The following is a 142714-nucleotide window of genomic DNA, read 5'->3' as shown; positions in this document are numbered from 1 at the left end:
TATAAAATATTTACATATATAAGATCTCTTTTTTTAATACACTAGTTATTTTCAATTTTATTTTTATATTGATTCCTTTTCTTTTAATTTTACCATTACTCAACAAATATGAAGCAATTGTGCTTCAATTTGACCATGCAATAAAAAATATTTGAGGACAAAAAAAAAATTGCCGCAATAAATCTACATTGAAATACAATAGCGTGACTTAGACGCAGGCATAAAGTACAGACATATTATCTCCAAACGTTCATTTATTAGCCTTCATTTTAATTACTTTACTATATCTGTTTGTATGATTTTTTTTATTAGTTTTTAATAATTAACCAGACTTAATTTATGGGACTTGGGTGAATCCTGAACGAGTCACATCATAAAGTTTTGAAATAAAGGACAAACACCATGTATATTATGTCGCTATCCTGGGAAGGCCAAGAAACTCCATTAACAGTAGTCCCAGTAAGCGTGCTAGATAGCATGTCAATAGCACCTTCCAAGAAGGCTGAAATCAATGGAAGCCTCATTCTTTCTTATAATTAATTAAACTTTCGAATGATACTGTTCCTTATGCACTAATTTGCAGTTTTGCACTATTGAATGAAGAGAAAAATGCACGAGGCATGCAATTGAAGCAGTAAACAGTGGGGCGTTGAAGCCAAAGTAATTAGAAATGTTGTCCTTACATGTGAGGATAGCTAGTTGGGAGGGAAAATTATTGTAATGTAAATTATGCTAAATTCCAATTGCTTGGTACAAGATTTTGGTGGTATCCTCGGTATTAGGGTTCCTTTTGTCTCGATCTCTCACCTAAGCTAGTCCATCCCCTATTTAACTCTTCTCTCCATTTGTTTCCACATCACCTCTATCACCGATCTCATATGTTACGAGTACTATGGCTGCAGAGATTGGCCTTCTCTCCTTGACCCAACTCCAAAAATTACCTCAATCTCAACAAAATCAGTATCAACTGCATCAACTGAACCCGAATGAGACCCCTAGTGTCTGGATGTGGAACCCTAAGCAAACTCAAGAAGAGGATGATTCATGGGAGGTTAGAGCCTTCGCAGAGGATACCGGCAACATCAACGGCACCACTTGGCCACCGAGGTCTTATACTTGCACCTTTTGTAGAAGGGAATTCCGCTCAGCTCAAGCCCTAGGGGGTCACATGAATGTTCACCGCCGTGACCGTGCTAGGCTTCACCAAACACAGCCTGGTTCAATCAACCCCAACTCATCAACTTCCAGTTCTTCCTCGTCTACTTTTATAATCCCAACTCAAGAATTTCCCCCAAATGCCGGGTTATGCTTACTTTACCAACTACCAAACCCTAATGGAGTCTTCACTCCCGCAACTATGAATGCATGTGCTACTGATTCACCTTCTACTCTTCTCTCTATCACACCATATCCCCATAACAACTTGATAGAGAAATCTCTTAATTTTCTAGTAGCTCCACCTGAGATAAATACTTCTCATTGTTACTCAATCAAAGCCGAGCCCTCGGCATCCATTGATAATAGCAATAATATCAACAGCGACAACAACTTTAAGGAGTTGGCACACGAAGAACTTGATCTAGAGCTCCGGCTAGGGCACAGATCGACAACACCACCACCATCATCATAACATATAAGAAACCTTCAGTATGTTCGAGTGTTATTTGTTTTAGTGCTATGTGTGTTGAAGTGAGATTTTCTCTTTCTTTTTTTTTTCTTTGTTTTTCTCCAATTAAACAAAATTAGCTCATCAGAGAGTGTGAAATGCAAGGTGCTGTGGAACTAGAAAGAGGAAAGCAAAAGAAAAGCACCATGTAAATTCGAAGAGAAGAAATTAATGATTTATTCATTGAGAAATAAAGGACACAATATTAGGGCTTGATTGCTCCACTGGTAAAGTTGGCAATGCACTGTCATTTTCTATTACGGATCTATGTATAAAGTATGTCTGGAAGACATTTCCGTGGGCACTATTTGTATTAATATCTAAGACGGATTCACACCTCTTTTTCCACAAATACAGAACTGCCATGTTTTAGCATTTCGATTACAGAAAGTGCATCTTCGAAGAGACATTTAAACAATTCTAGGAGGAGTTCATATCAAAGCCAATGCATTGATTTTCCTTAGAAAGCCGTACCCTGTAGTTTCAGATATTAATTTATTCATGTTTCTGCCGCAAGATTATATGTGCTCTCAGATTTCCCTTGATCGGAGTACAAAAAACAAAAAGGTGACCGAGATTTTTGTTCTTTTCTTTTTAATTACTCTTTCTTTGATTGTGGATTGTTCTTTTTTTATTTTATTTTTTAATAAGGCTATGAATCTTGCCGAGTGAACCTTATGCAATGCTTGCTATAGTTATTTCAAGGATCTATAATTACAAGCTAGTGCCTTCAAATTACATACAATTTAGTATTTTTATTTATTGTATCGTAGTAACTTATCTTATCAATCATTAATTTAACTAATTATCTTGTAATAATGCTAGTCACTAATATTATTATACAATTACACTTCAAAAATAAAAATAAAAACATATATACTATTCATTCTGGTAACAAGTAAGTGATTATGAAACGTTAAAAAAATTCATTAAATAAATAGTATGAACTTATTTTATCTTTCCATAATTTAGTTAATTATTTTGTAATTGTGATAGTTAAAAATAATTAAGTATAATTGTAATAAAAAAAGGTTCCTTGTTACCTTGGAAAAAAAAGAAAAGATATTGTTTAATTTATAAAGAAATCATATGTAAGTAATTACGAATTAATAAGTATTTACATTTATTCCATTCTAAATACTATTTTATTATTTCATAACTTTAAAGGCACTATAATTATAGTAACTTGAAGTAATCATAACAAATCCCGTGTGTATTATTGAAGTTGAAAATATTCTATTCTCCATGGTTAAGAATATTTTTGTTTAATAGTATCTAACAATTTTATGTACATTGATTAGTATTTAAAAATGTATTTTTATTAAGATTTTATATCATTATTTTGCACTTGAAGTATCAATATCTCCTTAACTAGAGCATGTTTTATAATAACATGTCTAATAATATGAGATACCTTTAATTTATGGTAAATATTCATCTTAAATGCAGGTCTATCATATAAATCAAAAGATTGATTGATGAGTTTAACTACTAAAATTAAGAAGACAAAGAGATGGTTAAGCTTAGAAAAGAGATGCTAGTTCAGTTCAAACTAGAACACCATTCGGTTATTGGATCATAACTCGAGCTATATAACTTGGATTTAGGTCTGGTTCATATCTATGGAAAGCTAAAACATAGACCTAAAAATTTCATAGGGAGTCTAAGATTCAAAAGGATCGTTTTCAAGTTCAAATTATAGCAACAACAGAGAAGTCGAAATCTGTCCTGTATCCTAGATACTATTCAGTGTTCAGCCCATATCTCGAGTTCTAGAAGTCCAAATGCACCCATTCTTGTTTTGTTGGAAAGCTGAGATAATTTTCCAGAACTTTCATGGGGACTATCTGCTCACATTCTGATATTAGTAATGATGTTTTCTACAGATAAGAAGATAAGGATTGTTACCAAGTCAAAAGATGGCCACCCACTCAACAATTAGTTATTAAATCAATAGTTTCAAATTTTAGCCTATAAAAAGAGGCATTTGCTATGCATTTAGGCATCTTGGTTTTCATATCAAGATCATATTCTTGCTCTCTCTTTTTATATTTTTGTAATGTTTAAGTTTTGCTTTCATTAATCTCTTGTTTATGCCTTTCATTTCCTTGATTATAGTTATATAATCATGTTCTCCTCTTGTTTACCTATGTTTCTCTTATTCATAATGTTCAGCTAAGTTTATTATGTCAAGGTAAAAAGGTTACATTAATGGTGTAAGAATAAGTATAGTATAAACTCAACATGGACTTTAATGTTTGATACTAACATGTTTTATATTTATTATCTTACTCACTCTTAATGCATTGCTTGTTCAATGGTAAATCTAAATTTATGTTGAACAACCCTTGGTACAACAAATACTTGGCACTTTCATAACCTAACTGTATGGTATAACTAACACTTGTGCTATGAAAGGAACTTAATTTGTTGTTAACATAAGTTATCACCATGAATACCTGATAATATTTACAAGTATTGGCATTACTCAAATAAGATAATTAATGTAATCATGTTAACAATTTATAATCCGAGTGGAATCTCCTTTGTGTGTGGTTTCCAGTCAAGTAATAAAAAGAGTTTATACTATACTTATTTGAAATACCATTAGTGGATCCTCTAACCTTGACAATTGTTTTATCTTTGTTTAAATCCTTATATCATTATCACATCTCAAAACTCTCTTCAAATTTTTTCTTTTATTTATAATTCTATAGAGTTCACCTCTCTGTGGTTCGACCCTGGTCTTACCGGGTTATTTATTACTTCGACACTCCTGCACTTGAGATAAGATATCAACTCTTTGATCGTGTCATACATATGAGGGTGTGAATTGGTATCTAGATTTTGCCTTTTTCTTATCAAATACATGGCAAGGTATTTACTTAATTATTAATTGTAATGATGAATCTCAACTTACAATAAAGAGTGTTATTCAATTTAAAGTTGGGAATGGAAGGATTATTCATTTCTAGTAAGATCAATGGCTTCGTCAAAGTACTTTGAAAGAAAAGTATCCTCAATTGTATTATTTATCAGCTAATCAATGCTCAATAATTGCTGATATTCTTGGTAATGCTTGTGGTACCACAAATCTCAGTTGTATTAGAAATCTGCAAGATTTTGAGCTTCCTATTGTAGCTCATGCCTTGGCTGATCTTGAGGGGATAGTCTTGACTCCTAATGCTAATGATGTTCGACAATGGGTGACTAACAAGTTTGGAAAATACACAGTCAAATATGAAATTTTAATTCATGACAGAATAATATTTTTAGGTATGTTTCCTTACTCTTCTTTATGTTGGAATGATCTTGTTCCTCCAAAGATTGAAGTCTTCATATGGCTCCTACTACATGATAGTATATGCAATAGAAATGTGTTGATTCGTAAACATTTGTTTATTTATAAGAATGTTTTTTATTCTTTTTGTCATGCTCATTTAAAGACTTCAAATCATCTTTTCTGACATTGTATGGAGTCTTGGAAATTTTTTAATAAATTTATGGAATAGTTAGGTTTTCAATGGTGCATGTTATATACCATTGATCAAGCTTTGTTTCAATGGAAGTTCTTGTTCAAAGGAAGATTTCAAAGTAAGGCAATCTTTATGCTTACCTATGGTATCAATTAGGGAATCTAGTTGTATTGGACTAATTTTATTTTTCAGGATAAATTCTTAGACCAGTCTAATAATTTCCAACTTGTTCTACATCGTTTGGTGTTGTCAAAGAACCTTCTCAACTTAAAAGTTTAAGTTGTTAGGTGAGGTTTCAAAATATAATTTACATTATTCTTTAACATACCTCATCAAGTGAAAGTCCTTTAGACTTGAAGCTCGCATAGACTTACATTACCTTGTGCTTAATTTTTTTTTATCAAATAAATAGGAATGATGATATTCGAACTTGTAACCATTTAGTCATCAAGGCTATAATACCATATCAAAGACAACCCAAAAACTTAAGTTATTATGTGAGGTTTTAAGATATAATTTATATTATTCTCTAACAATCGATATGGTTGAAGACTAACAATTTCAATTTCAATTATACGGGCATGGATTTGTATAAATGCTGAAGAGGGTATTCTAATGTGATCCAATTAGATGATATTTACTTTTGTTTTTTCATTTATCTTATATTGAACTCTTTTTTGTAACGCCATTATAATTTCTCTAACTTTTATATTAATATATATCATCTCGCATATCATTAAAAAAAAATGGTGTCAAAATGGTGGCAATGTACAGGATTGCTTTCAAAATATATAAGATATAACACCACTTTTTTTATAAAAAAATAGCAATTTTATTAATATTAAATAAAGTATAAATAAATTATTATTTTCACACATTAAGAGAAATTATTTATTATTTAAAAAGATATTCGACAACACCAGCATTATAAGATAGTTTTTTCTAGCAATATCTAATCCTTTCAATGATTCGATCGGACTACAAAGAAAACTCTATGAAATCTCAAATTTTGGACTATCTATGTAGGATTGATTGTATCCTACTCACGTGGATGAGCTTGAGTCATCTTAAAACAATAGGGGAAGAGGCCGTACTACCAGACCCCGTGAATGAAAAATTCAAAATCGTTTATTTATCTGTATCAATCTCCTCCATCTAGCTAAAATTAAAAACGTTCTAGATTTTTTTAAAAAAACGAAACCTCAACAAGAAAGGAAAACAAATAGTTGATGCACAATCACATAAACTAAATACAAGGTATAGTTTTAGAAAAAAAAAAACAAAAACCTAGACAATAAATATATATCTAAAAATAAAAATATGTTTTAAAATGTAATAGCAGTTGTAGTTCAAATTTTAAAATGTTTTTGATTCATAAATACATTAAAATAATATTTTTTATTTTTTAAAAATTATTTTTATCATCAATATATCAAAACAATCTAAAAACATAAATAAAATTAATTTTAAGTAAAAAAATTTAAAATTTTTAAAAAACAGTTTAAATCATATTTTTGAACACAATCCAAAAGTGAGTAATGAATATTAATGACTGCCATAATTGAGAAATAATTAGGAGGCTTAACCTAATAGTTAGCCAACCCTTTCTATATATATGAGTAGGGCAATATACAATAGTAAAGGTGGAGATTACCACATAAGAATATGATTACAATATTTCCTATATAGTTACATTCTATAATACGCCCCCTCAAGCTGAGGGTGGAGGATCAACCCGAAGCTTGAATCTAAAAGTAGTAAACGAAGAAGCAGGAAGTGGCTTAGTGAAGACATCGGCAAGTTGATCCCGAGAGGAAATAAAACGAATCTGAATCTCCTTTTTCGCAACTCTATCTCGGACAAAATGATAATCAATCTCAATATGTTTTGTGCGAGCATGAAATACAGGGTTTGCGGACAAATACGTGGCACCAAGGTTGTCACACCAGATAATAGGGGCAGAAGCAGTCGGAATCTGAAGATCTGTTAACAAGTACTGAAGCCAGATAACTTCAGTCGTGCCATCGGCTAAGGCTTTGTACTCAGCTTCCGTCGAAGAACGAGCAACAGTGCGTTGCTTACTCGATTTCCACGAAATCGGCGTCTGACCAAAGAACACAAGGTAACCACCTGTAGACTTTCTATCCTCAATACTACCAGCCCAATCTGCATCTGTAAAACCATGTAAAGCAAAGGAAGAGCTGCGAGTAATATGTAAACCATGTGATGCCGTACCACGAAGATAACGCAAGATGCGTTTCACGGCGGCCCAATGAGATTCTGTAGGAGCATGCATAAACTGACAGACCCGGTTAACAGCAAAGCAAATATCCGGGCGTGTGAAAGTGAGATATTGGAGAGCACCAACAAGTTGCCGAAAACGAGTAGCATCAGAAAACAATGGATCCGGCATAATGGTGGCTTTGGATGCCGAAATAGGAGTATCAACTGGTTTACAGGATAACATACCAGCTCGTGTGAGGATGTCAAGTGTATACTTATGTTGGCAAAGCATAAGTCCCAGACCAGTACACTGTACTTCAATACCCAAAAAATAATGAACATCACCCAAATCCCGAAGTTTAAATTCTGAGCTCAGTAGCTGAATGAGGCGTTGTAGCAGAACAACATTATTACCCGTAAGCAGAATATCATCAACATAAACTAAAAGATAACAACCGAGAAGATAAACAATGAGGTATCCACTTTAGAAGCATGAAAACCAATGGATAATAGGAAGTCATTTAGACGAGTGTACCAAGCCCGCGGAGCCTGTTTTAACCCATATAGAGATTTATGCAATCGACATACATGACCTGGGAGAGCAGAATCAACAAAACCTGGAGGTTGTTTCATGTAAACCTCTTCATCAAGGACTCCATTTAGAAATGCATTATGAATGTCAAGCTGATGAATTTTCCAACCACTCGAAACTGCAATGGAGAACACTAAGCGTATCGTTGCCTGTTTGATAACAGGACTAAAAGTTTCTGAGTAATCAATACCTTCTTGCTGAGTGAAGCCCCTAGCAACCAGGCGTGCCTTATACCTTTCAATGCTACCATCAGATCGGCGTTTAATTTTGTAGACCCATCGGCTACCAATAACATTCATGGACGGATGAAACGGCACTAAAGTCCATGTTCGGTTTGCGTGTAAGGCCTGAATTTCCTCACGCATAGCATTATGCCACGCCTCATATCTGTTAGCATCAGGAAAAATAAGAGGCTCATGTGAGGGAGGAGAAGCTACCCGACTGAAGGAGGCAGCAGATGTGGCAGACGTGGTGGTGGTCAGCGCTGTCTTGGGCTGTCTCGGACGAAGAACCATGGGGTGTTTAGGAGCAGCCGGACATGGAGTAGCAGGACCTGTACCTGGAATGTGCTGAAGAGGATAAGAGGAGAGATCAACACAAAATTGCAGACCAGGAGGTGAAGCCGGGAAGGTGTTGGGTTGTGCCGCTACTGAATCCTGCAATTCAGAACCTGTTCCTGCACAATAATCATTGGAAAGACAAGCACGTGGTGACAGTATGGCTGTGTGGGGTGGTGAGGCAGGGTCAGCTGAATCAATGGGCAAGGGGGCAAGTTGGGGAGGTGCGGCAAGGGCCAAAGGTGAGTTGTGTGTTCTGCCGATTTGGGAAGGAATAGGCTGAAAACAGGAAGGGGGATGCAAGGATGGAAGATAGGTATGTGGAGTGGGGGGAACCGGGGGTGGTGTTACCTGTTCAGACTTTTTAAAAGGAAAGACACATTCATGAAAACGGACATGACGGGAGACATAGACACGACCAGACTCTAAATCAAGACACCGATAACCAAGATGAGACGAGCTATAGCCTAAAAACACACAAGGAGAAGACCAAAAATCTAATTTATGAGCATGATATGGACGTAAAAATGGAAAACAAAGACACCCAAATGTACGTAGGAAGTTATAATCAGGAGTGCGATGAAACAGATACGCAAAAGGAGATTTATTTTGAAGAACATGAGTAGGCATGCGATTAATAAGATATACCGATGATTCCATAGCATAGTTCCAAAAACGCAATGGGGCATTACACTGGCCTAAAAGGGTTAGGCCAGTTTTGACAATATGTCTATGACGACGTTCAACTGTGCCATTTTGTTCATGAGTATGAGGACAAATTAATCGATGATGAATACCAATGGTTTGAAAAAAATTTATTTAATTTTCGATATTCACCACCCCAATCAGTTTGAACAGATTTAATTTTAAGAGAAAACTGACGCTCAACAAGTGTCTGAAAACGTTGAAACGTGGAAAATACATCAGATTTCGCAACAAGCGGATAGTACCAGATATATTTAGTGTGCGCATCAACAAAGATAACAAAATAACGAAAACCATCAGAAGAAAACATTGGAGCAGGACCCCAAACATCACTAAAAATTAATTCAAGTGGGGCAGAAGTTTTGTGACCCGTCGGTCGTAATGACAAACGAGATGACTTGCCTAAAGGACACGCTTGACATTGAGTAAAAGATCGTCTAGACGTACAAATAATTTTATTATCGGAAACTAACAAATTTAGAATGCGAGGAGTTGGATGACCTAAACGACGATGCCACAGGTCGGCAGTCGCGGACATGCAAGGAGACCAAAAAGCTTGAGGAACTGACGTAGCTGAAGACTCAGAGAGAACATAAAGGCCATCATGACTCCGACCGGAAAGAAGAACTTCCTTGGTGACGAGATCCTTCACATAAAACACAGAATCGTGAAATTCAAAATAAACATGATTATCACGACAGAATTTCTGAACAGATAACAACGGTTTGGTAATGTGAGGCACACGAAGAACATTAGTTAACGTAAACAAGCGTTTTGGGGAATATAAAGTAGTATGCCCAACATGGGATATGTCAAGGGCCTTACCATCACCAACATGCAAGAAATCATTACCAAGATAAGGAGCAGAATCAGTTAGAGTTGCAAGGTCAGGCGTCACATGTTGATTCGCGCCGGTGTCGGGAAACCAAGTCGTTGCAGCAGAATCATTCGCAACAGCAAGGTGAGCAGAGGGCTGCTGTGTGTTGCTGCGAAACTGAGAGCATTGAAAGAGCTGAATGGCCATGATTGGAACATACTTGGCAGCGTACCTGTCCAGACCACTGCCCCTGATTCGGCCTGAAATCTGCAGCAGAGGTGCGCCTGTTCTGCCACTGATTCTGCCTCCAGTCTGCAGCAGAGTGGCCTCTGTTTTGGGCCTGAAATCGGTTGTTGTTGTGACGCCAATTACCCCTATAGCGTCCCCTGTTTCGGCTGTGATTGGTCATGGCAAGATGAGCAGAAATCTGAGGTGTTGGCAGCAATGGTGGCTGCTGCGGCAGAGAAGAAGAAGACAGCAGAGGCGAAGAGGATGAACCGACAGCCATGGAGTGAAAAGAATTCTTGTGCAGAAACTCATGGGTAAGGAGATGGCTATGAAGATCAGCATACGATAACGGTTCGGCCTTGGTTATGAGGCTAGTTACCAAGTCTTTGAACTCACCGCGAAGACCACGAAACACATAGAGATTGAAATCTTCAAGAGACATTGGGCGACCAGCAGCAACCAATTCGTCAAATAACGATTTTGCTTGCTGCATATACATACTAACGGATGCATCACCTTGCCGAAGGTCTTGAAAGGAGCCATGTAGTTGCATGATCCGGGAATTAGATGGAGAGGCAAGTGCCTTCTCAAGTGTGCGCCAAACACAATGTGAAGTAGAACAATCTACTACAAGATGCAACACATCCACAGAGAGAGAGGAGAGTAGAGCACTCAAAATAAGTTGATCTTGTTGCTTCCAACGAAGAAAAGAAGGGCTGATGGCAGAGGAAGAACTAGCCGAAGCATCAATCATATGAGATGGAGGACACGGTAAGGAGCCGTCAACAAAGTGAAAAACACCTTGACCAAGGAGATATGGCTTCATCTGCATTCTCCAATAGAGATAGTTTGTGTTTGTAAGTTTCAACGACACAATTTGGTGGGTGTTGGATAGAGGAACCATTGTTGAAGTATGTGTTCCCATAAGAGGCAAAGGAACGGCAGAATTATGAGAAGAAGAATCAGACACATGAGGAAGTTGTTCTCGACCAGCAGCAGGAGGATGACTGGCCGGTGATGTTGCAGCACATGTGGAAGGAGGAGAATCCATGGGAAAGAGAAGAAGTTAGGGCCGGCTGTAAAGTTGCAAAGGGAGGAAAGAGTTTTGACGGCCGAAGGCTCTGATACCAAATTGAGAAATAATTAGGAGGCTTAACCTAATAGTTAGCCAACCCTTTCTATATATATGAGTAGGGCAATATACAATAGTAAAGGTGGAGATTACCACATAAGAATATGATTACAATATTTCCTATATAGTTACATTCTATAATAGCCATGCATGCATAATCGTATTCTCAACAATGAGTTAGAAATATTTTTGGATATTTGAGAGGGGTAAAAAATTAAATCATTACATAGAACCCTATCAAATCCAAGCTTTTCTTCGGCTTGCCATGCATAATCGTATTCTCACCAATGAGTTGCGGTTTAGACGGCCACTTTTGTCCAAGTGTTTCTGAATCTACTCTTCGTGTCCTGCGTGATTGTTCCCGTGCTAAAAGGATTTGGATTCAGCTTGTTCCAGTGCCAGGTAGGAATTGTTTCTTTCAGCAGGATTTAGTTCGTTGGCTCAGGTCCAATCTTGAAGGTGACTATGATTGGTCTCAAACTTTTGGTCTTACTGTTTAGAAAATTTGGTTATGGAGAAATAATGCTATTTCCGAAATATTCCGATTGGTACAGATCAAGCAATTTGGGAGATTAATCGCTATAAAGAGGAAGTTCAGCTGGCTGATTCTGTTTGTGGTACCCTCAAGACAAATCCAGTTAGAGAGGAAAAGCTTACTGGTTAATTTGCATGCTCCTCCTCATGGATGGGCCAGCAAGGCTCAACATCGATGGGGCAATCCCGGAGTAGCAGGTGCTGGTGGTTTGATTCGTAACGAGCTTGGCAACTGAACTCAATTTGATTAGGATTGCCGCCCTGACCCAACCTAGGTTGCAAAAGCTGTTAATTAGGAGTTGACACTTGAGTCGACTAACTTGCTGAGTCACTCAATATATACCTGATTAACTTAATTAAAATCTAAATAAAAACTTGATTTAAAATAATATTATTTTGAATTAATTTTTATGAACTTATTTAAGTGACGGGGTTTAACATTTTTTCTTAAAATCTTGAAAATGTCAGTGCCGGATCACTACTTCCCTACCCAACCCTCAATTTTAAAAACAATACCAAGTAAGGTATAGCAGTTACTTTTGGTGCTGCGGTTGAATTAGTTTTTTTTTAATTTTAATTTTTTTAATATTTTTAAATTGTTTAATATACTGGAATTAAAAATAAATTTAAAAAAATTTAAAAAATAGTATTTTAATATATTTTAAATATTATTTAAACGAAAAAACATGTAATATTTGTTTCTTCCGCTTCTTGTATCCTTTTTAACTTTTCCCTGCCGTAGACCCACCCAAAAATCCTTAGGTGGACAGACTGACCAGCTAAGAGAACTCATTTACAGGCCTGAATAAATTTTAAGTGCTTGTCGGCACACACTCTGCACGGTCCCCAACCTTCCTCCTCTCTCTTCTCTTGTGCCCAGCTCTGCCTTCTACCCTCTCTCTCTCTCTCTCTCTCTCTCTCCATTTTGTGAATGATATAGAAGTAGATTGAAAGACATCTAGCAACCATGAATTCAGTGTCCACTGCTTATTAATATATATAAATTAAGCTTCTTGCATGTATTGCAGGGAAACCCTAGCTAGAAACTTATAAAAGAGACAAACCCTATAGTGCATGGATTTTGCGATTTCTATTTTTCCTTTGATCAGATACAGACAGAGCAATTATATCGACCAATATTTGGATGGTTAAGAAGTTAGATACAGAGAGGGCTTAACGTGGGGTATCTTTTGATTAAAAAAAAAAAAACAATGAGCAGTAGTGTAAAAGTAAGGCAATGAAATGACTGAAATGCGTGTAAAGGGTTTTGAGGTAAAGTCGGTGATCAAGCGCATGGCGCTCATTTTCCCTAGTGTTACCCGAAAAGCAGTGATCATTGCCGTTTTCCTTATCGTTGTCTCTGTAGTGTTAAATAATATTTATATATTTTTACTTAGTAAAAGTAGAATAATACTTTTAGTTTAATTCATATATATTTTATTTATATTTAGGTTAAAACTAAGCATTTATAATATACAAATTATTCAGAATTCTAACTCTTTTTTTGTGTTTGATCTTAATTCTTTTAACATGGTATCAGAACTGGTTTTATGGAATGAGACTTAATCCTTAACATAGTTTTCGCGGATCCAACTCTGTGGTGAGTTGGCTAGGGGTTTGTAGGAAGCAACGCGCCCCTGCCGGGGTTCGGGGCAGAGGCCCAAAAATTTTTTTGAGTGATATTTTGTCTTCCGGTTCTGTAAAATTTGGTATTTCATCTTCCCTTCAGTTACAATTTGATATTTGTTTAGTTTCTGTAATCTCTGTTCAGTTTCTGCAATTTGGTATTTTGTTTTTCGCTACTTTTGCATTTTGGTTCTCTGTGATTATTGATTATGGCTATTGAAAGAGATGATTCGCTTCAGTCTATGAGTGTGAGGTTGGATGGGAAGAACTATTCGTATTGGAGTTATGTAATGAGAAATTTTCTTAAAGGTAAGAAGATGTGGGGGTATGTTAGTGGAACTTATATAATACATAAGAATATTGAGGAGGGGGAAGTTATTTTAATAGATACATGGGAAGCAAATAATGCAAAGATCATTACTTGGATCAACAATTCTGTTGAGCATTCGATAGGTACACAGTTGGCGAAGTATGAGACAACAAAAGAGGTTTGGGATCATCTGTAAAGGTTATTCACACAATCAAATTTTGCAAAACAGTATCAATTAGAGAATGACATACGAGCTCTTCATCAGAAGAATATGAGTATTTAAGAGTTCTATTCTGCTATGACAGATTTTTGGGATCAATTGGCTCTTACAGAATCGACAAAATTAAAGGCATGTAGTGCCTATATTGAGCGTAAAGAGCAGCAACGATTGGTATAACTTTTAATAGCACTTCGCAATGATTTCGAAAGACTTAGAGGTTCAATTCTGCATCGTTCTCCACTGCGTTCTGTTGACTCTACTGTCAGTGAGTTATTGGCTGAAGAAATACTTCTTCAGTCTTATTCTGAAAAGGGAATTCTTTCTGCTTCAAATCCTTTTGTACTAGCAGTACCTTCTAAACCATTTTCTAATCATCAGAACAAGCCTTACACAAGAGTTGGCTTCGACAAGTGCAGTTTTTATAAGTAGGAAGGCCATTGGAAGGTTCAGTGTCTTAAGTTGAGACAACAGAATCAGTCTTATTTTACCTCAGGTGTTGGTTCTTTTTATTGTGTACAGGATCTGCAGTCTCAAAAGCTAATTGAGACAGGTAGTAGGGAGGATGTACTATATATTTTGGATGAGTTAAAAGTGTCATTTATTGCTGTTACCGCTACTACTACTACTGTTGATTTGTCGTCCTTTCGTTTGAGTCTTTCATCTTCTAGTTTTTATTTATGTCGTTCCCATCTAGGTCATGTTTCGTCTTCTCGTTTAAGATTTTGGGCATCCACAAAAGCTTTAGGAAATTTGAAAACTTATGACATTTCTGATTGTAGTGGATGTAAACTAGCAAAATTTTTCGCTTTACCTTTTAATCAAAGTATTTCTGTTTCTTCTTCACCATTTGATTTAATTCATTCTGATATATAGAGACCTTCTCTTGTTGCCATAAAAGGAGGGTCTCGATATTATATCTCTTTTATTGATGATCATACTCATTATTGTTTGGTTTATTTAATGAAACATCGTTTTGAATTCTTTGAGATATATGCAGCTTTTCGAACTCTTATCAAAACTCAACACTCTGTCGTGATCAAATGCTTTAGGTGTGATTTGGGTGGGGAATACACCTCTAATAAATTTTTCCAACTGCTTTCTTTAGATGGAACTATCCACCAAACTTCATGTACAGATACTTTTGAGCAAAATGGTATTGCTGAAAGAAAACATAGGTGTAATGTTTTGAATTAAAAGAATAGGAAAAGGCTAGAAAGCCCTTGAAGGCTTAAGATGTAGGAATAAATAAATGAAGGGTATTGTAGTATTTATATAAAGAGATGATATATATAAATAGGAAGTAAAAAAAAAAAAGGAAAGAGGGATCTGAATTTTGAGAGAGAACCGGCAGGAGAGAAAGAAAGAAGAAGAAGAAGAAGAGAAAAGAGGGAAATTAGAAAGGAAATAGAAAGGAGTTGGAGGAAATAAGTAAAAAGGTAAGATTATGTATAAATATGTGTTAATTAAGCTTTAATTTCAATTTTGATGAATGTTAGGGTTTTGAAAATTTATGTTTTGGGTTAATTGATGAATTAATTTGAATGTTATAGAGTTAATTGTTGTGGGTATTTGATTATTTGGATGATTTTGAGAGATTGTAGATGAAAATGATGATTTTGAGTTATGGTTTTGTTGAATGGTGAATTTGTGTTAGAAATAAGGAGAGAACAGTAGGTTTCTGTTAAAATTCTGGGTTGGAGGTTGAAGATGACAAAATTTCGGTATAGATAAGAGAATTTAACACTTTCAATTTGGTCCCTGGAGCCTATTCCAAGATTCTGAACAGAATAACATATGAATTATGGACATAATTACTGTATAGATAAGAGAATTTAACACTTTCAATTTGGTCCTCCAATTTGACAAAAATTACAATTTGATCCTAAAAATCTGGTAAAATTCCAGAATGGTCCCTGGAGTATAATGAGATGATCTGGACAGAAATGAGGATGAATTATGGACATAATTTCAGTATATTCATGGATTTATGATAAATTTTAGTTTGGTCCTCCAATTTGACAAAAGTTGCAATTTGACCCTTAAAAATATGATAAATTCCAGATTAGTCCCTAGCTGTACTATTATCTTTTTCAGATTGGTTTGATGAATAATTGAGGATTATTTAGTGAATTATTACCAATTTTATTAATTGTTTTATTATGGATTAGATTTCGGGAAAACCGTTAAACGTTGGGTTTTTAGGAAAGATAACTAGTTAGTTCAAAAATATATAGGGTTATGGAATACACCCTTAGATAAGTGTATTAAATAGGTTATATATATTCTTTTGAGTCATTCTTAAATATGTCTCCTTTATATTCAGATAATCCTGATATTCTACCGGCGGGACGTCAGTAGGATTTTCTTCGATATCAGCTTTGAGTTTTGTTGCTTTTGAGTCAGGTGAGTGGATAATTTTCCATATGCATGAGAAATATTATAAATATTTGATTTGCTAATATGAATTGGATCATGCTTCTTGATAATATATATGTTAATTATTATCCTTGTTTTGATAAAGCATGATCAATTGTTGAATCTGAATTCTTGATATGAACCAACATATATTTTGAATTGACTTCTGAATTGATAGCTCCTCATTTGATTGATGTCATGAGTTGAGTTTTGAGATATGAATATGTTTGTTAGATTATGATTATGAATCTATGGTATGTAAGTCAGAATACCCATGCTAACAGGGTAGTGTTAGTCTTTGTGCACATCGTATCTGAACCCTAGTTGGTCGGGGGAGTCACCAACCTGTGTGGACTGATCATCCCACAGTACGGAGCCTCATGCTCATTGCATTTTGATTTTCTGACGAGTTTTACCATATGATCTTCTTATTATGGCCAATTTGAGAACACTTCCATAAGAACCTAAATCCATACTTGTATATATATTTCTCATTGCTGTATTACCTCGTGTGTGTATATTGAACGTTATCTACTCACTGAGTTGTTGAACTCACCATCTCATTATTTATCCTTTTCAGGCTTATAGCTTGATAGCAGGTCATTTTGTTGGACCTTCAGAACCTGCTCTTTTGGTAGTAATTTGTACCTTTCCTTTATGTCTAGTTAGTGCTCCAAAACTTTGAACTTATATAAACTCTTGTATTAAGACAATTCAATTATATTATGAAGTTGATTTTGTTATTAATGCTGCGTTGAACTCTGATTGAGTTAGGATAAGTTTGTGTGTAAGTTTGGGTTCGCATAGGTATGGAACCTTGGAGGGGAACCTTGCCTATGTGCCGGTCATGGATCCGGGACTCGGGTCGTGACAATAGGCACATTATCGAAACTACTTGTTCTCTCTTGTTGTCTGCTTTTGTTCCTAGTGAGTTTTAAGGAGAAGTTGTTTTTACTGTTGTAAGTTTGATTAATACAATTCCATCTTCTCATAGTTTGGGTCTATCTTCTTTTGAAAAGTTATATGGGTATGTCTCTAATTATTCCTCATTTAGAGTCTTTGGTTGTACTTGTTTCGTTCTTCGTCCTTATGTAGAACGTAGTAAGCTATCCTCTCAATCCGCTAGTTGTGTCTTTTTGGGTTATGGTGAAGGTAAAAAGGAGTATCATTGTTTTGATCCAATAACTCAGAAACTTTATGTGTCTCGTCATGTTATCTTTCTTAAGCATATACCTTTGTTTTCTATTTCATCTATTACTCATAGCCTGATTAAATCTGATCTTATTCGTATAGATCTTTTTTCTGAGGATTCTAGTAATGATACCTCTCTTCATGTTCGATCAATTTGTACTCATAACTCTGCAGGTACTGGTACTTCACTCTCTGGCATACCTGAAGCTCCATTCTCATCTACAACCCCTCAAACTTCATCTGAGATTGTGGATCCACCTTCACGTCAGTCCATTCATATTTGTAAGTCCACAAAACTACTAGATTTTGCTTATTCTTATTATTCTTCATCATTTACTTCCTTTTTAGCTTCTATTTATTGTCTCTTTGAGCTCTCTTCCTATAAAAAGGTAATTTTTTATCCGCTTTGACAGCAAGCTATGGATGAGGAACTTTCTGCTTTGCATAAGACAGATACTTGGGATTTGGTTCCTCTACCTCCTGGTAAGAGTATTGTTGGTTGTCGTTGGATGTATAAGATCAAGACTAATTCTGAAGGGTCTATTGAGCGATACAAAACTATGTTGGTTGTAAAAGGATACTTTTAATAGTATGGTATGGACTATGAGGAGACATTTGCCCCGGTTGCAAAAATAACTACTATTCGTACTCTTATTGTCGTAGCTTTGATTCGTCAGTGGCATATTTCTCAACTTGATGTTAAAAATGCCTTTTTGAATGGAGATCTTCAAAAAGAAGTTTATATGGCACCCTCTCCTGGTATTTCACATAACTCTGGATATGTTTGTAAGCTTAAGAAAGCATTATATAGTCTCAAACAAGCACCTCGTGCTTGGTTTGAGAAATTTTATATTGTGATCTTGTCTCTTGACTTTGTTTCTAGCAGTCATGATTTTGCTCTTTTTATTAAGTGCTCTAATGCAGATCGTATCATTCTATCTTTATATGTTGATGACATGATTATTACTGGTGATGTCATTGATGGTATTTTAGTTTTGAAGACAAAGTTGGCTAGACGATTTGAAATGAAGGATTTGGGTTATCTTTGATATTTCCTGGGTATTAAGGTAGCATACCCACCTAGAGGTTACCTTCTTTCTCAGTTGAAATATGTTGCAGATATTCTTGAACGGGCTAAACTTACAGATAACAAAATTGTAGATACTCCTATTAAGGTTAACGCAAGGTACTCTTCTTCTGATGGTTTACCTTTGATAAATCCTACTTTATACCGTACTATTGATAGGAGTTTGGTATATCTCATCATTACTCATCCATATATTGCATATGTTGTTCATGTTGTTAGTTAGTTTGTTGCTTCTCCTACTACTATTCACTGGGCAGCAGTTCTTCGTATCGGGGTATAGTTTTTCAGAGTCTTTTACTTTTCATCCACCTCTTCCTTGGAGTTGCGTGCATACTCTAATGTTGATCATGGTAGTAATCCCACAGATCGCAAGTCTGTTACCGGGTTATGTATCTTTTTAGGTGATTCTCTTATTTCTTGGAAGAGCAAGAAACAATTCAATCATCCACTGAAGCAGAATATCGTGCCATGACATCTACTACCAAAGAGATTGTTTGGTTACATTGGTTACTTGCTAATATGGGAGTTTCCTTTTCTTATCCTACTCCTATATATTGTGACAACTAGAGTTCTATTCAGATTGCTTACAACTCGGTTTTTCATGAGTGAACTAAGCACATTGAGATCGATTGTCATCTTACTATCATCATCTCAAGCATGGCACCATTGCTTTGCCTTTCGTTATTTCTTTCTTGTTAATTGCAGATTTCTTTACCAAGGCGCATTTCATCTCTCGTTTCATTTTCTGGTTGGCAAACTCTCGATGCTTGTAGTTGTGGCATCGTGAGTTTAAGGGGAGATGTTAAATAATATTTATGCAGTCTTATTTATTAAAGATAGAATAGTACTTTCAGTTTAACCTATATATACTTTATTTGTATTTAGGTTAAGATTAAGCACTCATAATATATAGATTATTCAGAATTCTAGCCTCTTTTTTTGTGTTTGATCTTAATTCTTTTAACACATAAAACCCAAGGTGTTTTCTAATTTGATAAAAAAATAAAAATTATATAAAAGTTAGAAAAATATTTGAAAAATAATATAATTTAAACATAACTATGATTTTGAATATTAATTTTACAATGATCACGTAGATATTTACTCATAAATTAAAAGTAGAATTAATTAACATATACAGAAGTCAACATGAAATTCTATGAATATCTAATAGCCAAGATATGAAATTGAAGATCCAATGGTCAAGAAATAAAATTAGAGAGAAATTGATGTTTCATGAGAGAGAAATGGAGAAGAGAAAGAAAGCATGAGTCATCGAGGACACATCAGGACTTCGTTTTTTACACACCTAGTACCGTTAAAAAGATCTAAACAAAATGATTCTAACCACACAATGAAAAATCACTAAAAAAGTATCGTATTTTGTTATTGGTTTTGTTTGGCGTTAACTGAACCCTAAAGTACCTTAACCCAAAATTAATCTCCAACAAAATTAGTAACCAATTACGACCTCGTTTAGTAGTCTTTCATGATGTGGTTAGAATCGTCTCATTAAGATCTTTTTAACGACTCTGGATGTGTAAAAAATAGAGCGCCAGTGAGTCCCCAATGACCCATTCTTTCTTTCCTTCCTTTTTCTTTTCTCATTTCTCTTTCATGCCACACTAGCTTATCTCTCTTTTTTTTATTGGCCATTAAATCTTGAATCTCATAACTTAGCCATTAGATTTTCATAAATTTTTCTGTTGACTTTTGTACATATTAATTAATTTGCATAAGACATGCACATTTGATTTTTGAGTAAACAACCTTATTCCCCAATAGCATTTGTTACAAAATTAATATTCAAAATCGAGATTGTATTTAAACTATGTTATTTTTCAAATATTTTTCTTACTTGAGTCATTTTTTCAAAACTAAAACTATGTCATTTAAAAAAAAACCGAAACCTTATCTCTTTTCCCTCACCTCACTTGACAATCATTGTGAGTATAATGACAACAAATAAGTGTTTAAGAGTACAATAATTTTTGTTTTTGGATGTGTTTTAAGAGTGTGTTTTACTTGAAAAAAAACATCAAATTAATACATTTTTTAGTGTGTTTTAATGGTTTTGATATGTAAATGTCAAAAATATAAAAAATATATTTTAATATATTTTTAAGAAAAAAAAACTTTTGAAAAGAACCATACAACATAACACTAAACACACAAGAATTCTTCTAAACAATATTGTAGATGACAAGCTTTTTGCATAAATTTCTTTTTCTTTTTCTTTTCTTCCTTGATGGTTATATATATAAATAGATTTTTTTTCATTACATGAAAGTGTATATATACTAATGTGAAGATGGTAGGTGTCATTATAAATGTTCAAACATATGTATAATATTTCTCTGCAAAAATCCTTGAGTTGTTATTACTTAAATATATGTAGGGGTGAGGTTTTTGGTTCGTTTTTTATTTTAAAAAAATAACCAAACCAAATTTTATTATATATACAAAACAAAAATTAGTTTAAACTTATTGATTTTTATTTGGTTTAGTTTTTAAAATAAAAAACCAACAAAACCTATAACTTTTTTTAGGTTTTTTTGGGTGTTTTCATGACCAAATTGAGATGCTTAATTTGTGTGGGTTTTTGGGTTGTTTAAATTTGATCTTTATGGGCTTTTATAGCCGAATTCATATTTTCATCAAGAAGCGAAGCCGTAGAAATTCCAAACATCAATCTCCAAGTAGCCTCCATCAAAAGAAAGAGAGATGCAATAGCTTGAAATCCATAGTTTGCTAGCCAATAATTCCAGCATGAACATGTCAAGCAAAGAGAACCTGTGTTTTCGTTGGATTTTAGGTGGAGATCATAATAAAATCAGAGAACGAGGGAGTATTGAGAAAGGAGGGCATATGTGAATGTGATTTGGAAGAGAAGCAGATGGTTGATGGTTTGTGAGGGTTAATTTTAGGGTTTTTCTTTTATACTTGCTAGTTTTTTTTATATATATAATAAGGTTAAATATTGATTTAACTGGTTTAGTTTTAAATTTTTAAAACTTAAATTGAATTAATTGATTTTTTTTGGATTATTCATTTTTTCTAGGGTAATATTTTTTCTCGGTTCAACTCGATCATTAGAAATATACTAAAACTGCTCAGTTGTTCACTGTAGCAATCCATAGTGAAAGGCTAAGCTGTCTTTTTTTTTTTGTTTTTTTGTTTTTTTTATTTTTTGAGCTGTTTTTTAAAAAAACTGTTTTTTTGTTTTTTTATTTTTTTATTCCTTTGAGTTTGTTTTTCTTCTTTCTTTGTTTTTTTTTCTTTTAATATTTTTTTTAATTTAGCTTGTTAATGTTAATTTTTTTATTTAGTTATCAAACTTTCATAACACTAATCCCAAGTTTAATAGATTAACTTAGTTTTACGAGTTAACCCAGATTTTTTTTGTTTTTTTGTTTTTAATTAATTTTTTTCGTTTACTTTAGTTTGTTAATGTTAGAGTTCTTTCTATTTAGTTATCAGACTTTCATGACACATATCTCAAGTTTCACGGGTTAACCCAGTTAATTCTGGGTTAACCTGTCCATTTTGTTTTTGTTTTTTTCTTTTGTTAATGTTAATTTGTTTTTTTTTATTTAGTTATCAAATTTTCATGACATGGATCCCGGGTTTAATGGGTTAACCTGGTTTGACGAGTTAACCTGGAGGTTTTTTTTCTTTTTAATTAATTTTTGTTGTTTAGTTTAGTTTGTTAATATTAAATTTCTTTCTATTTAGTTATCAGACTTTCATAATACATATCTCAGGTTTTATGGGTTAATCCAGTTAATTCTGAGTTAACCCATCAATTTTTTTTCTTTTGTTAATACTAAATTTTTTTTTATTTAGTTATCAGACTTTCATAACACGAATCTTGAGTTTAACGAGTTAACCTGGTTTGACAAGGTAACCCGAAGGTTTTTTTTTGCTTTTTTTTCTTTTTAATTAATTTTTTTCATTTAGTTTAGTTTGTTAACGTTAAATTTTTTTCTATTTAGTTATCAGACTTTCATGACATATATTTCAAGTTTGACGGGTTAACCTAATTTCACAGATTAACCAAGTTAATTCTGGGTTAACCCGTCAATTTTTTTTTCTATTTAGTTATCAAACTTTCATGATGTGAATCCTAGGTTTGATGGGTGAATCTGATTTGAAGGATTAAACCAGTTAATTTAGATTTTTTTTCCTTTTTCTTCATTAGTTTTTTCTTCTTATAGCTTTTTTTTTCTTTTTCTTTTTAATTAATATTTTTTGTTTAATTTAGTTCATTAATATTAAATTTTTTTTCTATTTAGTTATCGACTGATGCCTTTAGTTTTTAGTTCTTTTTGTTTTTTTGTCGTTTTTATGTCTTTGACTCTGAACTACGTAGTGCAATCCACAGTGAAAATGTTGATGCGTTTTTTTTTTACTTTTTAATTTTTTTTAAATTTGGTTTGTTTATGTTAAATTTTTTTTCTATTTAGTTATAAAACTTTCATGACATGGATCTCATGTTTGATAGGTTAGCCCAGTTAATTCAGATTTTTTTCCTTTTTTTATTAGTTTTTTTCTCCGTATAGGTTTTTTTTCTTCTTTGTTTTTCCCTTTTTAACTAATTTTTTTTAATTTAGTTTGTTGATATTAAAATTCTTTCTATTTAGTTATCAGACTTTCATGACACGAATCTTAGATTTGACGAGTTACCCAGTTAATTTAGAATTTTTTTTGTTTTTCTTCATTAGTTTTTTTTCTTCCTATAGGTTTTTTTTTCTTTTAATCCAGTTAGTTTTTTTATTTTTTTTCTTTTTGCTTTGTTACCTTTTTTTATGTCATTGATTGTGGACTGTATTGATTGTGGACTGTAGAGTATAGTCTATAGTGAAAACCGATGCCTTTTGTTTGTTTTTTTTTTAATTAATTGTTTTTGTTTATTTTAATTTGTTAATGTTAAATTTTTTTCTATTTAGTTATCAAACTTTCATGACACGGAACCCGGGTTTGATAGGTTAGCCCAATTAATTCTGGGTTAACTCGTTAATTTTTTTTTCTATTTAGTTGTCAAACTTTCACGACACGAATCTAATGTTTGACGTGTTAACCTAGTCTGAAGGGTTAACCCAATTAATTCAGATTTTTTTTTCTTTTTCTTCATTAGTTATTTTCTTCATGTTGGTTTTTTTTCTATGTTTTTTTTTTCTTTTTACTTAATCTATTTAATTATTATACTTTTATGATACGACCTTGTAACCAAACCCTCTTAAACTTGGATCATGCAAGTTTAATATTATTATTAATATTATAAATATTACTCTTAGATCAGATGTTATAGCCAAATCCAAGACTCTTGGGTATAACTTTGCAAAAAGATCTTAGCTTTTTTGATATTTTTTATACAAAAAAAAATTGACTTGCGGCATCGCGCGAGTCATCTAATTAACATATACTAAAAGGCATCAGTGTTTTAAAGTGTTTAACCTGGTTTGAAAGGTTAACTCAGTTAATTCAGATTTTTTTCTTTTTCTTCATTTGTTTTTTTTTCACGTTGGTTTTTTTCTTTGTTTTTTTAATTAATCTATTTAATTATCACATTTTTATTACACAATCTTGTAACCAGACCCACATCCAAGGTTCTTAGGCCTGGTGTTGCAGCCAGACTCACATAAACTTGAGTCATGTAAGTTTAATATTATAAATATTACTCTTAGGTCAGGCGTTGTAGTTAAATTCAAGGCTTTTGGGTATATCTTTGCAGAAAGACCTAACACTCTTAGATCTTAGCCTTTTTTGATATTTTTTATGCAAGAAAAAAAAATTAACCTGTGATGTATGTCTTTGTTTGTTTTTTTCTTTTCTTTTAATTTTTAATCCTTTTACTATGGACTGCACTACAGTGCAGTCCATAGTGAAAAAGCCGATGTCTTTAGTTTCTTTTTTCTTCTTTTTTTTTAATATACTTTCTGAATATTAAATTTTTTCTTTTTAATTATCAGACTTTCATAACACATATCCCGAGTTTGACGGGTTAACCCAGTTGATTCAGATGTTTTTTCATTAGTTTTTTTCTTCCTGTTGGTTTTTTCTCTTTGCTTTTTTTTTAATTAATTTATTTAATTATCACACTTTTATGACACGACCTTGTAGCCAGACCCACATCCAAGGCTATTGGGTTTGATATTGCAGTCAGACCCACTTAAACTTGGGTCATACAAGTTTAATGTTATTATTAATATTATAAATATTACTCTTGGATCAAGCGTTATAGTCAAACCCAAAACTTTTAAATATAACTTTACAGAAAGACATAACACTTTTAAATCTTAGCTTTTTTTGATATTTTTTATGCAAAAAAATTAACTCACGGCATCGCGCGGGTCATGTAACTAGTAAATCTACTATTTCTAATTAGATCAGTATCAATGTACTTAACACCTATGTGTTGGAACTCTACTTTTAGCAGCTGCCAGAAGGTCAAGTGCATACTTAATTTTAATGAATTATACATGGTGGAGATAACACAAAGCTAATTCTTTTATAAAAACATAATTTCAAACAATGAAATTAGAAAATAAAATATGTCAAAAAATATCAACTGATAATAACTTTTCAAACTCGTTACTTAGGTCATTAGACCAAAAGTACCATGTATAGAAAAGCCATAAAGACCAATTACTAAAAAATCAAATCCTGAATGATAAAATTAAAAAAAAAATCAATAACATAAAATGATCTAAAATAAAAAAAATTACAAGAATGACGATTAAGACTGAAATGAAAAAATAAATTAGATGGAAACTACAAATCTTCAATTAAAAGTTAAATTGAAAAGAAAAACAATTTCAACAAATGGATAAAAAATCAAAAAATGATCACCAAATTGAAAAAAATAATATATAATAAATTTGAATTAAATGATAAAATTAAAAACCACATTGAGATCGATTGTCATCTTACTATCATCATCTCAAGCATGGCACCATTGCTTTGCCTTTTGTTCCTTTTTCCTTGTTGATTGCAGATTTCTTTACCAAGGCGCATTTCATCTCTCGTTTTCATTTTCTGGTTGGCAAACTCTCGATGCTTGTAGTTGTCGCATCGTGAGTTTGAGGGGAGATGTTAAATAATATTTATGCAGTCTTATTTATTAAAGATAGAATAGTACTTTCAGTTTAACCTATATATACTTTATTTGTATTTAGGTTAAGACTAAGCACTCATAACATATAGATTATTCAGAATTCTAGCCTTTTTTTTTTTGTTTGATCTTAATTCTTTTAACACATAGAACCCAAGGTGTTTTCTAATTTGATAAAAAAATAAAAATTATATAAAAGTTAGAAAAATATTTGAAAAATAATATAATTTAAACATAACTATGATTCTGAATATTAATTTTATAATGATCACTTTGAAAATAGTAGATATTTACTCATAAATTAAAAGTGGAATTAATTAACATACAGAAGTCAACATGAAATTCTATGAATATCTAATAGCCAAGATATGAAATTGAAGATCCAATGGTCAAGAAATAAGAGCAGAGAGAAATTGATGTTTCATGACAGAGAAATAGAGAAGAGAAAGAAAGCATAAGTCATCGAGGAGACACCAGGACTTCGTTTTTTACACACCTAGTACCGTTAAAAAAATCTAAACGAAATGATTCTAACCACACAATGAAAAATCACTAAAAAAGTATGGTATTTTGTTATTGGTTTTGTTTGGGGTTAATCGAACCCTAAAGTACCTTAACCCAAAATTAATCTCCAACAAAATTACTAACCAATTACGACCTCGTTTAGTAGTCTTTCATGATGTGGTTAGAATCGTCTCATTAAGATCTTTTTAACGACTCTGGATGTGTAAAAAATAGAGCTCCAGTGAGTCCTCAATGACCCATTCTTTCTTTCCTTCCTTTCTCTTTCCTCATTTCTCTTTCATGCCACACTAGCTTATCTCTCTTTTTTTTTTATTGGCCATTAAATCTTGAATCTCATAACTTAGCCATTAGATTTTCATAAATTTTTATGTTGACTTTTATACATATTAATTAATTTTCATAAGACATGCACATTTGATTTTTGAGTAAACAACCTTATTCCCCAATAGCATTTATTACAAAATTAATATTCAAAATCGAGGTTGTATTTAAACTATGTTATTTTTCAAATATTTTTCTTACTTGAGTCATTTTTCCACAACTAAAACTATGTCATTTAAAAAAAACCAAAACCTTATCTCTTTTCCCTCACCTCACTTAACAATCATTGTGAGTATAATGACAACAAATAAGTGTTTAAGAGTACAATAATTTTTGTTTTTGGATGTGTTTTAAGAGTGTGTTGTACTTGAAAAAAAGCATCAAATTAATACATTTTTTAGTGTATTTTAATGGTTTTGATATGTAAATGTCAAAAATATTAAAAATATATTTTAATATATTTTTAAGAAAAAAAAACTTTTGAAAAGAACCATATAACATAACACTAAACACACAAGAATTCTTCTAAACAATATTGTAGATGACAAGCTTTTTGCATAAATTTCTTTTTCTTTTTCTTTTCTTTCTTGATGGTTATATATATAAATAGATTTTTTTTTCATTACATGAAAGTGTATATATAATAATGTGAAGATGGTAGGTGTCATTATAAATGTTCACACATATGTATTATATTTCTCTGCAAAAATCCTTGAGTTGTTATTACTTAAATATATGTAGGGGTGAGGTTTTTGGTTCGTTTTTTATTTAAAAAAAATAATCAAACCAAATTTTATTATATATACAAAACAAAAATTAGTTTAAACTTATTGATTTTTATTTGGTTTAGTTTTTAAAATAAAAAACCGACAAAACCTATAACTTTTTTTAGGCTTTTTTTAGTGTTTTCATGATCAAATTGAGATGCTTAATTTGTGTGGGCTTTTGGGTTGTTTAAATTTGATTTTTATGGGCTTTTATAGCCGAATTCATATTTTCATCAAGAAGCGAAGCCGTAGAAATTCCAAACATCAATCTCCAAGTAGCCTCCATCAAAAGAAAGAGAGATGCAATAGCTTGAAAACCATAGTTTGCTAGCCAATAATTCCAGCATGAACATGTCAAGCAAAGAGAACCTGTGTTTTCGTTGGATTTTAGGTGGAGATCATAATAAAATCAGAGAACGAGGGAGTATTGAGAAAGGAGGGCATATGTGAATGTGATTTGGGAGAGAAGTAGATGGTTGATGGTTTTTAAGGGTTAATTTTAGGATTTTTTTTTATTCTTGGTAGTTTTTTTTTATAATAAGGTTAAATATTGGTTTAACTGGTTTAGTTTTAAATTTTTAAAACTTAAATTGAATTAACTGATTTTTTTTTATATTCATTTTTTTTAGGTTAATATTTTTTCTCGGTTCAACTCGATTATTAGAAATACTAAAACTGCTCAGTCGTTCACTGTAGCAATCCACAGTAAAAGGCTAAGCTGTCTCCTTTTTTTTGTTTTTTTTGTTTTTTTATTTTTTGAGCTGTTTTTAAAAAAAATTGTTTTTTTATTTATTTTTATTTTTTTTATTCCTTTGAGTTTGTTTTTCTTCTTTCTTTCTTTTTTTTTCTTTTAATAATTTTTTTTAATTTAGTTTGTTAATGTTAATTTTTTTATTTAGTTATCAAACTTTCATAACACTGATCCCGAGTTTAATAGATTAACTTAGTTTTACGAGTTAACCCAGATTTTTTTTATTTTTTTCTTTTTAATTAATTTTTTTCGTTTACTTTAGTTTGTTAATGTTAGATTTCTTTCTATTTAGTTATCAGACTTTCATGACACATATCCCAAGTTTCACGGGTTAACCCAGTTAATTCTGGGTTAACCCAGTTAATTCTGGGTTAACCTGTCCATTTTGTTTTTGTTTTTTTTTCTTTTGTTAATGTTAATTTGTTTTTTTTATTTAGTTATCAGATTTTCATGACACGGATCCCGAGTTTAACAGGTTAACCTGGTTTGACGGGTTAACCTGGAGGTTTTTTTTTCTTTTTTTTCTTTTTAATTAATTTTTGTTGTTTAGTTTAGTTTGTTAATATTAAATTTCTTTCTATTTAGTTATCAGACTTTCATGACACATATCTCAGGTTTTACGGGTTAATCCAGTTAATTCTGAGTTAAGCCATCCTTTTTTTTCTTTTGTTAATACTAATTTTTTTTTTATTTAGTTTTCAGACTTTCATAACACGAATCTCGGGTTTAACGAGTTAACGTGGTTTGACAAGGTAACCCGAAGTTTTTTTTTTGCTTTTTTTCTTTTTAATTAATTTTTTTCATTTAGTTTAGTTTGTTAACGTTAAATTTTTTTCTATTTAGTTATCAGACTTTCATGACATATATCTCGAGTTTGACGGGTTAACCTAATTTCACAGATTAACCGAGTTAATTCTGGGTTAATCCGTCAATTTTTTTTTTCTATTTAGTTATCAAACTTTCATGATGTGAATCCTAGGTTTGATGGGTTAACCTGGTTTGAAGGGTTAAACCAGTTAATTTAGATTTTTTTTCCTTTTTCTTCATTAGTTTTTTCTTCTTATAGCTTTTTTTTCCTTTTCTTTTTAATTAATATTTTTTGTTTAATTTAGTTCATTAATATTAAATTTTTTTCTATTTAGTTATCGACTGATGCTTTTAGTTTTTTTGTTCTTTTTGTTTTTTTGCCCTTTTTATGTCTTTGACTCTGGACTACGTAGTGCAATCCACAGGGAAAATGCTAATGTTTTTTTTTTTTTACTTTTTAATTTTTTAAAAATTTGGTTTGTTTATGTTAAATTTTTTTCTATTTAGTTATAAAACTTTCATGATATGGATCCTATGTTTGATAGGTTAGCCCAGTTAATTCAGATTTTTTTCCTTTTTTTATTAGTTTTTTTCTCCGTATAGGTTTTTTTCTTTGTTTTTCCCTTTTTAACTAATTTTTTTTAATTTAGTTTGTTGATATTAAAATTCTTTCTATTTAGTTATCAGACTTTCATGACACGGATCTTAGATTTGACGGGTTACCCAGTTAATTTAGAATTTTTTTTGTTTTTCTTCATTAGTTTTTTTTCTTCCTATAGGTTTTTTTTACTTTTAATCCAGTTAATTTTTTTATTTTTTTTCTTTTTACCTTGTTGTCTTTTTTTATGTCATTGATTGTGGACTGTAGAGTGTAGTCTATAGTGAAAACCGATGCCTTTTGTTTGTTTTTTTCCTTTTTAATTAATTATTTTTGTTTATTTTAATTTGTTAATGTTAAATTTTTTTCTATTTAGTTATCAAACTTTCATGACACGGATCCCGGGTTTAATAGGTTAGCCCAGTTAATTCTGGGTTAACCTGTTAATTTTTTTTTTCTATTTAGTTGTCAAACTTTCACGACACGAATCTAATGTTTGACGTGTTAACCTAGTCTAAAGGGTTAATCCAGTTAATTCAGATTTTTTTTTCTTCATTAGTTATTTTCTTCATGTTGGTTTTTTTTCTATGTTTTTTTCTTTTTACTTAATATATTTAATTATCATACTTTTATGATACGACCTTGTAACCAAACCCACTTAAACTTGGATCATGCAAGTTTAATATTATTATTAATATTATAAATATTACTCTTAGGTCAGACGTTATAGCCAAACCCAAGACTCTTGGGTATAACTTTGCAAAAAGATCTTAGCTTTTTTGATATTTTTTATACAAAAAAAAATTGACCTGCGGCATCGCGCGAGTCATCTAACTAGCATATACCAAAAGGCATCAGTGTTTTAAAGTGTTTAACCTGGTTTGAAAGGTTAACTCAGTTAATTCAGATTTTTTTTCTTTTTCTTCATTTGTTTTTTTTTCCACGTTGGTTTTTTCTTTGTTTTTTTAATTAATCTATTTAATTATCACATTTTTATTACACAATCTTGTAGCCAGATCCACATCCAATGTTCTTAGGGCTGGTGTTGTAGCCAGACTCACATAAACTTGAGTAATGTAAGTTTAATATTATAAATATTACTTTTGGGTATATCTTTGCAGAAAAACCTAACACTCTTAGATTTTAGCTTTTTTTGATTTTTTTATGCAAGGAAAAAAAATTAACCCGTGACGTATGTCTTTGTTTGTTTTTTCCTTTTCTTTTCATTTTTAATCCTTTTACTATGGACTGCACAGTGTAGTCCATAGTGAAAAAACCGATATCTTTAGTTTCTTTTTTCTTCTTCTTTTTTTAATATACTTTCTGAATATTAAATTTTTTCTTTTTAATTATCAGGCTTTTATGACACATATCCCGAGTTTGACGGGTTAACCCAGTTGATTCAAATGTTTTTTCATTACTTTTTTTCTTCCTATTGGTTTTTTCTCTTTGCTTTTTTTTTAATTAATTTATTTAATTATCATACTTTTATGACACGACATTGTAGCTAGACCTACATCCAAGGCTATTGGGTCTGATATTGCAGTCAGACCCACTTAAACTTGGTCATGCAATTTTAATGTTATTATTAATATTATAAATATTACTCTTGGATCAGACGTTATAGTCAAACCCAAGACTTTTGAGTATAACTTTATAGAAAGACATAACACTTTTAAATCTTAGCCTTTTTTGATATTTTTTATGTAAAAAAATTAACCCGTGACATCGCGCGGGTCATGTAACTAGTAAATCTACTATTTCTAATTAATTAGATCAGTATCAATGTACTTAACACCTATGTGTTGGAACTCTACTTTTAGCAGCTGCCAGAAGGTCGAGTGCATACTTAATTTTAATGAATTATACATGGTGGAGATAATTTTATGAAAAAGAAATGGAAGAAAACACAAAGCTAATTCTTTTATAAAAACATAATTTCAAACAATGAAATTAGAAAATAAAATATGTCAAAAAATATCAACTTATAATAACTTTTCAAACTCGTTACTTAGGTCATTAGACCAAAAGCACCATGTATAGAAAAGCCATGAAGACCAATTACTAAAAAATCAAATCCTGAATTATAAAATTAAAAAAAAATCAATAACATAAAATGATCCAAAATAAAAAAAAAATTACAAGAATGACGATTAAGACTGAAATGAAAAAATAAATTAGATGGAAACTACAAATCTTCAATTAAAAGTTAAATTGAAAAGAAAAACAATTTCAACAAATGGATAAAAAATCAAAAAATGATCACCAAATTGAAAAAAATAATATATAATAAATTTGAATTAAATGATAAAATTAAAAACCACTATAACTTCTACAAAAAAGATCAAGGAAGAAAAATCAAAATACTAAGGGTCAAATAAGAAAACAAAATAATACATGATAAATTGAGATTGAATGATGAAATTGAAAACAAATATTTTTTTATAAAAAAACTAAGAAAAAATAAAAATTAAAGTTAAAATATTAAAAAGATAAACCTATAATTTTTAGGGTGGGAGAGAGAAGAAAAATAAATTCCACTACCAATAAATCACTTCAATGCGTTGCACTAACATAAAAGGAATGCAACGACTCTTCTAAAGACATTACATAAGAGAATCTTTTTCGTCTACTAGGAGGAATGCCTGGGTGTCTGTCACGTTACAACAATTTTTTCTATTTTAATATTAATTTATTAGTTTTAAGAGAAAGATCAAACTGCTTTTAATAAACTAGATAATAACAAAAAAATCAGATTGAAAAGATTAAAAGATTTCATGGTTTAATTTTTTGATTTCAATAATAAACATATTATTTTATTATATTTTAAAATAAAAAGATAAAAATATTCCTCTTAACTGGTTTTAAAATTTTTATTTGAAAAGTAATAAAATCATTTTACTTTACTGTTCTAAAATAAATTGAAAAAACATTTATATTTCAAGTTAATTTTTTAATAACTAATAATCCGTATAAAAAGATAAAAATACGGTTAGCATCAACAACATTAGTTTTTTCTACAAGGATAAAAATATTATATTATTATAATAATGAATTGTGAATTATGTATACGGTGGAAATGACCAAATGCCTTGAGTTTTAGTTTTTTATTTTTTGGCATCTAATTGCCTTGAATTCAAAAAAAGGACTTTCGCAACTTAAGACTCTCTCTTTCTCACGCACAGACACAACACCCTAATGGCTGATATTGAACAAGTCCTAGGAGACCTGAACAAGGATTCCTTTGTCTCACTCTTGACAAACCTCATTGGAGAGTCCAAATATGTCCAAAACAACCCCCCAGAGCTGATCCCTGAAGAAGACAGGGTTGTCAAGCATGTGTTGAATTCTCTTCTTCCTTACAGCACCACCACTGGAGGAGGTCCACTGATTGTGAATCATGTCTCTTATTTCCCTCAAAGAGGCAATCTTATTGTGGAGTACCCTGGTACCGAACAAGGAAAGATCTTGTCTTTTGTTGGCATGCACATGGATGTTGTCACTGCCAATCCCAATGACTGGGTTTGTTCATTTCTTTCTTTCATCTTTTGTTGTTCTTTGGTGAAGTGGGGTTTGATTGATTTTGATTGTTTATGGGAGTTTCACTTTTTCCTTATGAAGCTATTACTGGTTTTTATGTTTATGTGACGAAGTTAAGGTTTCAATCGCACTCAGGCTTGAGATTTTCAGTTTAAAGTTTACTCCTTTTGAGTTATTAATTACAATTGAACTGGGTTTCTGTTGGATTGAGTTTGTTGTTCGGAAAGTTAGTGGTTGAAATTTTCCTCAGGATTTGATTTATTTTGGGTTGATTAAGTAATTATCGTCAACAAAGGTAATAACGAGTTTCTACGAATTGAAAAATTATGGCTCATTATGCTTATTGCTATTAAGGTGTTGGATGTATCAAAAGTTATTAATTGAACTTTCTATGTCAGGAAAATATCTACGAGTAAAGATTCGATGTTTTTGCTCAGTCACGTGTAACAGTGAATTTGATATGATAGTGATTGTTATTCATGCTATGATGACCAAACTTGCAGGAGTTTGATCCATTTTCATTGAGCATCGATGGGGAAAAACTTCGTGGCCGTGGAACCACTGATTGTTTGGGACATGTTGCCCTTGTGACTGAACTGATGAAGAAGTTGGGGGAGACAAAGCCAAAATTGAAGTCAACAGTAGTTGCAGTCTTTATAGCTAATGAGGAGAATTCTGCCATAACAGGGGTTGGCGTGGATGCACTTGTAAAAGACGGTCTGCTCAATAAGCTGAAGGGAGGTCCTCTGTAAGAAACCCACAATTTCTGTAGGAAAAGAAAAGGACTTGTTATATATAAAGCATCTTTATGGTCTTTTAGATGTTTTTTTTTTCCGGTCTGAAGCTTTAATGAAAGTTTAGTTTCATATTCTTTGTTTTTTGTTGAGATACAAATTTGATTAATTGATGTGATTTTGTGTTTGTAGATATTGGATTGACACAGCAGATAAACAACCTTGCATTGGCACTGGTGGTATGATTCCTTGGAAACTTCATGTCACTGGGAAACTTTTTCATAGTGGTTTACCGCATAAGGTATACCATTACAATCTCTACTGTCTTAGATCATTAATTCAATGCGTGAAATTTTTCGTGCATTTATTTATACGGGAAAACTATTGTCACTTTTCTGGTATTAAATTTATGAAACCTAAAATTTTATGATGGTTTTCTGGTTCTACTTTTCAATGATGAATAGTATAACATGATATGTAAACCAATGTGTAAATTGCAAAGAAGTCAAAAACTAATGAATTATATTAGTGCATAACATTTTGGCCTTTTCTAGTAGAATAATAAGAAGAGAAATCTGCTGACTTTAGATTGGCTTGCACTATGAAGATGATAAAATACATGAAGCAGAAATTTATGTTGTAAAAGTGGTTTGTGTGATTAGAAACTTGAAAAAGTGATGGAGTGCTTTTTTTCTCTCTTTATGCAAATAATGGTAAATTAACAAAAAATGAATTAACATAAAACTCAATTCCACACAGCATTCCTGTCCTGGTTTGGTGGGGTCAGCTTATATCTTTCCTCTTTGCGCTTTCATCTCTCTTTTTTGGACCAAATTATCTCTGAGTTGCTGTGATTTTAAATCACTTTTACCACTTCATCCCACATGATTTTTGTCAGTCTCCACTTTTCTACCCCTACTATTTTATTCTAATCATTCTGTATCTGTGAATCCATAGGCCTATCTTGGAAAAGCAAGGTGTAAATGACAATGACCACAATTTGGATTGTTATAACTGAAATATTACAAATTTCGAAAGTAGCTTACATGACATGGGTTCTTACCTTTTCCAAAGCAATTATTAATTTCCCTTTCCTTTTATAGCGTGGCCTGTATGCACATCTATGCAAGCAAATATTTATTTGTATGTTACTGGCATGTATGTGTAAAATACCTCTATCCCCTTTTCAATTCAACCTTAGATTATGCATGCATAAATAGAAGTAGAAAGGAAGGTAGCCAGGTTAAAACATTTTGGATAAAAATGAAGAACAGGTATGAAAAACCTACTTCTGGCCCACTACACTTTACTTGCCCAGTTTTGAGAGTATGCTAAACAGACAATTTTATGGCTGTTTGACAGTATTTTAAAGCTGTAGATGGTGCAAGACACATCAAGCTTTGTTTTATATAGATGATTGCTCGTAAAAATTAGTCTAATGAAAGACTTTCTAGTTTCATATGTTCAAATTGGGCTACATATTCCATTCTAGCTTCTGAATGATGTGTTACATAGAATAGATGGAGTCACTTCTCCGGTTTCTTCTTATTTATTAATTTCAAAGTTTGTATTATCTGCAGGCTATAAATCCTTTGGAGCTGGGCATGGAGGCTCTTAAAGAGATACAGTCACGATTTTATAGGGACTTTCCACCTCATAAGGAAGAGCAAGTATATGGATTTGCAACACCATCAACTATGAAGCCAACTCAATGGAGTTGTAAGTTTTGCAGCAATAAGTAACGATATATTGTGGAAAGCAAATGCTTTAATTTCTGAAACCCATCTTCATTGTCTCAGATCCAGGAGGTGGGATTAATCAAATTCCTGCTGAGTGTACAATTTCGGGAGATGTCAGGTTTATAATCTTGTAAAGAAGTTCTTAACACATGCAACTGATATGAAAATGAAGTCTCACCATCAGTTCCTTTTCTTCTGTTTCAGGTTAACTCCCTTCTACAGGTTAGCAGTCTGCCTCATGTTAATAACAGAATCTTAGCACTTAATAAGCATATGTCTTTCAAATTATGATTTGGGTCTATTTTTTTCTAGACTGTATAAACATTTGATTTCCAATATTTTACTCTTTACTGTAGTGTCGAAGATGTGATGAGAAAACTACAAAAGCATGTGGATGACATAAATGAGAACATTGAGAAGCTTGGCACAAGGGGCCCAGTTTCAAAATATGTACTACCAGAAGAAAACCTAAGGGGGAGGTGTGTCTTCTTGCTTGCTCTGTCACCTTGGATCTCCCCTATTTCAGGGATGCAATTATTTGTGTTCTAAAAATTACTTTTTGTGTGTTATTCTCACTCATCATTACAACCTTTTTCCCAAAAGTAGTTATATATGGGTTCGTTTTCCAACAGTCTTGCTGTGACCTTTGATGAGGCATCTTCAGGAGTTGCCTGTAATCTAAAATCACGTGGCTTTGAAGTGTTGTGTAAAGCAACTGAAAAGATAGTTGGGCATGTAAAACCGTATTCAATCACAGGGACTCTGCCACTAATTCGAGAGCTGAAAGTAAGATATATCTCCTTTTTTCCCTTTTCATAATGTTTTTCTAAGTTCTCATCCTTTATTTAATGTTTTTGGATTTTGTAGGATGAAGGTTTCGATGTTCAAACAGCAGGCTATGGTATGATGCTATTGCTTATTTTTGGGATTTTGCTATTTATTTTTAATCTCACAGTAGAAAGTCAAGCCTTATAGATGCTAGTGTATGTCACATGGGTCATCTCGTTTAGTAAATATATAAAAATAGAAGAAAAAATGATTTGTAACCTAGTTTTATGGTAATTAGAAACCCTAACTAGTTTTTAGAGTTTCTAGGTAAGGGGTTGGTTATGCTAAAGAAAAGATTAAAATTATCCTACCTAGGGTAAACTGATTTGTTATTTGTTTTTAATGATGAAGGATGCCTATTGTGCTTAGATGCAAAAATTGTTGTCTAAACTGAATGCTTGTGTTGTTTTTAAGGCAAAAGTATACTAGGACTTTGAATAGTAATTCAGGATCCAGACCCAACAACAATGTCTAATACTCACATCTCTTCAAGAAAGAACATCGCTACACCAAAAAATATAATCACACATACAAATTATCGTTTTGTTGTTATTATTATTTTTTAAAAAAAGACAAAAATAATGAGGAGTCGCATATTAATAACTTCTATTATTCACTTGTCAACATCTTTGAACAAAGATCAAATGATTCATTTATCCTGGATTGACTTTATAAATAATAAAATTATTATTACGCAACAAAACTGTGAAAAATCAAAGAAAATGAGAGATTATATTTTTTTTGTTTGAAAATAATTTTGAATATGGTAAAAATCAAATTACGCAGCAAACAAATTTTCATCTACTTGTCTAACATCCATGGACAACACCTAGTGATGGTTCATTTAACTCGGGTTGACCTTATGAATATTAGAAACCAATGTTATTCAACAAACTCACATTAAACAAAGAGACGCCAATGAAAATCATTTTTTTAAAAAAAAACTACTTTAATATGGCACAATCAAATCCTCATCAAACAATTTTTAATCGACATGTTAATGATCTTGAATAACGTCCAATAATGGTCCATTTATCATGGGTTGCCTTTATGGATTAATCTTTTATGAGTTGTTGAAGTTAGTTGTTGAAGTTGGTTGGAACTGGACTAGAAAGGCTAGAACAAGGAGAAAGAGTGCTGAAAAAAAGGTGTTGGCGCATGTACAGTATGCGTGGATCAACAGTTTAGCTTTCAAGGCTTCGTTTCACACATCGTCGGGGCAGGGAGGCATGCAAACATGTCTAAATGTTGCTCCTCTTCTTTTTCCTTCCTACTCCGATGATGTAAAGATGACTGCTGCTGCTGAAACAAATTGGATTGCTTCTCTTTTTTTTCTCTTGCGCGAGGGTTTTTTGCTAGTTTTTTTTACTAGAGTATCTCCTTTTTTGTTTGAATGTCTCCTATTTGTATTGTTTAAGATCCCCTGCAAAATAGAAAAAATTAAACTGAAAAAATAATGATAGGCAATGATATTGTTTTTTTCTTGACTATGGATTTCTAATTAATTAAATTCTCTTCTTAATGTGTAGGATTTTTTTCAATAATTTCATAATTTTATTTAATCCTCCTATTTATTTTTCTTTTTATCTTTTGCATAATCTCCTATGTTATTATTTTAGTCTCCATTCTTCGTGGTCTCTTGTTCTCCCACTCTCTCTCTATTTTACTCCCTGACCTCTTTTTATTCATGAAAACTCAGAAAATAACAAAAATTGATTGAACTTCATTAAAAACTTTTTTTAAAAAAAAAACAGGGGTCAAAAAGTTATGACACTGTAGTTAAGATTGTCATTATCTATCAAAGGCATTTTATAGGGCTAATTTACCCATATATACTTATTTCGAAAATTTTTGAAACTTTGAATCAATCCACACTTTCCAGTCCATACTTTCTTTCATATCCCTTTTCCATGTTTTGTCCTTTATGCTTTCAATCACTTTATAGCTCATTGGAAGGGGACCGTGAATGTGGTCAAGCATGTGGTGAATTCAGAAAGAATGATAGAAATGCACAAAGATGGATGTCCATCGACTCATTTTTGTGTCTTGTGGTAGTCACTAGGAAAATATACAGTGGGTATCCATTAGCCAAGTACATATTATTATGAATTAGTAGCTGATTAGCTGAAAAGCTAAAAGGTGCATTTTGGTAACGTCTTAAATTTTACAGCTTGGATTTGAATTTTTTTTTTTTCATGTATGGAGCTGAAAGTAGCTTATACTGAGAGTTTACTTGGTGCTGCTTTGAAGTTGTGCTTGGTGTTGCATAGAGAAACAAGAAACAAAAAAGAACATCAACTCACTGTATAGGCTAGGGATTAAGCAACGATGGAAACTTAGATCTACTACAATCATTTTCTACTTGTCATACTTGCACTACTTTTTATCTGATGATTTAGCCTTCACATGAGCATTTATTGAAGTCCAGAGAAAGCTTGTCACCATACCTTGAGAAAGGTCAAGTATCCAACATAAGGTGAAAATATCCCTTGGACACCAATGGGGGGGTTCTAGATTATCAGGTTTCCTTTTGAGTCTTTGAATGGTTGCTCAAAAAATTAAAATTTATCACTGTGGGCTTTACCAGAAAGATGATGCTGAAAGGGCTATCTGCCACATGGACCTTAAATAGAGGATTGAAGCAAAAGAGCTCTTACCCTCATTAATGTCCCCAGGAGTTCCATACATTACCTGTGGAGACAAAATTTACTCGTAGTATCATTTTCCAAAACCTTCATTTAATTGTGGAGTTCCGTTTTGAAGATTCTTTTATACCACTATTTACCATTTGGTCCTCTGCATCATTCTGCATCAGAACTGTATTAGGACCAACTTAATTTATCTTTGCAACCCAGCTGAGTAGTTGTTTCAAGTGCTAGTGTCCAAGACAAGATTTTTAACTTTTGGTGGCTCTTAGATGTTACCGAACAAGCAAAACTAGGAATGGGAATCTGGGTTGATCAGGGGGGGAAGCAACTGAATAGGTCAATGGAGTTGACGATGACGCTGTTGGAAATTCGCCTGAAGTTGCTTCTAAATTAATATATTCCTGTCATTGTCTTTTTAGTTTGCCAGTTCATTTATTTGCAGAAAGGCACAAGCTATGTGCATAGTTGTATCAAGCTGCAGAGATGCTGATGTGATTTAATGCGGGTGACCAATGGCTTGACCTATTGTGATTGGAAATTCATGTCTGCATTAATATTCGTACTTCATCTCATTTTCTCTCATTTATAATTTCTACGTGAAAAGATTAGCCCTTAGTGTTTGGTTTGTGATATCTTGTGTTTAACTGTTTTTTCATTCTCATGCTCTATTGTTTTACAGCATGTCTTTTGCATCCCTGTGCAGGTTTAATGGCCACATACCATGCCAAGAATGAGTACTGCCTGCTTTCTGATATGTGCCAAGGCTACCAGATTTTTACCAGCATCATCTCTCAATTAGAAAATTGACTCGCAGCGAAGTGGATGACATAACAACACCACCAGATTCCAGATGAGTAGCTTGTTACGTTACAGAAATAAATGATTGTCATGTAAACTCTGTTAATTTGAAGTTTTGAAGGGCATCTAATATGCTTTTTCAGCAAGAGTTGCCTGCTGCTTGGAATATGATGTTTCTGTTTTTCATCTGGATATTATTCCATTTATAGTTTTTCCTTGCCTCGTAGTAGATTTGGCGCTTGGACAGTCATTTGATGATTCTCATAAACAACTTTCCTTGCATTCAGCTCCCATGGCAGGCTGCTTTCACTTGGTTCTTAAATAAAAAGGATGGAAAAGACTTGAGCTTAAACATTTATAGCTATGTAATTACCTGTGCTGCGCTACTTGTGTGGGATTCCAAGATATTTTTTAACACAATAGAATGAACTATGAAGAATGTGTTGGTATTGTGAATGTATTTTCTTGCATCACGAAAATGACTGGGTGTTTTTTGGATTTTTTTTTGTAATTATATGATAATAAAAATAGATTTTCATTATAAAAAAAATATAATTGGTAGTATAAATTCGCTTTTTTTACCAATATTTTTTTAAAAAATTATATTTATTTTAGCTGAGTTGTTTATTGCATAAAAACTGTAAGATTTTTTTAACAATTTAAAATAAGTCAAAAAAAGTATTTCTTTAATTAAAACTTGTTAAAATGTTAATAAAATAAAACAATAAATAATGAATTGATAACTTTGATGCAAGTGTATTGAAAGGATATAACAAAGCTAACATTGAGAAAATTTATATAATTTAATTTACAATAAATTTTTTTTTAAAATAAATATTTTACATGCGTTTAGAAAATGTTGTGTATTAGGTACACCTATAAATTGCTAATGTTATAAGACACTAATATTATTTAAAAATAATAGCATAATTAGATAATTATTTAAATAATTTCATTTAAAAAGAACTAAATTTTATATATATATATATATATATATATATATATAATGGTGTGTTTTCTTTAAGATAAACTTAATTAATTTAATTTGATAAATGTAAAATATTTTATTTTTTTATTTATATATTTTATTTAATTACAGTTGATAATGAAAAAAATTATACGAACTCCCTAATAAGAGTTAATCCTCGACTCAACAACTGACCCCATCGCATTCCGACTCTGTTATGTGATGTCCAAATAACAGAAGCCAGGGTAGAGAAAACCAAGGTGTAGAAAAGAATCATACACAGAAGCATTTCATGTTAAAAAAAAAAATTAAATAAATAAATAACACAGGCAAATACTATCAACTTGTGCTAGAATCTCGCCATCTCCAATCAGTACCATGCCTTGTATTCTAACTGTGACTTTCTTCAGTTTATTCACTGTTAATTCACAATGCGCTTCTATTGTATACAGCATCTCTAGTTGTACTATTCATACCTAATAATCGGCTCTATGTATTCTACAAGTTTCCTCCCCCGCCATTTATCTTTCCTTCCGAGGCATTTTTATCTGGGTTTTCATAAGCAGCTACCTCATCTTTTATTTGAATTCATTTCTTCTGATTTAAGAAGCTGGATTCTCCGGCGTAGTCTTCTCCGGTGCTCATGTATTTTCCAAAGGCCATGCCCCAATACGACAGCCGAGTATATGCCATGTGTAATGATGGGGGCTAGAATATTATTTGTCTGCCAAACAATGCAACAGATTGTACATACAAATCTATCAGTTTGAGCCTCTGAAACAAATTGGTAATATAGCATCAAGTACCTAGTTCAAGACTTCACCTGGATCCATTCAAAACCTAGATAGAGCGCCAAAAGTCCTTCCAGGAGGGGAGAGTAGATCTTTTTCATTTGCCTCCTCTCATACCAGGCTGCGGTGCAAACGACAGAGCATGAGCTAATGCATATTTGGTTTGACCAACCATTAAGACCAAAAATATGCAGACTTCTTAGCATTTCTTCCGAGCAACATGTAAAGTCATATGCTCTTCTAAGCTGTCAAGAAGATGTAGGACTAGAATAGTCACCAGTTATTTGCGAAAGATTCCTAGTGACCTCACCCACCCAAACAAGGATTTAAAACTTATATGCGCACTATGCATGTTTCAATGTATCAAAATGAGCAGTGACAGTCAGTAATTGGAGGTTTCCATGGGACGAGATTATCAAAACATATTTGGCAAAGTAAACCAAACATATCGATTTTCACTCGTGTTAAACGGACTTGGCACTGCAAGAGACTTTCTAATAATTTCTTTTTTCTTTTTTTTCAAAAATGAAAGGAATAGCAGAAATAAAGTGATTTCCCAGCTGACCAAATATACTAGGATTTCAAAAGCCATAATTCCAAAGAAATAGTACTGGACTAAGCTTCTATGCCAAGTCAAGAGGTGAAACCTGCAAATAGCTTTTTCAGATCTGCACGCCCAGAGCAAGATGGCAGAACTGGTGCAACTACATAAGTAGGATCTGTAAGAAACAGAACAGACCTATGAATCAATCTGCAATTTAAAGATGAAAATAAACACTCCTTTGAGAAGAGTATCAACCTTTTGGGGAGGTAGCCACATAATAGAGGGATCCAGTAAGAACGGCTGTTAAAACAGCTGCAAATGCCTGGGCAAATGGGACAAAAGGAGGCAGCACCCCAGTCTACAAATGTAGAAACATAAAAATTTTAGTTGCAAGGCAAATTTCATTACCAAGGACAGGGAATAAGTTCAACCACATACCAGCGATGCCATTCCTCGAGCATCTTCCACCAAATTGGTTCCCCTTAGAAATATATCAGCCAGTGCTCCCTGTGTAGTAATTAAGAAAAGATGAAAAAAGTACGAATAATTAAGTATTTCCAGTAGAGAAGTTTTCTTGTTGTTATTGTTATTTAAATCCACCTACAGGGGATTTGGGGATTTTACTTTCAATTATGCCTGGAATTGCAGGTCCTAAACCTGGATCAAGGAAGTGACTTAAACCCACAGGGGTTTTGGGGATTTTCTTTAATTCACTATTCAGCATGAGTAGGAGAATATACCTGAACAGCAGCTCGATAGAAAAGCTCCTCTCCCACGGAACTTGCAGCAACAATTAAAATAAACTGCAAATTGGGTCCAAAATTGAATCAAATTCATCTTACCTCATAAAGACAGTGATAAAAATATATATATAATAATTGTCAACATTTTCTAAGGCGCTATTTGTTTTATAAAAAATGATTTTCTAAAAACTACTTTAAACTTTATATATTTGTTTGTCATTAGAAAAATTAATGAACAAAATTTAACTTAGTTTCTAGAAAAGTGTTTTTCTTTTATTTTGGACGGAAAACACTTTTTAGAAATTACAAAAAATTCAAAAATATCTTATTATTTGTGTATATTTTGTTTTGAATTTTTTTTTCAATTTCATCCCTTAGAATTTAATTTTTATACCAACTTTGATTCCCATTTTTTTTATTGTTATTTTATTTTCTCTTATCATTTTTTTAACTGAAGTTTATTATCTATCAGATTTAATTCTCATTCTTTTAATTACTATTTATTTTATTTGAAATGATTTATGAAATTGAATTTTTTTTTTAATTTCATCATCTCTCAACTTTTTTATCTCTCATATTTGATCTTCTTTATTTTTATTACTATTTATTTTATTTAAAATAATTTATAAAATTAATTTTTTTTTAATTTTATCATCTTCAACTTTTTTTATTTTTTTAATAAACTTTTAAAAAATAAAACATTTATAAGTTATTTTCCGGTTTATTTTTCATGACAAAATCAAATTCTAACTCATTTTTTATGACACTACCGGACATGATAAAATAATTTATTTTTTAGAAAAAATATTTTCCATAAAAACTATTTTTCAAATAAAAAAAACTATACAGCAAACAAACAGACAAGCAGAAAAGGTTTACCTGCCAAGGCGACATCCCATAAAAGAAATTACGAAGTTCCTCGTCCTCCACATCTCTAATGGCACGAGCATGAGGCGACAACTTCACGACTTCATCCTGTAGCCATTTCAAAAAATAAACAAACAAACAACATTCGAAAACTGCAAAAGGGTTCATTACTTAACTAAAACCAACTAATAACAGGATTCCACTTGTCAATTTTCTGCCCGTCAAATAAAAATAATCAAAAGTTTATTCAATTACCAGCTCAAGTTCAGCAAAAACAAGAAAGAATGATGAGCAAACTAAATAGTATATTTCTTTTTGAGGAAGAAATTAATTGGAGTAGTAAAAGCATACATCTAGAATAAAAAGAAGGGCCATGACTGGTGGAGCTGCATATCCAAGCCCTTCAAGAAATGCATCCAAAGATGGATTAAAACCTCCCAGGCTATCAATTCCAGTTATTGAACATATAAACCGTCCAGCCAACGCCATTCCTCCATATATACCTGCAATTCCCAATTCGAATTAAACTAAAAACAGACGCAACGGGTCATAAAAAAAATTGAAAAACAGGTGAATATAAATAAATAAAACTGACCGATCCCATAACAGAGTCTAACAACAGCACCGATTTTCTCCCACAAAGGAAAGTCAGAAGCAGCATCGCCAAAGCTCTGATCAAATGTAGTCACTTCCATAGCACTTCCAGTGAATCTCCTCCTTTCTCTCTCCTCGATTCCTTCACTACCAGCACCCGTTCTCTCTGTAGATGCTTTGCTGCACCGTATTTGAATCCTATTGACTCCATTTTCTCTCAAGTTCAATCTCCTTCTACTAGCCGGAAGGTCACTGGTTTTAGAAAACCAAGCACCAACTCTAAACGACGTGGTTGCAGTTGCAGTTGCAGTTGATAAGTGGCTCGGTGTTCGGAAGAGTAACGGCAGCTCCATTAGCCGGTATTTCGGTCTCCGTTTCCGTCACGAAGCATATCGGTCTGTCTCTCCCCCCATCTCTCTCTCTCTGACACGCACAGGCTGCTGTGATATTTGTGTTTAAAGGATTTGAGAGGTCAATGGGTGGTTTTGGGGCGTTGGATTTCGTGATGAGGAAGTCCTTTGTATTCTTATTACTATTATTTATGATTTTGATATTTTTGTGATCCTTGGAGTTTGATTGGTCGAAGGAGTGAGAGGATGTTCGTGAATATCGAACCTGCCAATAAAAGAACGCCACATGGAGATAATGTTACGCCGGATTTATCAAATTTCTGTTGATTAATGTGAACCAGTAGTATTATTATTTCTATATTTTTGGTGGTGGTGTTTGTTTATATACCACGCATGCTTTATAGGGAAATTCCCTTAGTGACCTTAGATATTAATGGCAAGGCTACCTTCGTCTCTTTTTTATCAGTTGATATATAATGCAAAAATAAATATTAATTTCATACAGCTATTATATTTTAAGATGACTTCTATATATAATTAATAAGAAATTTATTTTAAGAATATATTTGATGAAAAATCTAAAACAATATACATCTATGCATATCATAAAATCGAATTCCTCGTAGAACAGCCTCGCCCTGTTGATTTTGCTGACAGAGAAAGTCCTTCGTATTAGTTCTGTCTTCTTCAGAATTACGAATTTTATCTACAAAACTGTTAACATAGAATTTAAACACAATTATTATTAAAATATTAATAATATTTTATCTACAAAACTGTTAACATAGAATTTAAACACAATTATTATTAAAATATTAAAAAATAATTTTATCTACAAAACTGTTAACATAGAATTTAAAGACAATTATTACGGTTCATTTGGTGTATGAGAGAATTAACAATGAGAAGAGAAACGTTGGCCGCTTGGTCCATCTTTCTTCATTCCAACCCAATTTAATAAAAAATTAGAAAAATAATATATGTTAAAAAAATATTAAAAAATAATAGAATTTAAACACAATTATTATTAAAATTAGTGATTGTTTCAAAATTCATGAACCGTAGTTAACATAGTTATTAGAGTTCTTTTATATTTTTTTAATATTTTAAAAAATTAATCTAACCCGTAATATAATAAATAATCTAGTAGTTAATTCTTTCTCCTTATTATTTTTATGTCTGCCGCTTTCTTAATACCATAAGTTTTTGAGGCCACACCTTTAGCATCGTGCTCGCGATTAAGTTTTTTCTGCAAAGGAAATCGAATTCAAGTCTCTAAGTAAAAGAAAACAGCTGGAGCACAAAACTTTTTTTTTCAAGAGTGTAGGAACAATAGCATTGAAATTGAAATACATAACCAACAAGTCAATTAAGATTTAATTATTTTAATCCTGAGGGAGGGTGTAGTTCACTGGTAAAGTTTTAGATTTGCTCCCTAGAAATCATCAGTTCGAGTGTCACAAACTTCAGAGCCACTGGAGGATTACATGCTCCTTAACTTCAGGGCCCGTAAGATTAGTCAAAGTACGCACAAGTTGACCCGAGCATCTACTTTAATTAAAAAAAAAAGATTTGGTTATGTTTAACTTAACATTGATTGTCGTGATTTGTTCAAAAAAGAAAAGAAAATGTCTTGATATGAGAAGATGGACTGTTTGTTTTTTTTAATACTCAACATGTGAAAAACTAACAAAAGAACTTGAGATCTTCTTCTACCACGGGCATGTATCTTATGTTTGTTCTTAAGAAAAAAAAAATATCTTTTATACAAGAACCACATAACCGAGGCCTCCAGTGCAACTACATGTTTTTCCTCATCTGTTTTAAAGAAAGTTGTGTGAAGGGTTTTGATTATTGTTTTTGTTGTTGTTATTGTTTGGTTAGGTAGTTTTTGAGATGAAGTCTTATGAGAATAATAGTGAGGTTATTGAGTACAAGGTCGGAACTACGTTCATGGTGCAATGTTTTCCTTGCTCTTTGGAGTGCTAATAGTTCATTTTATAGTTATTTATAGTTTTGTCACCTGCTTGTGCTATTATGTATTTTTCATGTAAATTATTGGCCGCCGAACAAAGTTGTGAAACCTTTTTAAACTTTAATTGATTTGAAATTCTAACCAATATAGATTAACATGTCTGAAGATTTCGTATAAAACTTCAGCTTAGATCCGACAATTGTATTGAAAGTTGTATACAATGGCGTAAAATTGATTGATTTGTGATTTTTTATAAAAAAAATTCAAATTTTATTGTTCAATCCTTATGTAAATCATGCCAATTGTTCCTCTAAACCGTCAAGATTATTTTGTTTTACTTCAAATATATTTATCTTATATTTTGTTTTTTATTTTTTTTTATTTATCAATTTATTACTATTTTATGGTAGCATTACTGATTTTTTAACCGATGATTGTACCTTCACTCTTGACTTTTTGTTGTATTGTCCTTTCTTATAGTTTTTTATTATTATTATTATTATCTCATTAATTCTTTGAGATTTTTTTTTTATCCATCAAAACACATTTTGTCATCGTCATAAATTTTAAACTAAAATTATAATGCATGTAAAAACCTCTTCCATACTTTTATATTTTATCATGGAGACCATTCTCTCCATTTTACATCATATTCTCATTATTTATTTGACTTATTAAATTATTTTTTTTTGCATCATATTCTCTATTATTTATATCACTTGCTCATTTTTCTTTTCATCCCAAATTTCTATTACTAGTAGGGTTATTTCTACCTTTGTTCCAACATTTACAATATGGTTTACATTCTTTACGTGAGGGTTTACATTCTGTCCTTGAAAAATTTCATCCTCAAAATTTAGATCCCAGTGCATTCCTGACACTAAACTTAAGTTGTTTTATATATATATATATATATATATATATATCATTTTATCTAGATTAAGTAAACAAACAGGTGTAGCCTGTTGTGGTAGTTGTATAGTATTACATAGTTAATTACGAGCAAGGTGTACATGATCATCCATTACAAGACTCTGGCCTTTCACACCGATCTAGCAGCTCTATATATACATACGCCGCCGCCGCCTTGTTAGAGTGTAAAAAAGAAAGATAAATGTGAGGTGGTCCGCATGCGTAAACCAGCAGAATGAACATAGACAACAAAAATCCCAATCAAATCTTTTTGAAGACATCCGTTATAATAATAACTTTTACAACTGGAGAAATACAGCAAAAGTAACACAACTAGACAACAAGCTGAACTAAGACGTTCCTAGGGCAGCCATGGCTGTGTCTAAATCAGTGAGAAACTGGGAAGAAATTAATAAAAACTACTCAAGAAAAAAAAATCTGAACTACACTAAAGAGGAGCTCATCCATGCTTTGTATTCAATCGCACGTGTTAGGATTAGGATTTGACTTGAATATACCATGCAAGGACTGCCAGGTCAGTGGTCCTAAGCACAGTATTGTTGAGTGGGAAGCATTTTCACTCTGGATTTTGGCCACCCCATAGTTGGTACATCTGCATATTATGAATGGGTTGACTAGGGTTACCATAAATTCCAGGAGTCCGATTAACAGGACTGCCACCATTCTCATCCGAAGACTCGCTAGAGCCCCCTCGAGAGGGAGGGCTAGCTGTGATTAATGGAGCACCAAAATTCAACATCTGGGGTGGGGGTGTTGAGGAAGGTCCAGATTTTAATGATTTTGAATTTGATTTTTTCCCATCTGCAATGAAGCTGCCCAAAATTACCTAGCAAGAAACAAGGAATCCAGTTGAATTATAGATCAAACACAACAATATTTCTGTCAAGCTTTCGCATATCAAAGGTTCCCTGATGCTCAAATGGTAACTGATGACCATCTAACAGTGTATTACAGCCACCTGAAAAGACAAATGATGGCAGTGTGAATAAAAACAGATGTTGGCAGGGTGAATACCTGTACAGCAGAAGCTGCCGTTAGCATTCCAGCAACTCCCCCGCCCAAAACCCGACCATCTGATCCAGCCAGCGACACACTCAAACCACCAGTTCTGCTCCGACTACCATTACTTTCAGAAAGCAAGAAGGAACCTGATAGAGAAATGATTTCAAAGCGGCCCTGAAAAGAAAATGTCACAAGGCACAGAAAAGTCAGCATTACCACAAGAGGGAAATATTGAAATCATGAAAAAATAAATTTGGGGAAGGAGAAATTGATTAAAAGCATAAAACGTCCACACCCCACCCACCTCCAATTGCATATTCAGACAAACACAAATCTAGAAAGAAGATGCAATTACTGATGATAGCAGTAAAAAGACAGGATTTGACATCTAAATCAGATCCAGAATTCCCAATTAACTAGGTGGTGAAGAAGTAAAGGGATTGAGCAGTCAATTAAATCTCAGAATCTCGTGTTTTCACAATATAGACTGCTTATAAGATGAAACTTCAAATCAGGGTTTTGAGCATATACTTCTGAAAAAATGGCGCATCGCTCAATTTTTCATGCTAAAGAATGGTCTTTGACGTATGTCCTTTACTATGACTCATCAGGAGCTAATAGTCAGAAAAACAGAAGATGAGGTCAAAATAATAATCATTTAGGAGCATAGATTTAATAAGGAGAAGTTTTCTTGCAGTTCATAACTTTGAGGATGCAATATTTGTCATTAGATCTTTCTAAACACATGCCAGAAGTGCATATTTACCAAAGGCCCTTGACCTCCTTGAATTTATGGTGAAGGACTTCTGCAATCAACTTTTAGTTCATCGAACCATTTGGTACACAAAGGTAAAATGATTTCAGCATGTTACCACAAAAAAAATTTACAAGTAAACCAAATAGGTAGTGGCAGTAACCTCTTAGGTGAGGAATCATGTCATGTTAAAAAACTCGAAAACCCTAAACCTGTTGGTAGACTTTATCTGTTGCAGCCACACCCTCCAAGCATTCCAATAGGGGGGGAATGACACATTTACATGGAGTAAATGATTTGCATCTTACTGAAGCATATAAAATGCAAAGTTATTGCATGTCTAGAAAGCACAACATTAGCCCAATGCAAATGTTTGGTGTATTCCCCCATCATCAACAACAGTATTTTTAAAACACTAGAATTTCTTGAAAAAAAATTCAATTCAAGACCCAGGTTACAGATTTTCCTAGTTCTGATTCTACTCCTTGATGCTGGTGAATGAGGAAATAATCTGTTTGGCTAAAATGTGGTAGGAATGGGACATATGGTCTCAAAGCTACAGAATCGATTTCGTTCTCGGAAGATTTCTTGGGGAAGTCAAGCTCAATAATGTAAACAGATGTAGAATGATGACTGAGAAAAGGCCATAACCTTGACATATTTCACAAAATGACCTGTGCCAAAATATGAAGTAGAACGATTACACAAGTTCAATGCATACACTCTTTCCTGCATGAAAAGACTTTTAGTATTTCCCATAAAACAAGAACAGCACCATTCAAAAGTTCAAGTTCAAAGATGTCATTTTTGGAAGATTTCTTGGGGAAGCTCATTTCAAAAATATGGTATACCCATTACTGCCTTGGCAAAAATGGATCCATGAAAGGTGACCTAGAAATGGCTATAACATTGACATATTTTAAGAACATGACCCATGGCAAAAATGAAGCAGGATGTTCATACAAGTTCAATGCACACTCTTTTTTTGCAAGAAAAGATTTTTGATATTTCCCATAAATTAAGAGCAACACTATTCATAGCCCAAGTTCAACTTCCCTGAGACTAATACTTGTGTACTATTTCGTAAATAAATTTGCAATCGAGGAGCCCCAGCAAACTTTGACCAAAAGACCGTCCAAACCTTGGTTTCCAGCTCCTCATTATACTAACTATTTAGGACAAAAACACACACATAGGCACACAAGAGGCATTGTATGAACTCTAACAAGCTCAGTAGCTAGTCCCACATGAATGATGTGTGGTGGCGTGCAAGGCTGCCAAGGACATCTAAAATATAAACACAGCAATACTGCACACAGCTGGTTCTAATAAGGAACAAAGATGTCAGGGGTATTTGAGATTAAATTATAGCAATGGAAAGGGGCACTTGACAGCCGTATTATACCTGAATTATCTATATTGTTAGAAACAAATTCTTCTCAAGAGTAAAGGAGATTTTACGGACATCAAAAGTACCTCATATGTCACAGACCCACCAGACATTGCTGGTTGGCGAAGTGTAACATTGCAGATGGCACCATTTGCAGAGAGAATACAAACTGTCCGTGGCCCTTGCTGTGAAAAAGCCATAATTTTTGATGCAATGTCCTGTAACAATGAAGGGGACACTATTTGATGACTCAACATACTTTCAATAGGTTCCCATTTGAAGAGGGATAACAGAACCTTCATAACCACCTCTCCACCAACACATCCTCACTTTTATTTTCAGGAAAAAAAAAGAATAAGAAAGGTGGGGAAAACAGTTATTCATTGAGATCTATGAAGCATGTCAACAATTGAATAAAAAAAAAAGATAATGTGGTGCTAATTTAAACAATATTTCATTTAGCTACAGGAATTGTAATTGCAAGTCATCAAACTACATTAAGGTGCATTTATTTTCACCCAAAAAAAAGAATCAGAATGACAATGAAAATTTGAGAATGAACATACTGAAATTTGAGCAACTCCCTTGGGAAATAAACCCACGTCCAGTGCTTTATCTTGCTTGCAAGTAATTTAAAATATGCTGTTCAAAGCTCTCCTTTCAGCAGAAGGCAAGTACTTTGGATGTGGTGTGATAACCAAAAATAGGCACCAGAGAATAAAGTAACCTTATCTGTTGATTGATAGTTTTAAACACGGTTGAATTTAAAAGCACGGGAGTCTTGAACTGTCCCCAAACTAAAATGCTTTGATCCTGAGCTATAAAATATAATCTAACTAATCAAGGACAAGACACAAAAGACTATATTTTTCACACTTGCTGCATTTTTATTCTAACAAACAAGATAAAAAAAGCATTGCATCCAAAACATAAATTAAAAAGCTGCACAGATACATACCTCTCCTGCTTTCACCGTAATGACATGCGGTGTAAACCCTACGCCTCCAGTCCCACCTGTCCAACAAGAAAACAAAAATTCTTTCAAAACACAAGCATACATTTCAACAAATATTCAACAAATTTGCACACAATTACCTAAGGCATCAAGCTGCTTCTTCCCAGAACCTGGCGGCCTTCCTCTATGCTTTTTAGAGGGATGCTCAGATGCCAGATCAGGCATGACACCGCTTCCGGCTCCACCACTAGAATCGGCTTGACCAGCCGACATTCCTGAATGAATGGGGGTGGGTGACAAACCCAAGGCAATGTTACCGTCAGGTGTGTACTTCCTGGGCCTCCCGCGCTTCTTCTTGGCGGGCTCTATACTAAACTTCATCCCTGAAGAAGATGTGGGCGACGATCCATCAAAAGCACCTTCAGGCTTGGATTGCAGCCTCTGGGCTGACATCGGATTGAAGGGGAAGCCACCACCAACAGCAGCATTCTGAGGAGAGATACTGCGGTTGTTGATCAGGTGAGGAGAAGCGGTTGCCGGATAGGAGGAGATAGGGCCCGGAATCATGTTTGATTGTGATTGTGGTGGTGGTGGTGGTGCATACGGTGGCTGTAGTTGTTGCGGTGGTGGCTGTGGCGGTGGCGGTTCTCTCGAGTCCATATGTTTTTTTTTTTTTGAAAAAAATGTGGGTTCTCTCTTTCTTCTTGGACAGTGGGAAATGTAAACAAAAAATAGGGAATTGAGAGAGATGTGGTGGTCTGGTGGGTGTGAGATATCTACTGCAGCGACCACAAACCAAGTACTGGTTAGAAAATGGAACCTCACACTTTGTTGAGAGAGAGAGAGAGAGAGAGAGAGTGCGCAGAGTGTACAGATGGAGATGAAATAAAAACTAGAGTGAAGCGGAAAAGTAGGGTTTTGGATTTTAGGGTTTTAAAGTGCTTTCTCTCTTCACTTGATGCCCATCGGTACATTTCTTTCTTTCTTTCTTTATGTTTTTTCAAATTTTCAAAGGACATTTTTTTCTTTCTATCTTTCTTTATGTTTCTTTTTCAAATTTCAAAGGACATGCATAGGTATTAAAAGAATGTTTTTTTTTTGGTGCTATCGTGTTTTAAAAACATATATTTTTTAAAAACATTAATTTTTTTATATTTTTAAATTGTTTTAATATGATGATTTTAAAAAATAAAAAAAATATTATTCTAACGTATTTCCAAACAAAAAATACTTTAAAAAACAATCATTATTACAATGTCAAACACTACCTTAAACCCCTTAAATCCTAAAAATCACTTGAAATGCCTCTACAAGAACCTATCATTAGGTAGTGTTTAGCATTGTAATAGTGGTTACTTTATAAAGTGTCTTTTCACTTGAAAATATATCAAAATAATATATTTTTTATTTTGAAAAAATTTATTTTTGACATCAGTAAATCAAAAAAATCCAAAAATACCAAAGAAAAATAATCTGGAAAAAAAATCATTTTTTTAAATGCTCATCCACGCCGCAATACCAAGCAGAGCCTAAGTTTTGGTTTTCTCCTAGATTATGAATGTGATACTAACACGTCATTTCGGTAAATGAAATGTTTTTCTTTTTGTTCAACAACAAAATTCATATATTACAAAGAAATCTAAAAAAAGTTGATAAAAACATTATGCAATCGAAGAATACAATGTAGATCAAAGCAATGTTTATTGTTTATTTATCTCACGAGCTAGTTTTGTTGTTTGTGTGACTTCTCTACATCTATAAGCTAATTGTTAAGCATCTTGGAAAAGTATTGTGATCCAATCAACACCAAGAGATCCGTTAAAGGTTCTAGATGATTTAGTGACAAGACTTAGGGCGTTAAGAGATTTAAAAAGGCTTTTAATTGATTTTTTTTAAGATACATATACTAAGATAGACTCCAAGAAGATATTAAATAATGTTCAAGAAGAGCTTATAGATGGGCATTTAGACATTACAAAAAGATTGGAATAAAAAGATTCAAATATGCTAGTTTTAACATTTTATTATTGTTTTGGTCATAAATAAAGCTACAAAAAGGATTTTAATGTGATCCAATTGCAATGAAAAGTATACATTTATTGCTTTCAAATAATACATGGCATATCTTCTAATTCATTAATACAAGAGACAACCTTATGTTTGAAGTTAGACTTCGATTTTACCAATAAATTACGAAAAGGACATTATTCTTATTTAAATTAGTTGAAATATTCTTTTATTTATTTTTTAGTTATTATTAGGCATTAGAGATATTAGGGTCTTTATTTAAATTTGGATTAATTGGATGATTATTATTATTATTATTTAGGTTTATCCGTATTCATTAAGGATATCCTATAAATTTAGGATTTATTTTAGTATAAATACTCTTTTGTAGAGATTTTTTTAGAGAAGACTATTTTTAATTAAAAAAATCAATATTCTTACTATTTTTGTATAGTTGAGTGATTTCCATACCAAGTTCTTGATTGAACTTGCAAGCTCTCTGAATGATTGATAAATTTCTTTATGATTTTATACTACTCGTTCACATCTCTTTATAGGCGTAGGGTAAGAGTGATCATTGTATATAACTTTGGTTCTTCAAGGTAAATTTCCATACCAAGTTCTTGATTGAATTTACAAGCTCTCTAAATGATTGATAAATTTCTTTGTGATTTTATACTACTCGTTCACATCTCTTTATAAGCGTAGGGTGAGAGTGATCATTATATATAACTTTGGTTCTCTGAGGTAAATTCTTGTTGGGTCAAGTTCCAAACCATTCAAATATGATTTTATCATATCTTAAAAGGTATCTGCATCAAATAGCCATCAATTCAAAGGTATTGTTAAAAGATCAACAATTCTTAATGAAAATAAATATAGCACTAGCTTATTGGAAACTTTAAAACTGTTAATGCATAAGGAATTCCTGAATGAAAGGACCATATATATATAAAGAATGTGACAACATTAAAAGGGGGATATTATAAAATAGAAAAACGAAGGGCATGCAAGGGATAAATTTGCTTTTTCTCTAATAAGAGTAATTATGTCAGATATAACTTCATCACCAAACTTGATTACAAGTAAACATATCAAGTAGCCTAACTTTTGCTTTTCTCATTTTATTTTGTTCGAGTTGCTTTATCAGACAAAATAGTAAGGCAAATCAAGGAAAACAAGTTAGTCTTATAAAATTCTCATCTGCTAAGTATTGTTGGGGCTCTTCGCAAAATAAGAAGTTGTTATGTCTTAAAAAGCATTAATAAGAAAAGTAGTTCAACAATACGATGGAAGCCAACTTAGACTTATCTCATAACAAAAGGTGAATGGTACGACTAAGAGATAAAGCTTAATATTAAGCGTGAAGCTCATTTTCTTGACAAAATAGCTCGTTTTCTTGACAAACCTACTTCACTTTATTCAACCAAGCTTGTTTGTTTGATGATTTTTTTATCATTGCTATTTAACTCCATAAGAGTTTGATAAAAAGTTAAAAATATTATTTATGTTGTTTTAGTCATTGTTGATCCTACAGAGAGGGAGTTGTGGAATGAAGTTATTTTGTTCTATTTCATGCCTTACTTATCAATTCATTTGGCATCCTTAATTAGTGGTTTAGCTTGGATATTTTTGTTCCAATTTTATTTGGTTTATGGTAGCTGGTAGGTGGCTTCATTTGAATTTCTTAAGTTTTATCTTCCTTTCTATTTAGTGATATGGTTAGATTATGTTTTTGTAGAATTGGTGCAATGTCATCATTGTTCATTAAATGCATAATCTACTTAGCAGGTCTTCAATCAATTCTTTGTGTTGGGAGAGATATTGGGTTTTAAGTGGGATTCGATATGGAATTGGTTTGTGACAATCTTTTTTTATTATCTCTTGTTGTGTCTATATTGATCCTGTTTTGTTTTCATTTGCATGGAACTAAATAAGTCTTTATAGTTATTCTGATTTTATTTGCTTTTTGTTTATATCTTTAACGGGGCCACTTCTTCTTCTTTCATGTCATTTCAAACTCGATTTGGTTGGGTTTTTTGGGTGGGTTTGGTCAATTTTAGCCTTGGACTTTTTATCTATTTCATATGGTTTTTATAGGAGGGTATATGGTAGATTTGTTTTTGGATTTCTCTCGTGGGTTTTATATGTCTCTCTTTCTCTTCACTCCTTGCTATGTTTTTTCTTGGTTTATTTTTTTTCAACTATGACGGCCAGTGTGCCTTCTATTTCATTCTTTTTTTTAAAATGTTATGTTTTTTCATATATTTTTTTATTGTCTACTGCTTTTTATATATTCATTATAATGTTGTGTTTCTTTTATTTCAGTATATAGGTTTCCTTTTGGTTATCAGTATTTATGTATGGTTAGGCTTGTAAAGCATAATTGAACATGATGCATGGTCTTTAGCTGGGTTTGTTTTATAGTTTTTCATTATCTTATTATTTCTTTTACTTCTAATGTTATTTATTTTGTCAGCCTTAATTGTTTTTTCAATGTTTAAGATTTTCATTGCCTATGATGTATGGTTGTTATTACTCTTTCTTATTGTTGTTTTTCTTTGTTTTTTATGTTTGTTTTCTTGAAAAAAGAATATATGAGGTTATATTTTTATCAGTTCACTTCAAGACAACTTTAGTTTCTCATTAGATTGTTTTTAAGGTTTGGCATACTTTTTTTTCTTCAAAGTTTCTTTGTTAGATGGTCATTGTAACATGCAATTGTCTAGGTGAATGGGTTTTTTTTCTTTGTGGTGCATCATAGATTGGTGGTTTTAATTGGTTTAATTGAGGGATTTAGTGCTCAATGATGGTTATATCATGGATTAATGTATTTGGTTAGCTTTTTTCCTATGAAATATAGAATGTTTTTTCATGAAAAATATTGCATGTCATAAACAATGTTTTTGTTCATACTTTAACAATATTGAGTCATCGTTATGTTGTTTTATTGATGGGCCAAAGTATCCTTATTTAGTATAAGATTTTTAGTTGTTGCTCATTTTGATATCATTTTTTGTTGGGTTTGTGAGGCAACCATATTATTCAATAGTTTTACTCACATTTAACTAGTGTTTTGCCTATGTTTTATATATAAAATGCCTTGATATTCTTTGTTTTATGTTTTGAAGGCACTTTTGGATGAAAGATGCAAAAAAGAGTAAATTGAAGATAATTGGCAGATTTGACCTTCAGTCGATGTTTTGTGCAAAGCGTGAGCTCTAGAGGTTGAAATGAAGTGATTCCAGTGGCATTAAAAAGCTAACATCCATACCTTTCTGGACATCTAAGGCAAGAAAATAAAATAAAGAAGAGCATGGAAATCGCAGCCTTCAAAGTCAAATCTCGCAATCTACCAGTGTTGACCTTCGGTCATTCCAACTTGAATATCTAGAGCTACAGAAGTCCAATTGATGCAATCTCAATTGTTTTGGATCCATGACTCAAATTTCTATAAACACTCCAAATTGAAGCCAAAAACAATGTCATATGAGGGAGATATGATTTTTCAAAGATGACATCTGAATTCTGCCAGCAAACAAGTTTCGTGAAGAAACGAGTCCAAATTACGTTTCGAAGCATCTAAACCGATATCCAAGTTTTTATTTCAGCAATTTAGCTCCTCTAAGTCAAAGCTTGAAGATTTCATGCAAGGCTATTTCTTCTTTTTTAGGAAAATAGTTATTGAAGTACTTAAATGTAAACAGTCTACTTAATGGAGGACTATTTTGTAAAATAGAGACCTAGGGTTTCCTAATATATAAAAAGAATGAGAGAAGAGAGGGGGGCAGCCAGCCAAGAAAAGAAAAACGCCCCCCTCCTCTAAGAAATCCTAAATTATGCATTCTTTTTTTTTTATTAGTTGTTCAACAAACATGCAAGGCTAAACACTTTTTCTTGGTTGCAAGGACACGGAAACCTTCGGATTTCAAGAACTGTGAGATTTATTTTACCTTTTCTTTTCAGTTTATATGATGAATATGTTTGTTCTCCTATGCTTATTTTTTTTCTATGATTGTTTATTTTAATTGCTAGAGCGGACTCTAAGTTATTATTATAGACAATCTATTGCTAAGTTTGATATCAAAACCGGAGTTGTAGTATATGAACTTGTGAAGCAACCAAGTTTAATAATTGTGGTGGATCTACGTTATTAATCTTAGGGAGAACATTCAATCAAATCAAGACATAGACTACGGACAGTTATGTTTTCTTGATTAATCAACTTATGTAGTTCTTAAGGCTGCCATTAAATTAAATTACTAGTGCGGACACTGTGGTTGTTTAATGGTTAGGGTTAGTTATACGGCGGATCCGTTAACTAACCAATGTTAAGAAGAGATAAATATTTAGAATATAAATTGATGTTTTGTTTCCATGATCAGTTCTGATTTCTGTAGGTGGATTTGTGCTTGTGACCAAGGTTTGTTCTCTTGATAATTTTCTGATTTTATTAAATTTTGTTTGATAGTTTTCTGTTTTCTTTTGCTTTAGCCTAGATAACATCCAAACCCCCCTAAATTGCATATCATCTAGCATAAAAATCTGACTTGAAACTTCCTCGTGGGATCGACCCCTTGCTTGCTCTATACTATCTTGTGTGTTGTGATTGAAGCTAGGGTAATTAATTTGTGCGACTGCGACATCGCAACAGTTTGTTTAACTTGCCTCAGCAATATCGAGGTCCATTCTTGATTAACCTTGACAAGGGTTATTGAACCTATGGGTGGTTTACTTAGTCGTTTCTTCTAGCTTTTTTTCCCTTTTTTTATCTCCTAATGATGTCATTTTTACAATTGTTTTTTTTGTCATCTTCATCCTTCAATTGCTTCTATTATTAGTCTTTTTATGTTGGGTTATCGATGTTTCATTTTTTATATTATGCTATTTTGTTTTTGACTTTTATTTTATCTTAGGTGATCAATAAAAAAAAAAGGGACATGCTTTTGCTTTTGTCTTTTCATTTTGGGTTAAGTTTGCTTCTTATTTTGGTTATTTAAGTGGTTTGGCATGTTCTTATTTTGTTGCATACTTGTGTAGGATAATTGTTATGGATTATGGTTTGCTTTTTGTAGGTTTATCACAATCTCAAATAAACATCTTGATATTTTGTTGGTGCTCGATTTTACAAGTGTTTATTTTTTTTCGTATAATTAAAAAAATTATTTCAGAAAAAAAAACAAAGTTATTAAACTCAATGGAGACCATAACCTGTATTACGAGTCTGGTTGGTTAACTAGGGTTAATTGAGAATTATACTTCATAATCTGTTTTGGTTTACTTTCTATGAAGTTATTACAATCTTAAACAAATGATTTGTCATTGGATTGATGCTTAATTTTGCCAACATTTATTTTTGTTATCATATAATTAAATAAAAAAAAATTAGTAAAAAAAATTATTAAGCCCAATGGAATTCATGACATGGGACGCGAGTTTGGTGGATTAACTTGGTTTGATTTAGAATTAAGATTCATAATTTGTTTTGGTTTACCTTACATGGGGTTATTGTGGTGCCAAACAAACGTCCTGACATTGAGTTGATGCTTGATTTTATGAACGACTATTTTTGTTATCATATAATTAAATTAAAAAATAGTTTTAAAAATTACTAAATCCAATGGAGTCCATAACCAAAGTCATGAGTTTAACAAGTTAAGTTATTAGACCTAGTCGATCCTAAATATCATCTCAATAATTTTTTTTAAAAAAAATATCATCTTGAATTTATTTTTTTAAAAATCAAACCATGTTTTTATCAATCATCTTGGTCATTTTTGGACCCGTCAAGTCGACTGGGTATGTTAGGGCAATTTCTTCATAGTTTAATTTGAAACTTGAGCCAAGTAAAGAAGCTGGGTCGGGTTGACCTGTTGGGATGAGTTTAATGATGCTATCAAAAATGTTTAGACATTCTGTTTTTTTACGTTTAAGAAATATTTTGATCCAATCTATAATATAACATAGACCAATATCTAGTGAAGTCTAAAATGAAAACTTGAGGACACTTAAAGGTGTCGATACTGAAGGAGAATCAGGCCTGCTACAACATTAGACCGAATCATTGGCCTACGTTATGTTGTGGGTCAAATCAATTTTTTTAACTTAAAGAATATTCAAGCGTTATTAATATGTTTTCTAATAAAAAAAATTAATCATGAACTCAAAATATTATGTATATTGAACGATATCATTTTTAAATATTGATACAATGATATATTGGATGTTATTTTTTTTAAATATCGAGACTATAACATATTGGATTAACCCATTTTAACTTGTCAAAACTGCGATCCGAGTCATGAGATCATGATAACCCTATAGAAAAAAAATCATAAAGCTCAATTTCTAATTAATCCAATGTTGAAGGATGAAATTAAAAAAAAATATTAAATTAAAACAAAAGAAAAAAAAAACTACCCTAGTCAACTTGGGTTAACCTGTCAAACTCGTAATCCATGCTATAAGATTGAGATAACCCCATAGGAGAAAAATAAAAAAAATTACAAAACCCAATTAAAAAAATATTCAATTAAAAAAAAAGACCCAACCAAAATAAATAGAGTCAACGTGTCAAATCAGCGACCAAGTCATTCAATGATGATAACCTCGTTGAAAGAAAAATAATAATTATGAAGTTTAATTTTCAATCAATCTAGTACTAAAGGATGAAATAAAAAATAAAACCAATTAGAAAAAGCAGCAAAAAAAAATAACATTAGTCAACTCGAGTTACTTTGTTAAATCAACAACCCGTATCATGAAATCGAGGTAAATTCATAGAAAAAAATAAAAAAAATTACAAAGTTCCACTTTCTACAAATCTAATATTAAATGTTGAAATTAAAAAAAAATAGTTAAATTCATGAAACAGATATAAAACCAAACTGAAAAAAAATAAAAAAATACAAAATATAATTTTCAAAACAACCTCATATTGAAAGATGTTATTAAAAAAATAAAAATAAAAAAATTCAATTATTGAAAAATAAAATTAAAAACAAAAACAAAAAAAAATTATATAACACAAAACTTTATTTTAATAAATAATATTTGTGAATATAACTATCATATTATTTAGTGTTAATAATTAGAGTTTTGTTAACAATGAATCGTTGAATCATTGTTCAAGATATGTAGGCTACATTTGTTTTACAACTGCTTTTACATTTGCAATGCAACAAACGCAACAAGGTATTTGATAACAAACCAAACTGCGTTTTATATTGTGGGCCCACTAAAAAATTGAGTTTGAAACGCAGTTTTTAGATATTTTTTTAATTAAGTTTCATAAAACTCTGTTTGTTTTTACGTTTCAAAAGTGCTTTTGAAAAAAAATTGATTTTTATTTTATTTTTTTCTTTATTTCAATTTTATTTTTTGTGTTTTCATATTATTTTGATACGCTGATATCAAAAATAATTTTTAAAAATTAAAAAAATTTTATTTTGATGCATTTCTAAGTAAAAAGCACTTTGAAAAGCAACCGTAACCACACTTCTAAACACAATTACCAAACATTTTATACATATTTTTTGCTATACATAAACCTCAACCATAATTTTTACTTAACACGTATCTAAATTTAACTAACCATATTTTTTTTAAACTTACTTTTTTAAAACCACAATCATAAAAGCTACCTAAAAAACAAACACACTCGTAAACTCTTCAATTAACATGAAGGCTGAACTGATGGAAATCTCTGAATTTCTTCAACGATATGAATATGAAACTTCATAGCTACCATGGTTTAACTTTTTGCCAATTTATCTTATGATGCTTAAAGTTGTTTACACCATGGTTATATAACTAGAAAGATATAATATATGTTATTTTTTAAAGTATTTTTTACTTGAAAATATATTAAAAAAATATATTTTTAACATCAGCACATTAAAATGACTCAAAAACATCAAAAAAGAACTTTGATTGAACCGTAAAAACAAACTCTTCCTTAATGTTGTTAATCATGACATCCTTCGTCATTTTAAATCTTTTACATATTTATATTATATTTGTTTACCAAAAAATAATTTCTTTTAAAAGTGATTTTTAGGAATGATGTATTTTCTATAAAGTGAATTATTTTCTAATATTTATCAATATCATAGAAAATGAATTGGGAAACAATTTATAATATTTAACCATTTTTATTGAAAATAAGCTGGAAAATAACTTATTAATATTTTTTAAAAATTTTATTTAAGAGCATAAGAATCAAATCTAATATATAAAAAAGTTAAAGAGGGTGAATAACTTGTGTTTGCCACTTATTTTTTTGAAAAAAAAATGACACATCATATGTTGTACAATTTCAAATGACAAAAGGGTTGTCAAAAATTTAGGCCATAGGGTTTTTTTTTTCAAAAAGCTTAATTTTTAACCTGTTTTGGCTCGAAATACCTAGAAAAACAACACCTTACATTGATAAACTCATTCATGACCTCATATAACCTAAAAACCTGCTTAAAAATCTGAAATAAAAAAAACTTTCCAAGCTTATATATACCATTTCAGATGATGAGAAGGACAAAAAAACATCTAGGTGGAATTTTATTATCTAGTGAAAAATATTGACACTAAAATTATTTATTTTCATGACTAAAATCAGTGTCAACCAACATTTTTTTCTCTCTAACTAGAACCCAGTTACTCTTTCTCTCAAACTAGGAATTGTAAAATAAAAAAAATAAAGTTTTGCACCACAATTAAAATTTTAAAATATTAAGAGATCAAAAGGTTATAATTTAAAATTTAAAATGATCAAAGTGAATGTTTTGCTTGAATTTACAACCACTTTTTGTGCTTGTTTTTTTCACTTTGATTACAATATCTTACCAATTTTTTTGATTAATGTGAATGTTTGAGTCAATTTGTATGTACTTGACTAATCCCACGAGTTCTAAAATTAACGATCATGTAAACCTCTAATGGTCCTAAAGTTTGTAAAACTCGAATTGGTGACTTCTAGAAAACAAATCTAGAACCTGAATAATTATATTTAATTTAAATTAATTATCAATTAGCAATCCACTATACTTTATATATATATATATATATATATATATATATACTAGTCAGAGCTAAAAGTTAATATTGAATGCAAGAGAAAAAGGATTCAATATTATAAATGTATTTCTCTATATCATGAATTTGTTAAATGAATAATAGATGAATTAAAAATTGTATTAATTAATAAAACTTAAAAAAATATTAATGAAAGACTAGATTATAAAGTTAATTTTTCCACTAAAAAGTAAGAGATGTATACAAATACAAGTATTTTATTTCGTCTGTCTTTTTTATTTTATACATCTTCTTTTAGTTACTATGGTTGCTATGTATATATACTTTTTCTTCTTATAGATGCATAATGTAAATAAAACTAATCTATTATAAACCTAACATGAAAAAATCAAGATAAATTACCATAATTTCTTGGGAATATTATGAAATTATCAAAATCATTCAAATAATTCATCACCATTAAAAAAATACTTAAATTATATAATTTAAAATTTTAAAAAAAAATTAGTTAAAAGCCAAATCAGCAAAACAAAACACATAAAAAAAATCAAGGATAGAGGCATGGAGAAGCTTTTAAAAAAATTAAAAATAAAGACATGTCTTAACCCAATTATTATTTTTTAATCGTATGACATGTCATCAATCCAAGATGACATGTCAGCCACTATTACCTTTTTCAATCACCTATAACGATTGAAAAATGGTATTTAAATTTTTATTCCAAAAAACTCATTTTTTATTTTGTTTCTATTCAAAAACATATATTTTTTTAGTATGTTCAAATGACATCATCACCTCCATTAAACTTTAATCTCCAAAACAAAACCAAAATGATCATTTTGTGGCCAACTAAATTCCTTTTCTTTTCTCTTTTTTTTTTCCAGCAATTCTCTATAATCTCTTGATACCTCAAACTAAAATGTAAAAAAATAAAGTTTACGATTAAAATATTAAATCCTAAAATAGCATGGACTAAATATTTTAAAAGAACAAATTAGGGGACTAGAGTAAAGTTTTTTGCATTTTTTGAATAGTGCAAACGATAAAATGCTTTGTTTTTATTTATGTTAATTATGGTCTTTGTTCTTTTATTTTTTCTAACGATAACCTAATTTTTTTTAAAAAAAATCAATCTTTCATTATGTGTCATAATATTCTTTAACAACCAGCATTCACATCAACTTGCAAATCAAAACAAATTAAAAAATATAAAACCATGGCAACATAACTTTAAAGATCAAATTAATAAAAAAATGTCTAGAGCAAAAGGAGCTAAACAATAAGAGAGACTAAGAATAAAAAAAAAAGTGTTAGAAGCAACGAGTCATTAGTGAATGAATAATAAGGAGCACGATGAATCACTAAGATCCTTTAGTTTCTTGTACTAAATAGATCACTTACGTTACGTCAAGAGCTATCTTTTAATGCGCAAGAGAAGTTTTGTCATGACAATCATTAAACACGGGGCAGAAAAAATGTGTAAAAGTTGTTAATACATTTTTCTATTAGTAAGAAAATTTAAAATAAATAGATAAATATGCACTTATTTTTTTAAAAAAGTATTAGAACAACAACATGTTGGGATTGATAAAGGTTAGCCTGGGTTCACATATCAAATATGTAACTTGAGTTATGGACTCCACAATATTTTTGATGATTTTTTAAAATTATTTTTTATTTAACTATATGATAATAAAAATAAACATATGTAAAATCAAGCATTAACCTAATGTCAGAACACTTGTCTGAGATTGTGGTAAACTCAAAAAAAGCAAGTTGAAATAAATTATGAATCTTAATTCTCAATTAATCGAATGTTGAAGAAAAAAATTAAAAAAAAAATATCAAAAAGAAAAGTATATAAAAATTTAATGTTAAAAGATGAGATTGAATAAATAAATATATAAAAACAAAGAAAAAATGCCTTTGAAAACATTTATAAAAATCCTTGTGAAGTTAACCAAGATAAATCATCAACTAAATATAAAATAATCAAGTTAAATATATATATATATATATATATATATATATATATATAAAAAAAAAAGAACAAAAACAAAGGTGAAAAAAGACAGGCCAAGCGCACGACACTAGGTGGTTCTGCATGTCAAGGCCTTTTTATATATATACTAGGTTAACCTGTCAAGCTCAGGAGACGTGTCATGAAAGTCTAATAATTAAATAGAAAAAAATTTAACATTACCAAACTAAACTAAACAAAAAAAATTAATTAAAAAGAGAAAAAAATTTTTTGGTTAACTTGTCAATTTAGGTTAACCTGTCAAATTCGGGATCCGTGTCAGGAAAATCTGATAACTAAATAAAATAAAATTAAACATTAATAAACTAAATTAAAAAAAATTCATTAAAGAAAAAAAACAAAGAAAAAGGAAAAAAAAGCAAAAAAAAGGAAAAAGAACGGAAAAAGAAGAAGAGCAGTTTATAATTATAATATAATATAATATAATAATTATTATTATTATAATATATAAGTGAATGAAAATAAAAGGCGCGGGGAAGCTACAGTGCTTTCCCCACGCCTTTTAGAGTATTGTTAATATATATATATATATATATAATCAGTGACACGAAGAACAGTATTTTCACCTAACTTTTACAGTTTCTTATAGTTATAATTATAATAAAAAAAACAATCATGCTATTTTGCCAATAAACATCAAGTTATATTATGTAATTATGAAAATTAAGAATAGTAGAAGAAATAAAAAAGAATTAATGAATAAATTAACAACTAGAAATGATAAAAGCTTGTTTTGCGTGTTAAACAAAATAAATTAACAACTAAAAACCTGTAATAAAAACCTAACAAACTGCAGTCCAGTTATAATTTAACCCAAAAAAACCCTCGAAATCTTTCCCAATACATCAAGAAAACAAAACAACCTAAGCAGGAGATTTGTAAGCGAAGAGATCATCCTCATTCCCTCTCCCCTTGTCTTCTCCAACACTAATTCTCGAAGCCTCACTTTCAATCTCCAAATCCCAATAGCTCTCTCCCTCACCATCAAGTCCACAAACAATCCCATCTTCTCTTTGTCTAATTCTTGATTAAGTTTGATTCATATTTTGGGATGCGATGCGTTTCTTAAAGAGGATAGCTGGGTTTCTTGGATTCGCTAAAGATGATGGAGGCTACGAAGTGAAAGACCAACAACAAGAAGAAGCAGAAGAGCAAGACGATCATCAACACCCCAACCATGTCCGTTTTCGCTCCAATTTACAAGAAACTGGCCTTCCCCGCAAAGGTTTCGGTGTTCCTGTCCAAGTCGCCGTCGAACGCCCCCAGCTTGGACCCCTAATCGTCCCCTGCATTTCCGGAGACGGCGGCCTTCAGGTCCGTTCTTTCTCTAGACTTCACATCTTTGTTTGTTTTGTTTAGTTTTACATTTCAGTGATTTTTTGGAGTTTCGAAATGAAAACTGCTGGGGCTTATTCTGGTATTGTTGAATTGTTTGTGATATATAATTGGTGGTGTTTTTTAATGAATGCGTTTTGGTATTTATTTGCCGTGTTTCAATTGGGTTATTGTCAATCCAAATAATTGCCAGTAGGATCTTTGTTTCTTTCCTTGCAAAGAGGGAAACAATGATGAGAATTTGGGGTTTCCTTTTCCTGGTTAATGTTTGAGGATATATTAGGTGATTGAAGGTGGAGTTTGTACCTTTTACCTTTGGAATTATGTTGATGTTTTCATAGCGCAGCTCCAATTTGTTTTGTTTAACTATAAAGTCATTAGCATATGATCGCTAATTCTAGCTTTCTTCCATGAGGAGTTTTGCATTGTAAATGCTGTTATAAATGAAAGCAATCAGTTTTAGTCTGATTTTCAAGTCAAACAGCCAATCTTGTAGCCTACTTAGTGGGTTCACCCTCACCTCCATACCTTAATGAGTTGTGTAGTAACTCATAAAATACCTCCTGCAAACTTTTTTCTTATCTGGGTCAAGTATTGTAGCCTGTTGTTTTCTACTATTTCTCTACCTCCTAATGATTTCTGGTGTCATAACGTACTGTTATGTTGCCAATGTTTTACCGTGCCTGCTTCACGTTGGTGTTGATCTTTGTGAGTGTCTGCAACATATGATGCTATTACAGAGCGTTTTCTGGTGAGATGGTCAGTGTTAGCAGCGTCAAGTCATGAATTTGTATACAGTGATGCTCAACTTTGAACCTTCTGTTCATTATCTTGATTGGTCTTCCTTTTGCTTTAGTTTGGTGGTAGTTCCTTTGCTGAAGTTATTAGTTATTTCATGGTGGCTTCTGTAAATTATCCCAAAGAAGATGGATGTCCACTATTTTTGAATGATTTGAATTAAAATGGGCAACATTGGTTCATTGTGCTTTTGCTCCTAGATTGTTATGCCATCAGCTCATTTAAAATAATCTTTAGGCTCAGTGGACACTAACAAATTCTTTGATCTCAACTTTCAACTAGCAAATAATGAATTAGGAGTAAGATTTACAGGTTTTAAGGCTGCAATTTTGAATGATAATTTATTTTTTTGAACGTTACACTGTGTGATATGCACAAAAAAATATCGAGTCACTGTATCCATGCAACTGACGGAGTTGGATTTTGGACAATATGGATAGAAAGTAGGGGAATGCATTTAGAAATCGAAACAGTTGCTTACACTCTGTTCTAAATAAGAGTCATCTGTTTGAAGTAAACAGAGAGAGTGTACTGCATTAGCATAGACATCACGATACAATGCTTGAGAACAACAGAATATGCTTTCTGTTTACTTGAATTAGTTGACAAAGGAAGAGATAACAGTTCTATTACCCTTGGCCATTTTTGCTTATTTACAAAGAGGTAGCTGAATTTGAACTGAAATTTTGAAGAATACTTTAGGGGCCTGCTTTGTAATGTAGAAATGTTTTTCCTTGGAGAAGTTTGCTCTGGATTTTCTTCTTAGCTAATCCTTTTCTCATGAAAAGCAGCCAAAAATCATATTCTTTAGGGTGTAAAAATCATATTCTTTTAGCTACATCCAAAGCGGCACCAGATATAATGGAATGTTTGGATGCTTTGATTGCTGCTAGAAGCACCAATGCTTGAGAGAGATTGTAACTACCTTGGAAGCATGTCACAGTTCATTTTGAGGTAACATGCTTGGCAACTTCAATAACCTTTGGCAAGCAGAGGAAGTGCCAACTGGCACATTAGACCAAAGAGGCATTTGGAGACATCTCAAACGTTCCATCACCGTGACAGTTGATAACGGTTATACTCTGCTGGTTTGTTTTAGATAATTACAGGAGGTAGAGACAATAGCATCTGCAGTAGTAGGTAGGCTGGAGTAGCTCGAACTAGGAGGTCATGTCTGTATGTAGGGAAGAATAGAAAAGGTAAAACTTTCAAAAGTGCTGGGAAACCTAGCTAGTTTAGTTGAGCTTTTCATGTTTGTGACCTCATAAAAATCAACATTTCCTCCTTATGCAACTTTGCTGTTTCTTGAGCACAGTAATTCTTACACCCTGTCTGTCTCTTCATTTTGCATTTCGTCTTGCCGAGGGCTGTTGAATCACCAGATTGCAGAAGTCTTTTTTCTGGGTAAAATTTTTATTAATGAAAAGTTAAATACACGAAATGCAAACATGGGATGCTTTGCAGATGTGATTTACTGAATCACAGAACTACATTAGTTATTTGTTGATAGCTTTCCCTTTAATTGAAAGCCTCCTCGAAATATTCAGCAACAATGGTATAACAGACCAAAGTAAGTAAGTCAGTTTGTTCTGCTTAATTTTATTTGATGGATTTTGTCTTGTAGTTCCAAGCTCCAAATGTCATGCAGGCATTACACAGTTGATCAGTGTCATTATTGACATATTTATTGCTCTGATCTCTTAAAGTATGTTGATGGTCCATCTTTTCCGCATTTAGGGTCTGAGATGGTACGCGAAACGTCTCAGGATAGATGAAGATGGAGACGTGGCAGATGAGTTCTTTGACGAGGTTTTACCAGACACATCTTCCAGTGTTGATGAACAGCACAAGCCTTTGCCGAGGTTTGAAGTGAAGCACAGTACTCGGCCAGCTAAAATCAAGAAGCAGATGATGTCCCATGATGGGAAAATTCAACAGTGTGTGGAACATCAAGGTAGATTGCAGTGGGTATAATGGATCTTCATGTCAATGTCCAGGGCTCATGGGTGGCTGGGTGGGTTTCATTTGTCAGATCTATAGGGTAAGTATGTTGCTGGGTCATTCTTTTCTAATAGATTAACGTTTGTTGTCGTGGCCTGAATTGTGAAACCCCTACACCCAATTGTATTAATGTTTATGTTACAAAGCTTTGTCTAATTGGTTTGTGATGAGATCTTGATTTAGACCATCTAATCAGATAAATCTTACAGAATCCTGCAGGATTCGAATTCATGCACCAATTGATCCAAATCTGAATACACATCAATTTGAATAGACCGAACTAAATTGTTCCATGTGCTTTACATGTATATACATTTTCTTACTCTTCCCTTCGAGAAGACACTCATATCCGGTCTGCTTGTACACCTGGTTTTAATTGCTCACATTGTCTTACTCCCGGATTTGTTATTTTGTTTATTTGCACCCAAGGTGAAATACAAGAATGATCCAATGATTTGCATGCCGTGGAATTGTTTTCATGTATTTGCCCATTAACTGTTTACGGAGGTCTGAGTTATGTGGGCAAAACCAAATGAAAAATTTCTTATTAAAATTAGGCCAGTTTTACCCTCTGAGACATCTGCTGCATATTTATATGTCTGATGATGTCTGTTCTTCCCAAAACAAAAGTTCATACCGCAGCATGGTAAAGAGGGATGCGTGATTTATCAATAATTTTCGGTTCAGAAGAGAGTTTCCAACAGAGAACTGACAAACTCAAGACAGACAAGTCTACACGTACACACACACACCGAGTCCTACCTTCCATCACACAGCATGGCTAATTGTCTAAATATGCCCGTGTCCAGGAGGGTGTCCTCCTAGGGGGTGTGCAGGGGCCGTGGTTCCAGGAATGGTACCACCAGTTCCGACTGGCTGGTTAGCGTGGGTTCCAACAACGGGCTGAGTGCCCACCACAGGCGGTTGGTGGTGGTGGTGCTTGGAACTTAATTTCTCAGCTGCATGCTTGGCTTTGGCCTGATGTAATTCCATCTTTGCCTGTGCTCCCTTTACTTTTCTACGCTCCCTGGCCAACTCTCTCTCTTCTGCTGTCCTGGCTGTTGTTAACTCTGCCTGCAAGTTTTCAACAAGTATTTTTTACAAAATTAAGGCACAAGGATGAAACACATGCTTAGGCATACTTTCCTTATCTCTCTCTATTTGAGTTGTTCAAGAAATATAACCTGCTCTTCAACCTTGGCTTTGCAGATAGTCATGCGCTCCTTAGCAACACTAGCCAAATTGCTGATTTTCTCCTTAGCAGCTTGCATCTTTCTATTTCTGCTTCCACAAACTGTTTCTTTATTTATTTATGTTTCGCTGAAGTAGAAACAGCAATTGCTGCGATAATGTTTCAGTCTAGAAATGTAAGGAATTGCTAGGCCAAATGCCCAAAAGATTAGGACGCCACGATAACTGCCACGTGCCACTCATGCAACTGCATGCCTTTGATCAGGTGCCAGGTTGCACAGGTGCACGCTCTAGACACATGAGCTTTTCTTGGGGCTTATCGTAACGAGGAATAAGGAAAGAAGGAGCCTAAAAAGCTGGGACAAAATGAATCATAAGTTTAGGTCTTGCCCCAGAAGAAAAATGGCAACAATCCTGACATTTTCTTTTTATGGTGTGCATCATTGAATCTGATCAAGCAGTAAACATGAATTGAACAAAACAAGAAAAAATCTAGAGTTGATGAGCGGCAGCTTCACTAGACTCAACATTTTCCTCTACGATTTACTCGAATTTGCTTTCCTCACCTAAGAAGCTTTCCCGCTCTTAAAAGTTATAAACAAGCGGGGAGACACAAGTACAAAAAAATAAAAATGCTAGATACACAAAAAAATCACAACAATTGTATGAACTCTCTCCCAACCTTTTATTTACTCAATAAAATAAATTACACAAGCTCTCTTGTGTGTGCCATGCACAAAATTACCTTATCCTTTTAAGAATTGCATGCTACACAACTTATTTTCTGGCATATATATATAAAGTACATATATTGAAGTTACAAAGAAAACTTCTCCTTTCATTTCTAACAAGTGCTTAGGTAGTTTTACCCCATATTCCTATGAACTTAGTGGCTTCAAGAGTACTTCCAAGTTCCAACCATTCTCCATGTCTTTTAGCATGCCACCATTATCTAGTTATGTTCTTTCATAACTAGTTATGCTTGTAACTGCCATACCAACTCACTACTTAACTATAACCACCACTCACAACACTGCCGTGACTTCTTTGGTCAACTATTAGCCTTATTATTGCTAGGTTAGCTATGTTTTTTATTGGATTAGACAATCTATATTCTAAGCCCATATTCATACCAGCATGAACCCACTATTCACATAAATTATTGTGTACCTTGTCTGCTGATTCTACCATTGCCAATGTAGTTGTGAAACCTAATTAACATGGTCTAGGGAACATGTCATCATTATACATCTCGTGCACATAGATTACATAATAAACCTTCTCCACTAGAAGAGCTCAATGCCTTTTTTGGCTTAGACTTACAGTGCCCATATTTTTCAACTGTCACAATCGGTTTGTTTCCTCAACGAAACCTCCTGGTTTATCCTTTTTTTCATAAAGAATTTAGCCCGTTGATTCTATGATGAGTAAAAAACAAGTGTCATAACTCTACTATCTTCTAAAGCCTTTTTTACTTTCCACAAAGCAACCAAAAACAACTTAAAAACTAACCTAAATTGTTTAAACCAATCCTAGAATATCCCATGGACAAAGATAAAGTTGTAACACTAGTGTCACTCTTTGTTATGTCTCTAAAAAATCGTATACAACTCTATAATTACACACAAACAATGCTCATTCCCTTAATAATCCTATATCTATATACCAATTTGTTCATACATATGTAACTCTCTAAAATTACATAAACCCCCGTAAAACTTATCAAACTTTTCGAACTTTATATGTGACCTATAATATAAAAATGTGACCAATATAGTCTTAGTGATCAACATCCTTTTATGTCGAAGTTCTTTTGGAAGTTTCAAAGGCCACCAATCGTTATCCAAACACATAAAAAAATAATAACCCATTATCAATTTTACCTGATTTGATTCTCTATATGCAACTGTTGTACCTAAGAAACTCTATCACCACCCACATGGTTTTATCGATGCAAAAAAATTATTGTTCTAACCCTTAATGCATGTTTTATCCATTGAAAATCTACAATATAATAACCCCAAAAGGGAAGCCAACCTTGCTTTTATCATCATGATTTGTCTGTCATTAAGGTGTATAAAATCATAATCATAATTCATTTATCTCAATTTGTCTATTTCTCTAATATGCACAGAACACCCATTTTACTTCCTTCACCCCAATATGTCTCATCATCATGGTGCACACAATAACCCCAATCCTGCTCGTCTAAGGCAATCTAGCTATGCCACATCCTCACTAGTCTGGTTGACACCTTTATAGCTAAAATCTCAACCTAGTTGTGAAGCACACATATAGAATTTATATATATTGTTTCTTCAACACTTTTACCCATAAAGCTAGTATTAAGTTATCCCCACTTTAAGAAGTTATTCATAAAATGACTCCCATCACAAATATAACAACTAAAATTTTTCGGTGAACCCTTTCTTTTCACCATCAACGAACCTTGCCAACATTGTCCTTGGATTTTGATGAGACTTTAAAAGTTTCATTGTTGACATTTGATTTAAAATTTGTTAGTACATTGGAAAAAACTATAGTAGACCCAAATCCTCATTAGATTTAATCCTTCATCATAACTTTGTGCAACCTATATAGTAGTTAAGCCACCAATTTTGTAAATTTTCTGAAATGGCACTCACAATATAGTTCGCTATTTTCCCCATAACATCCCACACTTTGATACTGATTGTCATATAGAAAAATTTCATGTCCAAATTTCAACCTCTATATAGAGCCTAGTCTCATTAGACTCAACCGTTTCCTTTACGATTCACTCATGTTTGCTTAAAATTAAGAGTTTTCCACGTCTAAAAGGTTTCTTTACACTCTTATAGGTTATAAATAAGCAAAACCATACAAGAAAAAAGAATGAATGTTGCACAAAAAAAATTCAATAATTATAGGGACTCTTTCCTAACCTTTTATTAACTCAACAAAAGAAACTACACGAGTTCTCGTGTGTGCTATGCATAAAAATGCCTTGTTCCGTCAGACATTACATGCTATACAATTAATTTTTCCAGCCTATATATAAAGTATGTACATGGAAGTTACAAAGGAAACTTCTCCCCCTATTTCCAATAAGTTCTTAGGTAGTTTTACCCTGTACTCCATGAATTTAATAGCCTTAATACTTAGAAAGTTAGTGGGAAGTTTGTCCTCATGTTTCCATAAACTTACCGACTTCAAACGTATTTTCATCCATGTTCCATGTCTATCTAGCATGGTCTCATGATTTGACCATGTTCTTCCATAGCTAGTTATGCTTGTAACCGCTATAAAAACTCACTACTCGGTTATAATCGCAACCAACAACATTGCTGCAACTTTCTTGGCCAACTGTCAACCTTATTGCTATCAAGTTAGCTATGTTTTTTCTAGGCTTGGATAGTCCTTCATCCAAGCCTACATTATGCCAACATGAACCCACTGCCCACACAAATTTTCATGCAATCTTCCTATCAATTCTGCCACTATCACGCGACTATCAACCCTAACTAACATCATCTAGAGAACTTGTCATCGTTATGCTTCTCATGCATGTAGACATCCACAACACCTTTTTTTTTTAGAATAGGACCTTAACTACTCAAGAAAAGTTTTAGATGTTTATACCTAACTCCTTTTAAACGCAAGTAGATTGAGATGGTCCCATCCCAAAAGAAAATAATGATAAACTTTCTAAGATTTGTTCTAGATTGCACTTTTCTTTTTCTATTTAAAAAATTATATTTTTCATACTACAATTAATATAGTTGATAACACTTTATATAAAAGTTAGGAACATGATCAATGAGCACGATAAAAAAGTTGAAAATATTATACATTTTGATTTAATTTACAAAATGTTCTTATAAAAAAAATTAGTGCATGTGTAGTTGATGACTTTGTTCCAATTGTAAATGATTCTAGTACTGACTTTATGGTCCTTTTTTTTTCTTCTTCCTCTTTCTAGTAAGCCATAAATGCATCTATGTTTTCAGATCTAACTCTACAACCAATTATTACACATAACTAATACTTTCACATGTAATAACAACATCCAATTCTTGATTGTCATGTAAATACATTGACAATCCATTCAATTCAATTTAGTTTGTGAATTCAATTATCTAAGTCTTCACCAAACAAGCCAACTAAAAATCTAATTAAACAAAAAAGTCAAATTCCAAAATATTGAAAAACAACCTCACCTTAGCTCCCATGAATTCTCAACAACCTAATAATAACAACGAAAAAACCTCAAAAAATAAAGCATACATAAAAAAAACTTTAATTACTTTGCAAAACCATTATTTCCCAATCCCTTCCAAAACAAAAATTATAAGATCCCAAACTCTTCAAACATTAAAAAAAAAAAAAGAAAAGGCAAGGGACAATTTGCAAGAAATAAACGATATCAAACCATGTTAGCAAGAAAAATTAATATGATTGTTGTCCACCAAATCTTTACTTGCTCTAAATGCTCCTCTAAATGAGTTAATGCCAAGCTTATTAATGGATCATCCTTGCATACTGCTAATTTGTTTTAAGATTTTTGTATTTGTTGATGGGTTTTGATTTGAAAATTAAAAGAGGTTTAAAGAAAAGTAGAAGAATTAGAGACTTTGATTAAAGAAAGAGAAAAGATAATTAGAGATTTTGATAAAAGAGAATCTTGATTTTTAATATATATAAAAATATTAAAAAATTAATTTAAAATAAAAAAATTAATTTTTTTAAAAATAATTATACCATAAAAACAAAAACAACCTTAATATTAATAGTAATGCAAAAACTTAGCATAGTTAAAAGAAACGTAAGAACGCACGTGCCGGACACCATCGCGAGCCAAAAAAAAAATAAAGACCGGTGTGTTCTTTATTCTTGACTTCAAACAAAACGAACTCTGCTCTGCAACTCTCCATTTCAAAACAAATTAATAAAATAAAACCTAAAAAATCTCTCACATCACCGATTACCGAATCATCACCGTTCATCAATCTCTAGATCTGCATTTCCAACCTCCATCCGCCGTCGGTTACCGGAGACAAGGGGTTGTTTGACTAATATTTGAGGCGCCGATCAACTGGATCAGAGATGCCGGTGGCTGCTTCCGCAATCTACTTCTTGAATCTTCGAGGCGATGTCCTTATCAATCGCCTCTATCGCGACGATGTCGGCTAATCTCTTAATATCTGCTTTCATTCATATATATATTTGAATTGAACTTTTAGGAACCTTGCCGTGTAATGTAACCTTGCCGTGTAATGTATCTTTTTTTATTAAATCATTTCTCATTTAGCTTAGATTATGTGCCATCGCTTGCCAGATTAACTCTAATCGTCCCATAGATTATATTTCGATTAAAATTTATGCCAATAACAAGTAAATGTTATTGTTTTATGCCGTGGATATCGGAATGATTTTTTCCACGAAATTGCTTCAATGAATAATCGTAACTCAGAACATATGATAAGTTGTTTCACAGTTTAAAAGATTGCACAGTGCAATTTCTTCATCATAGTTCTTATTCTGTAAAAATAAGTCCCGCCGAAAGCATAAAATGATTCACACAGCCGCAACTTCATCCTGCTACTTTGCTTGTAGTTTGCTTTTGAGATATTCAATGAGGCGTGAACATTCTCAATTTCGTGTCTTCAAGAGGAATCGAACCTCCAAGGCTCCACTGCAAGGTTTTGAATCATACAAGGCTATCTTTTCCCCTCCAAAGAATATCCAGAGTAAATAATTTCTACTTTACTTTTGCGAAGAAGACAGAATTTGGTATTCCTTGAGTGGTAGAGGCCACAGCTGTTGTGTAATAAAGCATTGCAGTAGGTAATGCTTGCTAAGCATCGGCTTTTGAATTCTTTTCCTTTTCATGAGAGGGAGAGGAACTGCATGATTGGAGCCAAACACACTGTTGGAAGATGAACACAGGATGCTACACCTTCTCTATCGATTTTATATCATTCCTCTGTGATTCATCAAAAGCATCCACTTGATTTTAGTGGGAAACAATGCCTCCATTTTTTTTCTTTTTCTTTTTAGCCTGTTCTTCTCATTTTCCCATTTATTCATTTTCTGTCTTGGTCCTCATGTTTGTGTCTAGGCTGCATTAAAATGTGGCGCTTTGCAATTTGTAATCTTCAGCGGATGCTAAATTTTTTCGATTTCTTTCAGTGGAAATATGGTGGATGCCTTCCGTTTGCATATAATGCAAACGAAAGAACTCGGTACATGTCCGGTGTGGCAGATTGGAGGTTGCTCTTTTTTTTACATGAGAATTAGCAATGTCTACGTTGTGATTGTTGTCAGTAGCAACGCTAATGTAGCTTGTGCATTCAAGTTTGTTGTTGAGGTAGTTAGCTCTTTCTTAGTAGTTACTTTCTTTTTTAGGTTTAGCTTTTAATCCATTTGAGGATTGGCCTAGTTGGTCTTTCAAAAGGCTGATGGAAATTGCTTTCAGGCACTGAATGATCCAATGGAATAATAATAATAATAAAATGCTACGTACAAAATGATGAGCATCCAGCACTGATCATAATATTTCTCTCTTTGTAGGATGATTCTCTTACCAACATGATTACATTGTTCAGCTATTATTTGCGTTACTACAAATGCCAAATTAGATTGTACTTTTGGTGCCAATTAAGTCTTAAGCCATTACATACCCAGTGATCAAATAGTATTTCTTTCAGATATGTTATTTGCAGGAGACTAAAAGTTAATTGTTTCTTCAGTTGTTGACACTGCTATTCTCTGGCTGCATGCAGGCCGTTGCGTTGTTCAAATCGTACTTCGGTGGGGCTTTTGATGAAGATGCCATCAGAAATAATTTTGTTTTGATTTATGAGCTACTGGATGGTATTCACTTGAAGCCAATAGACTCTTATGATTGCATATTTGTACTTTCCCTTATTTTTATTTTTTTTGAAATTCGATGAAATCTACTTTATTACTGTTTCCCTCATGGGGTGATTCCACTTGTCATTATCCAACAAGTGAAAGTTAAATGTGATTTCTTTTCAGAACTGGAATGTTATGTAAATTAGTGATTTATTGGTATCTACATTGAAATTGCAGAAATCATGGACTTTGGTTACCCACAAAATCTTTCTCCTGAGATTTTAAAGCTTTACATCACTCAAGAAGGAGTGCGCTCACCCTTTTCATCCAAGGTTAGATGTTTGTTTCAACAACTGTCATTCAGAAGAATTAATGCTGGACATTTATTTCCAATTCTGTTTTTAATTTCCAGCATTGGCTTCTCGTCAATGCAAATGTTGTGTTAATAGCCATTGACCCTTTTCTTGTGTTTTTACCATTGGAAAAAAATAGCCTACAGACATACCTGTCCCCAATGCAACTTTACAAGTCACTGGTGCTGTTGGTTGGCGCAGAGAAGGCCTTGTTTATAAGAAGAATGAGGTGATTCAATTTTTCCTGCCTCTCACTTCATTGTGGTTTGGCCATTTGGCAGGATTTTCACATTATTTACATGCAGGTTTTTCTGGATATTGTGGAAAGTGTAAACCTTCTTATGTCTTCAAAAGGTGGGTTATGATTTTTTTTCTTCAAGATTTTCTGTATCTGTTCTTTTGGATATAATGCAACCACCGACTTGGTTGCTCATAAACAACTTGGTCATTATAGGTAATGTTCTGCGATGTGATGTAACGGGGAAGATCCTTATGAAGTGCTTCCTATCCGGAATGCCTGATTTGAAGTTGGGTTTAAATGATAAAATTGGCCTCGAGAAAGAGTCACAACTGAAATCCCGTCCTACTAAAAGGTAGTTTTTCATGGTACATAAGTATCATCCCCTCCATTCCGTACCCTCAACGAAGTATCATCCTCGACAATTCTGTCCTTTTCCTTTAGTTCTCATATTTCTTTATGAGCCTCCTTTTGTAGCGTAATGCATCATTCCATTTTTCTGATTTGTTTTCCATTCTATCTTTTCCAGTTAGTTAGGATGTGAAGTGCTCTCCTTGCACATAATTTTTTTTTTCTGTAAATGAACCTGGGGCTCATCTTGCTATTGTAATCCATTTGAAAAATGTCAAAATACTTGGCCTACACTGGTTTATTCACCCTAATGTATCCATACCAACATACAAATACCTTTCCTGGGATGAACAGTACCCCCCCATCTATCATCTATCATCAAACAGTTATGAACTGCAGCAATATTTCATTTCCTCTTGTGCTTTTGTTCATTTATCTTTTGCCATCTGCTTTCTCTAGAACTTAGACCATAAGCAAATTTTGTGAACTATTGGAAATTTGGAGCAGCTATAAAATTCATTGCTGGGTTTGGAATAGCCTTAGCTAGTCTTTTCTGCTTTGTTTTGTGACTTCTCTTCTTTAAATCTACTTTTGTCTAAATTTGATCTGTTAATTTCACATTTCTGAGAAATCGATTCTTGTTAAACACATAATTATGTTCTGTTGATTTTAGACTGCAAGGCGCTACGTTTATGTTTGTTTCATTAACCCGGTCTTTAAATGTGCTGTTTTATGCAGTGGCAAAACAATTGAGCTTGATGATGTTACATTCCATCAATGTGTAAATTTGACGAGGTTTAACTCAGAGAAGACTGTTAGTTTTGTTCCACCAGATGGTGAATTTGAATTGATGAAGTAAGCTGAAGAAATCTTTCTCATGATTTGTTGCATGCCTGAAGTTTATGCTCAAATACTCAAGCTACCCATGTGAATTTTGGAATTTGATAATAAAAATATATAGCAGTTGGTGTGCCTGTTGCATCTTTGTCTTTCAAATGAATTATTAATTTATCAAAAAAAGTTGTATGGTATGTCCCAAAAAAGAATAAAAAAATAGATATTATTTTTTTCACTTTTGGTCTGATAATAGTCTGGACTCTGGAATTTATCCAAAAAAAAAAAAAAGAAAAGGTCTGGACTCTGGAGCATAACATGTTTCTCAAAGGATTTCAGTTGCATTAATCATGGCAAGTTACTACCTTCTATGCTTGACAATTGATTGTGTCTTGATTTTGCTTCTCCACGGTCTATCTGGAGCCTCTACTTTGCATAGACTGTTCTTTTTTTCTTTTCTTTTTTTGATGAATTTGCATAGACTGTTATATCTTCATTCCCCAAATCTAGACTTGCTTGAATACACATATATATTTCCTTTTTTTAATCTCCTGTCCTTTTATAATTTTTGAAGTTATGTATAATTGCTTGGTGATTCATTTTTTCCCTAGGTATCGAATTACTGAAGGGGTTAATCTTCCATTTCGGGTATTGCCGACAATCAAGGAACTGGGTCGAACTCGCATGGAAGTGAATGTCAAGGTTTGTTCTTTTCTGTTCAGTTATCATGCATTATGTGGATGTTTGTTGTGGTGCAGTTATCTTATGAACTAATTTTCAGGTTAAGAGTGTCTACGGTGCAAAAATGTTTGCACTTGGGGTTGTCATCAAAATTCCTGTTCCAAAACAAACTGCTAAAACAAGTTTCCAAGTTACATCTGGTCAAGCGAAGTACAATGCTGCGATTGATTGCGTAGTTTGGAAGTAAGTATGCTTAGCTTGTTAAATGTGTACATTTTGTTTTTTTCTTAGGTTCTTTGGATGGTTGTTCTCTATGTTCTCTTTATAAGAACTGCAATGCTGGATTTATCCCTTTCAATTTCACATTCATAAAGTTGTTAGTCTTTCCTTCATTTCAAATGTGAAGCTGCATGGAAATGGCCTTAGTTTATTGTGACATTCTGATCCAAGAATGATCCTTTATACTGATTTAGTTTATTTCTTCTTCTTAGGTTCAATAATTATATACCACCTATTCTTTCATAGCCTCTGAAGCTCCATTACACAGAAAATAATACCGACAGGCAGAGGCTAGTCTTGAGGTTGGATGACCTTTTATGAATAGTTGTATACAAATTAACTTCTTATGAAATCTGTATTAATGGAAGGGTAAGATTATTTAATTTATTTGAGGCCGTTGAGCCCAGGCAGTACATATAGATTCATCAGATGCCTTTCTGAGGATTGTACTGAAATGACAGTCTGTGTGCCTGCAATGCCTACAATGTTAATAAACCTGAAGGTTTTTGTGTATGTGAAGAAGCAAATAAGATGCTGATTGCAGCCTCTATTAATTTCTTAAAAAAAAAAAAAACATTTGACATTTTAGGCATTGTTTCTTACACTGTACATCAGGACTGGAACCAGCAACACTAGTGTGAACACATGTAACCTTAGATTGATCTGAGTTGCAATAAGGAAGTATTTGTCATCTCTGACACCCCCATCTCCCCTACTTCATAAAGGTCATGTTAATACTAACTTGGAAGTTTTGATGTTCTAATTTTGACATGTTTACAGAAAAGGGAAAATCTGAAGAAATGGCTTTATCATATTTATTCTGTGTAATTGAGATAACATCTCGGTGAATATTGTTATTGAGCCCAAAATTGATTTCCCACAGTTTAGATGGTTTATAAGATGTCCCACTGTCATGCATTTGGCCCAAATAGGAGTCACTCAATGGTGTCATGCAACTTTGGGCATGCCTTGATTGATCAACTCCTACGCAAGTACATTTACTAATTTGTGCATGCTATCTTATTACCTCAGTACATTTACTAATTCGTGCGTGTTAGCTTTATTGTACGGATATGTTCTATTGTAAATTTGTCCTTTTTAAATTGTACTCCTAGTGCTGTTGCTTATGGGCATGTTTTTGGAGCTGTTTAGGATAAGAAAATTTCCTGGACAAACTGAGCCAACCATGAGCGCAGAAGTTGAGCTGATATCCACAATGGCAGAAAAGAAGTCTTGGACGAGGCCTCCAATTCAGATGGAGTTCCAAGTTCCGATGTTTACAGCATCTGGTTTACGCGTTCGTTTTCTAAAGGTACAAATCTTAGTTAAAAGCCATGTTACTTTCTTTATGTGTAAAGAAGCAGCTATGACCTAAGTGATTTTATGCAGGTATGGGAGAAAAGTGGGTACAACACAGTTGATTGGGTTCGTTATATTACTAAAGCGGGCTCATATGAGATTAGGTGCTAGAAGTATTGGAATGCTGTTGTGAGACAGAGGACTTTGTGGGGAGATGATATCATTTGCTAGTTATTCTAGCCAATTTGAAATGAAATCACTGCTTCATTAGCCTTGTCAACAACTGTGATTGAGCCTCCTTTTCCCTCTGAAATGAGGCCGCTGATTTCCTTGATTCATTTTTAGTTGTCAATATTCTATTATTTGGAGTGAGCAGTGGTTTTGCTGTAAAGGCTTGGCCCTTTTGATAAAACTGCAAGACAAGTTTTCTAATCACGCTCAACTGTATGTAGCGTTTTGCCACTGTTTCTGTTTATAATTGATATAATATTAGTGGTCTCAGATTATTATTTTTTGAAAATGTACATATAAGTGCATTTTTGACAGACAAATGACCAATGCTAATTTTTTTCAAGACTAAAGAGTTCATTTTTATATTTTACCTTTAAAAAATGTTCATATTTAATTATGCAACTTATATTACCTCTTCATATACTTGAAAAATTACCACTAAAATAATTTTTTCTTTTATTTTAGCCCTTTTGAAACAATTCTTCATGCATTCTGTGTAAGAAATGGGAGTTCGAAGTGGGTGGGTGCATCCAACATTTGACTTTTTTTGGAGGGCTATCTTACTCTAAATGCTTCAATGCCACAGGAAAGAGATGACTATGCCTTGGAGCTGGCCATGGTTGATGAACAGGTAATGTAGTATACTTAATCAGAAGTGAGAAACAATCTAGTCTAGCATGTGGATTGCTTTTTTCCTTCCTGTAATTTTCGTCTTTAAATCTCATATAACCATTGTGTATATGCTATGTACGGTTTACCAGTTGCTTCGATGTTTTCATGCTATATGGTAACTTCACATGTGATTCATTGCTTGAATGAAGTTGTGATGATGCCTTGTTATCGATCCAATTACCACATCATTAACAAAAACTAAAGCCTGTGGAATCACTTTTTATTTTTTCATAAATCATTGTGCATTGCGATAATAATTTTTTTTTAATTTTCAATTCGATTCTTAATTATGTTTTTCACAATTAAGCTCTTTTAAATCAAAATTAGCATTAAATTACATATTATTTAGAGGAAAGGTTTAATTAAAAAATAGAGAATTGAAGTGAAAAACACGGGTAAAATAGGTGACGCTTTCAAATTTATTTGTGAATTATATTTTAGTCCCCTAACTTTTTTTTTTCCCTATCAGGTGGCCAATCCCTTTGATTTTTTAAAATATATTTTGAAATAAAATTATATTTTTTTCATTTTCTAGTCTTTTTTTTCATGGGAGGATAGAGATAAGTCGCTAGATTTCAGTAAAGAGAGAGAAAACTCTTCATTGGTGACAATTGTGACCACCACACATTTTAAAATTGATATCAATGGATTTTACTAGGTAAAAAAAGTCTTATAATAGTTGTTTTAAGTCTCAATATAGTCTACAAAACAAGATCTAGGTCAAGAATGCAATATGTTTTTTAAAATTTTATTGAGTGTGGTACTTATACCAGTACACGGAATAGCCGTTTGCACATGCTAAGAAGCTGTCATCAAGCTATTTCTAACATATCAAATATACGTTGAACAGATTCCATTTCCATGTACAGAACAATCGTCAAGTTCTTATAGCTGTGGATAACCCTTAAATAGATCCAAACCTCTGAGCAAATATCTGTCCAATCTTTCTGTGCCTCGCATCCATCGTTGGCCAGCTTCATTGATGAAGTACAAAAGGATGGGCATCTCCAGACCTTCTTTTATTTCACTTTAAAGTTTCTGGTTGTTTGTTACTTGTCATCAAATAAGTCTAATTACATGCGTTGGTTTCTTCATATTTATGCGTTTTATCCCAATTGCTAGTATATTGCCCGTTATTTACCTCGAGTTGGATAATTTTTTTAAAATATTAAAAATTTATTAAAAGCATGGAAAATTTCTTAAATGTGTTATTAAACTTAGCTTAATGGGTTAATTTTAAAATCTCACAACTTAGTTGTTTGCATAACTTAAGTTTCCAACTAAACACGTAGTAGTTAACATGAATTAAATTAATTGATTTCATTTCGTTGATCCAAATACAATCGTGATGACTGGCTTTAAGATGACAACTTGTTTTTAAAAAACATTATTGAGACAATGATAGATTGAATTGATCTCAGTCTCCTAATGACACGTGCTATAGACTATATTAAGTTTAATATTTTTTATGAACTTTTTTTTTATAATTATATAATAAAAATATATGCTCATAAAATTAAGCATCAACTTAAAAATAGACACTTATTTGAGACAATGATAACTCTATAGAAAGCAATAAAAAATAAATTGTGCAGTTTATTTTCTAACCAATTTAATATTGAATGATAAAATTGAGAAACAAAAATTTAAAAATCAAAGGACCAAAAACAAAAAAATCATATCCATCCAGTGACAAAACTCATCAAACCTGTGAACCATGTTACCAACGCTAGCACGTCGAACCTATGCATTTTATTTTTTTATATATCCGATATTAAAGGATAAAATTGAGAAAAAGCTATTAAAAACAATTAAAGGAGCAAAAACCAAAAAAACATATCCGACCAGTGGGTGAATTTGTCAAACCTATGGACCAAATAACCCAGGTTAACACGCCAAACCTGCGAAGGGGGTTATGGACTCCAACGAGATTAAATTTTTTTCAAAAACTATTTTTTATTTAACTCCATGATAACAAAAATTAATGATTGCAATATTAAACACCAAACTCCAGTGGGATTATAATTTTTTATTTAATACTGAGATGTTGAAAAAGAAAAAAAAAGTTAAACTCGTGAGACATGCGGATCAGGTCAACTAGTCAAACTTATGAACATGTCCATGAACTTTATAAAATTTAATAACATGACTTTTCTTTGAAATTATTTTCTTAGAATATGATAAAAAAAAAAGCAAGTTCAATCAAAAAAAGATAAAACAAGCACACCAATAAACCCTTTTTAGGTTTATTTTTTTTTCTATAAAAAATGGGAAAAACTGAGAGTCATGACCCGATTTTTATATTTATGATTGACACATAGACAAGGTTCCTCTCCAGGGTTCCATACCTATGCAAACCTAAAGTTACACACGAACTTATTCTTTAAATAACTCAATTAGAGTTCAATGCAACCCCAATAACAAAATTTACTTCATAATATAATTTGATTGTCTTAATACAACAGTTAAATATAAACTCCTGTAATTATGGAGCACTAATTAGAAATAATTGAAAAAGTACTAATTACAAAAAAAAAAAGGTTCTGAAGGTTTACCAAAAGCGACCTGCTAACAAGTTATTAGCCTGAAAAAGATAAATAATGAAAGAGTGAGTTCAACAACTCGGTGAGTAAATAATATTCAATATACATCTACGAGGTAATACAACGATGAGAAATATACAAAAGTTTGGATTTACGCTTTTCTAGAAGAGTTTTACATGTAGGTCATAACAAGAAATATCATAAGGTAAAACTCGTCAAAAAATCAAAATGCAATGAGAAAGTGGCTCTATACTGTGAGATGATTAGTTCGCACAGGTTGACGACCCTGACCAATTAGAGATCAAATACGATGTGCATAGACCCTGTTAGCATGAGTATTCTGACTAGCATATCAAATGGTCATATTATAATCAAATAAATAGAATCATATTTGAAGGCTTAACTCATGAAATCAATCAAATGAGAAGTTATCAAATCAAACATACACATATCTTATATTCAGAATTCAGATTCAACAAATGATCATGCATTATCATAATAAAAGATAATAATCAATATATATTATCACTAAGTATGATCCATTTCATACTAACAATTCAAATTTTTATATTATTCATCATGTACATGAAATATTATTCACTCACCTGAATCAAAAGAGAAAGATCTTAAAAGCAAATGTTTAAGGGAATCTTACTGATGTCCTACGGATATAATATCAGGATTATCTGAATACAAAAGAAGACATACTAAAAAATAACTTGAAAAGAACGTACAAACTATTTATACACTTAACTTAGGGTCTAACTTATGATCTTATATGTTTTTTAACCAAACTGATAATTTTTTCTAAAAACCCAAAAATCAAACAGTTTTCCTGAAATTTAATTCAAAAGAAAACAAATCATAAAAATTGATAATAATTCACCAAACAAACCTCAATTATTCATCAAACCAATTTGAAAAACTAAAATTACAGCTAGGGACCAATATGGAATTTTATCAAATTTTAAGGGTCAAAATGTAATTTATCAAATTAGAGAACCAAACTGAAAATGTCATAAATTCATAACTATACTGAAGTTTTGCCCATGATTCATCTTTAATTTTATCCAGAATCTTGAATTTTGCTCTAGGTACCCAACTATAATTTTTACAAATTGAGGGACCAAGCTGAAATTTTATCATTTTCAACCTCAAACCCAGATTTTTCCACAGATCACCTACTGATCTACCAAAATCTCTAATTCAAATTCATCATTTAAACAAATCATAACTCAAAATTATCATCCTTATAAAAAATCTTCCAAAATCAACTAAATAAACCATTATCCATAACAATTAACCTATAATATTACAATCAACTCATCAATCAAACCCAAAACAAAATCTTCAAAACTTCAATCTTCAACAAATTCAAAATCAAAGCTCATACATATTAAATCATAAATCATACATTAACAACTTATTTCTTCTAATTCTCTTCCCTTTTCTCCTTTCTTTCTCTCTTTATAGTCTTTTTTTTTTCTATTTATATTTATCAACTCATATGCAATTACCTTAATGACCCTCATTCCTTTATATTTAATATCTATCCATCCAAGGGCATTGTTGCCTTATCCTATCAATTCTTTCTCTTTTATATTAAAATATTACACCGAGAGATAAATATAAATCAAAATATTTAATATCTTGATATGGGTAATTTTACTAATTTACATGATTGTGTTTAATGAATTTTTTAATTAAATTCAATGTCAAATAGAAATTGACAAGCACATAAGATTTATTGGATAAAATAAAAAGTAAAAATATATTATGCAAGGCTATACATATTAAAAATATCATAAGAAATAAATATTTTTTATTTCTTAAAATAAATTTAATATATAAAAAATATATTTAAATTACAAATGAATCATACTAATCCCTTTAAAAATTTAACAAATCTAATATAAATAAAAATTTAATAACTATGTAAAAGAGGATAAATAAGAAAAAAACAAATCACAGAAAGGTAAAATATAAACTTAAAAATTATTTTTAAAAATATTAAAAAATTCAAAATTTAAAAAATCAAAACTATTAAAAAGAAAGAAAGAAAGAAAAAAAAGAATGAGGCCAGGCCTAGTACCTGGCCCATGACTAACGTGTCATCTAGCATACCCAGATTCTGACCACTGTGGTGGCCGAAAAATCAGGGTGCTTGATTTTTCCTTCTAAAAAGTAAAAACCCCTTTTCCATTCTTTTTTAACCCAAAACACTTAAAAAAACACCCTAGCTCCAAAAGCGCAAAAAACCGGTCTAAAACCAAGAATCAACCTGGAAACCAATTTTTTTCTAATCTCAAATTTGGATTTTTTTTGCCCTTTCAAGATAAAAATAAATAAATAAAAATACCCAAATCAAATTCATCTCATCATATAGAACCATTTGAAACAAAAATATAATGTTTTGGTAGTCAAAATCGTTGAAATGACATCTTTTCTCTCTCCTCTCATCCTAAAAATTAAAAAATAATGAAAGTAAAATTTAGTACCGAAATGATTTTTCGCAAACTTCAAAGGACCGGTCACCTAATAGCAAAAACATATTGGGGATAAACATGCACTTCACAAATAAATTTGTGCAAGCCAGCTATGTTACTTGTATTTTGTACTCCAGTCCCCTGTCTTTCAATCCTACTCTCACCCCTAAAAAAAATCCAACTAGGTTCTATTTGGACTTAAAAGGCTAAATTATGCAAAAAAAAAAAAAATTAAAGAATCAAATTAATTTTTTTTTAAAATAATACTATTATAATCTATAGTAAAATATAAAAAGATGAACAATGAATAAATTTATATTAAGTGAAAACGCCACATCAATTAGTTTTATAACTAGATGTCATATTCGCGTGCTGCCGCAGGCTTGTGGCAAGCCCGTGCATTGTCGTGGGCTTATGAAAAAAATATTAAAAAAAATTTATACAGAGAAAGACTATTACAATCTACAATATTTTCAAGAAAAAACTACAAAAATAATTTTAGAAAAAAAACATAAAAAAAACGAAAAACCATGTAGGAAAACTCTGTAGCAATCTATAATGTTTTGTGAAGAAATATACAGTTGTAATTCTCAACTAACTCAATATTAAAAAAATAAAATTGATAAAGATAATTTTAAAAAAATTCATAACAAAAAAATATGTGGGGAATGATTGTAGTAATCCACATTGTTTTAAAGAAAAAAAGTACAAAGATAAATTCTCAACTAGTTTAATATAAAAAAAATAGAAGCAACAAAGATAATTTTAAAAAAAATCTTGTAAAAAAACAAAAAATCATAAAAAAAGACCCATGTAAATAAACACTATAGCAATCCACAATGTTTTGTGAGAAAAACTACAGTTGTAATTCTCAACCAACTTAATATTAAAAAAAATAAAATTGGCAAAGATAATTTTGAAGAAAATCATAAAAAAAACATAAAAATCACGTGGGGAAACATTATAGTAATCCAAAATGTTTTTTTTAAAAAAAAACTACAAAACTAAATTATTAACCATCTCAATATTAAAAAAATAAGTTCAATAAAGATAATTTTATGTGGAAAAATACTTTAGCAAAGCAAAAATTATATGGAAAAACACTGTAGTAATCAACAATGTTTCAAAGAAAAAACTATAAAACTAAATTCTCAACCAGTTTAATAGTAAAAATATAAAATTGATAAAGATAATTTAAAAAAAACAAAAAAATAAAAAAGAAGAAGAAGATAATTTTGGGAAAAAAAGAAAAAACAAAAAAAGAAGAAGAAAAAGCATGTGGGGAATGGAAAAAAAAATGAGAAAAGAAAAGAAAAAGACATGCAGGGAATGGAATATATATATATATATATATATATATATATATATATATATATATATATATATTCTTTCTGCCCGTACGCGTTTTAGAGTATTGTTAATTATACTCAATAGATTCTAGACTTGAAAGACGATCATAAGGAATCAAACGCAATAATACAACGTTAGCTTGCTAGTAGCATGACTGTCATTATCTGCTGCACACAATATAACAAAAGCATTATTATCCATCTTCATCGGCCTGCTTCGTGATACAAATGTTGATGTGAATTGCTTGATTTTTGCTTCATCTGTTTGGCTGTCCTAGCTAATCACTCCCAGGTAACGAGGAATTACCTGAGGCACTCCAATGCAATGTTTTGGGGCACTACCTGAGGGCACTCCATTTGCACGCGCCTCTCACCTTGCACCGTCGTCAATTCATGAAAACACCCTTTTCCTAGCAATTACTGAAGTCCACCGGATTACAGTGCCGCTTACAAAAATAAATAAATAAAAACTCTCACAGAAAGTCTTGTCACTGAACCGGGTTCCAAGGTCCTTCTTCAAGGCCCCAACGACGACCCCTGATTGGCGGTGGGCTGATGGAAGACTAATGTAGACATGAGAACCACCAGAGGTAAGCTACAGTCATTCTTGGACAAAATTGGGGTCCATTGGACAGAAGTTTTGAGGCTACGGTATGGCAGGCACCATAATCACTTGCCCGTGATGTTAGGGTTTTAACTTTTAGGATAAACCATATCTCGTTGTTTTCATGTTTCAAATATAATTTTTAAAAAAATTAAATTTTTTATTTTAAATTATTTTTTTATATTTTATTTTTTTATAAGTTAATATCAAAAATAATTTTTTAAAAATAAAAAAAATATTATTTTAATATATTTTCGATGAAAAAACATTTTAAAAAATTATTATTATTATATTTCCAAACGTACAAGATAATATTGTGCTATGATAAATGATCCCCTGAAAATGACAATTTCCAAAGGAAATAGTTTCCGCAACCAATCTTTTCAGAACATCAATATAAATGTAACAATATAATGAAAGATTACAGGGTTGATTAGTGATAAAAAAACTCAAACAAATATAGTAAAATGTGGAAAACTTACAAATTTAAATATTTATGAATAATGCAATAATGATAGGTAAAGGCTTAAAACAAGTAATCTGGAGTGATTCTAGATCATAAAAGGACCTAAAAATAGGTTCTCAAAGTAGATTTTAACCTTGAAAACAATTTAAAATGACATTGATGTCATGAGTCTTTCGAGAAAGCTTCATGAACTGATATGATTTGCGTATGAATCGAATGCTCGTATAAAAAATTGTGGCCATCAACTAAGCAATGCAAGTTTTCCCTTCCAAGCCATCTTCTTAGACTTTTGTCTATCGATCCAATCTATGAACTCAACAGGTAGACATCCCATGTTAGCCCCCCCACTTGGAAGACACTCAACCTTGAGTCGTGATTGAGCTCTGGATACAATGGTTCATAATACTCATAAATGCCTTCCACGTTAAAGGTCTCAGAGATGCTCAAACTATCTGGTAGAAGAACCCATGTCTAGATTTATTCCGATACCAAGTTGGTCAAAAAAAATGGCTGAATTGTCAAAAAGAAATTTAAGAATATTTTCATCAGAATTGTTTTATGATTGAATTTAGGATGTTTATCAAGACTCAACATAGACACTACTTCAAGATGATTGATTATGATTTAATTCTGTCCAATTTAGTCAATTATTGATGGAAGTTATTGAAAGCTAAACAATTTGGTTGCCTAAGCGGTGTTGGAATCTTCATTATTTTCTTTGAAATTCTTCGATTATCTACAAAAGGGACTCAAGGAAGTTGATTGGATGTTTGGTACCGTATTGAAAAGAGCTAGTGTATCCCAGCTGAAGAAAAACAAGAACAAAAGGAGAAAAAGAAAAGTTACGTGAGTTTGAGGAGAACTTTTCTGGCAGGGAATCTATCGTAATTTTTCCTACATGCAAGAGCTAATCTGGCCCAGATAACTTTTTAGAGATTGTTTTTATTGAGACAATTTTAGAAAATTCCAAAGCAGAAAGTATCTGAAATGAATCTTTCCGGTGCATTTGATGCTATTTGTAGTCGCATATGTCAAGTAAATGAAAATGAAGTTCATCTTATCCCAAGATTTCCAAATGCGTTCAGGGCCACAGTCTAAAAGTCTTTCCATTGAATATTATTACTTCACATACATTCATTCAATCCGCTAAAACTGCTTATTTTTCATACAAATTAAGTAGGCCACGCAAAAGGGAGAGAAAAATATAACTCTATACATGTGACTGGAGGGGATTTCCTCTTCTTCACCGGGAGATGCTATCGTCGGAGGAGATATTGTAATATGCAAAAACATATTTGTAGAGTTTGTAATGGCCAACTTTAGTTCAGCTGCGTAACAATTCAGGTATTGAACTTGCGTTCATTAACGCTTGATGAGACCTGCTTCATCCAATGAAAGGCAAAGAGATTAGTCGTATGCTTATATTTTTCTTATCATTGCATTTCACTGCAAGGAGGTGAAGTGTGGCTTCTTTCAAAACAAAGGAAAAACTTGGCAGAAAGAACTAGAAGTTCGTGTGTTCATCAGAAGAAAACAGACCCCTGTTTACTGAAGTAATGGCATTAACTTCTCTTTAGCTTATTATATCTGGTGCATCTGATTATACCTAGAGATGTAATTTCCAGTTTTCCCTGGCATGAAGTATGGAACACCTATGAATGCCATCTACTATAACTTAGGCTTCAACTGCTATTCTGGGAATGGAATCTATTACTGTTAAGGGACTTCTAAACTAACAAGAGATAAAAGAGTAATGGAGTTATGTACTGACCCCAACTGGTGTGACAAAATTGCAAACAGCACATTTCACAGACCGTGCTCCATATCGGTACATCAACAGCATCCTGCAGCTCCCACAATTGACGTGTGCCACTTGATTTGCTGTCATATTATAGATTTGATGTTTATCTCCCAACTTAATCTAAACCAAATCCAGTTCTAAAATGCCCTTTCCAGGTAATACATTACATACTAGAGTGGTTGAAAAGCAATAGGTTCTTAAGTTCCTTACCCTCCAAGGCTAGATTGACTGTATGACAACAAGAACACTGCACGCTCGTTGCTCCACGGATGTACATCAGTAAGGTGTGGCAACCTCCGCAAACCAACTGGGCCATTTCTGTGCCTATTAATATATAGTTGAACAGGCAAAGTTACTAAATAAATGCTCAGACATTTTTCTGGATGTCATAAACGTACAGTTCATATGTAGTTTTTGCATTTTAGGAGTTTGTTCAATGGTGAATACATCTGTTGAACATTTTCATGAAATAATAGCAAGGACCAAGGGCTGATAGGAGGGGAAAGGGCTCTATATGTTGGGTTCGAAGTTTAGACTCCATCAATGCTGGAAAAGATAAATTAATGGCTTCGACTATTTCTGATCGCCTTTCAAGTAAAGATTTATTAAATTATGAAAAAAAGAGAACTCTTTAGTCTAAACTGTATTTAAGAAATAGAGTTTGTGATTAGTATAATAAATCTATGAAGATATAATAGATAAACTCGTACCAGGAGGTGGCACAGCTGTTACTGCATTGCAAACAGCACAACATACAGAGGTTGCTCCAACTGGATAGAGTAACAGGTTTCGACATCCAGAACACACGAGCTGGCTCTGTGCACCTGAAAATCATCATCAAACTAAATCATAGATTGCTTTTACCAGTATCACCCAATTTTTCTTGTCATCTCTTTCATTGAAAAATGAAACAAAAAAGGAAAATCACATGGTTTTGAGGCTGAAACAAGTTCACAAGTAACTAAACACACCGTTGGCTGGAGGAGGAGGAGGAGGGGGAGCTGGAGCTGGAGCAGGAGGAGCATATGGGGCTGGAGGTGTTGGATAAGGTGCAAGAGGAACTGGCATTGCAAAACCTCACAAAGCTAATCTTTCTTCTTCGATTTGGTACAAGCTTACACAGTCTCAAACACACAAAGCACAGCCATTTCTCCCATGCCTGGGCACAAGTAAAGCACATGAAAACAAATATATGTATCAGTGCTAATGTACAGCATTACAGATTTAAGAGTATCTTACACAAAACACAATGAAGTTGCGAATCTAAATTCGTTTACTATTTAGCATTGGCAAAGGAAAAGAGTGTCAGAGAAAAGTAATCAATTACATGATTAACAAAAATAACAAACACCCAATTGAGTAAATTTATGTATGGAAACCATACAAGAATATTTGTTGGATATCATTTAGAGAAACAAACAAGCTTGGAGAGCTTCAAGAACAAAGAATCCAGTCTGAACATTTGTCAAGCACACACCTTTAACAACTTGCAGATGAGTGGGCGAGAGAAATATGTTAAATTAAACTTTGAAAAGGACCAATGAAATTGGAACGAATGATGTGGTTTTTTTTAAATCCTAGTAACACACATAAGTTTACAGGGAGCTACAAGACTTTAGTAAATTATGATATGGTTTTTTTCAAATCATCAACATTATGATATTTCCTTTTAGCCGCTAGCTTTGGATAGATGAGGTGTTTAAGTCCCATTTCGGTTGGTTGCATATCAAAATCAAAGATTTGTCAAAAAAAATATTGGACCCCACCCATCTCTCAAACTTTTGGTGTATGACATTGCATGCACGTGACGAGGCAAGCCTCCTTTGCCATGGGAGCACCAGGCAGCCATCAAGGTCTGAGATTCATCCACATCACAAAATCAGACCCAGCAGTGGTTTACCATTTCCACTGCTCATCACCATCAACGTTATCTGCTACAAGACCTAAGGAAGGAAAATGGTGAAGAAGATCTTAAGATAATCCCATCTTATGGCGACAGATTAGATAAGGTTATGGTCTTACGGAACATACTCTCCTTAAGCCATATATCAACTTCGTCTTTTTTTCTTATTCCAAACTAACAAAATGAAAGTGTAAACTGTGTGTATGTGTATTCTTTCTTGTACACTCATCAATATATCTTGTGGTTTAGAATTTTTCAACATTACCACTATAATTTCCAAAAAGTTTTTCAATTTTACTCCAAATAATTGAATAGCTAATGAATTCTCATGTTGAATCCACTTTCCTTTTCTTTTAGGTTATATATATATAAAAGCAAGTTTACAGGAGTGTTCAGGAGAGCTTTAAGCTTGTCCCCAATAATATTACAATGATGCTGTTTCAGAACGCGATTCAAATAGTGTTTAACAATAAAATATTTGTTTTATATTTTTGAAACGTTTCGATATATTAATATAAAAATTAATTTTAAAAATAAAAAAAATATTATTTCAATACATTTCTAAATAAAATATACTTTAAAAAACAATTATTATTCCATTTCCAAACACCCCCAGCTGATGAGATAGATAACAAACCATCATAGAGTTTAGAAGGTGCAGCGTGTTAAGAGATGCAACTCAAGGATGCATTTTGCGCACACAATAAAGTTCGGCTCTCCATCTTTCAGCCACATTCCTGTCTATTCACGAAGGCAGAGGAAACTGTGAAAGAAAGTCAAAGAAAGAAGGATGCATACGATCTGCGTGAAAGATACGGGATAGTTAGCCAGGGAAGTCAGGCAAAATTGCGAGCACGTAACTTCTCGGTCACTATTTCTGACCTGACACCAGAGTCCTTGAGATATTTTGACATTCTAGACTAGAGATGCCTGGACTGCATGAAGAGAAAATACAAATGACAGAATGTGTCCATGCACCTGATCTCTTTAAAGGGACCCAAATGTCGTCCTTGCACAATCTTACTCGATAAGGGGCACTGTCGACCAATCTCTATCCCACAAGGAAGGGGCGCTGTCGAGCAATCTCTATCCCACAAAGCTGTCCATTTGATTTTGATCTGCATGCATCTCTGTATATGCAGAGTACCCTGTTTTTTGGTGAGTAGACTAAAAATGCAAGATTACACCATTCCACACTGTAAATCGCCTCGTTGTACAAACACTTCTGTTAAAATATTTGCAACCACATGCAAGATTTATATAAAACAGCCGTCACAATACAATGCGATCTATACAAGACGAGGCCGTCTAGGAGAATTTATCATTGGAGAATCATTCTAATCGGGTGTTTTCTAACCATAAAAACCAAGGACATGGAATGCCAAAAAAGTTTTCCCTAGACACGCTTATGGACATTCAATGTCTATATGGTTAAATGTCCATGAATTCCACATTGAAATCCTCTGCGACTTCACAAAAAAATATCCAGAACAGGACAGGACAGATAACATTTTGCAAATGACGTCATGATTCATCTTCATTATTTTCAGCATCAGGATCCCCGTACACAACAGCAAAGTAGTAACCAAGAGTTCTCAACGTAAGGCCTGGAAAACGATGATCCCCACCTGAGTGCATACCAATCTTGACAAATGGCCATTGCATGGCCTGTGCACCTTCACACTCTTCCCATCCATCCCCAATTACACAAAAATGGACATGTGGACCATTAAATCGTTCCTTGATCCACTGAAAACATTGAGGTTTTCCCACTTCCCATGAGCTGTAGACTGAAACAACAGAGCACTTTGTCTCAGGCCTGCTATCGTAACTAATATAAAGTAATGGAAAGAAAGGAAATTAAGTAGAAGTATTCAAGCAATTAAGTGAAGATGGGAAAGAATTAATAATAATGAGAATATATTCATTTGAGTAAATATCTAGAATAAAATTATATCAGCTGGAAAAACTATATCACATTCTTCAGGTTAGCTTTTCCCACATGCTTAATCAGGCATTTTTAGCACCCATCAAAAATCTGTTCACCTAAGAAGAAATGAAGGTTGTTTATCTGTGCAGTGTAAACACAGGGTTTAAACCCTATCATGAAATGTTGCAAGATGAAAAACCAGAAGTGCAATTACCTCAAGACAACAAAAACAAGGCCGTAAAAGGGTTAATCTATTTTGTGTGTTTCTTTAGGAATGGCAAACCAAAAGAACATGTCATGAAGGAAAAAACTCAGTGCATCTGATCTCATTCTAATTTTCCCCACTAATCCCAAAATACCTTGCCCTAGGTTCTCATTCAAGGTTTTGCTGAAGTTATAACAATGTGTGTTGACGCCATCTAATTGAATCACAACCTCAACAGGTTTATCTATTATCAGTTGAGCTTCAAATTCAGCTCTGAACTGAAAGTCAATTGAACTGACTTCAAAGACAAAATAATGGAAATTCCATAATAGGAATGTCTTGTGCTTGTAAAGTACTGCAGGAATTGCTAGCTCAATAACATCTAAATTGCACGGTTCATCTAGTTTCCCAACTTTCAAGACATTGCACTATAAAAGAAGGTAATTCAGTAAGAAGATGCAGTGACAAATTTCAGCACACAGCATTATTGCTAACAGTGGTGTAGCCATTTTTTTTTTTTTTACAGAGGAGCCAAATTAGAAATTATAGAAAGTAGTTTATTCTATATTAGAAAAAAATAAAAAAACTCCTTTGTCTATCTCTTTAGCAAACATGGGATGCGACTTTTGAACATACTTTATTTGTGACATAATACAAATGAAACAAGTTAGTTGAAACCTCAGAAAAATTCTTGAAAGTATTAATATCCATAGAAGGATAAAGCTTTTAGTCTTAGAACTCAAATCCCAAGACAGGAAATAGAGATATCATCTTCTGAGGATACCAAATAGTGACCACAAGCAATTCAGCATAAACAAGCACATAACTAAGTTATCAAAAGTTCAACCATTCTGTATATAGTAAGATTTCCTCCACCGTGTGATTTAGGAGAGGTGAAACAACAAATAAATTAATTCAACAGTTCATTTAATTCTAATCTAGAATGCCACCCAAATTCTCATTTGGATAAAAACTTCAGCATCACCTAGGATAGGCACCAATGTTTTCTTATGGGGAAAAAACAATATATAATTTGACCATCCACCTGACATATGATTGGAAAAAATGTATTGCATTCTTAGTTCATAAGGATGCTGAAATGAAGCTGGCTAATTCAAACACCAATTATGGCAATAGACATAATATATATATATATAGATGAGACAAAAGGGATGCTGACCATTTTCATATGTTATTGAATTGTCAAGTCGAAAAAGTAAACATTTTACGAGGCTGGGTATCAATGATCCAGAAGTCACTAAAACATTAATGGGCTCAAACTTGGCATCGGTGTGATTGATGATCCCATCAGTAGAGGCAAGACAACGAGGAGGGTCTTCCTTCCAGCCAGAACACTGTTCCAAGAAAGCCCGCGCTAGATTTGTGACAGATGATAATATGAGTAAGAGTGTGATGAATATACGATATTACTGCTAGCAAGCTCATCTCAGACACCAAAGCAAGACAGAGTACCACTTACAGATCATCAAAGGATATAAAAGTATGTTTGAAATCACCAGAAAGGAGCAATCAACAATGCAATTTATAATGGATTACATTCAAGTGGTCTTGATATTGCTATGACAATCATTTATGCTGTCACCAAAGTCATTGGAGAAAACTTTGAAAGCCTAAAAATGCAAGATTAAGCAATCTGGCATCAGGATATTAGATTACTAGGTCCTGGTTTACATCTCTTTCTGGTTATTTTCACAGCATAGAATTAATAAACGCTTTATTTTCTTTTCCTTAGTACTCATGTTCTAGTTTTCCTTTCCTTTTCTTTCATGTCAGCCATCTTCAAAGGACCTCAAAAAGAATAACAGGAAATAACAATATTTCAAAACAGCAACAAGAATTAGATAACAGTCCAGTACCAAGTCCCCCTAGTTAAAGCAATAAAGAAACGATTACATTTGCCAGCAGTCACAAATGGAGAATCCATATACCTGAAGAGAGCCATCTATCTGTATATTCATCAGTCAAATTATATAATTCCTCCCATAGATTGATCATCTCCTGATCAAGAATATTATGCAAACCCTGAAATTTCAGAGAGAAGTGAGCTTTTTCACCTGTTCATATTCCAATTTCCAATTCATGAAAATCTAAAATAACTGGCATGTAGTAAATAGCTTTTCTTAGAAATATATGGAAGAAAATGCAGACTGCATATAGAAACAGAAAGGAAGTTAAAGAAGCCAGCAAATTTCAACTACCATATATGACCATCCCACGCCCCAAAAAATATTGAGCTACTGGAAGTGACTAAAGCTTGCTAAATCCACAGTCAAATTTCCTAACATAGAGGATTTGTTCAGATACTTGTATCATGTCCATAACCCCACAATCAAACTCAGACATTGGTCCAGATTAAGACTGTAAGAGTTCCATATTATGATATATAATCTCTACACTCTGACAGTTTGTGAAACAATGTCATTATAATAAACGGGTAACAATTTAAATCTCCATCTTTCAATGATTACCTTTCTTAAGAACACAACATACAATGTGAACTTACATATAACACAAATGCATTGAACTCAGAGAATTAACATACTATATGATTATAACATAGTGCTACAGAGTCAGCATTTATATTTCATGACAAACTGCTAGTGAGGGTTAAAGGCTTAGCAGTCAAACAAACACCTGACAAGAAAAACAAAAGCAGCCGACTTTTTGCAGCACAACCTTTAAAAGCCCTTCTTACATCTAGGTTCATACAGCAGTAATGAACAAAAAGTAATTACAAAGCAGCCAATTTCATTTTCAGAATTTCACTTAGGTTGGTATGATCATCATTACTTGCATGGAGAAGATATAAAATGGAATAATGAACTCACGCTTGATAATTATCTATTAAAAGTACCTGTTTGTACTTGTTGGCTATGGCTCGGTGTCTATACGCTAGCTTTTTTTTGTTTACATCATCAGAAGGAGGACTAAATCCATCTTGGTTGAAATCATAATTAGAAAGATCAAGCCCATCATCATATTGACTCATGGCATCAAGAAAAGGCTTATTGTAGTTCTCTATCTGCATTTTGAAAATTTGGTGGCAAATACTTAATCATATTCATCATTAAGAAGTTTAAAACAAAACCATCCAGCTTTGTACTAGAAACCCAAATATAATTGGACAACATGCAAATCAAGAAAAGCTAACGAGAAGAAGAAGGGAAACTCACTTGTTCATAGAAGAATAAATCATCACAGATTTGAAGAATGTGCTTCTCCCACATCTTACCAATTTCTATTCCCTTCTGCACATCCTTTAAGCCATTGAAAGCCTGTGCATAAGTCCCGTTCAGCAAAGACTTGAGCAATATAAGGGTCTCATCCATGTCCCAAACATACACCTTTTTTATCCGATCCATGCCTTTCTTTGCCAAAGCTTCTACCTTTTGATCAGAAATTATTGAACTTTCAGCCATAATAATCCTGTAATTTCAGGAGACAAGTCAAAAATTTTAAGGCAACCTGGAGGTGCAGATAAACAAAACAATGTTGAGGTAAACAGTGACATTAGAGCCACAATTAATTTAGAAGAAGCAATCCCAAAAGGGATGCAAAGATAGTAGCTAGCCAGGGAAGTGGCAAGGAAATATAAATCCATTGATAACCACCTTGCAGAAAGATATGCTTATGCCAAAGTCATGTGAACTTGCAAATGGCTGCTTGTCTGATTGATTATATATAAAAACTAGAAACAAAACAGAACTGAAGAGATTCTCATTCAATAGTGCACATACACTAAGAAATAACACATTCAGCTACTTTTCACTGTTTTTAATCATAGTCATCAAAAAAAATATTTGTAATTTTTCAAAAAAAATTCCGACAACCAGAGCGAAAGGGTAAAATAAACAGGAATTCAATATCAATACACCGACAAAATCAGGGATATAAAATCAAGAGAGCAAAAGGAGGATTCTGACTGACCTCGTTTGCGTTGGGAGGGATCGCTCGCACTTTGCCTTGCTCACCTGCCGAAGCCTAAAAGCCTAAAACCATTCTCCGGGTAGGACTTTGAAGAAATATAATCGGGCCTGGCCCAGGTTTTTCTGCTTCCCATATATATATATATATATATATATATATATTAAAAAAACAAAAAAAAAGCTCGGGAGAGAAATACTGAAATAACGTTCGTTTTGGTTCTGTTTTTTAAAAATATTTGATTGGAAAAATATTAAAATTAAATTTTTTTTAATATGTTTTTTTAATATGCTGATATTAAAAATAAAAAAAATATTTTAATAGATTTTTAATTTTTTTAAAAAATACATTATACATCACAATATCATACATACTTATTATTCCTTATTACATGTATAGAAATGTTAGAACAACATTTCTTTGTCATTGCATATTCATTAATTTTTTATTTTTTATTTCAGATAATTAATATAAAAAGAAAATAGTTTCCTATTGAATGTTCTTTTTTTATTATTATTATTATTATTATTTTTTGAAATCTATTGAGAAATAGTAATATATATATACTTTTAGAATAAGGAATAGTAACATTGTTTTTACTTCTAATGCTATGCTGTATTTAATGCTAGTCCTACGAAAGGTCTTACCGAAAAAATAGAATCGTTATTCAATCTGAATTTTAAAAGAGGTAAAAGAAATTTTAATATGAGGATATCCATCGCATGCATACAGACAGTAATTGCATTATTCATTTTAATTGCTTTAATCAATTACATTTATAGAATTTCAAACTACACAATAGTAATTGTATATATGGTTGATGCTTCTACTTAAAAAATATTTTTAATATGATCCCTTCATTAAATTTCAATATAATTTATTATTATTTTTTTATTAACATAGGTGTCCGGGCCCAAGGTTGTTAAAATCACGATTTTAACATGGCACAGAAAGTACTAAACAAACTCGGATTATAAAAACGAATCGTAAAATCGTAAGGAATTTTAAAATATATCAAAAAAAATTCATGCTTCAAAAAAAATCGTAAGGAATTTTCACCTCATTAATTCAGTCCTATAATACTGAAATGACATTAAATTCAGTCCAATTCAATATTTTTCAGTCCAATTTTTACCCCATTAATTTAATTCAATTCAGTCCTATAATACTGAAATGACATTCAATTTAGTTCAATTCAACAGTTTTCAATCCAATTTTCACCGAGTAATATTTAGTCCAATTCAGTCAAGATATATAGTATATACTGTGGCATTCAATTCAACAATTTTCTCACCCGATCAATTCCATTCAATTCAACATTATACATATACAAATTACAGGACGGGGCAAAATGAATTACAGGGTAACAGACTAACTAACAATTAACACTTAACAGGGCAAAATACAAATCTATGATAGGGGCAAAATCAACTACTATAGTGATGATAATGAAGACAAAATGAACTTATGGTGTCGCCTGCTGCTGTTGAAGATGATGATGATGAACTGAACAGCTGCTATTGAAGATGATGATGATAAGCTGAACGGTTGTTGGTGAAGAGGCCCGACCGCTCGATGTCGCCTGCTGTTGTTGAAGATGGGAAAGAAAGGAGATCGTTGCCGGCGTGTTGCTGTTAATGAAGACTGCAGAGGAAGCCTGGAGTCGTGAGCTGTTGAGGAGATCGTTGTCGGCTCGTTGCGGTTAAAATCACGATAAACAGAAGAGGAAGCCGCGACCGTGAGCACTAAGGAAAGAGGAGTGAAGACTGGAGTCACCGGACCGTGAGCACTGTCGTTGGCCGCTTTTGTGGAGGATGGAGATCGTTGTCGCCACTTTTGTAGTTGCCAATTAGGGATTTGTTCGATTGGAAAGAGTATTTTGTCGTTGTGATTTGTGAAGATTGATTTGTGAATTGTGAGTATTTTCGCCTGAAGTGAAGACTGAAGACAGTCACGTGAGTCCGTGACTGTGCAAGAAAAATCCAATAGGCGTCTAACAGCTGGACATGAGGGGGGGAATTTTGTTTCAGCGCCTCATTTTGGCAAAATCTCAAAATGGGTCCTGAAATCGCGATTTTGCGCGATTTCATCCGGTTTTTGCAATTTCACCCGATTTCAACCCGATTTTACCCATTTTCGATTTTTTCAAGCGATTCAACACGTAATGCATGTTTTGACTCGTAAAATCATATGATTTTACGAGTCAAAACGTGATTTTAACAACATTGTCCTGGCCAGTTTGCGCGCATCTCGATTAATCCCACGAGCCTTGAAGTTAACAACCATGTAAACTTCTAGTAGCCCTGAAGTTTATGAGACTCGAATTAATTATCTCTAGAGAACAAATCTAAAACTTGACAAATTAAGTTATACTCTTAGAAGAATTATTGATACATAACCTGTCCTGTGCTGCTCGTTCAAAAAAGAAAAGATCTGGAAAATTAGGATCTAAGGTGTCCCAAATCTACATCGAATATTATATGGATTGAAAAGTTTGGCAATTAAGAAGTTTATGATCTCAAGTATCTTATCTAATAATAAAAATGAGAGAATTTGTGCACATTGAATTTATTATTATTATTATTAAATAATAAAGTTGATTTTTTTAGAAGTAGCTTAATTGGCTAACCTCATTCAGTATCTAATCGACACTCCATCTTTAACAACAACAAGAAGAAGAAGATCCACAAACGCTTTCTAGGTCTGTCCAATATGTATATGATCATAAAAACAAAGAAGTTGCTCTCAGAGAATTCTCAATATAATTGACATTTGCATTAAATTAAATAATTAAAACATGGCAGCAACAATGTTTTTCTAGGGATAAACGTACCCTCTCCAGTTTACAAACAACTCAAGAAAAGAAAAACAAGGCGTAGATGGGAAGGCTACAGTTCACAAATGTTTCATACGTAGAAAGACTCCCACCTTGCTTGGGATCAAGTTCGACGAGAGGCCGATATAGACGAAGGGAAGTGGCTTCATTATTGATAATGGTAATCGTTTAAGATTCAGAATTCTCATTAGATTCAAAACTTAGCAGGTTTGGGATAGCTGTCATTAATGGTCGCAAGGGAGGGCAACGAATGCTCCTCTTGCTACAAATTAAATCAATATTTTGTCATTACTCGATGACTTTTGTTTCACATAATATATATAGAGAGAACTTTTTTTTTCTCTCATTACACTAGAAACAAGCAAAACCAGCGTGGTCTTAAGGAATGATATATAAATCTATGCACATCAAGGCTAAACATATAACTTCAAGTGTTTTGTCAACTACATGGCTTAGCTGCTCCTGAAAGGCCAAAGGATTGAGATGACCCTGTGCCAAAACCCCTTCTTCTTCATCTTCTTTGACAATTTAGTGTTTGCGTCTCTCTTGTTAACAAGGTCGGCCATGAACTGAACAACAGCCTGATGAGGGAAAGTTGAATAAGTTAGTCTCATTTAAGAAACAGGTAAAAGTTTAGTGATTGGTAAGCCAAAGCTGTTCATCAAACATTACCTGAGCGCCCAAAATAGTTACTTGTCTTGGTGGGATTTCCAATGGAGTTTCATCAGCACGAAAAACTCTCAATTTTGACAAGAGCCTAAAAGAATCTGGCAAGACTCTTATCTGATCGTCACTTATATCCAACTCCTCAAGCAATTCGAGGTTTCCAATATTTCGCGGTAAAGATCTTAGATCCGCAAAGTTATTGGCAACATTCAATTTCTTGAGATTTTCTGCAAAGCACAGGTTTTCAGGTATGGATTCTAGTTCATTGAAGCTTACATCAAGATCCCTCAAGTTGGAAAGATGGCCCATCGTTGTAGGTAACCCTCTAATTCTGTTATAGTGCAAAGCAAGAATCTCCAAACAATCAAGCTTTCCGATTGCCTCAGGAAGTGCTCTGAGCTGATTGAAATCTAATCTCAGTTCCACTAGTGACGTGCAACTTCCAATTGTGTAAGGAACCTCCTCAAGTTCATTTGTATCCACGTTTAGTATCTTCAAGCTGGTCAAACTCCCAACAGTCTCTGGCAATTGAGTGAACTGATTTGAACTCAAATCAAGATTTTCAAGTTTTGTCAACTTCACAAAAGAAGCTGGCAGTGATCTTAACCTGTTTGCCCGGAGATCAAGATCGGTCAGATTGATTAGCTCTCCAAATGACCCAGGAAGGTTTATTAGTTGGTTGGAGTGGACGTCCAACTTCGTCAAGGCTTTGAGGCCATTAATGGTGGATGGAAGTGCCATGATTCGGTTTTCAGACAAGTCCAATTCAGTAATGAACAATAATTTCCCAATTGACAGAGGAAGCCACTCAATTTGATCCATCAACTTGCCTCTAAGATCAAGAACTACAGCTCCAGTATTTGCAGATTTTTCTATGACTGCTGCCACCTTCATCAGACTCAGCTTCTCAGAGTTCACTTCACCTGTAATGCTCCAATATCCACACGTAGAGTTAAGGAATAAAAAACTTTTGACTACAAAGATTAAAGAATTGTAGAAAAAAAACCAAGAATACCATAACATTAGTGAATAAAACGAAACAAAATAAGAATATTATTTTCAACTAAAATTTGTTTTCTGTTCTGCTCTTACTAGTTTTAACCTCACACCAAACCTGCAATTACAGTCCAGCAGGGTGAGTGCACCTCTTTTGGCTGGCTATCCAGGGCATCAACTATAAAGAGAACTATTCAAACAGAATTTAACACGAATATTTCAACATCACAAATTTAAAGATTCAAAATATCATGTTAAAATTAGACCAAAGAATTAATAAATTACAAGTGATTAATGACTCTTAAATCTTAGAATACACACACCTTCTTCTTTGCCTATTCCAGCTCAATATGCTTTTGAATAATCACATCAAATGGGAAGCAAAACTTCATTTCTGAAAAAATCTTGAATTTCCATATATGCAACTGAAATGAAGACAAGTTTAATTTTGTTTTCCCATTTTTAATATTTTGAACATGCAAGCATGTCAAGAATTTAAGTAATCAATAGAGTTTGTCTTTGAATACCCGGATTCTACAATCTTCATGTGTATGCATATACAAACTCCAAAGAAACCAAGCAGCAAAGAAACATTAAAGATTACCCGAAATGAAAGCGGCCTTTGTGGAAGAGCTCTTCACCAAATCCTTGAAGCCATCTTTATCCGATTCTCCATCTTCTCTTTTCTTGATCAAACTTTCATCACTAACCACACTTTCTTTCTCAGTTTTTTCAACTGACTCACTGATAGAGATCAGTTTCTCCTTGTGGGTATCCCCAGAAACCAACAAAGAAACTCTTTGTATCAACCCATCGAAGTTCTCAAACATCTTGTCAACTTCAACCAAGTAAAGAGCCTCTTTTCTCTGTTCATGGCTTTGAAACAACACCACGGTCTTTCTCGCTTGTTGTAGCACGGAGAAGAGCTCCTGTGGGACATCTTGAGGACAGTCTAGCTCTGCAATATCATCAAGCCTTGCCTGCTCTTCATTGTTGACAGTCTTGATCACAGACATGGCTGCTTCAACTTCTTCAATGGAGGGTCGTGACGGCAGTGATTTATAGAGTCTCATGATTTCATCCACTGTTTCTAAAAAAGCAGGCGATGGGTCTTGTTTTTTGCTGGTTTTCACGGCCATGGCTATGGTGATCTTGAGGGAGTTTGCTCAGGGGCTGTATATGTGGACTTCGTTTACTTGTCATTAATAATTTGTATTAGATTTTGTTACTACGACTACATTTATATAAATATCATTTATCTAATTTGAAGAATAATTAAATTAAATATATTAATGTAGATGGAAAGCAACTACTAGTAATATGTATTTATATAACAAGAAGAACGGATGTTTTGTTTTTAATTTTTATAAATTAAAAATGGTTTTGATTATAGTATAATTTTGTTCAATATTTCACACCTTGAGTGAGGCGAAAGGATTGAATTTGTGATTAATTATTAAAATTAGAACTGGATAAGATTTATATTTTGGAAGAAAGTTGATGGCGGTGAACAAAAAGTCTGCATCCAGATTTTGGCGTGACGTCTTGTTTGATCAATGACATCACATGTAACGAAAATCAACTTTTTAAGGATGTTTTACCTCCTGACTTCTTATGGTCTCCCAGTATCTATCCATATTTTTCATTTTTTTTTTTTTTGGTTTTATCTTCTATATTCTAGACTTGTAGACGTCCTTCCCGACTCTTCGAAGTTAATAAAATTACTTTGAGATTAATTTGAAGTGTGTTACTTATTTTTTAAATTATGCTTTAAAAAAATATATTAAAATATATTTTATTTATTTTTAAAAAATTATTTTTAATATCAACACATTAAAACGATTTAAAAATACAAAAAAAATATTTTAAAATAAAAATAAAAAAAAATTAATTTTTTTAAATGCTTTTGAAATATAAAAACAAACGGAGTTTAAGAGTTAATTTGATGTTGTGGTAGTAATTATTTTTTAAAATATTTTTTATTTAAAAATACATCAAAATAATATTTTTTTTATTATTTTTCATTTCAACTCATCAAAACAATCTAAACATATTAAAAATTTAATTTAAAAGAAAAAAAAATTAACTTTTTGTCAAAGTAATTTATAACCGCAAAAACATATAGGATATAAACTTTACTATGCTATGTCTACAGTTTGTGTGAGAACGGGAAAATCCATGACAGTGAAGATGCAAAAAAAAAAAGGCAATAAAGAAAAAACATGCAAAGTTTCTCAACAAATCCATGATATAATCAGACCTATAAGCTAACAACGATGGAACATGAAATAATTGCTCAGCAAAATGATGAAAACTACTGCATCTATTGTTTGAGGTATCAAAAAGAAACTAAGAAGTCTCAAACATGGTGGCTTTCTGCAATTTTTATTTCAAAATCATGCCCAAGCACAGGCCTTGGAAGACCAGCGGATCATTAAACAACCCAAAATGCTTCATTGAAGTGCATCTTAAAACAACACCGTTGTAAAGTGTATCAATCCTCTGTGGCTTCTCTGACAAAACAAATCACCAAGAAAGAAATGATTCAGAAGCAGTAGCCAAAGGAAGCATGCAAATTGTATAAGCGTCCGAATCATGACAATCTAAAATCCAAAAGAAGCATGAAAGAACCTAGAACCACCGAAGTTAGAATGGAAAAGAGCTTTATAGAGGCTTTTATAGAGACAGCCACAACCAGAGACAGAAGAAGAGGGGATGTATGCAACACAACAACCAAGAAACATGGCAAGGAAATGGGGTTGAAAATGAGAAAGTTGCTCATATATAATGATTGTAAAAGGGTTTAAAAACTGTGTAATTCCTGTGCTACATACCTGGTTTGGTTCCAACAGAAACTTCACAGTCAGAATACGAAATCTCCTCAAACACAACCATTTCCAGCTCTAATCCGACAAGGACACAAAAGAAAATGGGTACTTGTCATAAAACGAACAGCTAGCAGACCTTAAAAAGGAACATAATAGGTCCCACAAAATCGTCAGAAGCAGACCTCGACTGGTAGGAAATTTGAGCCGATCAAGAGCCCAAAGGCCACAGGTTCATCAGAGCATACTAAAAGAAGGGATAGAAGTCAACAAAAAATCCTCGACTCCAAACGTTACAATGCGGTGGTCTCCTTTCTGAAGCCAGCGTCAAGCAACCGACCATAATCTCCAAAGAACCAGCCACCAATCCAACGTTATTGAGCCAACCCAGAGCAAGAGGCAGACAAGAAAAATCATGAATTGCACTGTGCGAATCCACAGTGCAATTCTCTGCGTGAATAGAAGATGCAACAGTGGATTGCCCAAACCCTTTTGTTTTTCTTAATTATATTACCTTTTCTTATCACAAGATTAAGATCGCATGTGATATTGTATATTGTTAAATTTTCATGAATGCTTTATTTTCAACATGGATAGTCTATTTTGATCGAAACCAAGAAATATACTAAATTGAGAAAAAAAATCTAATAAGAACTAAATTGAGAATTACTTGATAGTTAAAGGATTAATTTGAGACCTCCCATAACTTCTTTTTTTGAAACAATCCACCGAATGTTTTACAAGCTACAACCCCAATCAGCAATGGTCTCTTTTGGGAGAACGGTTAAACCGTATTTTTCTAGATATTTTTATTTTTTAAAAAAAATCTTCAAACTAATATATTTTTAATATTTTTATTGTTTTGACGCATTAGAATAAAAAAAATATATATATAAATTTTTTTTTTAAAGAAAGTTTGAAAATCACCCTCGTAATCTCGTACTCACTTATAAACAATACCCCTTAGCTACCTGCATGCCCTCCCCTCCCCTCCCCTGTCATCACTCTCTCTCTCTCAAACACGCACACTCAAAAATCACCAAACTCACCCCAGACAACCACCAAACAACTCCCCAATCTCCACCACCACCTCCTCCTGTAAGTCTTTCTTTCTTTCTCTCTCTGTTTGCAAATATTCCTAATCTAATTCTTGTTTTCACATATATCTATCTCTCTATTCAATCTTTCCATACAGTTTTGTATTCTGTCTATCTATCTATAAATAAATCTATATGGGCTGCACTGCTAGAGAAAAACATGTCCGTGCAAATCGGAGGGTGCCCCGCCCTGCCAAATACACTGAATTCGATCCCTGTATTTATGCCAAAACCCTACTTGAATCGGGTCTCAAACCTTTAGCGTACCATCTTGGTCTTCACGATCCAACCCATAACAACAACAACTCCAATTCTAATTTTGATGATAACGGATGGGGCTACTGTACTGAGGAGAAATTGGAAGAAATTCTTTTAAAAAATCTTGAATTCTTATATAAAGAAGCTATTTCTAAGCTTGTTGGATTGGGTTATGATGAGGATGTTGCGTTAAAGGCAATCTTGCGTAACGGGTATTGTTATGGCGGCATGGATGTGCTGACTAATATATTGCATAATTCATTGGCATATTTGAATAGTAATAATTGTGGTAGCAGTAGTAATGGAAATGTAGATGAAACGGAGCTTGTTTTTAATGATTTAAGGCAATTAGAGGAGTATTCCCTTGCGGGTATGGTTTGTTTGTTGCAACAAGTTAAGCCACATTTTAGTAAAGGTGATGCTATGTGGTGTTTGTTGATGAGCGATCTTCATGTGGGTAGAGCAAGTGCGCTTGAAATTCCTGTCACGAGTTTTCCGGGGAATGGGAGTGGTAATGTTCAGGGTAGTGTAGAGAGTGTTAGTGGGGTTGATAATGGGGTTGGTGTGGTGGCACCAGCATTGTGTAGGTTTCATGGAGGATGGGGGTTTGGAAGTGGGGGAGGATCAGAGTTTTCACCTGATGGGTTTTTCTCATATAGTGCAGAAATGACTTTGCAAAAGGATATTGAGTGTCCTAAAAGGTTTAATCTATCGCCTTCAATGAAGTCTTTATTGAAAAGGAATGTTGCAATGTTTGCTGCTGGTTTTAGAGCTAATTCGAAACAGATGCAGATGCAACCTCGGGTGCAAGTTCAGGCTTGTATGAGTGTTACTGCAGGTGGGGATGCTGCCTCAGTTGCAAAGGCAGATGAAGGGATGATCAAGAAGGGTGAGGAGTCTCATGATTCAAAGAACAAAGAAGGAATTAGTTCAATGCTGAGCAAGCTTCAAAATTTGAAGCTTGATGAGAATTTGGAGCTTGTAGGAGAAGATCAGAAGGATGATATGATAGTCATCCTGCTTCAACATATAAAGGATTTGGATAAACAAGTGAAGGAGCGGAAGGAGTGGGCGCATCAGAAGGCAATGCAAGCTGCCAGAAAGCTTAGTAGTGATTTAACAGAGCTTAAAATGTTGAGGATGGAAAGAGAGGAGACCCAGCGATTAAAGAAGGGGAAACAGACTCTGGAGGATTCAACTGCGAAGAGGCTGTCTGAGATGGAGAATGCTTTAAGGAAGGCTAGTGGTCAAGTGGACCGGGCAAATGCAGCTGTGAGACGGCTAGAGACAGAGAATGCAGAAATCAGGGCAGAGATGGAGGCTTCTAAGTTAAGTGCATCAGAGTCAGTAACAACATGTTTAGAGGTAGCGAAGAGGGAGAAAAAGTGCCTGAAGAGGCTTTTGGCTTGGGAGAAACAGAAAACTAAGCTGCAGGCTGAGATTGCAGATGAGAAAGAGAAGATCAAGGAGTTGCAACAATGTTTGGCCAATATTGAGCATGCTCAGAAAGAAGCTGAGGTGTGTTATATACCTAAATCCACTACACACATACATGGACAAACTCCATTAAGATTTCCTGCTACATATTTGGTTTTCATGTTGTAATTTAAGTTAAGGTGAATTCTTAGATTGATGAGTTTCTCTTAGCCTGCATTGTTTTAGGATAAATCATTCAAGTACTCAACTCCCACGCCAACCCCCAACAGAAGGAAAAAAACCCTTAAAATAGTGAAAGACAAAAGATGGGCCTCCAGATTTATAAAGCTCACTAGTTAAAGCAAAGTGGTTTGTTGTTCCTGTAGTGATCAGATAGCAAGATAAAAATGCACATTTGTGAAAGCATAAGTTTAACCTAATAAACTGTAAAGCTCTAGATATTATATTCAGTCACATGATTCCTGCCATTAATTGAATGGGACTCTAAATTATTGGGATTAGAGTTTCTTAGAACAGAAGACTATATAGTCTTGTGCAACTTTTAACATTATTGTGAGAATAATTTTGCCTTTGATGTTATGTCCTCTGCATCTGATCTCGGAGCTCAACTTGTTTGAAGATGGAGAATTTAGGGTCTTTATAGCTTGGTAGTCCACAGCCATGTTTTTCAATCTTGTTCCATCTGTTATTTTTATCTGCTTCAATTGATTGAACCACTACTCCTTTAGGTGAATGACATTTTAGGCTAGCTGTGAGTAATTTGGTATGGGCTTCATTTAGGAATGCAAAAATAAGGTCCTAATATTTGAATATGATTTGTTTGTGTCCTTAATGGCTTGCATAAATCTAGTAGAATTGAGAAGGCAAATACACTACCAGCAGAAAGATGATGCTTCATTGTTGTCACACTGGACCCAATGGCTAAATTTTGGTCTTGAAAGCAAACCTTTTGGTTGATTTAAGTGCAAGGCTAATGGAAAATGATTGCACATTTAATCACTGTACTTGGTGTGATGTAGGTGAGGCCTTGCTCTGCGAGGAAATTGTTAGATTGTTGGAGAGACAGGTTTTGAGTCATTACTGATAAATTTAAATTAAGGCTCTACTGGGAGACTCTCAAGAAGCTTTTATCATTCCTCTCATCATTGTAAATGAGAAAATATTACTTGGAAAAAGTTTAGTTAAACATTATTCAAAATAGGAAGGGGATGCCAAAAGCTTTTCAAGATTTCCAGTGTCTGCCTCCTAAAATAATTGATTATTATCTTATGAAATAAATAAATAAATAGAATCTAGCATCTTAATCTTTAGCATACCCTTTGCCCTGTCTGCTTTCTTTCTTTGCAAGCATACGTGTTTCTTAAGCTTTTTGAGAGTGCATGGCCCCTAATACGGGTGCAAACTTGCATGGGGATGCAAGTCAACACCAGTGCGAGCAGCTAGGTGCCATGACACTCAAAATGCACTCCAAAGTGGAAATTTTCCTGGATACAGAACTTCCACAACCTTCTTAAACTTGATATTGACTGCATTGTCCGTTTTCCTTTTATCAGTTTGCTAAATTAAAATGAGTGAGAATTCAATCATTGAAGGTTACTAAATCATCCTTTTGTTTCTGTGGTGATGTGATTTTAGAGAAGCCTAATGATTAATCAATTTTTATACATTTATTCATATGCTGTTACTTGTTTGTGACATAGCACAATTATCCATATATTTATCTATTGTACTTGTCCTTATTTCATATTTTATGATGCATCTGATGTTCCAAAATTGGTCAATTTATCATAATTATTTACTGTGGGTTTTGAGATTATGCATGCATTTCCTCATGCTTTGACATAATTGTTTCCATGGTTTTGATTGAAACTCTCAACTATTTATTTCTGTTTGTTTGGTTTGGTTTGTGATCAAATTTTGATTGGTGAATGAGCACTGATTCCTTGTTGCACTCTCTAGTTTATTTAGCAGACTATATGGTAACACTGTAGATTAATTTTGAAAGCTGCAATCTGCATGTGGTAACACTATAGATTAATTTATCATTCTTGTGTCTCCAACACTCTCTTTCTTGGTCATACTACGCCATTAGGTAGGCTGTATTCCTTCAAGAATCTATTCAGCAGCCTTTTCGGGATCACCAGCTGTCTTAGAACTGACTGTTTAATATAGTTAGCAACCTGTCTGCTTCCTTTTTTCTCAGTTTTGGAGCAAGTTTTAAGTTATCAGTTTTTTGGTTCGAGATTTAATTTATGGGTGCATTCTACCTAATCTTAAACATTAGTAGGGAAGCAGTTATTCATTGCAATTTTATCATTACAGGTGAAGTGGAGGCACGAAGTGAAGGCGAAAGAGCAAGCTTTGGCCCTACTGGAAGAGGAAAGATGCTCCAAGGAAGCGGCCAAGGCTGAGAATAAAAGGAAGCTTGATGCTCTGCGCCTTAAGATAGAAATAGACTTCCAGCGCCACAAGGATGATCTCCAAAGACTTGAACAAGAGTTTTCACGTCTGAAATCTGCTGCAGAATCCACTGAGCAGAATTATCAATCAAATGCTTTACCATCAGGAAAGTCTGAGAGGACAAAGCCCCAAGGAGGAACAATTGCGAGGTTGCTTCATGAAATAGAGAAACTGGAAAATTCATCCGAGAAAGGAGCCAATTGTGACCGGAAATGCATGATTTGTATGAAAGATGAAGTCTCTATTGTTTTACTTCCTTGTGCTCACCAAGTTATATGTGCAAATTGCAGTGACAATTACGGGAAGAAGGGGAAAGCTACTTGTCCGTGCTGCCGGGTTCCAATTGAACAGAGAATCCGTGTTTTTGGTGCAAGTTCATAGTCATAGTTTGAAATAAGAACAAAAAGAAAAACACAGTTTTCCCCTGGTATGCTTGATATTATGCATCTTAATACTTGCAGTCAATGGGAATTTTTTTTTTCCCGACATATACATGTCTGACTGCTGGTGCTTCAGCAAAATACACCTGAGCATGGATGTAAATAAGAACCGAGTTTGAGTCAGGCTCGTGTTTTTAGCCTTGAAATGACCATAAAGTAATTCTGCGTTGTTGTTTCCATTTGCCTGAAATATTTGACCAATTTATAGAAGTCATTCTCTCTCTTGTTTGCGCGAGCATATGCATGCCCAGGCTACGTTGCTGATTTTCATTTCATTTTATTTTTTCATTTATATGTGCTCGGAAATAGCCACAGGACAGGATCCTATATTCTTCCAAAATTTCTCGACCTGAGCAACAAAAAAACATGCGTCTCCAACAAAAAAAAAAAAAGAAGTAGGAAGATAATTCCGAACAAGCTCCTTACAGTATCGTTTCCCTCCTCTATGAACAGCTCCCCTTACATTCCAAGAAAGAACAGAAAAATCCTTAAATAAATTCATCATCATAAAAGAGAGGACAAATTAAAGAAACCTGATCACCACTAACCATTACTGCATCGCATCGATATGCATGCCATGCTGGACACCCTTCTTATTCATCATATTAATATTTTTTTTATGAATTTAAGAACTATTTTCATAAAAAAGTGATAACATTTCATGTAAATTTTAAAGTTGATAAATTATTCAATATAAATTAAATAAATTTGTCAGAATATTCTTAGTTTGTTACAATTTTTATTGGTCATTTTATAGATATAACAATAAAATTTAACTTGTTTAACTTCTTTAAATATTTATATATACATTAGAGTAACTAGTTACCAAACATTGTTTTTACCTCCCAACACAACACCGATAACACAAAACATAACAACTCAATAACACAAAAACAAAAACGAACTCTCTATCTAATTGTAGCCATACTCATCTAAGATTCTATATTTACCATCATTAGTACTGTTGTCGCTATCAATAATAATAATATCACTAACTTTAAAGGAATATAGCTGAATTGATCAAATTTTAAACTTGTTTTTTAAAAATCATCAATTCAAGTCTCATAAATCTCAGGGTTATTGAAGATTTATATAGTTGTTAACTTTAGAGTCCGTGGAATTAGTTGAACTATACACAAACTGACTCACACATCCATGTTAATAAAAAAATCACTACAATTTACAACTAATATGGTAGTTGGCTGCATGTGGACTTTAAAAAAAATATAAGAAGAAAACGAATAACAAATGCTCGAGTAGAACAGGAAAGAGATCAGAATACAAAGGATAGCACTATTCCCCCGTTTCCCCTTGTATTTTTCATGTAAGAAATCATATTATAAAAAATCCAAAAAGAAATGAAATCTAATTGTAATTAGCTAAGCTCTTGCTGCAATAGATAAAATAGATGGTGAATTTACTTGGATAAACCTGGATTAATATATTAAATTTATAACTTGAATTATAAAATTATAATAATTTTATATAAAGTAAATCAAAATAATTTTTGAAATCTATTATTTAATCAACACAATGTTAAAAGATGAAATAAAAAATCAATTAAATAAAAGGGTAACTAAAAGCGACATAAATTAACATGTCAAACTCGTAACTTGGGTCATAATAAATTAGGATAACCCCATAAAAAACAAATTAAAACAAATCACAAAGTTTAATTCTCAATAAACTCAATATTGAAGGATGTGATTAAAAAATAAATCAACTACAAAAACATAAAAAATAATCTAAGTCAATCTATCAAATTAACTCATAATCAAGATCATGAGATTGAAATAACCTTATGGGGTTAACCTTTCAAACTCGTAATTTATATCATGAAAGTGAGATAACATAATAAAAAATAAATTTAATATTAAATAATAAATTTTTTTAAAAAAAAACTATTATAATAAAAGGACAGACTAAAATCTCCTTCTCTTTTAGTTTTTTTTTTCTGTTAATTAATGTTTCAAAAGCCAAATGGCCAAACATAGGCCTCAAGTCGAGAAGTTGAGAAATGCACGAGAAGAGTTCACGCACAAAATCGAGCACAGCTGTTTGAGAACAACATACCCATGTGAATTTGGTTTCTTGATGTTAGGTTAAGTATTATTAGCTCTGAAGCTTCCCTTTTCCACCATTGTTACTATCGTTGAGCTGCTTGCTAGCTGTGGATTCCTCGTGACTCTTAATGATGGGTGGTTCTAGCTTCACTTTTCATGTAAAACAAAACTTCCTCACCTCTCTTTCAATGGTCAGCCGGCGGTGCACTGCTGCCCCAACCGTGCACCGTGTCAACATCCCAACCACGACATGAACTTAATAACTTCAAATCAAGTTTAGGCTCTGCCAAACCAACCTCTATTTGAACCTGAAAACACAAATATCCACAACGTTTTGATTAACCTTGCCATTAATCTGTTCGGTCCACCTTTCATATGCTCTAGATTTTACTACGTGTTCTAATGTTTTTTTGATTTTTTTTTGGAGAACTTTAGATTAAGAGCCCTTAATTATGGGCTCGTTAATTTCCAAACTTCCAAGAGACCGAAAAATGGATCAATCAAACTAGTTAAGAAGGTCACTCCACCATCACATGTTCCTTGAATTTAGAAAACTATCGTAATCTGAGAATGACTTGTGCTTCTTTTTTCCCTTCCGTTATTACCATAATATTGTCATTATGTGTTATTTATATTTATAAGACCACAGGACTCTTGATGCAAATCTATTCAATAATGTAGATCTGTCCCTACACTTTCTGGGATAATATATACCAGGCTTGAATTAATGCAGGTTAATCTCTTTCAAATATCAATAATTATGTCTTATAATTAAAAGAGTATGATTGAAAATTGATAATAGTTGTTTTTCAAAATAATATTTGCTCGGAAATATATTAAAATAATTTTTTTTATTTTAAAAAATTATTTTTGATATCAGCATGTCAAAACAATAAAAAAAATTATTTTTAATTTAAAAAATTTAAATTTTTAAAAATAATATCTCAACCACATTTCTAAACATAGGCTAAATGATTAGAATTTTTATTTTATTTTATAACAGCTCATACTGTTGTAAACTTAATTTAAATGCAAGACAAAGATTCTCTTGTAACTCGCATAAATATTCACCAAGGATTTTTTAAAAAGAATAAAATAAAATTGATGCAATAAGAGGCTTAACGGTGCTTGTTCTACAGGATGGGCGTAAATACCTACTCAAGTCTGAATTTCGACTCCACCTCTCTTAATTATATGTGGAAATCTGTATTGTTGGGCATCCTTTAGACACAAATATTAATGACAGTAATGAAGCATTCGGACTCTCTTTGGGTTATTAACGACATGAATGTCTTGGCAAAGAGGTACAATAATACTTCGATGTTTGTTGAACTTGGGGGGGGGGGGGCGCTCTCGTATAGAAACCTCCATTAACGTTCATCAATAAAACAAAAATGTATTTGTTTTAATATAATACTATAAGACAAGAAATCATACGTCGTTAGCAGATTCAAGTTTTCTTCTTTCGGCTGACAATGCCCCTTGTGAAAAGCAACCCATGTTGAATATCTATGGACCTTTTATTAATGGAGGACATGTGAATGCAAGGATGAGCAATACTCTCCTCCGTATATATATTTATAGAGTTAACACAGGCCTCTCAAAGAAGTTGGAGTTCTCATATCACATCAAAACTCCCCACTAGCATTCCGAGTAGCAACAGTATTTCTTTAATACTTTCCCTGTCATTGATTATGTATGAATCATTTCTTTAACTTAATTAATTAACAACGCACAACACCCAAGATTAATCATCTTACCTGTTTCCAATTATACACATATTAATCTAACCTTTTGCTTCTTAGATCAATCACCTCATTTTATATATATAGAGGGTTAAGGGTGTCGATCTTCCAGAGTGCGTGTGATCATGGAGCTGGTCATGCCTATATCAGCTAAGGAGAATTTGAAGAAAAACATGAAAGCTTTTTCTGAGAAATTGAAAAGGTTTCCTGGTCTGTTGTGGCAAACAGTTTGGAGAGTTGGTCGGGATGATCCTAGAAGAGTTGTCCATGCTTTGAAAGTTGGCTTGTCTTTGACATTGGTTTCCTTGTTGTATCTTCTGGAGCCATTGTTCAAAGGGATAGGCCAGAATGCTATTTGGGCCGTCATGACTGTTGTTGTTGTGCTTGAGTTCACTGCAGGTCAGTTAATTTATGTATCTGATTGCTTGGTAGCGTGCATTATATTCATCGTTTGGCTATGTTTTTTATTATTATAACAAAAATCCATTTGTTTGATTCATTTCTTTTTACTTTTGATGATAGGAGCAACCTTGTGCAAAGGACTTAATAGAGGCTTAGGAACCCTCTTAGCAGGGTCTTTGGCATTTCTCACTGGGTACATTGCAGAAAAAACTGGGCTCGTCTTTCGAGCTGTTTTCATTGGGGCCGCAGTTTTTGTGATAGGTAATAACTAGTCAGCTAATTCCTTGATGAAAGTTCTTTTCGAAATTTCCTCTAGCTTAGTGAAGAAACAACTTCCTAATAGCATTTTCTCAAAACAATGGCTTCTGTCTTCTAGGTCGACGTTGTTCATGGAAATAGTTTAAAGTTCATTCCATGTCACAAAAGATTTTTAAAAAAAATTAACCTATTTTCACGTTTAGTGGCACTTGATTTAGCCTGTTGATAATCTTAAGATTTATCTGAAGAGCATCTGATGATAATTTAAATTTTTGACCTCTAGTCCCTATTTTTATTGTGGTGATTATGTTGTTCTTTCAGTATAACAGCACACTAAATCGTGTTTACATGTGCTCAGATTCCCTTTTAAGGAGAACATCCAAATGCCAAATAATTTATAGCTTCCACTTTGGGAAGAATTTCTTATGGAACATGTAAAAGATTCTACTAAAATAATGTTTGTTGTGTTATTCATTTGTTCTAATCCCTACTGATTAATTGATCATATCTTGCTAAATTTCTTTACTCGCAAATATGGATGTATTTAATTTCCATTACATGCATCGAAGGCAAAAAAACAAAAGAGCTTGTATATAAATTTATTTCTTTTATATTCGTTTTATTTTTCACATTGTTTTGTTCTATGATCCAAGACCCATGAAACATCATTATACTTTCTGTGGAAAACATCTAATCCGATGCCTAAATAACTCATTACAAAAGAGAAAAAATGTAATAGTTCAACAAATAGTTCACGATTTTTTGGGTATATCATAGTATAAAAACATCTTTTCGTGTTTAATTTGACAGGAACTGCAACAACATACATGAGGTTCTTTCCCTATATAAAGAGGAACTATGACTATGGTGTTGTCATATTCCTCTTGACCTTTAATCTGATAACTGTGTCAAGCTATCGTGTGAGCAATGTATTAAAGATTGCACATGAACGCTTCTACACCATTGCCATTGGTTGTGGTGTTTGCCTAGTAATGACTCTTTTTATATTTCCTATTTGGTCCGGAGAAGACCTCCATAATTCCACGGTGATCAAGCTTGAAGGGCTAGCTAAATCTATAGAAGGTATACATGCAACATCAAAACCAAGAATTTCTCTTTCTGAATATTTCCTTTCCTTCAAATTTTCTTTATTCCTTTATTTGCTTTTTCCAATGGCTTCTTGTAACAATTTGATGTCAATTTAAATCTTGCAGCTTGTGTCAATGAATATTTTAATGATGTTAAGAAAGAAACGACCCAAGATAAGTCACCCGAGGATCCCATTTACAAGGGATACAAGGCAGTATTAGACTCAAAATCACAAGATGAAACTCTAGTAAGTTCTTTAATACCGTATGTTTATGTCACCTTGAGCAAATAAATGGTTTTGTTGTTGAATATGTTCTTGTAACCACGAATTTGGGCAGGCATTACATGCAAGTTGGGAGCCAAGACACTCAAGGCATTGCAGATATCCTTGGCAACAGTATGTGAAACTAGGAGCCGTTCTTCGTCATTTCGGTTACACTGTTGTAGCTTTACATGGATGTTTGCAATCTGAAATTCAGGTATCAATGATCTTCCAAACTTAATATTAAACATTATGTTTTCCTGATCAATATACCTTGGAAATTTTACAATAACAACGTTAGGGTGCACGCTGTATAGTTAGTATGGACTAACTTAGAAAAATGCTTCATAGCAAGTTTGATCTCTTTTTCTCCGCCATCTTAATTAATAAAATCCATAATTTAATTAATATTCGTTTACATGCCTTGTATTTTGCTAGACACCACAACATTGTCGTGTACTCTTCAAAGATCCATGCATTCGTGTCACCAATGAATTATCAAAAGCATTAATGGAGCTTGCCAATAGTATAAGGAATCGACGCCATTGCTCTCTTGAGATACTCTCCGATAATCTCCACGAAGCCTTGCAAGACCTCAACAACGCCCTAAAGTCTCAACCAAGACTTTTCCTGGGCTCCAACAATAACCAAGCCACCAACATGCTAGCCGTAGCAGCTGCACATGCTGATTCTAGCCAAAAGCGTGAAAAATATAATGGAGTCTCGTTACCAAGTTTCAAGACCGACAATTCTGCATTACTCGAATGGAAATCTAAAAGGATGAATAATGAACATTCAAGATCGGAATCAGCAGAGAGGAAGGTGTTGAGGCCACAGCTGAGTAAAATAGCTATCACGAGCCTTGAGTTCTCGGAGGCACTTCCATTCGCGGCATTCGCTTCCTTGCTAGTAGAGACGGTGGCAAGGTTAGATAATATTATCGAGGAGGTTGAAGAATTGGGAAGGATAGCATGCTTTAAAGAGTTTAAACCCGGAGATGAGGTTATTGTAAATTTTAAAACCCAAAAGGTTAATGTTACGCTCAATCATTTTTCTTCTCAGGGGGGAGAATGATGGAGACCTATGGATATCGGGCTATACTTTATTGTTATGGTTACTTGGCTAGCTTATTACTGTTATTCTTTTGGAACTGAATGAGTTTATATTCCTGATCATATAATGCAACTTTTAACTATTGATTTCTTGTCCTTTTATATATTCATGTTTGTGTTCAGATTATGCTAACTCTACCCGATTCCTATGATGGCACTGTTAGAATTATCTCAAGGGAAATCACGGAGCCTGGCCAGCCTAATGGGGTCATTCTCTCTGCAGTATCCACAACTTGGCTGCCCTATCCTCACTTCCTAGTCTTTGATCTGTTGAAATATGCTTCGAGTATTTCAGCTTGAGAGCTTCTATTTTTTTTATTTCTTCTTTCTACCAAAAGAGTAAATGAGTAGCTAGCGTTTGCAAACCAAAAAATTATACTGAAAAAGAAAAATGACACAAATATTCCACCTAGATGGCAAGTGATAACATTTCTTTGGCTATGTTGCTGGCTTATTATCATTATTTTTTAAATCTTTTATGAACATATTAGAGAGATATTTTGTGTATTTTCTTGAATATATTGTTAAATAATTTATATATATTTCTAACCACATGATAAAATGTTGAGTCATTAATTTTCTTTTTCATCTTTGGTTATGTGTTAAAATTTGCTTCCTCCAGAAAGTAATTCAGATTATCATCACAAGCATTGATCAGTACTTGAAAAGGTTTCCACTCGTGACATTTGCTTCTTCATCGGTGCAAAGTGGCTAGGCAAGCCTAGATCATAATTCATGGCATTGAAGAAGTTGCAGCAAGCCTAGATCATAATTCATGGCATTGAAGAAGTTGCAGAATTATGGAGGATATGAATACGGTTAATTCAAAGTTTAAATTCTATCAAAGAACTACTTTAAGTCAAAAATCTAAGCTATGAAATAAAATTACAAGAATAGTTTTATATTAAATAAATAGTTTAATTCATGGCATTGTAGTTCATTTACCTTAAAATAGTCGAAGCAAGAACTACTACATGCATGTTGTGGTTGCCATTCAATATAATGCTCTCTATGTACAGCCACACAAAAATCTGCATGTAATAAGGAATATTTGAGTGGTCGACCCAAGAAAATCTGAAGAAGCCGGTTGCTTAAATTAGGATGTTTACCAAGTCTTTTCTGTTAGAATAAAACTCATAGTCTATAGGGTTGTCCTAGTTTCTAGGAATGTTGTTACCTGATCTTGTGAGATTCCTCATAATGATGCACTTTATTTGTTTTCCTTTATCATTGTAAGGCTATTTAATGAGCCACACTTATGTTTCAATAATTAAGCAACCTTGACCATTTTGTGCAGACTTTAAGCAAGCTGTTGTTCTTGTTCATTAAGTGTAACAAGATGGTATCAAAGCCTGATTGAGAGAATTCTGAGTGTGAGAGTTTAGGAACAGCAGTATCCTAAATAGCTAAGAGAGAAAAACCGTGAGAAACACTGTGAGGAAATTGCGAGAAAAACACTAAGAAAAACAGAGTGACTGAGAGATGGCTGCTGAAGGGCAAAATTTGTTGAGCATTCCTAGGTTCGATGGAGACTATGATCACTGGAGCCTGTTGATGGAGAATCTTCTGAGATCAAAAGAATACTAGAGCTGTATTGAAACTGGTTTTACAGAACCTGATGAAGGAGAGACACTGACTGCTGCACAAAAAAGACACCTTAAGGGTTGTAAACTCAAAGATCTAAAGGTTAAAAACTACCTTTTCCAGTCAATCGACAAGTCAATCTTGAAGACTATCCTTCAGAAAGACACTTCCAAGCAGCTGTGGGAATCGATGAAAACAAAATATCAAGGGAATACGAGAGTCAAGCGTGCTCAACTCCAGGCACTACGTAGAGACTTTGAGGTGCTAGAAATGAAGATTGGTGAATCAGTCACAGATTATTTCTCCAGAGTCATGGTGGTGGCCAATGATATGCGAAATTATAGAGAAGATATGCAGGATGTGAAGAACGTAGAAAAGATTTTACGCACTCTCACAGACAAATTCAATTACATTGTCTGTTCCATAAAAGAATCCAAAGACATTGATCTCCTTTCTGTGGATGAGCTACAAAGCTCATTGATTGTGCATGAACAGAAATTTTGAAGAACTAATAGTGAAGATCAAGCCTTGAAAGTTACAATTGATGAGGGACAAGGCAGAGGAGGACTTGGCAGGAATACCTATAGAGGAAGAGGATACGGGAGAGGGCGTGGATTTATCAATAAAGCTATAATAGAGTGTTATAGATGTCACAAGCTTGGACACTACAAATATGAATGTCTAACTTGGGAGGCTAATTATGTTGAAACAGATGAAGAATTGTTGTTAATGTCTTTAATGGAGATGAATGAAGTAAAACGTGGAGACGTTTGGTTCTTGGACTCTGGTTGTTCAAATCATATGAGCGGAGATGCAGAAAAGTTATGTGAATTGAATAGGGGATTTAAGCAGCAAGTCAAACTCGGTAATAACACCAGAATTTCTGTGGAAGGGAAGGGAAAGATCAAACTAAAATTGAATGGCATGAATCATATCATCACTGATGTGTTCTATGTGCCAGAATTGCACAACAACCTGCTGAGTGTGGGACAAATGCAAGAGAAGGGACTTGCGTTTTTATTTCATGCCGGGATGTGCAAGATTTATCACCCAAAGAGGGGCATGATCATTCAAACCAGTATGTCTGCAAATAAAATGTTCATACTGTTGGCAAACACACAAGAGAGAAATGATGTCTGCTTCCACACAAGCTCACCATCACCAAATGTCACCTAACTGTGGTACAGCAGGTATGGCCATTTGAGCCATCGAGGTCTGGAGATTCTGCAGACCAAGAATATGGTATAAGGACTGCCAAAACTTACTCCTACCATAGAGACTTGTACTGACTGCCTAATTGGAAAACAACATCGAAGCAGCATCCCAAAGAAGAGCACTTTGAGAGCTACTGAAAAATTACAACTTGTGCATGCTAATATTTGTGGTCCAGTGACCCCTATTTCTAACAGCAAGAAGATGTATTTTCTATGCTTCATTGATGATTACAGTAGAAAAGCATGGACATATTTTCTGACAGAAAAATCAGAATCATTGTATGTATTTCAATGCTTTAAGAAGATGGTAGAAAAGGAAACTGGAAAGTTCATTAACTGTCTACGCACAGATAGAGGGGGGAGTTCAATTCAAATGAATTTAAAGAATTCTGTAGGCATAATGGTATTAGGAGACAACTAACCACAGCATACACACTCCATAACAAAATGGAGTAGCAGAGAGGAAAAATCGTACGATGATGAATATGGTTCGAGCAATGCTTTCAGAAAAGAAAATCCCAAAATCTTTCTGGCCTGAGGCAGTGCATTGGTCAATATACGTGCTGAATCGATGCCCCACATTAGCAGTTAAGGATGCAACTCCAGAAGAAGCATGGACAGGTGCTAAACCTTCTGTGGAGCATTTCAGAGTTTTCGGTTGCTTGGCACATGTACATGTACCTAAAGCCAAACGTACCAAGCTTGATAACAGGAGCTTTGTTTGTGTGTTGTTGGGTGTAAGTGAGGAATCTAAGGGATACAAGTTATATGATCCAATTGCAAAGAAAATAATAATTATTAGAGACGTAATATTTGAGGAAGCAAGGCAGTGGAATTGGGGTGCAAGCTATGAGGATCAAATCCTACAAAACCTTGAGTGGGGAGATATTGATGAAGCGGAAATAAATGATGAAGAAGTAGTTTCAGTCGACGGTGGAGCTGCTAACAGTGATGCAGCAGTAGAAGATGAGGATGTGATGGTGAGTGACACCACAACTGACAGAATAATTCCACCTAACGGTGATGCAGTAACAGGGGATGAAGATGTAGTCACACTGCAGAAACTGATGCAGATGCAGCAGTGACAGGGGATGAAGATGTCACAGCTACAGAAACCGAGGACATTGTGGTGAGTGGCACGTCTAATGCAGAAGGGTCCATAGCAAGAAGTAGCAGAATTAGACAAAAACCGAGATGGATGTCAGACTATGTTTACAGAGATCAATGTTATAAAGAAGAAAATGAGATTAACATGGCTTTAATGCAAGGTGCAGATCCTATAAACTATGAAGAAGTCGTAGCAAGCTCAAGGTGGAGAAAAGCAATGGATTCAAAAATTAATTCAATTGAGAAAAATCAGACCTAAACATTTACAGATCTACCAGCTGGTTGCAAGAAAATTGGGGTTAAATGGCTTTACAAAACTAAGTTGAATGAGCTTGGAGAGGTAGATAAATATAAAGCACGATTGGTCGCCAATGGGTACTCTCAATAATATGGAGTGGATTACACTGAAGTATTTGCCCAAGTAGCAAGGATGGACACTGTACGAATGATTTTGGCTCTAGCAGCTCAAAGAAACTGGACAATCTATCAATTGGATGTAAAGTCCGCATTTTTACATGGTAAACTCAGCGAGGACGTGTTTGTTGAACAACCAAAGGGGTACGAGAAGAAGGGCAGTGAAGGAAAGGTTTATCAACTACACAAAGCTCTATATGGACTTAAACAAGCCCCACGAGCATGGTTTAGTCGCATCGCAGCATATTTCAAAGATGAAGGCTTTGAAACATGCCCAAATGAGCACACGTTGTTTATTAAAAGGGGTGCAGAAAGCAAGGTGATAATTGTGAGTATTTACGTTGATGATTTGATATATACAGGAAATGATAAAGACATGATGAATGGTTTTAAAAACTCAATGATGAGTGTTTTTGATATGACGGATCCGGGAAAGATGCGATTCTTCCTTGGAATAGAAGTCATACAAAGAACAGATGGCAATTTTATTTGTCAAAAGAAGTATGCTATAGATGTGCTGAAGCGTTTTGGTATGGCAGAAAGTAATCCAGTTAGCAGCCCGATTGTACCAGGTGTCAAACTAAACAAGGATGATCAAGGAGTACAAGTTGATGAATCTTATTACAGGCAAATTATAGGAAGCTTAATGTATCTCACAACAACTCGACCAGATATGATGTTTAGTGTAAGTTTGATTAGTCGTTTTATGTCTAGGCCCACCGAGTTGCACCTACAAGCTGCCAAAAGAATACTGAGGTATTTGCAAGGCACAACCAACTTTGGTATTCTATACAAAAGGGAAGGGATGGATGAGTTGCGTGCATTTACAGATAGTGACTATGCAGGTGATTTAGAGGATCGAAAAAGCACCTCTGGATATGTTTTTTTAATGAGTTCGGGAGCAGTCTCTTGGTTATCGAAAAAACAGCTTGTAGTTACACTATCTACTACAGAGGCAAAATTTGTGGCTGCTGCAGGCTGTGCAAGTCAGGCTGTTTGGATGAGAAGGGTCTTGGAAAATTTAGGGCTTGCTCAAAAAGAATGCACCACCATTTGGTGTGACAACAGTTCTACGATCAAATTATCCAAGAATCCAGTAATGCATGGGAGAAGCAAACATATTGATGTCAGGTTCCATTTCCTAAGAGATCTAGTAAATGATGGTATTAAGCAAACATATTGATGTCAGGTTCCATTTCCTAAGAGATCTAGTAAATGATGGTATTATTCAGCTGATGCATTGTAGAACTCAAGAGTAGATAGCAGATTTGATGACGAAGGCTTTGAAGGTGGAGACATTTCAGAAACTTAGAGAAGAACTGGGAGTGTGCGAAATTGAATGAATAAACTAATTGCTATTGCATTTAGTTTAAGAGAGGGATTGATGAAGCTGGTTGCTTAAATTAGGATGTTTGCCAAGTCTTTTCTGTTAGAATAAAACTCCTAGTCTATAAGGTTGTCCTAGTTTCTAGGAATGTTGTTACCTGATCTTGTGAGATTCCTCACAATGCTGCACTTTATTTGTTTTCCGTTATCATTGTAAAGCTATTTAATGAGCCACACTTATATTTCAATAATTAAGCAACCTTGACCATTTTGTGCAGACTTTAAGCAAGCTGTTGTTCTTGTTCATTAAGTGTAACAAAATCTACAAACAACAACCCACGTAAAGATGCAAACTTTGTACGTAGTCCAATTTGTCTCCACTAAAAAGCTTTTTCTTGAGTCCCTCTAATGGCATATCTAGTCTTTTAATTCAGAAATAGTTGAAAGTTATCGTCAAAATATACCCTAACAAATTATATGCATTAGTTTTTATCATTATAATTGTTATATAATGCTTCGGGACAGCATCAAATTCTTTGTTTGGAAATAAAATTAATGCATGTTCTTCCTCTCCTAACGTTTTGAGTAGCTGGGGAGGGTCATGGACCCCAATTAATCAAATTAATTTTTTTATTTTTTTACACATGAAATGATGGAATTGAAAAAAAAACAAATATTATTAAAAAAAACTAAAATTCCCAGTCCGACTCTTTGTTTGATATTTAATCAACTCATCAAACCCACAATCCGGGTTATGAACTCCACTAGATCGATTTAATTTTTGTTATATGATAAAAAATACAAAAATTAATATACTATCAACTTAATACTTAATAATAAGATTAAAAAAAACACTAAATGATGGAATAATTGGAAGAAAAAAAAACCCAACAAAAACAAAATGGCTAACAAAAAAAAACCTAGCTACACTGAGCATGTCCAAAGAGCCAGGCGTGTGGTCCAAGGGAGGCCAGTGTGTTTGGCTCTTTTTTTTTTCTTTTATAAAGGGGTGGGTTTTATTTTTGTCAAAAAACACTCTACTGAACAACAACATGAGTTTGATATAAGATGCTTAAAATAATATGTTAACCTGATTTGTTGTTAATACGAGGAATTAAATCGGCCATGCTTTTAGTTGTTTTAGTAATAATTGTTGACCTTGAGCCGGACTATATATAAAAATGTAAAAATATAAAGAAAAAAAATTCAAAATTAAAATGCATTAATTTTAATGTAAACAATGCATTAATGTAAAAATAAAACGTGCATTATAGTTGTCTTTTTCCGCGTATCATCTCTTCTTAAAACACTCTCTGTGTCTTTGCGAAGTTTAATTCCCTAAACTACTGGTACGTACAATTAACATGAAAGATAGTATCGTTTACGGTAAACGTTCAATGGAATATGTGAGCTTTTTATATTTTGATTCCATTTGTTTACAGTAAATTAATAATTATTATACGAAATTGAAGAAGGTGACTTGGAACTTGTTATTTCTGACGCCAAAAAGAAAGCAGAAAAGGAAAATGGGAGGACAATTCTTTTTTTAAAAGATTGACGTAAAAAGAAGACAATGGCATAAGACTATAGTTAGAAGGAGCAAATAATGGGTTAAACGAGTCAATCCAAGTTAATCGGGTTAATTTAAAATAATATTATTTAAAAAAAATAAAAAGTTAAAATAACTTTGGTTTGAAAATTTTTTAAAAAAAATCAAACTAGATTTTACTCGAATTTTGACCTAGTTAATCAAATTACAAACTGATCACTTGAGTTTAATAAGTTTAATCATGTCATCTCTTTTTTGGTGATATGCAACTCTAATGTACATAAATGTTAAATAATCGAATATAAAGTATTCTCAAAGAAATAATAATCTAATACTATGCACTATAAATATAATGTCATCATAAGGTGCCGTTTGATATTGTAAATCAATCCAAGGCACTTTTGATGCCTTTCTCTTCTATTGAACATACAACGAGAAAATAGACCTCGTCATCTTGCCCAAAGTTGTGGCAGGGGTGCAGCCCTTTTTTTATTATGCTCGATATGGGCCTCGGTGTGGGGCTGATGGGTTGCTCATCCGGCCTCCAGTAACACCTGTCATGGGCGGGTTTGCAGGGCCGGATACCAATTCTGGCATTGGTGACTTGTGCCAAGCCAGGTCTAGACTAGGATTATCCGTACACTAAAAATACATTAAATAGGTGTTTGAAAAAGTAGTAATTATTTTCTAAAAAAAAATTAAGTATATTAAAATAATATTTTTTATTTTAAAAAAATTATTTTTAATATTGAAACATTAAAATAATTAAAAAAAATTAATCAATTTTTTTAAAATTTTTCCCAACCTCTATTTGGAAGAGAGAGAGAAGATGGCAAGAAGTTTATATTTAGTGATGAGAAGATGTTTGAAAATGAAATAGTAGTTACGGTTCAAAGTGTTTTTTAATTGGAAATATATTAAAATAATATTTTTTTATTTTAAAAAAAAACCTTTTAAAATTAGCATATCAAAACAATCTAAAAATATAAAAAAAAATTATTTTAAGCAAAATATAATTTAAATTTTTAAAAAACAGGATGTCATCCACGTTCTAAATACTGAATAGCTTTCCAAGAAGTCCAAGCTTTTTGCAGTCCTCAATCGTAAGTAAAATGGAATCTGTCCTAACACGACATCATTGACACGTCCAGAATCATTTAGGCATCTCAAAAATCTCAATCCCTCCAAAACTATACTCTGCTACAAAGATGCATGTCTAGTTAACTTAAATGGTGCACTTCTTTTCTGCTGCAACTTGTTTCCTAAGTGGAAAATAACGTTATGGGAAATTTTATAAATAAACCACTAAATCTTGTGTTTGATTGGCGAGGGAAAGGGGCCGCCCACACGTTCAAATAAAGGCCAAAGTGTAGGTGTTCTTGAGGGAGGAGTAGAGGGGGGTGGCAGAATCTATTTTTGGAGAATATTGGTTGGTGTGGCATGTAAAGAGTTTATGGATAATAGGCCTTTTAGGAAAGCATTCTTAAAGGTTGCATTAGTGTTACTCTCTTTGTCAAGATTCTTACCAAAGTGAAAGAAGTGAGAAGGCATTGTCTAAATCTGGTTAGATGGGTACATAAGATATCTGCTAAGTGGCTCTTTGCTTTTGAGCCCTTTGTGCTCCCATTGGCAATCTTAACTACAGTAATCATTAGTTAATGATAAATTTGCAACTTTGCTAGTAATTATTCCTTTCATTGTTCCTCCACGCAAGTGATTGGTCGTTCCTGAAAGCAACTGAAGCTCAATATCGATGGAGAGCTTCGTAACAGGGAAATGGACGAATATTCATATCGTCAACAAGTTTCAGCACTATATTCCTTTTCAAAGCATTGCCTTAGACTGCAAAATTGGTTCATTAAAGTCTAGTTGGGTACGGTTAACCCATAAATATTGAGATCGACCTGCACATGGCTCTAGTTCTTCCCTTGAGTTCGTCGCCGCAAACAGTACTGGGGTGCCTAGGGCTCTTTGAAGGTTGATGCTATAGGCGTCAGTTAACCCATAATTAACCATAGCAAGAAAGAGCACAAGAAGGCTGAACTTGACCAAGATCTTTGCTTTGGTGGAATGGCCTTGGGCGGTTATTTCTTATGACAATGGAAAAGATAGCAAGTTGATTATCTAATAAGAATGACCTCTCCAGAGCTATTATCAACACTGGAAGCTAGAATTTGTTTGGATATGGAGTGACCTGCACACTGATTGATCCTCCAACGTGATATCCAAGGCCGACCAAAAGATAAAAGTGGGTTTCTCAAAGCAACCTTTTTTGTGGCTCGCTTATGACATGTGCATGCTTTAAATCTCAAGAGAATATTGCATTCAAAAGCTCCAAGCAATCTGTCAAAGTGTGGAGAGCGAGGATAAAAATTGTTGTACATGAAAGTTGAAGCAGAAGCAGTCTCCAGTCTCCACAGCATACCCCACCCTAACACAATCACGTCTGCTCAACTCATATCATGCTGCAATTTTATTCTATGTTTTCAAAAGAGGGATCAGATCAGAACGCTATGAATTCCATCAAACATGTGAAGAAATGGGCGTAATTGTTGTTGATGTGCTTGCGTGTGAGAAAGGAGCTATGGTGGTCTTGTAATGGCAGAACATTGATTTTGAATGCTTAAAGCATCTAATGAAGCTTCTTCCATGAAAGAAGCTTATTTTATTTCTTAAAGCCACAGAGACAGACAATTCAAGTTGAAATTAACCAACTAATGGTGAAATCTATGAAAGTGATTACCGCCATGGGCTGGTACAACCTTACTAAATAAACAAAAACTGAGATAACATTTAACTACTAAAAAAAGATGACATACCAAACACATCTCATTTTAACATAATAGGAAAGGGATTTATTCTTTATTTCCCTTCCAAGAACAAACATTAAAAGGCGTTGTCTTGGAGACCCCCTACTTGATTGTTCTGCTCAGGGTAGACCCCTAGATCACAATCACCATATTGTCTTCTTGCGACCAAAGACCGCCATATTCCCCCAAACTACCATCTCCACTTGCTTGCTTGCAGATTGGAGCTTGGTTCCTGGGCTCAAATCCTGCAATGCAAAAAAGAGTTACAATGATCTCTCCATTTCTTTTTCGAAGGGTTGTGCATATCTTAGTGAACTGATCTGGTCAATAACCTTGATAGTGCACGTCATCATTTCCACCAAAACCCAAGTAGTTTCCATGTCCTGAGTAAGGTGACATGAAGCCAATGTGACTGAGATCATCAGGAGGTTCAATTTCTCCTGTGAAATTCAAGTATGATGAACCTGGCGAGAATTCTCTATGTCTGTCTGGCTGCCAAGTATTCATGGAGATTGGATACTCGTACTGTGGAAGGTATTGAGCTGCAGTTTCATGTACTTGTGAATAGTCCTGACACAAAACCATAGAAAAGGTTTAAGAATCTTCATGATATAACAATGCAGTCTATTAATTGCCTTTTTCCTGAGCTATACCTTTGAGGAATCAAGAATTAGATCAGGTGAGATCCAATGGCTTGAAGGATAACTCTCCATTGAAGCAGCTGGCTCAAATTCTGACATTGGTGCGACTTGATAAGGAGAAGTGATAGGACTCGAATATCGACTCTCATTGTTATACAGGTAACTTGCTTGAGAAGACATGTCAAATGAGATGTTCGAAGGCTCGTTCGAGATTACAGCTGAGGTGAAATCCACATTGCTCGAGCTACTGCCGACCTGTTTGGCTTTAGGCTCTCCTTGAGAATCGCTTATCTTCAGACCTTGCTCGTTCTTTTTAACAACATGGCACAAAGCAAAGGCTCCCTGGAGAAATACAATGACCACATACTTCCTCAGCCTCCTTAGCAACTCAAATATATGCTCAATACTCATTAAACTTAATGTGCTTACCTTAAGATTGGGTGATCCTTGAGAAATATCATCGCAAAGGCGATACTCATGCATTACCCAGTCAGTCCTATCTCCTAAAGGAGCCCGTCCGCGATAGAAAACTAGGGTCTTTCTATACCCAGTCACGGCAGATTTACAGACAACTTTACGGTCTTTTCCAGTAGCCTTCCAGTAGCCAGATTTAGTGGCCCTGTTTGTTCTTGAACCATTTGGATACTTACGGTCCCTGGGACAGAAAAAGAACCACTCCATATCCCGTTTCGGCAGGAATGACTTCTCTGCAAATCACATAGTGAAAGTCATATTTCAGAATTCCTAGAACAACGTGATTTATAGGAAAATTAGAGGGTGGAGCTGTTTCTAATAGTGCTTTCCTTAGAATAAACTGTTACTGAAGATGAAGGAATCCGGTTGAACCGGACTTTGTAAGGAAAAAGTTCCAGGCCCCTCTTGATAAATGAAATCAATAAAAAAACAAAACAAAGAGGATCTCTTATCAAGAATAAACAAAAACTTGCTTTTCCAATACTAAAAAAATCTGTGTTCAGACTTCAGACTGTAATGAAGCTACTTTCCCACCATAACAGCTGACATCTACAGAGCAACAACATATGAATTGATTGAGCTTAGGTCAAAACTTGTCCACCAAAAACTAATTCATACTCCATGGATATCTAAAAGCCAGGTAGCATTTTATGTGTCATATTTACCTCGCTCAAACCAAAGGGGTATTAATTAACAATTCACGTTCTCATGCCGATCATTTTTTGGACAGGAATGAAGAACTTCGACGAAACATTAACTGCTCCAAGCAATTTAGATCTTAATTACATGGAGTAAATTTAACAGAATATGGGTTAGAAGAAGAGTTACCTGGCAATTCCCATGGATCAAATTTGTACAAATCGATCACGGGGATCACTTCAAGCTCAATTTCAAGCCCTTGAGCTTTCCTTTGCAGGTAATACCCTACCAATTCCTCATCAGTTGGATGAAAACGAAATCCCGGAGGCAATGAAGCCCCTCCCATTATCTCAATCTACCAAGTTCTCTACACCTAGAGTGAAAAGGAACAGAACAGAAACAGAAACAGAGTAGAGTTACGAAGGTTTCTTGTTAAGTGCCCAGTCTGTTTCTATTAAAGATTTGAAAAATCCAAAAATAAAAGCTCTTATTAACACTAGATCTTTTACCAAAAATCAAGCGCAAATTCCACAGGTTGCGCCCATTGGAGAACAGAATCATTTTCCTTTGAAACTCAACTTTCTTATGATCAAATATTAAGCCTCCACCAACCCCCAAAAAATTTAGTCACAAAATGAAGATTGGAATGAATCTAAAAACTTGGATTTTAACCAATACCCAGAATCCAAAATCTGTCTTAAAGGCAAACTTAGATAGTGAACTCAAAAAAAAACTGTCTGGAAAAACTGGTTAGAACTTCCAAAACTGGAACCTGTTGTAACGACCAGAAGGCAAAACTATTCTCAAGAATCTTTCAAAAACTGCAAATTTTGAACGGATTGGACTCGAAAAACTTTATGGGTGCGAAATTGAGAAAAGCAAGGTCTAGATCGTATATGTGTGTAACTACTAAAGAAGAGAGAAGGCAGAGGCTGGTAGAGTAAAAATAGAGTTGCAACGTGAGTGTTTATATATAGGGATGGAGGTAACAAGTCCAACATTTTGCACACCGAAAGCAGAGGAATTGCTTGTCTAGAGCGTACCCAAAATTCCACAGGAAGGGCCCTACTTTAAGTTAAACTACTCCACACTTCACACCTAACTGTTTTTTTTACCTTCCCGCCAAAATCAACCGTTACTTACGAAGATCGCTAATTTTGATTCCTTTTAGCTTCTTGTTATTTACTTGTTTTGGATTAATTTTTTTTCCGAGACTGTAAAAAATCACTTGATTTTTTCGTTAAACTTGGTCAACGAGTCAACATTGAAATGAATAGTTATTAAACAATTCTGGTAATAAGATTGAGAGAAGAATAAAAATAAATAAATAAATAAAATTAGGGGTTGAATTAAAAAAAGAAAAAGTGAATCTCTATAATGATTTTTTAGTATATGGTATTACTATATACTAAAAAACATGGGGTGTGACTCCCCTCGTGTGAACAGTCTTTGTTTTTTCATTTCAACTCTTTTCTTTTTCATTTCCTTTCTTTTTTTTTTTCAATTTTGTTCTTGTTTTTTTCTCAATTTGGGGTTTAAACCGGATTTAAGCCCATCAAAAACAAAATGATTTTAAGCCAGCTGGGCATAGCTGCGTCAGCCTAGATACAACAGATGTAGCATTGAAACCCCTAAACATTTTAATCCAGTTTTAATTTGTAATAAGAGAAGAGGATTTTAGATTAGACGAGAACTTGTACTTCGAGTTTTCAAATCATTACTTAGATTTGAAAAAGAAAAGATAATTACTTTTAACAGCGACATATAATATAAATTATGTTGAAAATATAGAAAAGAAATCATTTTTACGAGTGTCTCGCCTTGAAAATGGATCCTTGAACAAATTTTGAAAGGAAAACTGCATGCTTGTTCTATTTAGAGTATCAGGAAAATTAAAGGCAAGTCTTAGTTATGGTTTTCTTCCCTATGCTTCTTAGTCAATGAGTGATAGAAGAGGTGAACCGCAATCTTTATTCTAGTCAATACTCTAATGGTTGCTTAAAATACTGTTCATTTAACATTTAAATTTTTTTATTTAAATTTATTTTTTAAATTGTTTTAATCAACCAATATTAAAAATAAAATTATTATACGTGAACTTCTTTTACTAGATTGGTACTAATCTTTCTGTAGAGTTTGCCCTAATTTTGGATGTTTGTAGAGCATGATGTCGTCATAACCCTAATTGAACTCACTTTAAACATGTCAGTGTAGAGTGGTCAAGCCTGGCATTGATGGGGGAATTTGGGTTTTCTTGATGGTCTCCTCCTTCCACGTCAGCCTGAGTCAGACAAAACACTTTTCCATTCTTTTATGGGAGTGATTGTGTCATCAAACTGGGTCCCTTGCTAAAAAAGAGAGCCCTAAAAGTGCTAACTGGGTTTTGTTTATCAACCTTTTTAAATTGAACCAAACAGGCCTTAGTGGAGCTTAGAAGTTCACTCTCTGAATTCACACCTAGACTAGATGGAAAGTACACTTGTAACGCACATCTTAATAGTTAATTCCGTTCCCTTGTGAACTCAATTCCTTTACTAGTTAATAAAATAATAATAATGTATATAAAAAATATTAAAGGTGATTTTAAAGCAAGTTATAATAACTATATTTAAAAAAAATTAGTTCTTAAAATTTATTTTTGATATCATTACATCAAAACTATTTAAAAATAAAAAATAAAAAAAATTCAGTTTTTTAAAAAAAATAATTAAAATATAAAAAGAAACTGGATATTAATATTCAATTGACCATTAATTATCAATCAGATTCCAACTCCACTAATAGCAACCCTTATTCGTTAAAGAGGATTTTCAACTCCAATCCTCTAATACAGAATGAACCTCCAACCAATAATAATTATTAATTAATTAAAAAAATCTTAAAGTATTTAAGAGAGCATCTGGCTGCCGTCACATTTATTTTTTTATTCACAGAAGTGTAAACGTGAGTGCGCCCTCTCTGTATAAAATAACATGTCTGGTAACACGGTTGGCAGTGTTTTAAAAAAAAATTAAAAGAAAAATAGTTTTTTTTAATCGATTTAACATGTTAATATAAAAAAGAAATTATAAAATATTATTTAAATATATTTTTAAATAAAAAATACTTTAAAAAACAACCAAAATTTTCCCATACTTAAATAGGCATTTGCACATAACTCAGGGTGCACATATTTAGCGAAGAAATTAATTAGCGAGGTTTACTTATGGATTGTTAAAGGAAGAGGTCAAAGGAAGCTAGGGGGCGTCTTGCTTATATTTATGTGTTTATCAATTTGGTGATAATTTGATTGTGACTTGAAATAATTTTCATAAATAAATAAATAAATAAATAATTGTAAAAATAAAAATTACCTTTCATCCTTATGGATTGTTCTCTCACATTTAATAATATATTAGCAAACTTTAGAAAAGAAATTACATGTCCTTTCCTTTCACTATGGGAAAGGGGCAAGCGGAGAGAGCGGATATACTGCCACGTGGATTTTGTGGTCAAATTTAGTGACGAAATGAGGATTAATGGAAACTTTACTAAAATACGACTGCATTCCCGCAAATTAAAGTATGCCTCGCGGGCACCAATTCAAATCATTGTGCAAGATAACTTGGTAAAATTTTCAATTTTTTTTTACCTTTTCAATCTTCCTTCTTTTTTTACTACCTTTTCGATCTTCCTTTTTTTTTTTACTCAAAAGGGATATCTTGATTGAAGAATATATTTAAAAAAATTAAGCATTTAAATTTATTCGTATGTCACATAAACATTTATATTAGCAGAGTTTAATTAAAAAGAGATATTAAATCAGAATAAAAAGTTGAGAGATATAATTAATACAAAAAAACACATATACTACATCATTAGTCTATGTTATGCTGCGAATCTGATTAAATATTTTTTTATAAGTTAAAAAAAATCTAAATATTACTAATGTGTTTTCTAATAAAAAAATAATAATCATGAATTCCAAATCTAATATATATTGGATGACATCTTTTTTAAAATATTAAAACGGTGACATATTAAACAAACATTTTTTTATATTAAAACGGCAACATATTGGATTGACTTAGTGAGTTAACTTGTCAAGTCTACAACTCAACTCATGAAATCGTCATAACTTTATAAAAATCATATCAAAATAAATTATAAAACTCAATCTTGAATCAATCTAATATTGAAGCATGAAACTAAAAAGAAATATTGAATTAAAAAAGAACAACAAAAGACCAAAGTCAGCACGGGTTAACCTTTCAAACCCGCAATTGGGTTATGAAATCAAGACAACCTCATTGAAAGCAAAAAAAAATACAAAGTCTAATTCTCAACCAACTCAGTGTTGAAGAATAAAATTGAAAAAAAATCAATTAAAAAAAATCAAAAGAATAAGAACTAGATTGGAAAAAAACAATAAACCATAAACTAGGATCGAATAATAAAGTTAAAAACCTAATAAAACTTTTACAATAAAACAAAAAAAAATTAAATATCAAAAGAATAAGGGTTGAATTGGAAAAAATAATACATGACAGATTGGAATTGAAAGAAAAATAAAACTTTTACAAAAAAACCATGAATAAAATTAGAAATCAAAAGAATAAGGACTGAAATTGAAATACAAAAAATAAAGAAGACTAAGGTATACTATTTAGAGGAGGAGAGGGAAAACAAGAGAAGCTCACCAGTGAAAAACTACTTTACCTCTACCGACATGCACCACACCAAAAAAAAGGAACACAAAGACGCTTTCAACAACACGATGAAATGACAGGTTTGACCATTAAAAAACAACACACGCACCGCCCAAAGAGTTAGGATGCCTCCCTTGCGCCGGTACGCGGATAACATGCGCCAATAGCTTTTTAAATTTTAATATTAATTAATTAATTTAAAATGATTAAATTATCTTGATGGTTATGAAATTAACCAAAAAAAACCTGAGTGAGAATATCAAAAGTCCCTTGAATGCATGTTTTATTTCTTTATGTTAGGGGCAAAGATGTATTTTCACAGTATTTTAAAAATAAAAAGGATTTAAATACCCTCACAGACAATTTAAATTTTTTTGATTCGTATGGTAATTAAGTTATTTGATTATTCTTAAAAAATGAAAAAGTCACATATATTCGCGGCCAAATCATTGATGAATAATAACCAGTAAGTCATGCAAAAAGACAAAACTGGCCCGGTTCATAGGCCTCTTAGCTTGTACGTGGAAGGACACAAACTCTATTGCACTGTATCAATGAATAATGAATTTAGAGTATGTGCAGTGATATGAGACTTGAATCATAGTCTCACAGATTCTAATCCCTCCCCTCTTAACCCATAAACCATCATTATGAATATACCAGTTGCGTTTTACATCAGTGCTCAAATCTTTTTCCATGGAAAATTTCTTGCAACGATGTGGATGTTTTGGCCAGCTTGACTCCGTCTGGCCTTTCAGTTCAACCTTCATACTAGCAGTCTTTTAATTGAAGGACACGCAGTAATTTCCAAATAGATTTACCAAGGATTAAGGGAACTATATAAGAAGCCAAGCGATACAGTACAATTTCTAGTCGAGAATTCAAGAGGCAAATTCTTGGATCCCTGTTTCTTTTTCTGTAAGGGGTTTAACGAATTCTCTCTCTGTTCTGTTTCTCAAAGATGTATCCTGCTAAAGAAATTCTGATAGTCTGCTTTCATGAATTCATGTAAGTAGCACTTGAAACATTCTGCCTGCTGAAATTCAACCAAAAGCCCTTCTTCATTCTTTTCTTACATTCTGACAATTAATTCTGAAATTTCCATCGCTGAACGTCTCAAATCTATGTATCAAGTTGACCACTTTCCAGTTACAAAGAAAAACATATGCAAAACCACGTTGGATGAATGAATCTGTCCAAAAATCTCAATGCAGTGGGATGCAAAAAACAAAATTGACCCAAACAGGGGTCATCAAAGTCTCATTTGACGAGTCGGATGTGTGTGCAGAACACCACAAAATCAAATGTGAAATGATCAAATGCACAGAGAAAAGTTTGGTCATGAGTGCTGTTTGGTGAAGGGTCGATAATGGAAGAAATAGGAAGGCTCCTAGCTCTTTCTTTTATGGGGAATTGGAAAATGAGAAAACCACCTTACCCCCCTTGTCATTGTTTTGTCTAGTGCTTTCGGCCCCTTTGTCCCTCGGTGCCTTGGACCATGGTTAACACCACCACCTCCCCTGTGTCATCAACGGTTCAGAATTTCTGTGTTAACTTGGAACAGCGGAGTCAAAATATGGACAGGTTATTTATTTATTGCCTGGACAAAGACACCACCCGTATTGGCTTTCATAAATCGCCTTCAGCATTATCATAATGATACTTTTGAGCTGTTGTCCGGTGTTAAGTACTTATTAGATTTACTCTTTCTACTATTACTTCATATTTTAATCGGAAAAGGATGTTGAGGGAAAAAAAATCATGATGAATGCATGGATACAGGTATCTTATCTATATCTAATTAGAACAAAAAATCCGTTTACGCATAAATGCATGAAAATTGAATACAACAATTTTTTGACTCCCAATATCAGAGCTTGAATTCAATAAATACTCCCTTGGATCAGTAGCACTGCCTTTTACACAGGCAGGAAGAAGTTCACGGCCATCGCCATTGTTATAAGACGGGTAGCTACGATGTTCCTATTTTTGGCCTGGACCACGACCGAACAGGACCATTACGAGAGGCGAAGATCGAGCGCGAGAGACGGGACAGGTTGCTTTCCCACATCAGTGGGTGAGATTGCATTTTAGAGATGGCGTTAAGATTCGGTAATAATCATAAAGGAAAAGCTCCAACTCAAGATTTTGGCTGCATCCAGCCAATTATTGTGTGAGTGAGAGAGAGGGAGATATATTTATTATTATTATTATTAATAAGGGGAACATCCAGGTTAGTTTATATGTATTTTAAGTAATTTTATGAATCTTGAAATTAATAATTAAATAAATTTTTAATAATTTTGAGATTTATAAAATTTAAATTGATGATCTTAAAAAAACAAATATAAAATCTGTTTAGTTTAGGTAAATCTCTCTTATTATTTCAAGGAGAAAGACTTGCACTGAGTGATGGTGGTGAATCTAACTATATATTTCCATGATTATTATGCGTTGTTATAATTTCGTCTTTTGGAAAATGTTAAAAGGGGATAAAAAGGCCAGCCTCCGAACCCTATTTAGCAAATTGGAAAGAAGACAAAAGAGAGTTGCATTCAGCCCCTCTCTCTCTCTCGCTCTTCTCATTACAATAATCTTATGTTAATCAATGATGTCCCCTCGGATCATCATTCATAATGTTGTGAAGAAACCTTGACCTTTGATCAAGCACGAACAACGAGTTCGTGCAGGGGACATGTTGCGACAATTAATAAAGTGGTGACTTATGTTCATTTCTGTGTGTTCATCTTATAAAGTGGCAGATTATGTAAGCTTAATTCCACATGTAATTGCATGAGGATAGACTAAGAATATTATTTAATAGCAATTAGCAGACAATTTTAAGATTTTGTTTTCTATGAGAATATTGACCAAGATTGATATAATCTCTAGACTCTAGAGATGAATGAACTGTTTGATGGATTCAACTGTTAATAAGGTCAAACAATGTATCAAGTATTGTTAATAAGGTTTCAAATAGACAATAATTTTAATAACGACAATGACATATCATTACATTATATTAAATTAAAGAAAAACTAAAAGGTGTGTTGAATTTACTGTTGAGTGCACTATGAAGGCACAATGCTTCTTCTTCTTCTTCTTCTTCTTCTTCTTGTCTCCTGAGAATCTTTGTGCTTTGATCACCATATAATTTGTTCTCTTAATTTAGTTTTAATTCTTTATTATGTTGATTGAAATTTGAGCTTAATAATTAATTTCAATTTGTTTTCTATAAAATTATCATGGTAAAGAAAAAAAATATGGTATTGGATTAATATTTATTTTTGTGAAATGGAATTCACTTTTTTTATATACAAAAATTAAGATTTAAGGGATCAATTCTGACAATAAGTAACAATGCAAGAGTTTTTTTCAATGTTTATTCTGCAACTTGTTAGGGATTTGGCATGTGGATATTTTTTCCTTTTAGTTTGGCATGTGAATTTTAGGTTCTTTTAGTTTGAAACTTCTAGGTTTTAATTCAAAATTTTATTTTTAATACTTTTTGGTCTTTAAGTTTAAGAAAGGGGATAGAAAACTCGTTGAAAAATTAAGGAGGCGAGAAAACAATTGTCAATTCTGATTTTTCAACAATTAAAATAGCTGATTTTCATGTTAATGAATTTATTTATTAAGAGGAGTTCTATTTAGGTTCTATCGCCTTTTATCTCACTGAAAAAAGTAAACCTGGTATTGATAATATTTTTGAATAATTTTAGATTTTCTGATCAATTAAAAGTTGTATTGAGATTAAGATATGAATTTAATCGAGATTATAGGGTGTTTTTAGATAAAAGTAAAAATGGATTCAAAATGAGTTTTGAGATCAAAATAATACTAGCCTTGACTTTTTAAAGACCTTTGTGGTTGTCGGAATCTACAATTGTAGGCGGCGCGTCATTTCTAAATTGATTTTGTTTTAAATGAAAAGATCGGGCGACGTTCGTACTTTACCAAGTCTGGCTCGCAGGTCTACCTTCTTTTTTATGTGTCAAACGCTCAAGCCCACGCACCTAAGCGATTTTTCTTCTTTGTTTTTTTTTAATTTATTCCTAGATTTTTAATTTAAATCCATTTAAATAGATTAATTAAAAAATAATTTGAGTTTCTTTTATTAAATACCATTAAAGTTTTAATTTTTTTTAACTAAGATCATAACATTTCTTTAATTGTATTAGCAAGTGCTCTTTTTATACTACCCTTTATGGTTATTATTTTTTTAATTTTATTCAAACACTAAATTTGTTTTGGGTATTATTTGATTAAATGTCATTTGCTTTTTCTTATGTTTATGAACAAGATTATAGCATTCTTTTTATAACATCAGCAAATGTTGTTTTTGTGCAACCCGTCACGATGAATTGTTTTTATTATATTTTATTTGATGGCTTTCTTGTGCTTGTTGATTTTATTGTTATATAATTAAATAAAAAATATATTTCAAAAAAGGTTATTAAATACAATTAGATTCATGACTTGGATAATAAATTTGGCATATTAACTCAAGAATATTAACTTAAATCGATACAAAATCTCATCATCTATATATATATATATATATATATATATAAAGGGTTACAACAACACGCTTGTCAAGATAAAAAATAAAAATATAAAAACATTACATCACCTGCATGTTGTCAAGGTAAAAAATTTGGTTCTGTCACCAAACCTGGTCCGACAGGTTAACGTTGAGACTTTTAGACTCAGCCTTTAACCTTGCTCAAGTTTCAAATTGAAATGAATGTGAGTTGACTTGATATAATTTAGTCGACCTAACTGGTTTAAATGCAAACCAGTTAAAACATAGTTAGATTTCAAGAAAAAAAAAATCGAGACTTAAGTTAATATGCCAAACTTTTGTATTATTATTACCATAATAATTATAATTTATCAAATTATCTCACCAACATCACTGTTATCACCAACTAATATTATTATAATCACTGTCATAAATACTATTATCATAATCATTACTAGTACTAACATTATTATTGCTATTTTTATAATTAATATTGTCACTTTTGTCTTTTAATATTATTATTCAAAATTATTAATAAAAAATAATTTATTTTACAAGAAAATATTTTCTTTAACACACTCAATCAACTTAAAATAACTTATTTTTTTAAAAAAAACAATTTTTTCTAAAACAGTTGTTTTTCTCAAGAAAAGATTTTTTCGTAAAACAAACGTACTAAGATACAAAAACCACACAGTAGCCACTCGGTCTTAGATATGGCCATGGGTTTGTTAGCTGAGCTCTACAGACAATCCCTAGCTAAAAACAAGTTGTAGTTCCTTGGGCTTGAACCTAACAATTTATAACTAAGGGCTAATTAGCCTGGCTTGAATAAAGAAACGAGCCACACTCAAGCCTAGTTCTAAAATCCGAACCCAAGCCTAACCTTCATGAATATATTTTTAATCCTTTTTTATATGGTATTTAGTGTGTTCTTAATAATTTCTATGAGAATATAGTTTTAGTTTTCATCCTCATGTATGTTTTACTTTCATTCTTTTTTGGTCCTTTGATTTAAATTATTCTAAACTTAAAGCACTTGGAATTTGTTACTCGTTGGCTTTGCTACGAAATCAAGATCAGAGAGGAAAATCCCTTTGAATAGGCATGATATGAAGCCTTGTAAAAAAAAAAAACAATAAAAGTGTAATTCTTGAAGGAAAGTAAATGAGAGTGGAGAGGTGGTGGCTCACGCAATGTTATGTTATGAGTCGAGTTAAATTTTTTTAAATATAAAAAATTATTTAGACAATGTAAATATTTTTTAAAAAGTAAAACACAAAAACTAAAACTCGAGTTATTGACTTGACTGGATTCAATAAAATCAATTAATTCAATAATATAATTTTTTTAAAAATATTGACAACAAATAAAAAGAACAAAATTTTTTGGCAATAATTAACTATAAAAAATAAGTTGTCAATATCATATTTTAGAGAAGAAAAAAAAAAGCTCATTAGATACTCACATTTACTTTACCAGAGACACCACCCCACTTTCAAAAAAGGCTTAGAGAGATGGTTCTAACATGACCATGAAAGGTTGCACGACGACATCAAAAAAAGTTGCACACATTGTTAGAGTAACGATCTAGAAAGCAAACCAAATGAAATATCATGAAACGAGCATCTCATGATTACATTTAATCAATTAATTTAATTTAATTCAAAAGTAAAATTTCTTTTTAAAAAATTGAATTTAACAAAGAACAAATAAAAATATTCAAGAAAACTTGTGTCATTTTCTAAATTAATAAAAAAATCTTATAGAAAGTAAGTAAAAATAATGATAGATCCCAATCTCTAATTAAATAAATGTTGAAAGATGAGACTAAAAAAAATATGAGTTTTTTTTAAAAAAAACAAGCAAACCCAAACTAATTTCCTAATTCTGAGTTAATTTTCCAAACTAGCGACTCATGAAATCCCAAATCAGGACTCAATCAAGAAGTTTAATTCCAAAACAATTTAATACTAAAAGTTGAAATTGAAAAAAAAATATCAATTTAAAAAAATTATCAAAGTAAAAAAAAATACAATAAAAAGAATGAGGATCAAATCTAATAGGAAAAGAAATTAAAGGAAGATAAAATTGAAAACAAAATCAATTGTTTATCTCAAATTAAAAAAAATAGCAATCAAAATAATGGAAACCAAGTTTGACAAAGTTAAAAAATTAAAGGAAGATGAAATTGAAAAAAAAATCTAATTTTAAAAATTATTTCAAATAAAAAAAATAAAAAAACATGGACCAAATCTGAAAAAAAAAACAAATTGAAGGGCTGCTTTAAAATTTTAGAGGATCAAGCATGAGAATTGAGGAAAAGAGAGAAAATAGAGGAAAAAAAAAAAGATTATTAACGTCAAACTAGGGATCCATTAGTCATACATACTACCCAGGAAGAAAGGAACCGCTAAGACAATTCAAACATTGCCGTGAAAGCCTATGTTTAGCCATATAGGAGGCTCTACATGCGTTGCCTAAATGACATAGAAATGATTTACGCGTCAACTTTTTTTTTAAATAATATTTTATTTATTTATTTATTAAATTACTCATTTACTTCTAATTCA

General features: G+C 32.9%; 13 protein-coding genes and 1 long non-coding RNA gene across 25 annotated transcripts; 7 read left to right on the top strand and 7 right to left on the bottom strand.

Moving 5' to 3' along the window:
* Nucleotides 1-875: 875 nt before the first annotated feature.
* On the top strand, nt 876-1738 carry LOC133691994 (transcriptional regulator SUPERMAN-like). Its single transcript, XM_062112637.1, has one exon. The coding sequence runs from the start codon at nt 893-895 to the stop codon at nt 1628-1630; it is 738 nt and encodes a 245-aa protein (XP_061968621.1). The 5' UTR covers nt 876-892; the 3' UTR covers nt 1631-1738.
* A 13680-nt stretch (nt 1739-15418) lies between these two features.
* On the top strand, nt 15419-17248 carry LOC133693593 (uncharacterized). The gene is made up of 3 exons (XR_009842142.1): nt 15419-15522; nt 16410-16489; nt 17082-17248. It is a non-coding gene; the product is annotated as an uncharacterized LOC133693593 (long non-coding RNA).
* A 15539-nt stretch (nt 17249-32787) lies between these two features.
* On the top strand, nt 32788-40301 carry LOC133674628 (acetylornithine deacetylase-like). Its single transcript, XM_062095846.1, has 10 exons — nt 32788-33184; nt 33706-33950; nt 34129-34237; nt 35517-35655; nt 35736-35793; nt 35880-35897; nt 36032-36154; nt 36308-36461; nt 36543-36576; nt 39855-40301. The coding sequence occupies exons 1-10, from the start codon at nt 32861-32863 to the stop codon at nt 39956-39958; spliced, it is 1308 nt and encodes a 435-aa protein (XP_061951830.1). The 5' UTR covers nt 32788-32860; the 3' UTR covers nt 39959-40301.
* A 913-nt stretch (nt 40302-41214) lies between these two features.
* LOC133674617 (uncharacterized) lies at nt 41215-44970 on the bottom strand. Its single transcript, XM_062095835.1, has 9 exons — nt 44457-44970; nt 44213-44364; nt 43874-43969; nt 42992-43054; nt 42690-42758; nt 42507-42609; nt 42355-42426; nt 41740-41828; nt 41215-41640 (listed from the first exon to the last, which is right to left on the bottom strand). Exons 1-9 carry the CDS (start codon nt 44806-44808, stop codon nt 41488-41490), a joined length of 1149 nt encoding a protein of 382 aa, XP_061951819.1. The 5' UTR covers nt 44809-44970; the 3' UTR covers nt 41215-41487.
* A 2964-nt stretch (nt 44971-47934) lies between these two features.
* Nucleotides 47935-52766, bottom strand: LOC133690776 (AT-hook motif nuclear-localized protein 8-like). The gene is made up of 5 exons (XM_062111043.1): nt 51955-52766; nt 51818-51873; nt 50946-51077; nt 48728-48889; nt 47935-48539 (listed from the first exon to the last, which is right to left on the bottom strand). Exons 1-5 carry the CDS (start codon nt 52472-52474, stop codon nt 48270-48272), a joined length of 1140 nt encoding a protein of 379 aa, XP_061967027.1. The 5' UTR covers nt 52475-52766; the 3' UTR covers nt 47935-48269.
* Nucleotides 52767-65665: 12899 nt separating this feature from the next.
* Nucleotides 65666-69196, top strand: LOC133691003 (uncharacterized). The gene is made up of 2 exons (XM_062111300.1): nt 65666-66206; nt 68763-69196. The coding sequence occupies exons 1-2, from the start codon at nt 65949-65951 to the stop codon at nt 68997-68999; spliced, it is 495 nt and encodes a 164-aa protein (XP_061967284.1). The 5' UTR covers nt 65666-65948; the 3' UTR covers nt 69000-69196.
* Nucleotides 69197-69679: 483 nt separating this feature from the next.
* On the bottom strand, nt 69680-70349 carry LOC133691005 (late embryogenesis abundant protein 18-like). The gene is made up of 2 exons (XM_062111315.1): nt 70211-70349; nt 69680-70100 (listed from the first exon to the last, which is right to left on the bottom strand). The coding sequence occupies exons 1-2, from the start codon at nt 70295-70297 to the stop codon at nt 69816-69818; spliced, it is 372 nt and encodes a 123-aa protein (XP_061967299.1). The 5' UTR covers nt 70298-70349; the 3' UTR covers nt 69680-69815.
* A 4735-nt stretch (nt 70350-75084) lies between these two features.
* On the top strand, nt 75085-81609 carry LOC133685550 (AP-2 complex subunit mu-like). 9 transcript variants are annotated; one of them, XR_009839072.1, is made up of 12 exons: nt 75085-75385; nt 76389-76566; nt 76949-77072; nt 77292-77386; nt 77547-77636; nt 77713-77761; nt 77862-78000; nt 78735-78851; nt 79442-79532; nt 79612-79754; nt 80003-80092; nt 80943-81079. XR_009839072.1 is itself a non-coding variant. In XM_062106911.1 (12 exons), the coding sequence occupies exons 1-12, from the start codon at nt 75303-75305 to the stop codon at nt 81258-81260; spliced, it is 1317 nt and encodes a 438-aa protein (XP_061962895.1). In that variant the 5' UTR covers nt 75087-75302; the 3' UTR covers nt 81261-81609. The 9 variants fall into 9 exon arrangements, 8 of the variants coding, with proteins under 8 accessions (XP_061962895.1, XP_061962896.1, XP_061962894.1 ...); XM_062106911.1 differs by lacking the exon at nt 80003-80092 and adding an exon at nt 81180-81609 and having other exon boundaries at nt 75087-75385; nt 76982-77072; nt 80943-81102; XM_062106912.1 differs by lacking the exon at nt 80003-80092 and adding an exon at nt 81180-81609 and having other exon boundaries at nt 75087-75385; nt 78735-78791; nt 80943-81102.
* An 8899-nt stretch (nt 81610-90508) lies between these two features.
* On the bottom strand, nt 90509-92895 carry LOC133696681 (protein LOL1-like). 3 transcript variants are annotated; one of them, XM_062118954.1, is made up of 6 exons: nt 92626-92895; nt 92213-92400; nt 91952-92065; nt 91452-91565; nt 91212-91321; nt 90509-90819 (listed from the first exon to the last, which is right to left on the bottom strand). In XM_062118954.1, exons 2-6 carry the CDS (start codon nt 92307-92309, stop codon nt 90781-90783), a joined length of 474 nt encoding a protein of 157 aa, XP_061974938.1. In that variant the 5' UTR covers nt 92310-92400; nt 92626-92895; the 3' UTR covers nt 90509-90780. The 3 variants fall into 3 exon arrangements, with proteins under 3 accessions (XP_061974938.1, XP_061974920.1, XP_061974930.1); XM_062118936.1 differs by having other exon boundaries at nt 92719-92895; XM_062118946.1 differs by having other exon boundaries at nt 92569-92712.
* Nucleotides 92896-94367: 1472 nt separating this feature from the next.
* Nucleotides 94368-99344, bottom strand: LOC133688383 (eyes absent homolog). 2 transcript variants are annotated; one of them, XM_062107858.1, is made up of 6 exons: nt 99228-99344; nt 98474-98726; nt 98155-98322; nt 97229-97322; nt 96460-96654; nt 94368-94934 (listed from the first exon to the last, which is right to left on the bottom strand). In XM_062107858.1, the coding sequence occupies exons 2-6, from the start codon at nt 98717-98719 to the stop codon at nt 94669-94671; spliced, it is 969 nt and encodes a 322-aa protein (XP_061963842.1). In that variant the 5' UTR covers nt 98720-98726; nt 99228-99344; the 3' UTR covers nt 94368-94668. The 2 variants fall into 2 exon arrangements, with proteins under 2 accessions (XP_061963842.1, XP_061963848.1); XM_062107864.1 differs by having other exon boundaries at nt 98474-98686; nt 99228-99319.
* A 2935-nt stretch (nt 99345-102279) lies between these two features.
* Nucleotides 102280-104914, bottom strand: LOC133704374 (plant intracellular Ras-group-related LRR protein 5-like). Its single transcript, XM_062129186.1, has 3 exons — nt 104327-104914; nt 102733-103649; nt 102280-102641 (listed from the first exon to the last, which is right to left on the bottom strand). Exons 1-3 carry the CDS (start codon nt 104859-104861, stop codon nt 102513-102515), a joined length of 1581 nt encoding a protein of 526 aa, XP_061985170.1. The 5' UTR covers nt 104862-104914; the 3' UTR covers nt 102280-102512.
* A 2618-nt stretch (nt 104915-107532) lies between these two features.
* Nucleotides 107533-112477, top strand: LOC133688506 (MND1-interacting protein 1-like). The gene is made up of 2 exons (XM_062108008.1): nt 107533-109420; nt 111662-112477. The coding sequence occupies exons 1-2, from the start codon at nt 107780-107782 to the stop codon at nt 112178-112180; spliced, it is 2160 nt and encodes a 719-aa protein (XP_061963992.1). The 5' UTR covers nt 107533-107779; the 3' UTR covers nt 112181-112477.
* Nucleotides 112478-115892: 3415 nt separating this feature from the next.
* On the top strand, nt 115893-119253 carry LOC133690912 (aluminum-activated malate transporter 12-like). The gene is made up of 6 exons (XM_062111195.1): nt 115893-116446; nt 116570-116710; nt 117518-117790; nt 117922-118043; nt 118135-118275; nt 118497-119253. The coding sequence occupies exons 1-6, from the start codon at nt 116173-116175 to the stop codon at nt 119130-119132; spliced, it is 1587 nt and encodes a 528-aa protein (XP_061967179.1). The 5' UTR covers nt 115893-116172; the 3' UTR covers nt 119133-119253.
* Nucleotides 119254-128977: 9724 nt separating this feature from the next.
* LOC133698691 (NAC domain-containing protein 71-like) lies at nt 128978-131885 on the bottom strand. The gene is made up of 6 exons (XM_062121716.1): nt 131438-131885; nt 131118-131301; nt 130245-130522; nt 129828-130157; nt 129507-129744; nt 128978-129419 (listed from the first exon to the last, which is right to left on the bottom strand). The coding sequence occupies exons 2-6, from the start codon at nt 131272-131274 to the stop codon at nt 129307-129309; spliced, it is 1116 nt and encodes a 371-aa protein (XP_061977700.1). The 5' UTR covers nt 131275-131301; nt 131438-131885; the 3' UTR covers nt 128978-129306.
* Nucleotides 131886-142714: the final 10829 nt, after the last annotated feature.

This window comes from Populus nigra, chromosome 1 (assembly GCF_951802175.1).
Source record: "Populus nigra chromosome 1, ddPopNigr1.1, whole genome shotgun sequence".
Classification (NCBI taxonomy): domain Eukaryota; kingdom Viridiplantae; phylum Streptophyta; class Magnoliopsida; order Malpighiales; family Salicaceae; genus Populus; species Populus nigra.
Note: the sequence above shows the minus strand (reverse complement) of the source record. Positions and strands in the feature narration are given on the sequence as shown.

Bases quoted from the DNA above. Each gene is read 5' to 3' on its own strand.
- LOC133691994 (XM_062112637.1), top strand. From the start codon at position 893: ATGGCTGCAGAGATTGGCCTTCTCTCCTTGACCCAACTCCAAAAATTA.
- LOC133674628 (XM_062095846.1), top strand. From the start codon at position 32,861: ATGGCTGATATTGAACAAGTCCTAGGAGACCTGAACAAGGATTCCTTT. The intron at 33,951-34,128 runs GTAAGAAACCCA...TTGTGTTTGTAG, and splicing joins AAGCTGAAGGGAGGTCCTCT to ATATTGGATTGACACAGCAG. The intron at 36,462-36,542 runs GTAAGATATATC...TGGATTTTGTAG, and splicing joins CACTAATTCGAGAGCTGAAA to GATGAAGGTTTCGATGTTCA.
- LOC133674617 (XM_062095835.1), bottom strand. From the start codon at position 44,808: ATGGAGCTGCCGTTACTCTTCCGAACACCGAGCCACTTATCAACTGCA. The intron at 44,365-44,456 runs GTCAGTTTTATT...TGGGAATTGCAG, and splicing joins TAGACTCTGTTATGGGATCG to GTATATATGGAGGAATGGCG. The intron at 42,759-42,991 runs GTATATTCTCCT...ATTACTACACAG, and splicing joins TCTATCGAGCTGCTGTTCAG to GGAGCACTGGCTGATATATT.
- LOC133690776 (XM_062111043.1), bottom strand. From the start codon at position 52,474: ATGGACTCGAGAGAACCGCCACCGCCACAGCCACCACCGCAACAACTA. The intron at 48,890-50,945 runs GTACTTTTGATG...TTTTCTTTTCAG, and splicing joins GTGGGTCTGTGACATATGAG to GGCCGCTTTGAAATCATTTC. The intron at 48,540-48,727 runs GTATTCACCCTG...GTTTCTTGCTAG, and splicing joins CGGCAGCTTCTGCTGTACAG to GTAATTTTGGGCAGCTTCAT.
- LOC133691003 (XM_062111300.1), top strand. From the start codon at position 65,949: ATGCGTTTCTTAAAGAGGATAGCTGGGTTTCTTGGATTCGCTAAAGAT. The intron at 66,207-68,762 runs GTCCGTTCTTTC...TTCCGCATTTAG, and splicing joins CCGGAGACGGCGGCCTTCAG to GGTCTGAGATGGTACGCGAA.
- LOC133691005 (XM_062111315.1), bottom strand. From the start codon at position 70,297: ATGCAAGCTGCTAAGGAGAAAATCAGCAATTTGGCTAGTGTTGCTAAG. The intron at 70,101-70,210 runs GTTATATTTCTT...GAAAACTTGCAG, and splicing joins AAGCCAAGGTTGAAGAGCAG to GCAGAGTTAACAACAGCCAG.
- LOC133685550 (XM_062106910.1), top strand. From the start codon at position 75,303: ATGCCGGTGGCTGCTTCCGCAATCTACTTCTTGAATCTTCGAGGCGAT. The intron at 75,386-76,388 runs CTAATCTCTTAA...GATTTCTTTCAG, and splicing joins CTCTATCGCGACGATGTCGG to TGGAAATATGGTGGATGCCT. The intron at 77,637-77,712 runs GTGATTCAATTT...ATTTACATGCAG, and splicing joins TTGTTTATAAGAAGAATGAG to GTTTTTCTGGATATTGTGGA.
- LOC133696681 (XM_062118954.1), bottom strand. From the start codon at position 92,309: ATGCCAGTTCCTCTTGCACCTTATCCAACACCTCCAGCCCCATATGCT. The intron at 92,066-92,212 runs GTGTGTTTAGTT...GATGATTTTCAG, and splicing joins TCCTCCTCCTCCAGCCAACG to GTGCACAGAGCCAGCTCGTG. The intron at 91,322-91,451 runs GTAAGGAACTTA...ATAATATGACAG, and splicing joins AGTCAATCTAGCCTTGGAGG to CAAATCAAGTGGCACACGTC.
- LOC133688383 (XM_062107858.1), bottom strand. From the start codon at position 98,719: ATGGCTGAAAGTTCAATAATTTCTGATCAAAAGGTAGAAGCTTTGGCA. The intron at 98,323-98,473 runs GTGAGTTTCCCT...TTCAAAATGCAG, and splicing joins ATTTATTCTTCTATGAACAA to ATAGAGAACTACAATAAGCC. The intron at 94,935-96,459 runs GTCAGCATCCCT...CTGTTGTTTCAG, and splicing joins TTCAATAACATATGAAAATG to TCTACAGCTCATGGGAAGTG.
- LOC133704374 (XM_062129186.1), bottom strand. From the start codon at position 104,861: ATGGCCGTGAAAACCAGCAAAAAACAAGACCCATCGCCTGCTTTTTTA. The intron at 103,650-104,326 runs GTAATCTTTAAT...GGAGCATTACAG, and splicing joins AAAGGCCGCTTTCATTTCGG to GTGAAGTGAACTCTGAGAAG. The intron at 102,642-102,732 runs GTAATGTTTGAT...TTCCCTCATCAG, and splicing joins TAACTATTTTGGGCGCTCAG to GCTGTTGTTCAGTTCATGGC.
- LOC133688506 (XM_062108008.1), top strand. From the start codon at position 107,780: ATGGGCTGCACTGCTAGAGAAAAACATGTCCGTGCAAATCGGAGGGTG. The intron at 109,421-111,661 runs GTGTGTTATATA...TTATCATTACAG, and splicing joins ATGCTCAGAAAGAAGCTGAG to GTGAAGTGGAGGCACGAAGT.
- LOC133690912 (XM_062111195.1), top strand. From the start codon at position 116,173: ATGGAGCTGGTCATGCCTATATCAGCTAAGGAGAATTTGAAGAAAAAC. The intron at 116,447-116,569 runs GTCAGTTAATTT...TTTTGATGATAG, and splicing joins TGTGCTTGAGTTCACTGCAG to GAGCAACCTTGTGCAAAGGA. The intron at 117,791-117,921 runs GTATACATGCAA...TAAATCTTGCAG, and splicing joins GCTAGCTAAATCTATAGAAG to CTTGTGTCAATGAATATTTT.
- LOC133698691 (XM_062121716.1), bottom strand. From the start codon at position 131,274: ATGGGAGGGGCTTCATTGCCTCCGGGATTTCGTTTTCATCCAACTGAT. The intron at 130,158-130,244 runs GTAAGCACATTA...GTATTTCTCCAG, and splicing joins AAGGATCACCCAATCTTAAG to GGAGCCTTTGCTTTGTGCCA. The intron at 129,745-129,827 runs GTATAGCTCAGG...GTTTTGTGTCAG, and splicing joins TAATTCTTGATTCCTCAAAG to GACTATTCACAAGTACATGA.